The 144,179-nt window shown below is 43.9% G+C and overlaps 1 protein-coding gene across 2 annotated transcripts; it reads right to left on the bottom strand.

Moving 5' to 3' along the window:
• Positions 1–43,934: 43,934 nt before the first annotated feature.
• Positions 43,935–104,433, bottom strand: Sncaip (synuclein, alpha interacting protein). 2 transcript variants are annotated; one of them, XM_013015590.1, is made up of 11 exons: positions 104,336–104,433; positions 93,912–93,984; positions 80,098–80,960; positions 77,609–77,788; positions 71,939–72,052; positions 63,036–63,161; positions 59,549–59,718; positions 55,866–55,958; positions 54,164–55,232; positions 52,569–52,639; positions 43,935–44,590 (listed from the first exon to the last, which is right to left on the bottom strand). In XM_013015590.1, exons 1-11 carry the CDS (start codon positions 104,390–104,392, stop codon positions 44,506–44,508), a joined length of 2,901 nt encoding a protein of 966 aa, XP_012871044.1. In that variant the 5' UTR covers positions 104,393–104,433; the 3' UTR covers positions 43,935–44,505. The 2 variants fall into 2 exon arrangements, with proteins under 2 accessions (XP_012871044.1, XP_012871043.1); XM_013015589.1 differs by lacking the exon at positions 52,569–52,639.
• Positions 104,434–144,179: the final 39,746 nt, after the last annotated feature.

The raw sequence follows: 144,179 nt of genomic DNA on the forward strand, positions 1-144,179 counted from the left end.
TTTAATTACCAGAAGCTCTCATTATAAATATGCTGTGAGTTTCCAAGCAGCTCTCTCGGGCAGCTATTGGGTACTTAGCCCAGAGCTAGGTTGGTTTGTTCTCTATAGCTCTGGCCACGCAGGGGCCTCCAGCTTCCTCCCACATCCTCCCAAGGATCCCTCCACCGGCATGCTGCAGAGGAGCGGCGTTTATAAGGGATAGCATACCTTCCTACAAGCGTAGGTACTACGAAGCGACTACTTAAACCACGCTGGTACGAATCCTAGCCTGGCCACCACAGTGAGGGGCTGGCGAGGTCGATACTGGGGGATGGGAGGAAGGTGCCAGTGTTCAGGGTCATGTTCCAGGCTCCATGACAGCGTCCGCAGACACGGCCCCTTCTCCAAACGCTGGTGCTGCTAACGGAGGGCATATGGATGCATGGTGGGAAGTGTGCTTTGCGGAATTTTGTGATTGAAACATTCAGGAGCAATACAGCCTCCAATAGTGCTAGAAAAAGTCTTTCTCCTCTCTCTCCTTCCCTCCCTCCCTCCTTTCCCCTGCCTCTCTTTCTTTTCCTCTCTTCCCTTTCACCCTCTCTCATTTTAACCTTATCTCTCTGGGACAATACTAGGGCTTGAACTAAGGACCTGAGCACTGTTTCTTAGATGTATTATTATGATTATGATTATTATTTTATCTTCTCACTCAAGGCTAATACTCTATTACTTGAGCCATAGCTTTGCATTGGGCTTTTGGCTGGTTACTTGGAGAGAAGAGTTTCCTGGACTTTCCTGCCAGGGCTGGCTTTGAACTGTGATCCGCTGAGCTCAGCCTCCTGAGCGGCTAGGGTGACAGGCGTGAGCCCCCGGCTTGTCCATTTCTTTCTTTTTTTGGGGGGGGGTGTCTGGTTGTGGGGGCCTCAACTCTGGGCCTGGGCGCTGTCCCTCAGCTCTTCAGCTCAAGGCTAGCGCTCTACCACTTGAGCCACAGTGCCACTTCCGGCTTTTTTCTTTTTGCTTATGTGGTACTGAGGAATCGAACCCAGGTCCTCATGCATGCAAGGCAAGCGCTCTACCACTGAGCCACCTTCCCAGCCCCCATGGCTTGTCCATTTCTTACTCTTCTTCCACAGTGCCTCCTACTGGTCTCTTACTATTGCACCTCTGAGATGGTTTTTCAACTTGACTGGACTGGGTGACGCCAGCTGATTAGCAAAGCCCACTTCCAGGGTTGTCTGTGAGGGCGTTTCCAGACGATTAGAACACCGGGGCTCTGAGCGGATCCGTGGATCACTCCACTGATGACTTCAGAACTGGAACTGATGTTGGGAGGTGGTGGAGGCCGCAGGGGAGGCCGGGCTCAGCCCCTGGGTGTGTGTCTTTAAGGGCTTGTCCCCGCCCTCCCTGTACTCGGAGCCTTTTCTAGCTTCCAGCCTTCAATGTGGCTTCCCTGGCTTTGCTTCCTGTCCTTACTGCGCACCTGGGCTGCCACAGGTCGATCGCTCTGTTCCCCACGGCCTCCCGAGAGTGGGTTCTAGGCTCTGAAACTCTGAGCTGGGCTAGGCCACTCCTCTTAAGGGGGATTTTGCCGGTGTTTGTCGCAAGCCCACCAAAGGAACTAACACAATAACGTCACTATTTCAACAGCCTTCTCCATCTTGTCTGGGTCAGGAACTTCCAGGAACTTCGGTTTATGATGGGGATTTCCTGAAAGATGGCAGCACTGGCCTAGCTTCTTGCTGTTTCTTAAGCACAGGAATGAGAGGTAAGTCAAGGCTGGGAAGGTGGCTCAGTGGTAGAGCGCTTGCCTCACATGCATGAGGCCCAGGGTTTGATTCCTCAGCACCAGTAAACAGATAAAGCCGGAAGTGGCGCTGTGGCTCGAGTGGTAGAGCGCTCGCCGTGAGCTGAAGAGCTGAGGGACAGCGCCCAGGCCCAGAGTTCAAGCTCCACGACAGATAAAAAAAAATATCTCTCCTGTTCCCATATGACTTCTGCAAATGTGTTGGTTTCCACTCGTACCTTGCCCCGAGTGACTCCCTATTCTAGTCTTCTTCCCGATGGCTTCTCAATGTGATCAAAGCCTATCATCACCAGAGATGAGTTATTAGAGTGAGAGTAGATTGAAGATGTGTTGCACTTTGTTCTTTCCTTCCCCACAGATTTTAGTCGTGGATCATTTGCGTAAGTACGTGTCTGCTTTGTTCAGAGACAACTATTTCATCCGAAAGGCCAATTCTGTAGATTTATCTTCAGCAATTACCGAGCTCTGATCACCCTGCAATGGGGGGTGTGATGTGGCTGTAGCTGTCTTCCCCGGTACGCTTCCCTTATCAGGATACATGTCTGTTGATTTGTGGGAAGCCGGTTGTTTTTCGTTCCTGACAAACCCCAGTGATTAAAATGTAGTGGCTTGCGTCTGTTCCCTGATAAAGGTGACAGCCACAGACTTTCCAGGGGTGGTAGATGTTGTCCATGCAGATTGCTTTTTAATGAAAGCGATATATTATCTTACCTTGAGACCCCGAAGCCATCCCTGTTAATGTATTCTAGCCTGGCACCACATTTATCTATAAATTAGTTATATTAAACACACTCCTTATCATTTATCCAGCCTTTAAAGAGTTTTTCTAGTAAGAGGATTTTTACTCTTCTTATCTTTGCCTTCAATATTATCATAGTTAATGACAATTCTACCAATATTTTTAAAGGCAAGTTTTGTGTAAAACGTTACCAGTGTGGAAGTACATTCTTATAATCACTTCTGTTCCTAACTTCTGGACAGCCCTTTGCTTAAAAAAATCCCTGTTTCTAAGTAGTCTTTCATAGAGCTCTGCCCAGCAGTATCAAAGTCACCAACTCAATAATGTTACTATTTCAGGAATCTGTTGTCCAGATCTTTAACTTGGGCCATTTATTACAGGGATTTCTTGAAAAAACCACCAGCTCTTCAATGCAGGCCACAGCTGAGACTCAATTGTCCTTAAAAATAAAAAGAGAGGGCTGGGAAGGTGGCTCAGTGGTAGAGCACTTGCCTTGCATGCATGAGGCCCTGGGTTCAATTTCTCAGCACCCCATAAGCAGAAAAAGCCAAAAGTGGCGCTGTGGTACAGGTGGTAGAGCGCTAGCCTTGAGCTGAAGAGATGAGGCACAGCACCCAGGCCCAGAGTTGAGGCCCCACGACTGACAAAAAAAAAAAAAATGACAAGAAAGAAAAGAAGGAAGGAAAGGAAAGGAAGGAAGAAAGGAAAGAAGGAAGGAAGGAAAAAAGAAAGCAGAGCACTGGTGGCTCACACCTGTAATCCTAGCTACTAAAGAGGATAAGCCCTGAGGATCAGGGTTTGAAGCCAACCTGGGCAGGAAAGTCTGTGAGACTCTGATCTCCAACTAACCATCCAAAAAAAGCCAGAGAAGGAGCTGTGGCTCAAGAGGTAGAGTGCTTGACTTGAACAAAAGAAGCTCAGGGATGGCGATTCAGGTCCTGGATGCCAGCCCCAGCCCCCAAAAGTAAACAAATAAATAAGCAAACTAATAATCCATACAATAAAAGAACAAAAAGGAAGAAACTGATTAGAGCATTCGCTTTTTGGTGGAGTCTTCAAAGTGTGCAATAATGCTGAAAACAGAGCCTACTCTATCGCGTGGTTAAACGCGTCTAAAAAGAGGAAAGCAACTTAGAATGTGGTCTATGATTCCAGGTTTCCCCGCCAGCAGCTGTGTGCTGTCTTCCGGTCTCAGGCTGCAGCACTGCAGGGGTGAGCAGCGCCCTGGATCTCCCTGGGGGTGGGGGGATGGGGGGAGACTCTGCAGTATGGCCCAGTCTTCAAGCTGGGGCACTAGAAACCACCACAGCACCAAGGCCTTGAAACAACCCATGCGCCAACACTGGCAACAAACAGCTATTGTGCAGAATGTGTCCTTGCTGACTTAAACCCAACATTCACCTTTTTACAGAACGATAAATCAAATCCAGGAAAACAAAACAAAGCAAATAAACCCAGTGAACCAGTCTGAACTAAATCCAAGCCTACATAGTTTCTAAAACACAACTGAACTGTAACAAAGCTAAAACATCAAAATATCCTCCAACCTGAATCGATATGTCATTTGGTTTGAGTCTCTGAACCCGATTTTCTATTTTGAGATGGGATTATTGTTCCCTGTGAACCATTGTTTTCTAGAGGAGCTACCGAAGAGAAGTGGACATCATACTTAGTATTGAATCTGGAGATAAATAAGAAAACGATGCCATAAATGGTGCGGGAAACACCCTTTGTTGTATGTTCAAAATAAGCACATAGCCATTCAAAAAAGAAGCTGGAAAAAAAACGGTCAGAAAGAAAAGAATTAGATACAAGAGCAGTGGGGAAGGCTCAGGAGAATGGGTTCATGGCAGACAGAACACACAGGTAAACTGCGAAGCAAGCTCAAATAGCAGCGTGTAACTGCAGTTCCAGAGAGATGCGCCCTCTTAGTTGTTCTCTTATTTGCTCCTTATTTCCATTGGTTATGAATGGTAAACAATCACTACAAAATTGAAAGTAGTGTAAGGAACTGATACAGACCAACCCTGGTTTGTTTGAATGAGAAATTACAAAATTCAGATGCCTTAGGCTTTTTAAAGTTATCCTAGGCCTACAAGAATTTTTGATAGCTTAATCAAAGAAAGATTTTTAAGGAAACAGTGACTTCACATCTATTATTTTATAAGCTGTCTGTGGTATAGAAATCTGAATATGCTCCTGAAGGTAACAAATGCATTTGTGCTTTGTATTTATCTATGCTTTGGCTTATACTGACATACACACTAATTCTAGCTCCTCAGAACCCTGAGAGGAGAAGATCAAGATTTGAAGCCCACTTTGGTAGAAAAATCCTCAAGACTCTATCACCTATTAGCCAGCAAAATTTGCACCAGAGGCATGACTCACACGGAGAGCGTCAGCTGTGAGTGAAGAAGCCCAGCAAGAGCACATAAATAAATAAATAACAGAAAAGAAAGAAAGGAAGGAAAGAAACTTCCTGACTCTGAAAGGCTTTTCCTGTACAAGCAAGCTACAGTGAGGCTGCGCTTGGAACTATGAGCTTAGCCTCACGCCAGTTTCCTCTGCTCAGGGGACCAGTTAGCTAGTGCTCAGAAAAGTAGTAACGAGTTAAGTAGAAAATTTTACCCATTTACTTTTTTTTTCCTAAGCTTCATTTGATTTATTCTAATTTGAAAATTGGTGGCTTTTCTATGGAAGAGATGTTACAGGTCTGTCTGAAAAGTCTTTCTTTCTGTGTGTTGTGACATCTTGCAGAAATCAAACCCAGCAAAGGAACCGGGCATGACTGGCTTTTAACACTCCTAAGATTCATGTGGATTTGTTCCCTAATTGCCCTGCAATATACAAAAATCAACTATCATTTGGGGACTTATCCAAGGATAGAAGAACGTATCCAATTTTGTTTTATGTTTACCAATTTTTGTTATTTTAACACTCATTATGTGGTTATTACCCCCTTTCACAATGGTCATTTTATGTTATATAATTAGCCTTAACGCATTTACTTTTATTAAAACATAATGAATATTGTCTTTTTTGCATAGTATATGTTATCTTAATTGACTTGTATGTAACCAAGAATAATCATGTCCCCCAAAGTTCTACATGCTGAATGAAGCCATAGTATATTGAGTATGTTCTCTTACTCAGAGTTTTTGAGTCTGAGATTTGATGCTACTTACAAGCTACTGAGTTAGGCTGATGAGATTTAATGGAGATCAGGCAGAAGGCCCAGGTCTCCTGGGTTAGAGACAGGACCTTATCACTCACGGGAGCAGGAACATTTGTTTCCAAGGCTCTTAAAGGTATAGTAATAGCCCCATATAGAAAGAACACTCCTATCACAAGCAGTAAGCAGGCTTACGTCTGTCTTGGCAGACAAGTTATTCATATTTCCCAAAGCTGCTGCATTAAAAGCTTTGAGAAATGGCCAGGTGCTGGTAGCTTACACCTGCAATCTAAGCTCTGAGATCTGAGAATCTCAGTTTGAAGGCAGCTAGGCAGGAAGCACCCAGGACTCTTACCTCCAATTAACTACTAAAAAGCCCCAGGTGAATCTGTGCCTCAAAGTGGTAGAGTGCTAGCCTTGTACAAAGAAAAGCTCAGGAACAGCGCCCAGGCACTGAGTTCAAGCTTAAGGACCACCAAAAAAAAAAATCTAGATGACTTTTGCTCTCAGGTTACAAGTTCTTAAAGCTGTCACTATATTATTAAGAAACTGAAGTTGAAATTAGAGAATATGCCCACAGGTGTATGAAAACATGTCCATGAAGAACTGCAATTCACACCAATCACATCCATTAATGAAAATACCAGCAAATGTCTTTTTGGTGTTTGTGAAGCTTGAACTCAGAGCCTAGGGATGTCCCTTGGCTTTTTTCACTCCTGGCTGGCACTCTACCACTTGAGCCATGCCTCCAGTTCTGACTTTTTGGTGGTTGATTAGTGTGAAGAGTCTCACAGACTTTTCCTCCTGGGCTGACTTTGAGCTGTGATCCTCAGATCTCAGCCTCCTGAGCAGTTAGGATTACAGGGGTGAGCTAGTCGGGCCAAGCCACAGTTAATTTTTAGCATAGTACTCTTCTAAGGAATGAAAATAACGTGGAACTACACAGAACAGATCACACTGTCCGCAGACAAGCTACTGGAAAAGCCAGAAAAATCAGTAAGAGAGCTGGTAGACCACTGAGAAAGAAGCAGCAATAGTAGTTAAAAGATCTAGAATATTGTTCTATACTAGCTGCATTCAACTAGAAATGAAGTGGAAAGTCTGGGCAGGCTAGAGCTCGGTGGTAGAATGCCCGCCTACCATCACAAACCCCGGCTTCAGTTTCCAGTTCTACTCTCAACAGCCATTGATCAATCAAATCAATTTTTCAAAAAGAAATCCCATGGAAGGAGAGGAAAGGCAGTCACAGGAGCAAGCAGAACCCCAGGCCTCTGCGGACCACCAGCCGCACGCGAGGCTCCCCTTCAAGACTGAAACAGTGCATGCAACATAGATCCATTTGTTTTGGGATTATTTATAGGAATCAGAGTCTTCCTTCCTCAAGAAGAAGGGCAAGAATCGGAGGAACTGTAACCCTTCACAGAGAGGAAAATCTGAGAGGCAAGACAGACTTGGGTTTCTCTACTGGAATGTACGCTTGCAGAAGAGAGTCTAAGCAGAGTCTTCTCCATGGGCTGGGTGAAACCCACCAAGGCAGCGGCATCTCCCTGACTCCCGGGCAGCTGACTGGGTATCACTTGTCTGCGCCTCTGTCCCGATCCTCTTTCATAAGCAAGCAAGGGCCTCCGAGCCTGGCACACGGGACCCAGCGCTGTGTGCCTGTGTGCTTAGCTCCAGCAAGAATCCACATTCACACGTGTGTGTGTGTGTGTGTGTGTGTGTGTGTGTGTGTGTACTGGGGCTTGAACCCAGGGCCTGGGAACTGTCCTTGGGCTCTTTTGCTCAAAGTTAGTGCTCTACCACGGCTCCACTTTTGGCATTTTATGGTTAATTGGAGAGAGGAGTCTCGTGGACTTTTTCTGCCTGGAGTTTCCAACAGTGGTCCTCAGATCTCAGCCTCCTGAACAGCTAGGATTACAGGTGTGAGCCCATGGCGCCTGTCCACACGTCTCAAATTGAGACAATTGGAAAGATGGTCATAAATATAGTTAACTTTTCCCATTCATCGTAGTTGTTAGAGAAAAAAAATCATCCTTTCAGGTTGTTGCAGACAATAGCAAAGCTCGTTACCTTAATATTCAGTTCTGAAGACATCCATCCCCCACGAAGACATTTTGTTTACAACATGACAGCATCCAGGCAGAAAATCCACTACAAGTAAAGAGGAAAACGCATCAGGAGCGACAGTGTATACTAGAGATTGGTGTGTGTATCTGTCGGGACTGCGCCTTGAACTCAGGGCTAGGGAATTCTCCTTCGTCTGTCTACCACTTGAGCCACAGCTCCACTCCCAACTTTTTGATGGTTAATTGCAGGTAAGCGTCTCATGGACTTTTTGCTGTGGGCTGGCTTTGAACTGTGATCCTTAGATTTCAGCCTCCTGAGTAGGAAAGAGATGTGCTCTCTGGGTTTTTATGCCTTTGACTTAGCTCCCGCTCTTTATTGGACAATTGAGATTCCCAGTTAAATTTGTCTATAGCCAAAAGCTTGGAATGGAAGAAAACACATGTGAATGGCCTTGTGTGGAGAGCTGCCAACCACAACCCTCAGTATCATTGCATATCCCAATGGTGGCAAGGGGAAATTTGATTTCTTTATCTTTTTTTTTTTTGGTCCGGTCGTGGGGCCTGGACTCTGGGCCTGGGCGCTGTCCCTCAGCTCTTCAGCTCAAGGCTAGCGCTCTACCACTTGAACCACAGCGCCACTTCCGGCTTTTTTCCTTTTGCTTATGTGGTGCTGAGGAATCGAACCCAGGGCCTCAGGCATGCAAGGCAAGCACTCTACCACTGGGCCAACTTCCCAGCCCCTGATTTCTTTATCTTTTTGTCGGTCATGGGGCTTGAATACTGAGCCTCAGCTCTTCAGCTCAAGGCTAGCCCTCTACCACTTGAGCCACAGCACCACTTCCGGTTTTCTGTTGGTTTATTGAAGAGTCTCGTGGACTTTCCTGTCCAGGCTGGCATTGAACTGCGATCCTCAGATCTCAGCCTCCTGAGTAGTTGGATTACAGGCATGAGCCACCGATGCCCAGTGGGGGGGGGGCGGGGAGGGGGGTCTTGACAGTAGTGCTGTAAACACAAACGACACAGTCACAATAACTAAACTCAAAAGTTCCCATGGTTATTTACACAGGACTCTAGCATTTACACAAAAACATTCACATCGGAGGGGGGCACTCTTAGGGAAGGAATCAGAACGTGTCACTCCTCTGAGCATTTTAAATACTGTTTATTGAATCGAATTCCAGGAAATGTAAACATGTGGGTTTTGTTATGATTGTTGTTGTTTTTGCTTTTTTTTCTGTGTAGGGGAGCAGGTGGGGGGTGTGCAGCAGCAGAGGAGGAAGGGGGAGCGAACGCAGGCACGGTATTCAGTGTACACTATGTGGAAATGAACCCCGCAACTTGTGAGCAGGGGTGGGAGGGGCCGTGGGGGAGGGGGAGCGAGGGAAGGGTGACATTGTCCAAAAAGAAAGGTACCCATTGCCTGACTTATGTGATGGAGCCCATCTGTACACCACCTCAATCAAGCACAACAGGAGTGTACTTACAAATAAAAACAAATAAAACGTTATCTAAGGCACCGCCTGGAAATGACTTGAAAATAATTTGTTCCCAATTCCTACGCAAAATAAATTGCCCAGAAAAATGTCGCACCCCCAATCCTAGCATGGCAGATTGCTTCTTTCACCTGCATTGGTCTGTAGGAAAGATGGGGTGGGTGTGGGTGGGGGGTGTGGGTAAGGAATGAGGGTAGCAGTTCGTAAGGAAAAAAAAAACACTAAACAAAAAAAATCCAACAATTACCAGCTTGATGAATTTTCCAGCTGTTCCAGAGTCCTGCAGAGCAGACAGCCCCTGGAAAGGTCCGGATCCCCCACGCATGCAGGCACCAAACCCTGCTCACTTTGGGAACTCTTCCCTTTGCTGCTTCCCTCTCCTCTTTTTTGGAGAGGACTCAGTTTCAGGTGCATCTAAATAATTTGACTGACAAAAATGACTTCCTGAGACCAGAGAAGTGAGTATTTCCAGATTTAGGTTACGAGGGAAAAGGAGATTATCAAAGATCTAAATAATGCAGCCGATAGCAGAACATTCTAGTAAATCATACTAAGCCAGCTAAATTAGACAGCACTGTCCATATACAATTACACTGCCCGGGATCCCACGGCAGCCTTTAAATGTGACATGTTATTTGACATGTTTGCAATTAGGGCTTAGGGAGAAAAATCAATTTTTTTTCTATTCCACTTAAAATAAAAAATGTGCTGTTTTCCAATGAAATGTACCTTTAAAAAAATTCAAGGCAGACACAAAAAGTAATAGCAGAACAAACATATCACAGCTGCATTATGAAGAGAGACAGCGGAAGGCCGGTTTTATTAGCTTTTGCAAGAGGGCAACACCTGGGCATAATCACCGGTGTGCGGGACTTCCGCTCATACGGTCATCCTGGGCCAGTCTGCTCCTCAGCTGTGCTGGGCAGCGAGGTGGGCTGGTGAGCGTCACAGAAGCCCCGTGGGCAGCACATGGGCCCTCCTCCCACCCAAGCCAAGAGCCTCTCCTCCCCCTTGGATCCAGGTCCCCAGGGGACCGGAGAGTGTTTGCCCATCCTTCCTTCTCTTTTTGTTCCCCCTCCCTCCATCTCTTCTTCCATCCTTTGGCCCTCCTTCCTTCCCTCTCCCTTCCTTCCTCTCTGCCTCCTTCCCATGTCTCCATGTCTCTCAGATAGGATCCCACTGGGCAACCTGGCTCAGGCTAGAAGTTATGATCATCCTCCTGCTTCTGTTTCCCAAATGTCTTGTTAGTTACTTTACTGCAAAGTCAGGATATCTTTGTTTTTTTAAAGTTTATGACACTTAAGTAAACCCCAAAATAAATTTTAGGCAAAATAAACCAATATCACAATCAACAGAGTCATGATTTGCCCAAACTTGTCATGGTCTTGAGTCGCCAAAACTCTGACTGCTGGGACCTGCCCAGCAAAGGGACTCTGCATCTGTGAACTGAGCTAATCCTGAGCGAGAAGGTGATCCGGGATTATCCAGCGGGCTGCCGAAGGCAAAAGTCCCTATGAGAAGATGACAGGAGCGTCAGGAGGGAGAGCTTTGCTGCCTTTGAAAATGGAGGCAGCGGCCACCAGCAGGAGCCCAGCTCTGCATGCTGGGAAGGGCAAGGGCAGGCGAGCCACGCTTGCTCCACCCCGACCTTCACCCACGGGCTTCTGACCTCTACAACTGTGGCGTAAGACACGGTGCTGCCCTAGGTCATTGCCTGTTGTCATCTGTTACAGCAGCCCTGGGACTCTACCACAAGCAGAATCCTGGTGTGACACGTTCATTGTTATCCCAAGGTGTGAAGATGTAGGAGCCGAAAGGAGAGGAGGCCCAGGAGGGGGGTCAGGGGCAGAGTCTGGCTCAGCCTGATGCCAGTGGTCCATTCTGGGGGGGCCTTACGCACCCTGAACCTGATAGCATTCCAGGAAGTGCAGGGCGTGCTGTCCGCTCCTGTTTACCGCAGGGAATGGATGCAGACTCCTGCCACCGCGGGGAGAGGGCGCAGGGCAGGGTGCTGGGGAACCCCACGCGGGTCCCCGCGGGTGGAGGCCAGTCTGGCTTTCCCGCAAGGCCATGGGAAGCAGCGGAGGTCGCCAGGCCTCCATGAGGCTCCTCTCAGGGGCACCGTTAACCTGCTGATTGCCTGCAGGCTTGATCTACTTACCAAGTCAGCCACACTCCATCTTCTACTGTGCGTTCCTGGTCAGCAGCCAAAGTGAATACTACCCAGTGGAGTGAGGCTGTCCCCAGGGTCGCGAGGTTACCGGGGGCCAAGACCCAAGGCCCCAGGCAAATAAGCATCCCCCCCCTCCCTCCCTCCAGGCGCTTGGAGATCATCTTCCAGACCAGGCCAAGCCCAGGTCTTCTGTAGGATAGAGTAATTATTCTGTAAAACAGAATGATTCTGTTTTATATCACACACACACACACAGAGTTAAAGTGTAAGTGGTATTTTTCCTTCAGGGATAAAGGAAAGGAAGAGCAGGTTACCCAGGATACAGAAAACAGCATGGACAAACACAGTTTGTGGCCTGTGCCCAGAAAATTCTGAAAGCTGTTTGCAATTAGAATAGAGGGAGATGGCCACTAGGAAACAGGAGTGGCTGGACTTCATGGAAGGAGCACTGTAGCCTGAGCAAGGAGCACTTGGAAATCTGTGCTGAGGAGTGATTCGGTTCCATTGTCCTTTCGTGCTATGGGGAGTCATGGTCTGCCTTATTTTATATGAGCCCAGGCTTTGAAGTATCGGATTTATATTTCAATGGGGTAATTTGTATTGATAAGGAAGGAGAAACTGTCCTGTTCTATAATCACACTGATTAGGAGTTAGGCAATCTGCTCAGGCTAAATCAGGTCATGTCCCAGAGAGCTGGGCAGGAATTCCACAGGGATGGCCGACATAAAAATATGTTTTGTGAAAAGAGTTGAAATGCAGGCTACTAAGTAATACGGAATACGGTCTCCTTTTATTGTATTCCAGTCCATGTCTATACCCATGTAGGTACACACACACACACACACACACACACACGGAGGGAAGAGGGAGAGAGAGAGTAAGATGATTTAGGAAGATTTTGTTTGTGTGTGTGTGTGTGTGTGTGTCTGTGTGTGTGTGTGCATGTGTGCTAGTTCTTAGTCCTGGGACTTAAACTCAGGGCCTGGGCACTGTCTCTGAGCTTTTTTGCTCAAAGCTAGCATTCTGCCACTTGAGCCACAACTCCACTCCCAGCTTCATTTTTTTTTTGTAGTTAACTGGCAATAAGAGTCTCACAGGCTTTCCTGCATGGCCTGGTTTTGAACTTTGATCCCTGCTCAGCCTCCTAAATAGCTAGGATTACAGGTGTGAGCCACCAGTGCCCAGTTTCAGAAAGATTTTTGTGTTGATATTGAACAGTATTTTTTTTACAGTAAGATAGTGTCCTTTTTGACCTTACGAAGTATGCTATGATTAATATCCATCCATCTATCTATCTATCTATCTATCTATCTATCTATCTATCTATCTATCTATCTATCTATCGCCTTTACTTCTTGCATCAGATATTTTTCTATATATTGTATTTATAACATAGTTGGAGTGGACCCTGGGGAAAGATGTTCCTACTTCGTGTACTGCACAAGGTGACCTGAGCCAATTCCTAGGACATTCCCTCTTTAGGGCCCTCCACTTCAGGGGCAGCAGCAACCCCAAAAATGATGGTGTCCACAGAGACAGTCCTAGACCATCCCTACAGAAAAACGAGAAGCCAGGGGACAGTGACTCTCGTCCGCAGCCCCAGCAACTCAGGAGGCTGAGATTGGGGGATCAAGTTTGAAGCCCATGAGACTGTTGACTCTAACTACTAAAAAGCCAGAGTGGAGTTGTGGCCCAAGTGGTAGAGCAACAGCATTGAGTGAAAAAACTAAAGGATAGTGCCTAAGTCCCGTGTTCAAGTCCCAGAACTAGCATACACACACACACACACACACACACACACACACACACACACACACACACACACACAGAAAGAGAGTGAGCCAGAGAGACAATGAGAGGAAAAAGAGACAAGTAGAGAGAGAATCCTTTCCCATTCTCAATGTCTAATCTCTTTTTGGTTGGGGAGTGGGAGGAGAATACTTTATTGTTTCAAACCGTGCCTTTGTCAAGATTAAGAAGTTAAATGAGGAGTAAAACATTTGTAAAAGTATTATCAAGGATGTGGACAGCTACTTCATCAAATTCAGAAAAGTACCATTCTTTTGAAGATGTGCTCTGCTTTTCTTGGTCCATAGAAAAAGCTACTGTCTGCATTGGTGGTTCATGCCGGTCATTTTAGCTATTGAGGATTATAATTTGAGGTCAGCCTGGGCAAAAAGCCACAAGACTTCACCTCCAAAATGACTAGCCAAAAGCAGGACTGGAGACATGGCTCAAGCAGTAGAGCACCAGGTGAGTAAGCAAGCTGATGAAGCATGAAATCCTGAGTTCAAACCCAGTACTATCCATTTTAAAAAAAGAAAGAAAGAAAAGGAAGGAAGCAAACCTACTCCTGAAAAGGAAAGCGAGAACATAAGATTCTATTTGTTTGGATTTTGCATGTTGTGACGAGAGCTTGACCTCAAGGCTTTGTGCTCTCAGTTGGCTTTTTCACTCTTGACTTTTGCTTTACCACTCAAAGCCATGCTTGCAGTACTGGTTTGGATTTTATTTATTTATTTTTTTACTGTGATTCGTGTGTGTGTGTGTGTGTGTGTGTGTGTGTCTGTCTGTCTGTCTGTCTGTGTCTGGGTTTCTTCTCACTTTAGAAAGAAGATACAAAATAAAACAAAATTGGACAAAAACAATGAGGAGAAACCCCTGGAGTCCTTCGCGCGTCTGCCTCTCTTGCTCTGCTGGCAAAGGGCATGCGTCTTCCTGGGGCTCCACGAGAACATTACTTACTTTGAATTCTCTGTTCAAACCAGGTTGTTGAACACGTTAGAGCCACCATACCAACTAGATGTTGCTATGAAAGTTTGGGTGATCATTCAACAAAGCGATACGGTGAACAGCACTGGATGTTAAGGTCGGAAGGGGCACGGGTTAAGACGGACGCATGCTCCGAGTCTCCTTCCAGGTTTTGAGCTGTAGGAACTGAAACTGCACAAATTACCAGAATTAGAAGGATGCTAAAGAGTGAAGCAGGCAAATGCTCTCGGCAAATATGAAGAACAAGCGAGGAAAAAGCTCAGTGTCCCCAGTTTGGTTAGGGAATAAGCAGGTCTGGCAGAATGGTTGAGGTGAGTGTGGAGGTTGAGCGGAGCTGATACTGCCAATGACAGAACACGGGTACACGCAAAGGGTCTTCAGCAAAGGGAGCTTGATCTGCTTAAGTGCTAGCAAATGGCTGAGTGCCAGGTGTCTCATGCTTGTAATCCTAGATACTCAGGAGGCTGAGATCTGGAGAGTAAGGTTCAAAGCCAGGCTAAGCAGGAAAATGCCACCCTTATCTCTAATTAGCCAGTGAAAATTCCAGACGTGGAGGTGTGTCTCAAGGGGTAGAGCACCAGCCTTGAGAGAAAAAGTTAAAGGACAGCAGCCGGGCCGTGAGTTCAAGCTCCAGAACTGACACACACGTCCATACACAAGTCTAGAAAATGATGTTGGCAGTGGCTCATGGAAAGTGTTTGAGGTTGAGAGTTGGTAGAAATATGGAATTCAGGAGCAAAGAGGGGACCAGGAACCTAACTCTGTGGCTGAACTTGAGGTGGTTTTGTTTTTTTTTTTCAGCAGGCAAAGTAGGAAGAATTGGGTAGCAAATTTGATTTTGTGTAGTAGGATATAGAATTCTGTTTTGATTCCTCAGTTTCTGGCATAAGCAATGGAAGGATACTGGCATTATTCCTAAAAAGAATAGGAAAAGAAATGCCTAGATATCAAAGGCAATATTTACTAAGAAGCAGGAAAGGATTTAGGGGCAGGAATGTTGATGGTTTTAATCTGACAAAGTTTCAGATAGGTGGTAGGTCGTATTTCTCAGAGATGGCTCCCACTTTAACCTCCTCCAAGTCTTCTTCCAGTGTGCCTTTGGCATGGCATGGAATTATGAGCTATGTGGTCTGTGTACTTCTTGAGAGTGGCAGGGTCTTGGTGGATTCCTTGATTGGTACGGTGGAGCTGATGCCGTGTGACCTCTCAGGGTCAAAACTCCATGCACTTGTAACCTTGTTCTCTTGCTTGCTTTCAAGCAGCTGCCATATTGGGAGGAAGCCCAACTAACCCCCAAAGAGAGGTCACATGGAGAAGTCCTGTGCAAGCCCCCCAGCTAACAGCGGGACTTAGGTCCTAGCCCTTGGGAGTATCAACCACTATCTGTGAGTGACGGTGCAGCCATCCGATTCCAGGCTAAAAACCACCAAGTGTGAATCTTGGATGTTCTAAGGTAGGTTCCAGAGGCAATATATAATGGACCAGCCATCTCTGTGGTCTCTCTTGTTTTGTTTTACTTCTGACTTGTGGAATAAGAATCATGATTATTCTACAGGTAAGAATAATCATAATAAAATGGCTATTTCATACATCTAAGATTTGGAGTAATTTGTTACCCAGCAGTATTCTGGAACTGACGCATGTGCGACAGTTTCTTTCAGTGTTTGGCATGGTAAAGCAGAAAGCTCACAGCTGTACTCAAATCCAGATTAGGTTGCTTTGAAGCCAGGTGAATCCAGAAGCTTCATTTATGTACTGAAGTAAAAGGTATTAAGTTCCTCGCAGGAGTAGTAAATGATATCAGGTGTTGTTTACTGAACTTTGTACCACATGCTGTGCTACTTACGTGCATCGAATTGTCTCAGAATAATCCTAACAGGATTTATATCTCTAATCTAGAGATAAGGAAAACTGAGGTTTAAAGAGATTAAATCATCTTAGCCAAGTCATACAGATAATAAATGTGCTGAGAAGCAGGATTTGCATGCCAGTGGATGGTGGGGCCTAGACCAAGACTCAGCATATAGGAGTGCTCAGTAAATGGAAAATATTATTTTTGTTATTGTGTGTATATGCCTATACCGGGGCTTGAACTCAGGGCCTGGGTGCTGTTCCTTATCCTTTTTTTTTTTTTTTTTCAGAATTGGCACTCTACCACTTGAGCCACAGCTCAACTTCTGGCTTTTTGTGGTTAATTGGAGATAAGAATCTCACAGACTTTTCTGCCCTGGCTGGCCTTTGAACCTTGATGCCTGGCAGAAAATGTTAATTTTGAACAGTGGGGTTCTCCCTTCATATGTTGGACCATATCCTGGTTTACAGACTGACTTTCAAAGGGACAAGGCCAGAGTTAAGCCTGACCTTTGCTCAGGAGACTTTTACTTCACCATCTTTTCAACATTTAATTCTCTCCAGTAAGATTTAGGGCGGACACTGCAATCACATGTGCATGACAACAGCGCACTCTGCTGGTCACTGCAAGAAATGACCGGTGCTATGAACTGTAGATCCACTACAGGGTTTGCTTACCATTAACCTTTCGGTCTCATCAACCTTTGATCCTGCCTCTTTCTACCTTCCCAACCTCCTTAAGAGGACACTTTTGTGTCCTTCATTGATTAATTTTTTTTAATAAAAAGCTATCTCTGGTCTTTGAAAATCTGCCTAGAAGGGTAGAGCCGCTCTCTTCAGCTTCTCTGATTCTCCCGTCCCTGGTTCCCTATGCTGTTCTCTGCCTCCATCCTTTTGTTCAGGGTTCCCTCCTGGCTGGGCATCGTAAGGATGCCACAAACTGCAAGTGTGCTGGTGAGGAAGAGTGTGAGGAGAACTACCCCACTGAGATGATCCTCAGTGGAAACGTTTAAAAGTGTGTGTGTGTGTGTGTGTGTGTGTGTGTGTGTGTATTTTATGCCAGTACGGGGTTTGAACTCAGGGTTTGGGGCTCTCCTTTAGGTTTTTTTTTCCTTGCTCAAGGCTGGTGCTCCACCACTTGAAATACAGCTCGACTTCCAGCCATTTTGGTGGTTAATTGGAGATAAGGGTCTTATGGGCTTTCCTCCCTGGGTTGGCTTTGAACCTCTATTCACAGATCTCAGCCTCCTGAAGAGCTAGGATCAAAGGTGTGAACTATTGGTGCCTGCCTTTTAAAGGTTTTTTTTTTGTTTTAAAGCTATGAATCAAAAATGGCTTCTAGAAAAAGGTTTAGAAATATATTCTGCAGAACCTCTTGACCTCTTATTGTAGGAATCCAACAGGCTAGTGTTTGGTGACTCATCTGTTGAGCCAGCATTGGTGATTTGGAAATGATAAGCACATTGATTAGTCAAATCCCCACTCGGTCTGAGGGGCTCAAGAGATTATGCCTTGTGAGGTGCCTGGCAATCACCTTCACAACACCCAACTCTTCCACTCCCCAGGCTCCTAACCAACCTCCTTCTCCACAGTGGGCGTGGGCAGGACTCTGGGCTGAGGGGCTGTTTGCAGATACCAAGAGAAATCACTTCCTTTCGTGGCCTTTATTTTCAGGTTAGTAAAAATTCACGCCAACTTTCCATTGATCACTCATTTCCTGCAAAGGAGAGGAGAAAGGGCCCGGGGAGGCGGGGCGCTCAATCACCGCGCAGACAGGACCTGTCGATAGCAGCCTGGAGGGCATTTTCCGTCTTCTTTAAGTGGCATTTTCACCAGGAGGGACTGGGTGGCAAAGTCCTCGTGATAGATGGGATCCACAGGCGTTTGCTGCTGCCCAGGCTGACTGTATTTCTGTACTCATTTCGTTTGCAGAGGTCAGTTGGTTAAGAGGCGAGAATAAGACGGTGCTGAGCTCAGAAGCCATGTCGGTCACCTGCCTGCTGGGCAATCCTAGGCATCTGTGACTTCTTCGAGGTCTTCAACCCCCCATTAGGAATCACAACATTGGAGGGTGTGCTGCCATCTCTGTGAGGATGACACATCTGTGGTGGCACGTGCATGCAGCTGGGCTCCGGGTCTGGCACAGAGGAGCCTGGTGCTTGTGCACAAACCCAACACCAATGAAGCCACACAGGGTCACGTGCCGATGAGGAGTACACCATCGAGCTCCCTATGATCAGCCTTTCCAAAGATTAACCCAGAAGCTTGTTTAACTAATAGATAGGAAGGTTGAACAGACCGTTTCAAAACTAGGTATGGACTGTGTGTGTCCTTTGGGACAGAGGTAAGCTCTCAGATTTCAAATGAGAACAATCACAAGGCAGAAACCTTCCTGAACGTGTAAGGCTGGCTGGGAGAGTGTGTCACAGGCCATCCAAGGCTCGGATGAAGCTCACGCACCCGGCTGCTCTAATCACAGGCAGAGTCTTGTTCGGAGATGCTCACCAGGCTTCATTTCCCCATTCATGGAATGTGTGATATAATAATAATGACTATGATTGTGCTGGTCCTGGGGCTTGCACTCAAAGCATGGGTGCTGTTCTTGAGCTTTGTTGCTCAAGGCTAGTGCTCTATCGATTTAGCTACAGCTCCACCACTGGCATTTTGGTGGTTGATTGGAGATAGGATTCTCATGGACTTTCCTGTCCTGGCTGGTTTAAACCTTGATTCTCAGATCCCAGACTCCCGAATAGCTAGGATTACAGTGCCACAGATGCATTTTTATCTTTTATCCTTTCTTCAATGTCCTGGTACGAAAAATAATTTTTGGAACATAATGTTTCCTAAAAGCATGAGGTTTACATTTCTTAGGCTTTTATGATTTCAGAAATGTCTGTTGAGAGACTAACAATCCATGTTCCCTGACACAGAAACAGGAAAAAAAGTGATTTTGAAAGTATCTGGAGCTGAAATAATAAGACAAATGTCTCGGTGTGCTTTCCCCCATTATTCGCAGCTGTGCACTGAAAACCACCATTCCTGGTTTTTGTTTTGTTTTGTGTCTGGGTTTCAGCTTGGACTCAGGGCCTGGGGATTGTCCCCTAGCTTTGTCCACTCAACATCCCCACTCTTCACATTCTCCACTTCCGTGTTTTGCTTTTTCAGGCTCACTGGAAACAAGTCTCTTGGACTTTTCTGCCGGGGCTAGCTTCGAACCGTTCATGCTCAGAGCTGAGTCCCCTCGGTGAGCCACCAGTGCCCAGTGTCAGTGCTCCATTCTGCCGGTGTGGGCATCCACACCGCCCTGTGGTTCGGCACAAAGGATGCCAATGACCGTCCAAGAACAGGCAGCTCAGGCGTCACCGTCAGCTACTTCTTCAGTGTGCACACTGCTATGTTAGTTTACCTGAGGTGCTAGGGATTGAACCCAGGACCTTACGCTTGCTAGGCAAGCACTCTACCAATTGAGCCACACCCCTCTCTTTATTTTTCTTTTGTTTTTGAGATAGGGTTAACTGGTCCAGGCTGTCCTTGAACTCATAATCTTCCTGTCTCTGCCAGGAGAGTAGCTGGGAATACAGACCTGCACCTGGCTACGTTCAGGTCTGGCCAAATAGGAAAATTCCCTATGGGAAGATTCTATCACTTTAGATGAAAATTGGATTTGTTCTGGTATTGGCATGTGATCTTACAACAATTTATTTCAGCAGGATGAAAAATCACGAATTGGGTGTAGACTATGGATCTGAGGCAAAACAAGGTCTGAGAAACCATCCCTCCTCTTTACCTGGAAAATCCCTCCAGGTACAAAGGAATTATAAATGTTGATTTCGAGGGCAGAGTTAAAGCCGGGAGCCAGTAGCCTAGGCTTGTAATCCTAGCTACTCAGGAGGCTGAAATATGAGCATCTAGGTTCAAAGCCAGCCCTGGCAAGGGAAAAATCCACGTGACTCTTATCTCGAATTAACCAGCAAAGAGCTGGAAGTGGTGCTGTGACCATTTTGATTGGAAAAGGCTAAGGGGTTGTGCCCAGACTCTGGTCTTAACCCCCAGGACTGGTATAAACAAACAAACAACCACAGAAGAGAGTGCAGAGTAATCGAGAAGGAATACCGAGGAGTCCAGGGTAGGCACTTGCTTACTGATAAGCAGCAAGACCTTCACCAGAAATGATCTCCTGAAACACTGAAATGGCACCGAAGCAAACAGCTCTGCTTATGGTAAGAAGAAAGCCTCAGCTCAACACAGAGATAAACCAAACCATAAGAAGCACGGGAGTAATCACGAGCCCTTTTCACACACAGCGGAGTGATTTCTGCAAAGTATACTTCCCTGGCACAATGTGCATGCAGTATTGCTGAGGCTCATCTGAAGAGCCCGGAGGTAAAAGAGGCCCGGATGAAACTAGAAGTGAGCTGGCTTCAAGTGCTTCGCAACTTGCTTTCAGAGCCGTAAAATGTGTTTGGAAAACCAGTGCTTACAATGAGTATTTGCTTTTTTCACTCCAGCTCCTCATCGGTGATATAGGGGTGTTGTCACAGTAGCACTGTACAATCAAGGCAATGAGAATTCCTCCTGAGTGATTTTAATGGGTTTTCATTACTTTTGTACATGCATATGAAGTAGTTCAATCATATCCCCTCCTTACCCTCTCCTTTACCCTCCCCTCTACTTTTGTTCCGGTGGTTCTTACTTTATCCTTGTGTTATTTTACACTTCTGACCTTTCTTTTTTGTTTTGTTGTTTTTTTTTATTGTGAAAATACTGTACAGAGGGGTTACAATTACATGACCAAAATAATGAGTACATTTCTTATCAAGCATTGAAGCCTCCTCCTTTATTTCCCCTTCTCATCCCATCCTCCCTCCGTCCCCCCCAATTCTCTTCCCCCCTTCCCCCCCCCGCACCAAAGTTGTAAAGTTCGTTTTCAACATAACGACTTGTACATCTCATTGTTGCAATGGGTCCACCTGTATCCCTATTTAAACGATTTGTTTTTCCCCTTCCCCTCCACAAATTATACCGACATCAAATACAGTGAAAGCAGGGGTTATACCGTTGGGGAGGGACATACAAAGCAACAAAGAAATCATCTTATAAATGTGTTAGAAACAATCGCATGAAAGAAAAAAACCATTTGAATACATATCTTAGGGTTCATTTCCCTAACATCAACTTATCTGACCTTTTCTGCTTGACTCAGACATATACTAGAAATAAGGGAAACCATGGGACCTATGTTTCTTTGGGCCTGGCTTACTTCACTTAATATAATTTTTTCCACGCCTTTCCATTTCCTACCAAATGGGACAATGTCATTCTTTCTGATGGAGGCAAAGAATTCCATTGTGTATATATGCCACATTTTCTTGATCCATTCATCTACTGAGTGGCATCTGGGTTGGTTCCATATCTTACCTATATAGTAAATAAGGCTGCAATAAACATAGTTGTGCTGGTAGCTTTAGTGTGGTCTTGTTTGTAGACATTTGGGTAAATGCCCAAAAGTGGGATTGCTGGGTCATAGGGGAGGTCTATGTGGAGTCTTTTGAGGAACCTCCATACTGCTTTCCAAAGTGGTTGACACTTCTGACCTTTCTTTGTCATCTTTTTAATGCAGTATTTGTCTTTTTCAATCTGGCATAGTTCACATAACATGGAGGCTTCCAGTTCTTTCCTTCAAACAACTTAATTTCGTTTTTCTTTATGATTGTATAGTATTCCAGTATGGTTGATTCATTTAAGAAAATTCCCCCTCCAGTCCAATTCCTGGAACATGATAAATGATCAACAGCTTCCTCCTGCACAAATCCATGGTAAACAGAAGGAGTCCATGAAGACACCAAGGGAAGCTCAGGACCAGAATCCCACACCGAGGACGCGCGCTTGGATCTTAACCTCTTCCTGAGAAACGGCCATACACAGGGCAGGCTGGAGGGAATTTTCATCAGAAAGGCTTTTATAATAAGCCCTAAGACCTTAACCCAGATAATATAAAGGATTAAAACCTAAAAAATGAACATATGAGCCAATGATTTTGAAATGTACACTCAAAGCTTTAGTAGGAAAGATCTTCCCAACAAACATTCCAAAACCTATTTTAGAATTAAAAAAAAAAAAAGTGCTTCCACATTATCCCATAATGTCTGAGAACTCCCGATAGCAGACTGCGGAACATAACATAAACAAGCAACCACCACCATCTACAGCAGAAGTAAAGCCAGCAAGAGAGTTCAGCTATCGACTTGCCACCTTCCCGAATACTTGGAGCACTGAAAGCTGAGCAGAGCCGCAGATCCCGCTGGTTGAGTGAGTCTGCCCTGGGACCTGGCAGTCTATTATTCATCACGGCAAATGAAGTTTTATGGGGGTTTTGGTGCCAGTCCTGGGCTTGATCTTAGCACCTGTCCCCAAGCTTTTTTGCTCAAGGCTAGGGATCTATCACTTGAGCCACAACTCTACTTCCGGCATTTTGGTGGTTAATTGGATATAAAAGCCTCACGGACTTTCCTGCCTCGGCTGGCTTTGAACCTTGACGCTTAGATCTCAGCCTCCTGAGTTGCTAGCATTATAGGGCTAAGCCACCATGCTCAGCACCACTATAGTTCTTTATTGTAGCATTTGGGAGAGTACAAAGCCCTGAGTTCTAGCCCCAGTAGCACCACCAGAAATTTTCTTTGTGTGTGATAAATCCTACAGACTAATTTTTTTTTATCAAACTCTTGCTTACCTTGAAGATGATGCAGATTCTTTTCTTTAAAAATGTGTATCTAGCCTTGCTTTTGTGTTTGTATCAGGAATGATGGATCTGACATAATAAGAATTACATAGATTCTGTTCATTATTAACATCTTGTGCTTCAGAAAGCAATGTGTTTTCCTAGACCTTGCTCATTGAAGGAGATAATTAACCTCATAACTTCCTTTTGTTTTTCTTTCCTCCTCCTCCTCCTCTTCCTCCTCCTCCACCTCTTCCTCCTCCTCCTCTTCTTCCTCGCCCTCCTCCTTTTCTTCCTCCTCCTCCTCCACTGCCTCCTCCTCCTCTTCTTCTTCTTCCTCCTCTTCCTCCTCCACCTCCTTCTTCCTCCTTCTTTTCTTCCTCCTCCTCCTCCTCCTCTTCTTTCTCCTCTTCGTCTTTCTCCTCCTCCTCCTTTTCCTCTTCTTCCTCCTCCTCTTCCTCTTCCTCCTCCTCGTCTTCTTTTTTGCAGTGCTGGGGATGGAATTCAGGGCTTTTTTGCCCATGTGAGGCCTGTGCCCCATCACGGAGTTCTAGCCTCTCACTTTCTGCTCTTTTCCTCTTTAGATTGCATGTGGCGCTGTAGCAGCTGAGAAATGAGCGGAGGGAGGGGAGAGGGCAGCGGAGGGCAGGACGGGCTTGGAGCTGGCAGAGCTGAGTCAGCAGCAGCGGGGAACAGACCATGTCCCAAGCTCTGTCTCCCTCTGGTGATGACTCTTCTGTCTCTGCTCTCCCACAGCGGCTCTGGCCACCCCGCGGAGACGCTGAGGCCTCCCGGGGACAGTGCTCCCTCTTCTCCTTTCAAGACTCCGCTGTGAGCTGCAGTGAAATGCCACCACCAGCGCCTTGGGTCTAAGGCCCAGCTCTGCCACTCGCGGTGTGGCCGGGCCTCTGCTCAGCACCACTGCCCTCTTGCTGCAGACAGCTTCCTGCGATGTGAAGGACACTGGCCATCCCGGGGCTCGGGGCAGGGGCCGGCCGGAGCGTTGCTGTAGAGGCCACTGAAGAGATCGCGTGCACGGCTGGGTCTTGTCGTCCTTCCCACGCTGTGGACTGGGTTAGCGACAGCTCGTCCCTGACCACCTGGATGCAGGGCGCAACTCTGACTGCACAACTGCTGCCGTCCACTGCGTGGAGGAGCGTCCCGAGTCCTCCCCGACAGCTGCGAGGCTGTGGGGAGCTTCCGACGGTGGGGGAAGAGGCCTGCGGGGCCTCGGCCTGCCACACTTGCTGTGTCAGGTCTAGAGGGCAGGACCCTGGATCGGCTTCAACTACACTTTTACCCGGGAATGTCAAAAATGAATAAGCTAAGCCAAGCACCGGAGGCTCACACCTGTCATCCTAGCCACTCAGGAGGCTGAGAACTGAGGATCAGGGTTCAAAGCCAGCCTGGGCAGGAAAATCCATGAGACTCTTATGTCCAATAAACCACCAGAAAAACGGAAGTGGTGCTGTGGCTCAAGTGGTAGAGCACTCGCCTTGAGCTGAAGAGCTGAGGGACAGTGCCCAGACCCAGAGTTCAAGCCCTACCACTGACCAAAATAAAAAAAAATAAGCTACCCATTTAGCTCCAGTCCAAGGAAAATAAGAATCAAATAAATAAGAATCAAATGAAAAGAAAAGTAACCACATAAAAGGGAAAGGTCCCCGAGGCCTTCACGGGTGAAGGCCTCAAAGCTTCCCAGAGAAAGATTGCTCAAAGGGTTCAACGTTTTTAGTATTAATTAACATCTTCCATTCAGCGTCCCACGAATTTCACATCTGCCACTAATTTTCTTCCTAATTAGAAAAGCTGTTGGTGGAGGAATTGTTAGATGTGTGCTCAGTACAAACAGGGGCATAATTAGAGAGCAGGGTGGGTGCTAATGAGCCTCGGGGCGGTTAGACCAGTTCTTACAGCAACAGAAGGCTCCTTCTGTCCTTGGGGCTACTTTCGATGAGAATCTTGTGCGGGGAAGGGGAGGAAGGTAGGTACAAATCTCCTTTGGCAACTCCTATGGGAGTTGTTTGAAACCATGTAAGAAGATATGAAGTCTCTGAGTCTGGAAAGCCAGTCCTGTATCCTATTCAAGCCCCGCAATCCCTGCTCTCCAGTGTGTAACCAAGAGAGACCTCAAGGCTTCCACCACCACCCGTGAGTTAGTTACATGTCAGCATGCTGCTCGGGAATGAGTCTTAGAGAAGCTCGCTTTTGTGGAACCCCATCCTGGTTGGGAGAGAGCAGGAAGTCAGCCCGGAGAGCCGGAATTCCCATCGCTTGGTGCTCTCCAACTCCAAAAGGCTGTCAAACCAAGGAAGACAAGGGCTGAATTCAGACCGGGGCCAAAAGCCAGAGGACCCGGGGCCTTGTGTAAGTTAGGGAGGTCCACGGTCAAGGCAGCAGAGGTAAACTCCGTCCCAGCTCCCGGAGATCCACTTGTCTTCCGGATCTGCTCACATCAGGCCCTTGGTGAGCTGGATTGTGCCACCCACGTGGAGGGGGGTCTTTGCCGTCGGGCTCAGTGACTCACACAAACCTCCTCTGTCAACAATCTCGCCACTTCTCTTTATTATATATTAAAAATCATTGTCCCCACCACAGTGATCATTCTTTTTTGCCCGGTCATGTTCGATTTCTTTATTTTTATTGTCAAGGTGATGTACAGAGGGGTTACAGTTACATAAGTAAGGTAATGAGTCCATTTCTTGTCGACTTTGTTACCCCTTCCTTCAGTTTCCTCCTACTTTCTCTCCTCTCAACCCACTCCCACAAGTTGTACAGATCATTCCCAACTCTTGTGAGTATCGCTGTTGCATTGGTTCCCTTTGTCCTTTGTCTCACCATTCTGTTGCTCCCCTTCCCTTCCCTAATTCACATAAACATCTCTATTTATTTTTATGCTGCGACTTGGGCTTGAGCTCAAGGCCTCGCACTCTTGTTTGGCTTTCTCTGTCAAGACTGGTGCTCTACCGCGTGAGCCACAGCTCGACTTCTGGCTTTTTGGTGGTTAACTGGAGCTGGGAGTCCCATGGACTTTTCTTCTTGGGCTGGTGTCGAACCTTGAGCTGTGAGGATCTCAGCCGCCTAAGCAGCTACAATTACAGGCTTACGCAATTGGCACCCAGCTTTAGGGCTCTGTTTTGACATTGGAAGTAAAATACAATCTCAAATTTAGGCTAATTGTTTCAAGTTGTTCTTTACACTCCCATTCAGCGATTTTCAGCTCCTGTGAGCATACGAGAGCCTGGGAATAGAAGACAGAAGACAGCAGGTGTGGCTGCTGCCTTCAGAGCGTATTTTGTAGAGGAGCCAGAAAGCTCAAGGTGAGCCTTCAGTGATGGATACACACACCTCACTCCCATTTATCTGCTCGCCTGTCGGGATCAAAGCAGGCCTGCCCGTCCGGCCTTGCACTGCGCCAGTCCAGGCAAGCTTCTCAGCCATGCTGGGGAAACAGGAGAGCCAACAGAGAGAGCTCAGGGCGATGAGGACATTGCTCAAGTCCCGCCCAGCACCATTCTGGAAGGCACTGGGAACTTCTCAGAAGGGTAAAGAGGTTGCCTAGTCGATTGACGAATGGCTGGTTAATGACGGGGAAGACGCACGAGAGAGCATTTATACAACTCCAGTCCAAGAAAGCTTCTGTGTTTCATGCTCCAGTCGGCGTAGAAAAATGGTTGTCTTGCCGACGGGGAGTCTATGCTGGCAGCGCCAGGAAGACTCATTTATTAGTCAGGGGAGGACAGAGAACAGGCCTGGTGTCTGGTACCAGCTCCCCCCTCTCCCCCCCCCCCCCCCCCCCAACTCCACCAGCCCCCATCCAGACGCTGACAGCCAGAGGCTGGACGGGTGATGGAGTAGATGCTGGCAGGGCCATTCCAGGCCAGCCAGCCACAGGTGCTGAGATAGGCGGGCGCAGTGGGGTGCTTGGGCTCCCCCATTAATCTCGAGACAGGCCTGTGGTGGCCAGGCTTCCTAGACCTAATTGCCTGGTTTTGTCCAGATCCATCGGTCTGACCCTCTGTGGCCCTCGAGCCTCTTCCCTGGGCTCTTCTATGGGATGGCTCATTGAAAGGATTGGGAAGGCTTCCGTTCCCCGGTGCCTCCTTTCCCCTCTGCTGCAAATGGATGGAAATCTCCATTAAGCCAGAGGGCCGTCTGCAGCCAGCGCCAGCAGGGCCACAGACGCCACCAATGCCCAGACTTCACGGATTGTCCCCAGAGGGCAAAAGTTCCCTTTGTTGAAAAGAACCGCTGAGTCTAGAGCACAGGGTTCTCATCCTGTCTTTGCACTTATTGACTTACTAGCCTTCCTTGGCTGTGACTTCCATGTATGTCCAGAAAGGGTCTTCTATGGGGATGTAACGGTTAGAACATTTTTTAAAAAAGAAAAGAAAGGAAAAGTGGGTGAATTCCTGACGTTTGGCTTCGCTCTCAAGCACAGCTCTTACGATCATTCGGCACCTGAGTCCGCCGGGTTGCTTTTAGGTTTGATAATTACAGGCTTCTGGTGACAAGACAGTTCAGAGGGATCGTGGGACATCCGGAACCATCCGTGGCATTGCAGGCTGCCACGCAGGGCAGCGTGGCATAAGTGGCCGGGTGTGAAGGTGTGGCGGAGGCCTCTGCGGGAAAGCTGCCTTCCGGATTCCATTCCGCGTCGCCAGCCGCTGTGCCAGCCAGGCAGCCTGGCTGTGAGGGAGGCCCTGTGGCCACACCTCGAAAAGGCTTCAGGAGCCTCAATCTGAATCTCCCAGTCTCCGGGATCCAGGCTGCAGAGCAGAGGTGAACCACTGGAGCACTGGGGCTCCCCAGGGTGCTGGGGGCTCACACCTGCGACCTTAGACTCTCGGGAGGCTGAGATGTGAGGATCCAGATCGGAAACCAGCCTGGCAGACACACCCTCCAAATTTTTCTTACCCCCCACAAAGTAGCCAAAAGCCGGAAGTGGGCTTAAGTGGTAGCACCTGCCATGAACAAAAACGTAAGCAGAGTGCAAGGCCCCATGTTCAAGTTTCAGTACACACACACGCACATGCGCGCGCGCGCACACACACACACACACGCATGCACACACACACGATTTAAAATGTTCTGTAATTATATTTATTTTTATTTTATTTATTTATTTTCATTCTCCTTCCCTCCCTCTCACCATCCCTTCCTCCTTCCTTTCCCCTCCCTCCCTCCCCTTCCCATCCCATCCTTCCTCTGTCCATTGTTCTCTCCATGTCTTCCATTGTCTCTCCTGTTTTCTCTAAGACCCGTTCTTCTCCATGACTCCATGATAGTACAGAACCAGGACACAATAACTAGAATCAAAAATGGAAAATTAAAAAAAATTGCTGGAGGAACTGGCGTTGTGGCTCAGGTGGTAGAGCAATCGCCTTGAGCTGAAGAGCTCAGGGACAGCGCCTAGGCCCAGAGTTCAAGCCCCACAACTGACAAAAACAAAACAAAAAACAAACAAACAAAAACATTGCTGGAGTAAGCCGCATATAAGTGCACGGTGTTATATACAGAGAGAGAGGAAGGAAGGGAAAAGGAAAGAAAAGAGGGAGGGGAAAGAAGAAGGAAAGAGGGAGGAAGAAAGAAAGATGGAAGGAGAGAAGGAAGGAAAGGAGGGAGAGAGGAAGGGAGGGAGAGAAAGAGGAAGAGGAAAGAAGGAATGGAGGCAGAGAGGGAAGGTTAAGTTATAAATGGCATGAAAAGACATCAGTTTCGGAATGTGGAGTTCCACAGGGCTCAGGCTAGTCAGGGTAAACATGGAGAGACACATGAAATGTCTAATTGAGTAGAAACAGAGGCCCTGGTTTAAATATTTCTAAGAGACACTCATCAGACAACATTCTACTGAACATGAACTCTGGAATTGCTAGAATTTTTTTCTCCGCTTCTTGAACGATCAAAATAATATAGAAAATAATAATAAAAAACCTCATTGCTTCTTCACAGCAGCAAAAACCACTATTTTGTAGAGCTAGCACACCTCGTGGCTCCTGTGTGTCTTAAGCAGTGTTTAGAACACAGGCGTGTGAGGCTGGCCTGTGTAGGGAGCATTTTGCATCTCCAGGGCTTGCTTAGGGAAAGACCCAGCGGCCATCCTCCTTCAGGAAGCAAGGCCCCAAACACATCCCACCTGAGCCTGTGGCCATGCCCCTCCGTGCAAGGTTGTAAATCACTACCTGTACAGCTGGACTTTCTTGTGTTGATCCTCAAGTTCCTCTTATAGACTCAGAGATTCATAACTGAATCTCTCACTAGTCCCTCTCTCTTATGCGAAAAAATCCAGTCAAACCCCTTACTTTACCTGCTGGGAAGCACTGTTGGATTTTGCCCAGCGATGACCTTAGATCCGTTCTGGGGAGAGGGACTTCTTGATCCTGGCTCATTGAGAAAAGGAGGCCACAGATGGCCTGGGCTCAGAAGTCTGTGCAGAGGGAATACTTTTTCTGCAAGCTGATAACATCTTTGCATGTTTGCTTAACATCTATCTATTAGTATAGGTAAGGAGAGGAGGATATTTTTCTATTAGTGAATGCTCCAAATAAAGATGTATAGCACGTAAAATGCAAAGCTATTTTTTCTCTGTAATTGTCTAGGAATTTTCTTTGGCATTGTAAGGAAATACCAGTAGATTAAAATTATCACTGGTTCTTAGTAAATAGCAATCTGCCAGGCTCCCTGCTCCCCAGAAAATGATTAACTGACTGCTGACTAGCTTCCAATTTGCCTTGGGTAGTCCTGGGCAGGGAGTAATGTGTTTCCATGGTCCCCTTGGGTTGTCTACATGGTGGTGAGCAGAACCTCTTTATAGTGCAGTGATATAATCTGTGATCTGTGGTCTGGATGGAAACCCCAGATAACAGATGCTATGCCTCTGATTGACTCTGCTCAGCTGGCCGGTCCCTGGATCTCTATTGGATGGTAAAGCTGGCGGGTCCCCTGCTCTATAAACCTGGGGCTCTTTGCTGGCCATGCCTGGAAGACTCAAGGGAGTTGTTCATGAGTGACCAAACTTTCAGAAGCTTCTTTTAACAGATGTGTATCACCAATATTGACTTAGAAAGAGGTATGCAGGGGTCACATAGAGATATTCCACATGGGCCTTATCAACGTTTTTCGTGGTTAGAAACTTCCAGTCAAATCTCCCAGGAGATTTCCTTTTGGAATTGTATTAGGCATCCAGTTTCTTTGGGGGATTTCTCATCTCTCTTGAGCCTGCTTCTATTTTATGACCGACTTCATAGCGCATTGTAACGGAGCCCATGCGATCTCGTAAGGGGAGACTTGGAGTTCTGGAGTGGCTTTACAAAGCTCTGTGGAACGCGGCAGAGGTGGGACAACTATATATCCGTGACCTAGAAAATCTCTGCATCCTGCGTCCCCTCCAAGTCCCCAGGTCTCTCCACCCCTCCGTGTGCTCTCCTGGCTTACTTCTGACTCCATCTCCTCTCACTCTGCCTCATTCATTTTATGTATCCGCTACAATGCGGTTGTTCTTTCAGTAGGCCAAACTCATCGCCACTGCTGCAGCTTTGCATTTGTGCTCGACTCCTCCCCTTCATTCCCTCTGACTCCATGCCCCTCTCTTCTCTTTCCTCTTCCCCTCTCTAGAGCTCTCTTTTGGTCTGGAATACTGTTTCTAGATCTCCGTCTAGTTCATTTCTCCCTTCATCTACATGTCACTGGTGTTGTATCTCTGGAGTCCCAAAGAAGTAAATTTAGATATAATCTGAGGCATTACTAGGATAGTGAATCATGGCTTAGAAAACTTACAACCCCACATTAAGAAAAATTCATGGAGCTTGGGCAGTAACTCAGGTTGTAGAATACCACTTTTTTCCTCTTTTATGAAAAAAAGAGAAAAAAATTGCTTGGAGCTTATGGTACATGCTTATAATCCTTGCTACACAGAGGAGAGATCAGGAGGATTATAGTTTGAGTCCAGCTTGGGTACAAACTTGAGATTTCATCTCAATTAATAACCAGGCATGGTGAGGTACACCTGTCATTTTAGCTATATGGGAAATGCAAACAGGTGGATCACAGTCCAGGTTGGCCTGGGTACACATGCTCTTTGCTATTTTCAAAAAGCAGTAAAAGGGGCTGGGAATGTGGCTTAGTGGTAGAGTGCTTGCCTCACATGCATGAAGCCCTGGGTTCAATTCCTCAGTACCACATAAAGAGAAAAGGCTAGAAGTGGCGCTGTGGCTCAAGTGGTATAGTAGTAGTCTTGAGCTAAAGCAGCTCAGGGACAGTGCCCAGACCCTGAGTTCAGGCCCCAGGACTGGCCAAAAAAAAAAAAAAAAAAGCAGTGAAGGTAAAAAGAGCTGGCAGAGTGACTCAAGAGAGGGCACCTGTCTAGAAGACCCTAAATCCAACCCTTGCTTCCAAAAAAAAAAAATGAGGAAAGAAAAAGAAAAACGTGTGCAAATGTACTTCAAGTGTATGTGAGGTCATATCTCTAGATCTTTCTGATCCTTCAAAAAAAGAGTTGAAACTCAACAATTTCCAATGTCTTCCTAAGTTCTACATTTTTTTTTTTGGTCGGTCATGGGGCTTGAACTCTGGGCTTGGGTGCTGTTCCTGCGCTCTTCAGCTCAAGGCGAGTGCTCCACCACTTGAGCCACAGCGCCACTTCAGGTTTTCTAGTGGTTTATTGGAGATAAGAGTTTCACAGACTTTCCTGCTCTGGCTGGCTTTGAACAGCGATCCTCAGATCTTAGCCTCCTGAGTAGCTAGGATGACAGGCGTGAGCCACCGGCGCCCGGCAGTTCTGCATTTTTAAATCTTAAAGAATCCTAGAAATCTTATCCATTTCATAAAATAGAGAGTGCATCCTATCCGAATTCCTGAGACCCTGCGTGAGGAAATGCCTGGAGACCAGATGAGATGTGTGGGCGTGCGATGAGCCTGTTGTCGATTCCGCCTCACCTCTACTGGAAAGAGTCAAGATGACGTAAAAATGATTTTCAGTGTTTCACTAGTGAAAATCACATTGAGCCGGTGCTGGTGGCTCACTCCTGTCATCCTAGCTACTCAGGAAGCTCAGATCTGAGGATCACAGTTCAAAGCCAGCTCAGGCAGGAAAGTCCATGAGACTCTTATCTCTAAGTAACCCCCAGAAAACCAGAAGTGGTGCTGTGGCTCAAAGCGGTAGAGTACTAGCCTTGAGTGCAAAAGCCCCCAGGCCCAGAGTTCAAGCCCCACCACCACCACCAAAATCACATTGAGTCACAGCACATGTGTTCTTTGCTTTCCCAAGTAGCCCTGTTGGCAAAGAAGTAGAGAGGACTGAGAGTTAACAGCTGTCACCAGCCCCTCCTCCTCTCCCCTCCCACACCCCCTCCCCAGTAAAGCTGCTGAGGAGGTCAGGCTTGCATTTTGCATTCCAAACCACCCCATTCTTTCTGAGCCTACTTTCACCCCATTTAGAGCACTCCAGCTATCGAATTTCTTCCAGCTGCCATCTGCCTTCTATGCTTTGGTCTCTCTCCACTGATCTGCACAGAGATTTATCTTGCTTCTTCCTCACTGAGCTGGCTGGTGCTCAATCCCATGAGTTCTCATCAACTGCTCTACTGTAGCTCAATTGATTCCAACATTTATATTAAAAGGCCTACAAGGTCTAAAGAAAAGTTGCAGTTTAGAAAAGAAAATGGTCTAATGTCATACCTGGTCTTTGAGGATCTACAATGAACAACAGGGTTCACACACACACACACACACACACACACGTCCACATTCTTAGGAGCGGTCTTAGGGAAGAGTCATGACTATCTACACGTCAAAAGCCTCACACACATCTTGAATTCATAACTTCGGAGGCACAAGTATTGACATTTTTCCTAACCAGATGAAACCAGCAAGTAATGGTTTTCAGACAAAGGGATTTCCTACCCGCTGCAGTTTTTAAGGTTTTGTGGCACAGACTACAGACAATAGACTTGTGATTTAGCAACACAGTTAAAGCAGTAAGAATTCCTTAGTCATTTTGACCTGGAACCAGAACAGAGATCTTTCTTATGTTACCATGAAAGGATTTTCATCCTTAACCCTGGGTCTCAGGGTAAAAAAAATAAAGCTCAAGACCCTACTTCTCTGACACAACATCACAAAGAGTGGAATTGCTCCCTGCACATGCACAATCTTGTCTCTTTGGATCATGGATGGGGAAAAGATTCCAGAAACTTTCTTCTTGTTTGTCTAGAGCCCTCATAACCTAGTGGATAAATGATAAGTGACATCTTTGTCTTCTAAGCTGCTTAAATTTGGAAAAAGGTAGTAATTTAAAAAGTAGGGTCAATGGTATCTCACAGAAGGGGAAACTGAGTTTCAGCTAATGGGCCAGATCTAGTGCAGCTGTGAGGAGTGGCCACAGCACAATTTGCCCTTTGCCTTACGGTAAAGGAGAAGTAAGAACAGTATTTGGGGGACAGGGCACAGGGACTTTATGGTGATGCAAAGCCAGACCTGAGCTCTTTGGAGGATTTTAGATCTTTGGGGGATACATGGACCCCTCCCTAGAGTCAGATGAGCCTCCACCTGAGCTGCGGCACACCAGAGGCCTTGAACAGCACTGGGGCAGAAGTAGAACATTCTTTACCAAGTATTTTAAGAAATCAACTTCATTCAGTAGAAGTTTACAGGCAATCAGTAGAATGCATCCATTTTGACAGTTTGATGAGTTTAAAGTATCTATCCTCTCTCTCTCTCTCTTTCTCTCTCTTCATATGAGTAGTAACAACCCCAGTTCAGGACACGGAACATTTCCAACACCATGATAATACATCATCCTTGGTGATCCACCCCCACGGACCCAATCTACACACTAGACACCCACTGTTCTTGTTTCCTTCAGCATAGATATTTCTTGTCTGTTCTTAAAATGCAGAGACGAATCACATAGTATGTATTCCTTCAGATAGGCTCCTTTGGCTCAGCACAAGGACTTTTTTGAGATTAATCTATGGTATATTGACCAATAGTGTGTTTCCTTTTATTGCCATTATGTGAATGAATGTAGGAAGACTTGTTAGATCATTCACCTATTAATGGGTATTTGGGCTTCATCTAGTTTTGTAACCCTATATGAAAGCTGCCAGGGACCTATCTGTGGATATATGCTTTGGCTTCTGTTGAATACTCGCTTAACAGTGGAGCTGCTGGATCATATGATAAGTGTGTAGTTCTCATGGCAACAAGTTGCCAGATTTCTAACAAGGTTCTGTCATTTTGTCCTTCCCCAGAAATGTAAGGGAGTTCCGTGGGTGATGTCTACAGCACCCTATGTTGACTACAGTGTTTCCTCACAATTCCCCCTAGTGACTAAAGATAATAAGTATTTCTTTCAAGTGTCTATTAACCATGTGTGTATCTTCTTTTGGGAATATTTTGACATAATGAAATATTTTGCCATATTTTAGGAAGGATTGCTTTGTTTTTATTTTTTTATTTAATAAACATGTATCTACTTGCTGTGTTCTTATAAGTAAGAATTGCTTTATATAGATCATCAGAGGTATGGCTCAAGTGATAAATCACCAGATGCGAGCAAGAAAGCCAAGTAAGACATCAAGGCCCCAAGTTCAAGCCCCAGTACAAGCAGAATAAAAATCATTTACCAGAACTATTTATTGTGGATATTTTTTGCTGTCTGTGGCAAATGATTTTTATTTTGCTCAAACTCACTTTCTCATTTTTTTCCTTTATTCACTAACATTTATTGGCTATCCATAATGTAACAAGATTGCTTAAGCTCTATCTTTTAGAATCCATCATCTTATTTTATGATCTTTAAGTAGCTGTACAAAGCAGGTGCCCTTTAACAAAGCAGTTGATGAATACAATGCATCTTGATCAGTGTCACTCCTTTCAACCTAGAATCAATTTTAAGTATTTCTTTTTCTGGCAAAGATTGCCTTTCTTCTATAGCTTCAAGTATATTTCATAAATTTATTTAGGACTATTATCTTACTATTAGTATGTTTTTGAGAACCACATCTAGCAAGAGACTTTTTTACTACCTACAGAAACAGGGAAGAAAGGAGAGATGATCAGGGCAGTGTCCTGGAACATGGTCTGCCATTTCCCCCAGGAGGACGGCTTTCCTTGTCTCCAGGAAGTTTCCCCTCATGCTTCCAGCTCACCGTGCCCTCCTCTGCACTGGCCAATGTGGTGCTGGCTGCCCGCATGGAAGTCCATGTGGAGAGGCTCGTGGCTGTTTGCACACTTCCTTCTGGAGCTGGACAGAGGCCTCTGCTGAGCACACCGGGCACACAGCCCTATGAACATGCTAGCTGGCTCCCACCAGCTGCTGTCGGAGTGCACACCTGTCTCACCTCCCACACGGTGAGGTCCACTGGCCCTGCGTCCACCCGCTTCGTTCCTGGGTGATGGGCATGTTTTTAAAATACAGGTCACCATTTTCCAGCGGTGGCTCCCGTGACGGCTCAAGGCTTGCTCGTGAGGATGGAGTTTTCTTCCCCCTCGGATTTCACAGGCCTGGCTGCTGTCCGGCCCTCCTCCCCTTCTCCATGCCTGCTTCTCTGCGGGCAGCAGCTGCAGCCGTGCTGGGGTCCTCTCTGGAACTGGGGGCGCTTCTGCTTAGGACGCGAAGGGGAAACAGCAGGCCTGGTGCCACTGGCCACCCTTCTGTCCCGTCTGTTATCCGAAGACAACTGATGCTAAGAGGGCAAGAAAGGGGTGTGAAGGGCAGGGCACCAGCTCTCCTCTCTGCCAGGACAGGGGGCGTGGAAGGATCTGAGGGATGGGGACAGAGTGGCCCCAATGCAGCCGATGTTACTTGTACCAGGCGGCCAAGTTCCCCGTGTGTCTGCTATTGGAGCATGAGCTATGTGATTGTCGCCTCATTTGAATTCCCGTGTAGCAAAGTTTCCCAGATCTCACGTCACAGATGACAACCAGGACAATGGAGGCCTGCGGGGTTGGGATTGTCTCCTGGAAGGACCCAGTGAATATTCCTCACTGGCTGAGCCCTGTGCGCCTCGGTGGTGGGTGGTAGGTACCATGGGCTTCGGCCCGGGGCCCAGGTTGAGTAACCCGACTATGATGTTTCATTCTTCTGTAGAAAGGTGAAGTCGAATGGCCCTGAGCGTGGAGTACATCACACACCCAAGATCCAGAGGTCCATCTTGGGGCCAGGCTAACTTTGGTCCTTAAATTGTTCAGGGGCAAGGAAAATGGGTCATCTGGCTGCCCTGGCCATGTGATAAGAACGGGTGTGGATGGAGTCATTTGTCCTGCTTGGTTAAGACACGCTCTTTCTGTTTTGCCATCTCTCTCACTTAGCTGCCGTCACTGGGTTAAAACACAGCTTGATTCTTTCAGGCATTTGTTTCTATAATTCCTAAGTGTGTAGGATAGACCTATGAGAAGATCAATGCTAGTCAGGTATAGATATAGACAAGCTCCAATTCGTGATTCCAAGCCAATGGACAACGGAGTTTACGTTTAGGCATGGTTCCTCCATGCCAGACTGCGGTGTTGCTGCGGCTCCAGCCATTTCCTTCTCCGAGAAATTCTAGACCTCCATTTGGTAACCAGAGTTATACTCCTACCGGAAATGGAGTCCTTTCAGAGGCATAACAGAGATCTTCCCCGTGCTTTTGTAGATGTAAGCTTTATAGTCAAACATTATTTCTAGTCTATCTCTACAACTATAGAACTATGCAAACATGACTAGACACATATCTGTTTTTCCATTTCTCAGTTTGAAGGGTCCATTAAAGTTATAGCTATGACCCTTAGTAGTTTTTCCTTTATCTTTTTTCCTCTTTCTTTCTTTCTTTTTCTTTCTTTCTTACTTTCTTTCTCCTTCATTCCTTTGTTCCTTCCTTCCTTCGTTCCTTCCTTCCTTCTTTCCTCTCTCTTTCTTTCTTTTCTTTTACTCTTTCTTTCTTTTTTTCTTTGATGCTGACATTGGGTCTAGATGCTGTTCCTTAGCCTTTTTATTTTGCTTAAGGCTGCACTTCTGACTTTATTGGAGACTCTCATAGACATTTTTTCCCCGGGCCGGCTTTGAACTGTGAGCCTCGGCTATCAGCCTTCTTAGTAGCAAGGAATACAGGAATGAGCCATCTGTGCCTGCTCCTGGTAGTTTTTAATAGCGGTTTTCCACAGCAGAGTTAAGTATGTGTGTTGGGATCAAACGACGCTTCTGGGATGTTTGCCATCTAGTGCCCTATCCTGCCCAGCAGAGAGAATTCTGTAATTACCAGATCAATTTCCTGCTTCTTTTTCATCCTAAGTACAGATTTTTCTCTGGCAGGGAGAAGTAAAATCAGTCTACATAACACATGCTACAGAAAAGACAAATGACATAGGATAGACAATGATGAATCTGGAGACATTGTGGGCAATTGTGAGTCGAGAGGGTGACAGAGGAGAGAGTTTTAATAAAATTATTACGGCTTTTGTAAAATTCGGAGGTCCTTTGTAGTTCTTAAGAATCTTAAGTAGAGGGTTTATTTGGAAATCACTTTTGGCTATCGGGAGTTGGTTTTGACTGCAAAACGACCCTGAGACTGTATATGTGACAGAATGTGTCCCAAGTTTCTAATGTCCCAGTAGTGTAGAAATAGGATTTTCTTATTCATGCTGGCTTGGGCTGTGCTTCATTATATTCATTTGTTGTTCATGAATCAGTAAGCACTGGCCATCTGTTTAAACAGATTTAAGGTTATTCATTCTGGCCTAGAGTTTCTGTGTACTTCTTTTAAAAAAACCCTCTAAGACTTGATAGTTGAGACAGGCTCTTCTGCTCTCTTTTCTGATTATATTTCTCATTGGTTTTCTGGGGTTCTGGAGCCCACATTAAAGGTCATGCTGCTTCAGGCGCTGGGATTTGATTTCTTAAACACTTCCCAGGTCAACCAGAGTGCTAGAGTTTATTACTCTGCAAAAACCAAACCCATTGCCAAGTGGAAGGAGAGAAGGGCATGTTTAGATGAAAGTTCAAATCCTGTCGTTTGTTGACATTATATTGTTCAATGCAATTTCTTCTACCCTTCAGGGCATTTTTAATGTTTTCCCAAGACCAGTATGAAGAGGCTTCAAAGCAGCCTCTTTTACCAGTTTATGTGAGTCACACATCCCAAACCTTGTCTCAATCTGAAGTGTATCCCCTACACACACCAAGAAAATAGGGTATGTTATATTAACAAGCCATATTGGATATCACTGGTATGGGAATAAAATAGGTAACTCCCACGTGGGGACTAGTGGGTGGAGAGCTGAACCTTAAGTAGATCGCAGATTTAGTTATACAATAGTAAATTCATCCAAAGCTCTCTGTTGCTAGTGGTCTAATTTTGCTATTGGCCACAAATTTGTGATGAAGAACTGACTGTGTTGGTTGCTTTAGAGCCTCGAATTGTTTTATTAAACAACTATCAAAAAGATAATGCATGAACACCAGAAATTTGTGCTTCAAGCTTATTCCACGGGTGGAGAAATATGAGGTATTTATTAGCCTTTTTAAAGTGATTTTCACCTTATTGAACCACATACATAGCAATAAAACACGGCTTTATGAGGAGATACATTTTAGTTCTTTTTTATGGTTAAAAATGAAGTGCCAAGTCTTACATTTGAAGAGTTATTCAGTCTTTTAGCAACTGCCCTCTGCCTCTAGAACTGATGATACCCTTCTTCCTTTCCCTTTGTGCTGGTCTGGGTTCTTTTCATGGTCAAGTGAGTCTGTCCAAATGCGGGGCGGCGGGGGGGTGGGGGTGGCGGCGGCTTTCTGAGAAGGCAAACCCGAGGAAGCCCTGGGGCTGGAGGAAGAACTGCCGGGCATTATGGGAGTTTCAGACCTTAGAGCAAGTTGGATGAAAATGGAGGCATGCAAGCAGAGCTGTTAGTTTTCATTGCCAATGGTTTCTCGCAGGACACTCTTCCAGAAACTAACATCCACCAAAGCTGCAAATTTAGAGGGCTGGAGGGGTCTGAACTCCTGTTTGGTAAAGTGCTAATACGTACTTGAAACTCATCTGCAATTCACATTGCACAACAGAGGAAATTGTCAGCACTAGTTTGAAATTTTCTTCTCTTTTGTGGGCTTGGGGACAGACCTCAATGTTATTTTAACTGAGTGTCCTCCAGGCAAAGATATTTACTTAATTGGGCAGCCAATAAGAAACCTTGTTACTAAACAGTTTATAGAGAACAGGCTGTGTGCTCACGGTTGGTGGAGAGTCTGGGAAACAAAGGAAGTGTGGAAGAGGAAGCTCAGCCTTGTAAATGTGTCTGGAAAGAGGCTGAGCGAGAGTCGAATATAGCATCCCTGTGTCCACTGGGCCAACATAAATTCCAGCAAAATGGTCCTAAAATCAGAGGTGCGACTTCTCCTGCTTGTCAGAGTTGGCGCCTGGGACGCACAATAGCTTCGCCTGACCTGGGGATGCTGCTCTCTTCTTGTCTCTGTAATGTAATGAGCGTTTTCTGCTGCAGGCTTCACTCCGTCTGGCAATTGTGGTGGATGGGAAGTGGCAGGTTTGTTTTTCGATCATAGATACGTGTGGCCAGATACAGCTCAATGGGGGCAGTTGTAGCCAGGAGTCCAGGAATCTAGGGAGAAAGGCTATACCTAGAACGGTTCCCTTTGTAGATCCTTTACCGGGTTTGGTGATTGCTATAACAGCAACAGAAATCCTTCCCATGAGCCAGCAAAGGTCAAGCTTCTCAACCTCACTTTATATTTTCTTGCTGTCCCTGCTCTATTTTCTTGCTGTCCCTGCTCTGTACTCACTGTTTTGAGTGTTGTTAAAGGCATGTCTCTTTCCATGTTGAGCTGAAGATCCTTTGTGCAATGACTGAAAGAGGATTAGTAAAAAGTTTTAACAGTATGTCTCTTTAAATCCAGATAAGTGTAAAATAAACAAACCCAACAAGAGAGAACAGCCAGGAATTGCTTGTGTGCTCTTAGTACTAAATTAATGTAAATTTGGAGAATAGGGAAGGAGGAAGTGACCCCCACCACCCCCACACAATATGCCTGCATGTACATACTCTCTCAGGTTAGCAATTTATTTTGCATGTAACAAGTGTGGGTTTCAACATCTGTTAAATTAAATGAATCAGCAGGATTGTCAGGGGAAACTGAGAAAAATAATGGGGACCTTTATAGTTATTTCAACCTACTTATTTTCAGAGGGTCTAGAAGTAGCTGGTGAGAGAAGACACAGGTATACATCAGTGAGTGAAGGGTGGTGGGGAGCTGCAGGCTGCTGGCTCTCACCTGCAATCCTACTTATTTGGGAGGCTGAGAACTGAGAATCAAAGTTTGAAAACAGCAAAAATGTGGCAGCAAAGACCATGAGACACGTATCTCCAATTAAGCGAAAAGCCTCACGTGAAGCTGTGACTCAAGGGGCAGAGTGCCAGTCTTAGACGAAAAAAGTCACACAAGAACATACAGCCTGAGTTTAAGGCCAGGTACACACACACACACACACACACACGTCAGAACAAAAGAAGGATGTGGAAAAACCGATATTCTATTCTAGTCTAAGGACTGCTACTGTGATTGAATGGAAACTTGATTTTCTTCCCCCCTGTGGCAAGCAAGACAAAAAGTTATATAAGGTTCTTATTAGCTAATAACAAGAAGCACACTAGCTTGCCTCTAGAGGCTGATTTCCCCCATAGCACGAACCCTAAGAGGAATTTATTTTATGGTCCTTTATAGAATGATTGTTTTTTTTTCAAAACACATGATGGTTTCAATAAGCTTTATAAAATATATGGAAACGTTTTTCTACATGGCGATGTTTTATATTGATTTTTGATGAATGCCATACTGCAGAGATGATAGTTCTGTGGAGATTCAGGATATATCCCAAGTCAGCAATGAAATAGGTTAATGGGTTACATCTGGGCCTGGAGCCTGTGGAAGGGTCCTGGTAATGTATGTTTCAAAAATAATGACCACAGGCTACTACATTGACATCATTACTAGAATGTTACATTACTGGAACGTAACCTGGGCTACATTTTTGATGAAATTTGTCTAAATAGTTCTCCCTTAGCACATGTAGTTTGATTTGATCCTGGGCCTTCATAATAATAAAATGGTCCAAATTCCATGTATGTATCTGAAATTGATTCGAATGTGTCCCAATATTATTAAGAGAAAAACCACTGTAAACGGGGTGAAATGTGGTCTTAAGGAAAGGTCCTCTGACGTAGAAGTCAGTTTAAGTATCAAATACAACGAAGCAAATTTCCTTGGGATGTGAAGTCTTGAGCATGTGACTGACATCATAGCTTGGGCCTGATCTGGACATTGACAGTTGGCTGTCAACGGCTCTCAGGATCAGTGCCTTGGACGGGAAGGGAACTGGAAGTGGAAGGTTGGCTCTAGTGTGGAGATGGGACTTGTGGAGTTGTCCAGAGTGGAGCAAAGGGCGGGTATAAGGTCATCCACACTGAGGAGTCACCGGCTCCAGGATGCCCAGGGAGGGTGTGTGCTTTGGGGCAAGAGCCAGGCTCTTGCTCTCTTCAGCTAAGGAAAATACCCACAGAAAGCCAGTGGCAGAGGCCTCCGGAGGCCAGATTTAAGAGTATGGAAAATTGTTATCTATTTTACTAACCACCATCTAATAGAGGTGCTACTGAGATCATACTGAGATCAGGACTTTAGAGTCTCATTAGGAGACAGGAATCAGCGTTTATACTGATATATACTGTTTATGCCAAATAAAGGGATGAAAAGGGGGATGTGGTCACAATATTTAATGCATAGCCTATGAAACTAGGGAAAGGGAGGAAAGGGGGAGGGAAGAAGGATGAGAGGAGTTACACTGACCAAGATGCATTGCGCTTACGAACTGCTTTCTGGAATGGTAATCCCTCTGAACCACCACTTAAAGATAATAAAAATATAATTTAAAAAAGAATAATGAGGAAACAATACCAGTAATAATACAGAGCATAAAGACAGACCTATCCACAGGGGGGTCATGGCGGCAGACATAGTGAACTCCACTTTTTCTGAGAGGACAGTACTGACTCTTGCAATGAATTCCTCGTTCTTATTTAACTTCCTCAACATCCATCTTATGGTGCTGATGGTCTGGTATTTTGTTATCTTTTCTATGAAACATTATTAATTTGATGTGCTGAACTCTGGCAATACAAGTCCTTTTAGAGTCATAAAAGGAGCCAATCTTTACAAGATGCTGACAGATGTTGTGATCGTGTTTTTGCTTTTATGATAGAACCGGGTTTCCTCCTCTGCTCCGTGTAATTAGGCATGCAGATAGAGCTGCACTCATTTTACTAGCTCAATGGGGAGGCTTGGAGCTGGGGCCCCGAAGGGCTCTTTACGAAAAGGAAACCCACTCTTCCGTGAGTATGTAAATGTCTCCTGATTCCCATAGCAAAATAAGACTTGGTGTTTTCAGGTGGAAAATGCTACACAAAATGGAGTTGTAAGAAATACAGTCATCATCTTGACTAAAGTCAAAGAACCCTAATTTACTCACATCGGGAAGAATTTGAACAGTACAGGTATGCCTGTGCGTGACCAAAGAGCCACACACGTTTTTAGAGTCCCAGCAACATCATGGACTTTAGAAACCTAGAAACGCTGTCTTACAGTCTGCTGACCTGAATGTGCTCAACCTCTCTGTCTTCCCTATTTCATTCTCTGCTTCTTTTTGTACCTAGCGCTCTAGGCGCTAAAAATGTCACCTGCACGGAAGAGTTGAATTGGCAGTTTTCTGGAAGTTCTCTCTGCTATGTCTGACAAGTTTCTCTGTCTTGCTTCAAAGCTGATTTCCTAAGGCCCGCATCCTTTGTCTCTCTCAAGTGAAAACAGAGTTTCAGAAGGAAATGGAGCTCTGGGGGCCAGACACAGTGCTCTCCGTTCCCTGGTTCTTTACAGGCCCCACTCTTGGCTGTGTCCCAAGGGTGCCTCTCTGTGTGATTCCCAGTCCCTCCTCTGCTCCGGGCAGAAAGCACAAGAATCTACATTTCCTATGTGCTTGCCACATGCTCTCCATTAAGGATTGTGAGGAAACAGTAAAAGGGGGCAGATGAGGCCATGGAGCCCAAATCAGACACAGAGAATCTCACTCAACAAAGAGGCAACGCAAGGCATGTGCAACTACCTGTGACACCAGACCGGAAAACAGCATCTCAGCACCGGAGCCAGGACACAAGAAGCTGACTGAAAACACACACTCACTCACACCCCCACCCCCACACCCACACCCACACACGTTGCTTGATAAAAGTTGGCTGGAATCCATTTCCTAGATGTGTATGTAGGTCAAGCTCTTCCAGATTTCTTATGGAGACAGTGCCCATAACCAAAGAGCTGTCCCGAAGTGGAGCAAGGACCAAAGCTCAAGCTCCTGTGCACAGTGCACTAACACAACACGGTGTGGAGGCCCGCTCAATAGGGCCATAGAAAAAACAAGCAAACGTATACAAAACTTTCCCGAAGTTCGAGTTTCCACTCTATAAAACCTCTAGTGATGATCATATAGTAGTTTCTGGTACCTATTAAGTCCTTTCTCTCTACCTCATTGTATCTCAGCATGCCCAAGAGACCTGCGTAGGGAAGGGAGGTCGCCTCTAGATTCAGTTATTCATACCAGGACACAGAACTGTCCCTGTGGGGTTTCAATAACCTTGCTAGTCACTGTAACAGTATATAGCACCCTGTCCTGTATTCTTCTTTGAAACTAGAACTTGACAGGCCTTTTATAGGCCCTGCCAACACTCTGCAAATAAAACTCTTGAAGTTTCAGCAGAAATGTATTTTTATATGATAAGATGAAACCTTCTGGAACTTACTACTTGCATGGATGGAAAGGGCGGCAAGAAAAATAAGGCTGGAATGAGCCCGGGCTCCGTGCTGTCTCCGGACGGGATTAGGCAAGCCTCATAATGTGCTAGAGAGAGGAAAAAGAGAGGGACCCAAGGAGGGGACGAAAGACTTGGTCGTCATTAGCATTTTCCCATGTCAACGCTGAGATCTGAGAAGGCAGAAGGATTGGCTTACTTTACATACTTGTCTGGTCCGTTAGTACTTAATAAAATATAGAATGTTTTATTTGACCCCCTAGGGGAAAACAGCTAAACGGGGAAGTTTGTTCTTGAAACCAAATATCAGCCATCAAAATACTTCCAAAGCCCTTTAGAAATCAGAACATCCTGCATTTATTAGAAAGTAGGTGCCCCGAGCTTATAGGTGGCTGTTAACATCATTTTATTTCCCTTATACAAAAAAGTAGAAATGACAGAAAAAACATTCTTGACAATACCACTGACCTGGTGTCACTGAAGAGCTGAGCCAAAGCTGCCTGTGTTCTGGGGAAAGAGAAGTTCTACCACCATTAGCAAACACTCATGCAACTGACAGAATAGAAATGGCGTCAGTGGTTTGGCAAACATCCTTCACATAGCTTGAATCAATCCAATATTTAAAAGCATACATTTGCCCAACCATGCTCTTAAACAGCATCTTTCAGGAACCAAGTTATATATATATGTGTATATATATATATATATATCCATCCATATATATATACATATACACACAGATATCACCCACAAATGGATCTTATTATGGTTTCATACGATATATACATTTAAGGCATCCTGACAAGTGTTGCTGGTGAATGTGGTGCTCATGGGTCTATTTCCACAGTGGGTCGTCCAGTGAAGTCCAATGGGCAGCAGTGAGGACATCAGGAACGTGATTTACAAGAAGAGTTCTTTGGACTCTGGCTCAGCAATGTGCTTTATGCTTCTGGATTTCTTCATTTCTCTGTAGGTGTCATTATGCCTAAGAAAGAGGAGAAAACACAGGCTCAAATTATACAATGATGATCAAGGCATCAGGCCACGTCCCTAAACAGCTCACTCCAAATGGAAATTATCCATCCTCAAACCATACAGAAGCAGACCTCATTCCTAAAGGCAAGTCATTTTCTTTTCGTAAGAACTATTCTTTTTTTTTTAATTTTATTTTTTATTGTGAAAATACCGTGCAGAGGAGTTACGATTACATGGGCAAGATAATGAGTACATTTCTTATCAAGCATTGTTGCCTCCTCTTTGTTTCCCCTTTCCATCCCTTCCCATACTCCCCCCTCCCCCCACCTGATCCTCCCCCCCAAAGATGTAAGTGTAAACTTGTTCAACCACTTTAGAAAGTAGTATGGAGGTTCCTCAAAAGACTCTACATAGAGCTCCCCTATGACCCAGCAATCCCACTTTTGGGCATTTACCCAAATGATCACAAACAAGACCACACTAAAGCTACCAGCACGACTATGTTTATATTATTTACCATCGCTAAGATATGGAACCAACCCAGATGCCCCTCAGTAGATGAATGGATCAAGAAAATGTGGTATATATACATAACGGAATTCTATGCCTCCATCAGAAAGAATGACATTGCCCCATTTGTTAGGAAATGGAAAGACTTAGAAAAAATTATATTAAATGAAGTAAGCCAGGCCCAAAGAAACATAGATCCCATGGTTTCCCTTATTTGCAATAACTAGTATATGCCTGAGTCAAGCAGAAAAGGTCAGATAAGTTGATGTTAGGGGAATGAACCCCAAGATAAATATTCAAATATTTTTTTCCTTTCATGCAATTGTTTCTAACGCAATTATAAGATGATTTCTTTGTTGCTTTGTATGTCCCTCCCCCACAGTATAGCCCCTGCTTTCATTCTATTTGATGTTTGTATAATTTGTGGAGGGGAAGGGAAAAAACAAATCATTTAACTAGGGATACAGGTGGACCCATTGCAACAATGAGATGTACAAGACGTTATGTCATAAGAACTATTCTTTAAGCAATAAACTACTCATGCAGCAATATGCTGTCTGAACACATTTGAATTTGGCTCCAGAAGTAATTCTTCAACCGTACTGACTTGAGCAAGGTAATCTACAGTCAGGTGACTGTGATCAAGGCAATCTATAGTCAGGTGACTGGGATCAAAGCAATGTCAGGTGATGAGCATATGCAAGAGGGTTTCATATTTTACTCACATTGGCATCACTTCTGATACTCTTTACCCTCCACTAAGCTTGAATCTGAAAAGTCTGAGAAGAATGCCTTGTGTTTGGTCACATGGTAACTGAGTAGAACATGAAAAATTCACAAGTACTAAGCTAGTTTCCCCTTCCTGTAGTTTTACCTACTTGTATCTTTTTCATATGCTGGTTAATAATCATAGACCCAAACAGAGAAATTGGAGGATAAAAGATTTTTTTAAATTATATGAAAGCATTTTTTAAAATAACCATCACAGGAATGAAAACAGACTCATATCATGGCCAAGAATCAAGAAGTCAAAATAGTAGGAAGAAAAACAAGAATCATAAAAGCACCTAAAGTGTCAATGATCTGAAAAGATCTAGGCTTTCTCTACAGACATAAGGAAGTAAAAGAAAATGAAGCAATGTATTCAAGCTACTTTGGAGACTGAGATGTGAGGATTGTGGTTGGAGGTTGGCCCAGGTAGGAAAATCTGTGAGACTCTTATCTTCAATCAACCAACAGAAAACTGGAAATGGAGCTGTTGCTCAAAGTGGTAAAGCACTAGCCTCAACACAAAAGTCCAGTTTCCCAAGCCCTGAGTTCAAGTCCCACAACCGAAGGAAAAAAAAAAGAATCCCAGAGAATTCTTCATAGTACTCCACACACAGCTAAACACCCCTAATCCAGCAAATTTAAGATATTCTAGGTCTACAAGGTCACAAAAACCTCATTACTTACCATCTTCCTTGGTGTGAAGACATGTCTGCCTAATCACAAATAAGTAATCAAGCAAAGACAGAGAAAAGGAAAAGGCAGACAGGTTCAGCCGGTAGTGTCGACATAGGTGAGCAGCCAAAGGCACTCTGGGGATGATGCCGATGCGAAAGCCAGGTGGTCAGGAGAGTGTAGACTGGCATGTGGACAAACGGACAAAGGCAGAGGAGCAGGTCTCTCCAAAAGAGAGAAAGTAAGACAATCGAATTGTCTGAATGCAACCAAAGATGGGCTTTGTCTTAAGCAAAAAGTGTCTGATTAGCATGTTGTAATCTAAGAAAATAGAGTAATTATTCTCAGGGGAAAATTTAACCATATGAGAAGGAGACATGTCATTTACTGGGTCACACCAAACCATTGTGATTAATATTTAAGAGCAAGAACAATAATGAACACTAAGGCCTGACCCAAAGCTCAAATGATTTAGCTGAAAGCGAAAGAGGGGATTGAATGCTAAGAGAGCTAGATGTTCTGTTGGTGGTTCTCTCTTAAGAATATAGCGTCTGGAGCCAGACTGATCAAATCTAAATCCCGGCTCCACAGTTTGTAACCATCATTGCTACAGTATCTGTGGCGTTTGTCGTTGTGAATATTAAACCAGTAAATATTTAGAAAGCATCTGGAATGCTGTGGTTATCTTTATCTTCTGTAGCAGGATGCCAAGAGATAATGAGGATGTTATCTGAAACTGAAAATGTCCACGAGCATGTTATCTAGACATAAAGAATACTGGAGAAGATAGTGGAAGCCAAAGCAAGGGATGGAGTCCGAGGAGTAGGAGAAGGGACAAAACAGACTGGGGACAGCCAGCTTTTATTACAATGTGAGTGTTACTCGTATGTGTCACATCATCTTGACTAGAAAAAAAAGTCTATTATAAATAAAGAATTCAAAAAAAGCATAGGTTGCGTTCTACAGATAATATTTGATGGGACATTTCTGTTTTAATACCAGGGGTGCTGTGTGACAAATTGGTGTGACATGGGTCAAGCCTGTAATCCTAGCTACTTGGCATGCACAACTCTAGGAATCCAGCTCCAAAGCCAGCCTGAGCATGAATGTTCAGGAGCCTACATCTCAGTCAGTGGCTGGGCACAGTTGCATCTGCCTGTAATCCCAGCAAAAAACCAGAAGTATAAATAGGAGGATTGCAGTCCAGGTTGCCCTGCGCTTGAACTAGACCATAAAAAGGGTCTGGCGGAGTGACTGAAGTGGTAAGAGTGACTGTGTAACTGCACAAGGCCCTGAGTTCAAATTTTGATGCCACCATAACAAAAACAAAAACAAAAGCCCTCAAAAGCATACGCTTTCTGCAGGATACAACCTGGATGATCAGAGAGAGCCGAATCCAAACAAGTAAAACAGCACCTCACAACTGAATAATATCAGAGCAGTCCCAACTTGCCTGAACCTTTCGATCGTCAAGTCCTGAGGTACCAGTATTTGAAGCACTAAAGTCCTAGGATAATTCTGGCCTGAATCATTCTGATAACTTGCTCTCCTGGCGTTCATTTTTGGATATGAGAGCACACACTGAGTGACCAAAATTGAAAAACAGAAAAGGCTTAAAATCATATAACAGATTTTTCCCCCCAAGTAACTAAAACACTGACTGGGCCAGCCACAGCGTTTGGTTCCACCACGCAGACGCAGCACGAATGAGCGCCCACAGCCTGCCACGAATGTGCTTCCACTGTTGGCTGAAGAAAGAGCTTGCTGGCCCTCTGACCTCCGTTAGTTTCACTGAAAGCCCCGGATGCAGGTGATCTATGTTCTTAAGAAAGGATTTTGGTTGAAGGTATGAAAATGTCATCATGAGCCAGATTCACCAGAGGGAGTTAGGCGCCACCACCCCACAGGCCTGCGGCAGGCAGAGCGCTCCCGCTCTGGGATAACAGGCCCAGAATTTTCCCTGTTGTTTCTCTTTATCTCTCTCTTTCGCCTTTCTCCCTGTAGCTCTGCTTCTCTGCAAATATTTTTGAGGTTCACCTATGTGCCAGGCACCAACAGAGACACTGGGAGTTCAAATGGGGTTTAGTGAAGCTATGTGGGGTCGCGGCACAGGTGTGCTTTCATTTCTGGTATTTTAACTGTCTTTTTTAAAAATTCTCTTTGATTATGACCTCCCGAGTCCAGGGACCAGACCTGATTCGGGTTCAGCAAAACCCAAGGATGTGGTCCAGGGACAATGCGTCCCCGCACGGCTCTCCGCCTAGGAAAAGTCTGACTGACAGTATCAGAAGGCTTTCTGGCAAAGTCTCTGTATGGTGCATATTAAACTACCACTATTATTTTTCCTTAAAAAAAAACAACGCGACCTAGGCCTGTAATCCTAGCTGTTCAGGATGCTAAGATCTGAAGATGAGATTCAAAGCCAGCTCGGAGAGATGGAGCTGAGATTTTTGTCTCCAATAAGCCACCAAAAAAAGCTAGAAATGGAGTTGCGGCTCAAGGGGTAGAGTGCAAAAAAGAAGGTAAGGGAAAGCTCCCACACTCTGAGTTGTTCAAGCCCCAGGACTGGCACAAACAAATTAATACATTCATAAATAAGTAAACAAACAAACATATAAAGAAATGAAAAACTCCATCCTAGAGAGTTTATTGATAAGTTAGCCTCTGGGGTGTGTGTGTGCGTGTTATGTGTGTACGTGTGCGTGTGTGTGCGCGCGCGTGCTGAGGATTGAACCTAAGGTCCTCACACTTGCTAGCAAGTGCTTTTGAGCCATACTCTCACGCTCTTGTTTTAAAGGTGGCATCTTCCCAACTTTTCCGGGGCTGTCTTTCGCCTTGCCAACCCTCTTAGGACATGCTCTTTGAAACGCACGAAGATGTCCCCAGCGATGGCCAACCCTTGGAAGGATACAATTTGTAAGTGGGCTTTTGGAAAGAGAGGCAAGGTGGGCAGAGATGAAGAACTAAATCATTTATTCTCAGGTTTCCTGAGCTCTCCTAAGGCAGGATTAGCTTGCTGGAATGAAGAGGCAGTTCTGTTGGGATGGCCGATTCCAAGGCCGGTTTGGCTCTGTAACTTCTATGGGGCCCAGCAGGGGACCACTGCCACAGACCTGCTGTGTCTGGCCACCATGGGTTCACCACATTACTCTCTTTGAAGTAGCTTTTGAGTAACTTTGAAGTCTATGGAAAATTTGGGCTTTTGGCTTTGGGCATGTGATTCTACTGTGACTAACTCATTTGACCAAAAAACCTTAATAATAGCGATTATGGTTTCATAGACTTTTAAGGAGTCTCTTCTAGTGCTGGTGCTTGGGTCAGGGTTTACCTGCTGATAACCACTCAGACAGTAGGAGTGCTGTGTAGTCAGAGAGGGTGAGGGGTGGGGGGTGGGGAAGAGGTAGCTGGCGTTACCACGCTCTACCTGTGGGTATCTGGATCAACATTCACCTCCCACGTTATAGTTTTCAGACACATTGAAACTCTGGAGAGATGAATGCTTCGTTGGTGTATTAAGACCATTCATTGCAAATATTTCCTTTGCATTCTAATAACTCGAAACCAACTTATCCTTTGCAGGAGAAAGTTCAGATAAATCTGCTCGTTATAAACCAAGCCATCTTCTGCAGGTGAAACATAGTGGGAAAAGCTGTTCAAAATAATAAGGCTGAATCTAATTTTAAATGGTGTTAAGAAGAAATTTAGACTCTATGCTATCACCCTGTGTCATTTAGAAAAATAAATAGCTAACAGAAATCCCTCCACAGAACAGACACACTCTAAAATGTTGCATTGTCTCTGTTTTTTCAAAAATTGTAGAAACTAAAATGTGATTCCAGAGTATCCATACCCTGAGACCCAAAGTCCCACCCATTTTCCCAGGGCCTTGACTGGGTGTTCAGAAGCTCCAACCCTTCCCAAGGCCGAGCCGGCCACCTAGAAAGGAGCCACCTGCTAGCCAAGCAAATCTTGGACCAAGATTTGAAGTGATCACCCGCAGATGACTGCTTGGGTTCCTGCCTTGGCAAAGTGGGGCAGGCACGAGAGTTAGTTATTTTTCACACCAACATTCTACTCTTGTCTTAAGTTCTTTAAGAAATCTTCATTTTAATTAGAAAAATTCACCTTGGTTTATGTTTTGTTTTGCTTTGTTTTGCTGGTCCTGGGGCTTGAACTCAAGGCCTGCGCATGATCCCTGAGCTTTTTTGCTTTTTTTTTTTTCTTTCAGGCTAGCACTCTACTTCTTGAGCCACAGCTCCACTTTTGGCTTTTTTTTGACAGTCTTGGTTTTTTGACATGGATTTTCCTGCTTGGCCTGGCTTCAACCACAATCCTCAGATCTCAGCTAGGATTATAGGGTGAACCACCAGCACCTAACCATCCATAATTTATCTAAGGAATCGATCAGGTTTGTTCTACCTGCCTTTGAGCGGTTCTGAGTAACAGACCAATAATTTCTCTTCAATATGAAGAAGGAAGAAGGGAGAAGGAAGGAGGAAGAGGAAAGACAAGGAGAAGAAAGAAATAAGGAAAGAATGGAAGTGAATGAAAGAGAACAAAAGAGGAAGGGGCTGGGAAGGCGGCTCAGTGGCAGAGTGCTGGCCTAACATGCACGAAGCCCTGGGTTCGATTCCTCAGCACCACATAAACAGAAAAAGCCGGAAGTGGCACTGTGGCTCAAGTGGTAGAGCGCTAGACTTGAGCAAAAGAAGCTCAGGGACGGTGCCCAGGTCCTGAGTTCAAGCCCCAGGACTGGCAAAAACAAAACAAACAACAACAAAAAAGAGGAAGGAAGGAAGGAAGGAAGGAAGGAAGGAAGGAAGGAAGGAAGGGAGGAGGAAAGGCAGTCAGGAAGGAAGGAAGGAAGGCAGGAAGAAAGAATGGGAGGAAGGAAGGCAGGCAGGCAAGCAGGAAGGTAGGAAGAAAGGATAGAAGGAAGGTAAGAAGGAAGCAAAGAAAGATTTAAGAATCTCTTCCACTTCTTATGGAAAACACATGCCAATCTAAAACTGTCATAAAGGATAGGTTAATGTATAGCGGAGTTATGTATAGTTAATGTATAGAGGAGTGAGATGCTCTAGTTTCTTTCACCTTAGTATTCTGAACTGAAATTTACACACTCAAACACACACACACACACACACAGACGTACAGCACACACTGTCTGTCTGTCTTTCTCTGGAGGATTCTGGAAGAGTGATGGACAGCATGCCATCATTTATGTAATTCAATTGTTTATTCAACTGTTCAAATGATTTAAAAGGAATGATTTCTTTTTAAGATGAATTTGGGGTTTACCTTTTCTCAAAAAACCCCAGTCAAGCATCACTGAGGGCATCAAGTCCCCCTGGCTGGCTTGCTCTCCGGCTGGTCCTCCCGCCTCCCGCCTGCCCGCCCGCCCAGTCAGCACAGGACACACCGTGGGCTGCAGAAGGACGCTGCCACGGAGATGTCCCAGTCACTGGTGGCATTGTCCTCTCTCCTTGTGCACATATACTCCATGCATGTGAGTGGTAAATTTTTGTTTAAGAAAGATACTTGTTCTGTTGGGTCTTCCAGATTGGTTTCTGGACCCAAATGAAAGCTCACCGTGTGAAGCTGGGGAAGTTCCAGTGTAGTGAGACCTCACTTCTGAGATCAGCAGGAAGGGACAGAAGAACCGTTCAGCCAGCACTCAGAACCGAGACTGCTCCAGCTCTGACCCTCAGCTCTGATTCGAATCAGAGGCTCACAAAACACTTAATCTCAATGCCCATTGTTCCATTTAGAAAAAAGATGGAGAGTTAAACTCAAATAAGAAACACAGTAATATTGTGAACTAAGCTGATTCTTCTGACTAAGGCTGGAACAAAGTCCCTATTTTCCAAAGAGCTAATTACCATCGACTACTTCTATTTGGAGAAAGAGTCCCAACTTTCTTTTGCTTCCATAGTGTCACATCTGCCGAGAGTGCTACAGGTCCACAATTTGCAAGCTCATGCGTTTCAAGCAAAGGAAGAATAATGTGGCACAATAAATCTTGGAGCCTCACGTACCGTGCAGAGTTACGCAGATGCTCTTCAACCAGCATGTTAGAAGAAAGACTGAAGCAGCTGCCGTACATCTCCTAAAGAGGTGCAATTAAAAATCATCGGAAAACATGCAACAAGCTCAGCACGTGCACAAGTCTCAGAAAACGTGAGGCATGCTAGCAACAGACCAGGGCACAGCAGCTCAGGATCCACTTTAAGGAGCATGCAAAACCAGGGGTGGGGCACGATGCTTCTTTTACTACTGATCCAGAGACCCTATTAAGCTACTCATAAAAATCTGACATATGGCAGTTTTAAGTTTAAACATATTTAACACAGAAGGTCTGGGCACTTAACCACAAGTGTGCCTTTTCTAGATTTCAAAACAAGGACGTTGAGTTGAAAATTGGATATAGATGCTGAAGTTTTTTTTTTTTTTTTACAGAGGAAATTGATTTGTAATTTAAAAATACAGTCAAGAAGGTTCTAAAACTTGACTTGGATTATGAATTTAGGTAGTTTTTAGACTTCATTTTACTGGGATTTTTTTAACATTATAGCAAATAATAAATTATGGAGATTCAGACCCTTTGGTGAGTGTGTGTGTGTGTGTGTGTGTTTTGTCAGTTGTGGGGCTTGAACTCTGGGCTTGGGCGCTGTCTCTGTGCTCTTCAGCTCAAGGTGAGCACTCTACTGCTTGAGCCACAGCGCCACTTCCAGTTTTCTAGTGGTTTATTGGAGAAAAGAGTCTCATGGACTTTTCTGCCTGGGCTGGCTTTGAACTGAGATCCTCAGATCTCAGCCTCCAGAGTAGCTAGGATTACAGGCATGAGCCACCAGCACTGTACCAGGTGAGTGTTTTATCTAGCAAGGATGATGGAGGATTTCAGCTATTTCTTTCAACAGAGAGTTTTGCATTTTGGCTTTTACACTGCGTTTTCATGATGTGACTAGCACAGGATATGCAGACAACACTGCTTCAGAGAAATCTTTGTATCTCTTATTTGCTGGATGCAAATCCCAGATTAGAGGGCACGTGGTTCCCCATAAATGCAATCATAAACTAGAGCATATGTCACACGCGCCCATCCCCTGGGTACTAGAAAGCTCTTCACCTCTATTTAGCCCCCAATCAACACTTAGAGGTCTGGGTTAAAAACGGCCAATGTTCATTTCAAAGGTCACTCCAAAGTTGAAGCAACGAAAAGTCTCTAGAGATGAAGTTTCTATTTATGTGCTTTTAACATTGGGCCTGTACATAAGCTATCTGGTCCCAAGAAGAGAACCAACTCTCTTGCCAAGGCCGAATCAGTGCCAAGGCAGGGCTTGATTTTGTATTCACTGGTGGTTGCACTGTGTACTAAGACCACCCAGCTCTGATGTCTAAAGATCAAGCCATCTCTAATGATTCTGCCTCTCTCAGAGGATTTTCCAAGGGAAGAGGAAGGGGATCTCTACACTAACATGTTTCAGTGGAACCGTATGAATTTGGCCTTCTGCATACGCTTGTGGACTACTTCTGCGGATTCCCTCCCCGGCCACACCGGGCAGGGATGTGTGACAGTTCAGGAAGCATGTGACCAAGGGTTATGCAAGGGGATTCTCTAAATAGAACTCACTGCCTTGTTCTTTGCCTTGCTGGCATTGCTCGCAGGGTCTCCCTTGGCGTCTGGTGCCTTCCTTCCAAGTGAGGGCAAGGGCAGCGTGGAGGTCTTCAGCTGGTGGGCTGCCTGATAGTTGTTATTGTTGTTTTGGTTGCCGCTCAACGTCTCCATGATGGACCGGAAGGTTCCAAAAGGCCTTTTCAGTGGCTCCCCTGGTTCACCAGCCGCGGAGCTCCGCTGGAGGGTCCTGCCCGACTCCTTTTCTTTCTCTCCATTTAGTTCGGGGCTCGTCTGCTCCATCTGCACCAGAGGCTCCTCAAAAGTCACCCTGAGTTTCGAGTTCTGAGATGTCCTGCGTTTGGAGGATGGAGACTTGAGGGCGCTCTTGGGGCTCGTGGCGACTTTCTGGGCAGCAGTGCTGTCGGGACTGGGCTGGGGGTGCTCCCCAGAGGGCTGGCTAGGGGGAGTCCTCCCCGCAGCTGGGCACTGGGATTCCACATCCGGCTCGCTGCTCTCGGAGGTGGGAGACGGGCTGTGGCCGTCCAGGGATTTGGAGGCCTTGGTGCTGAAATGAAACCGGCGTCCTGAGGCCACCGAGTGTTTCTTTATCATCAGGTGCAGGCTTTCGGAACTGTCCACGCTCTCCACGCTCTCCACAATGGGCTGGGGCCGGGGCCTGTCTCCCTTTCTCACAGGGGTGTTCTTGGGGTCCTCGGAGTGGTTGGAGTCTGTGTCTGACTCACTCAGTGACCTCTGCATCAGCTGCCTTAGTCTGGCGAGCTTTAATTCCCTCTTCTCTACAGGGATCTTTTTTGAATTTTTAGAGGCGGCCTGTGCATCCTGGAATTCCAAAGACAGCTTCTCCTGGGTGCAGACATTCTCTGAGATTTCTTTCCCCAGCAGCTGCCGCAGGATCTTATCAGAGTCTTCGTCTTTTGCTTTGGGTCTGGGCCGGCTCGCTGAGGACAGGCCTCCGAGAACCTGAATTCCCTCTTGCACTGCTGGCTTGCTTCTGGCTGGAGACTCTTCGTCAGCGTCAGCAGCCTTCCACTGGGCTGTCCTGGAAGCTGGTGAAGGGGGCGAGCTGGAAGGAAGATGGATAAGTGAGAAGATGGCCACCGTGTTCACATCACTCAGCCATGGCACGGCATTACTCAAGTAAGCATGCAGTCATGGCTGATCACTTCATGGCTCTCCAAACCACCTGCATGCAAATACTCCATTGTGTCAAATGTAGTTTCAGTACTACATGCTTCATATCTGATGACTACTAAATTTGTGTATTTCATCTCGCTACTTTTTCCCCTCCTGCACCAGGGTCTCCCTGGGGAGCAGGCTCAGGGTGGCCTTGAACTATGTAGTACAGACTAGTCTTGAACTTGCACACCTCTTGCCTCAGACTTCCCAGTGCTAGGAGCGCAGGTATGTGCCACCAGCCCATGAATTTGACATGAGCTTTTTCGATTTCATTTACAATAACTTATCAACCTATACATCCTAATTATCCTAATTCCCACTGCACATCTGTGTGTGGAAGAAGTCAGTAGCAGAGGCAGAGATGAGCACCGTTCCTATGATATTTCATTTTTATTCTTCTTTGTACAAAAAGATGCTTCCTACATCATGGTCTTAAAAGACATTGAAAGGAATCCAGAAGAAGGTTTAAAGGTTTCTTAAAGGCTTAAAGAGTTTCTTCTACCAACCTGAGTGGTATTACCTGGGTGTGGAAGGAAGTGATTTGCTCTCTGATTTCTGGGCTTCTAGAAGCTGTTGGAGTTGTTTCTGTAGTGTAACTCGTTCCACTGTCTGCCTGCAGAAGACAATCAGAACATACATTCTCCAGCGTATGGTATGGCTATCAACTACTATTTTCATGATAATGCAGTAGGCAAAAGCCTTGAACTGTGTCAATCTCCATACTCATAGTTCAGAAAATTTCCAAAGGAAACAATATTCATGAACTCTGAGCGACTTGTTCTTCATAAGACTAGTAAACAAAGTGTAATTATTTCTATAAGGACACCTATTAAAATAATAATTTATCTGAGTATACATGGACATACAAAAATTGACATACATATATATCTTACTTTAATATATGTAAGTAAAAATAAGTAAAATGCTATATATAGTACAATCTCATTTTAAAGAAAACTCTCTTTTTCTCTACCTTTCTTTTTTAACTCTATATGAACAGAAATATGGTGGAGGATGTATTTCAAAATAATACTCTTTCTCAATTGAATTTTAAGTAATTATATCAGAAATAAGCCAAAACAAACATGATTTCCGCTTAGATTAACAATGAACTAACTTGGTATTTTCTTATAGAAGGAGAGAACAATGAATGGTAACAGTGCATTTTCCCTGGATGTAAGAGTGTGTGTATTAGAATGTGCTTTGAAGTTAAGGAAAAGACAAAGTACCACAGGCTGCAGGAAGTGCACATAATACAGAAGTTGCAATATGCAAATCAAGCTGATTCTTCCTTTATGGGAAGAAGCGGCCTGTACTGGACTTGGTAGTGATAGTGTGGTTCCCCAACATGTCCATTTACACCATCATCCGCATGACAAACGGAAGGCAGCTATCCATCAGCTCATCTTGAAATAGGAAAAGTTAAAATAGATCATGGGAGTGAAACCGATCTAGTCACGTGTGTGTCTCTGTAGTGGGAAGAGACCAGAAGTAGGGAGGGGCTGGAAGCGGCCGGGCGGGAGGGGGGTTATGGGGGGGCGGGGAGGGGAGGGGGTCAATGGGAGAAGAGGCCTGTGAGCCACAGAGGATGACTGTGAACCCCTCTCCTCAGCTGCAGGTTCTGTCTGTAACCTGAATGGCTTCCAGAGAGTGATGCAAACTTTTCTCTTGATTTTGGTCTTGTCAGACCTGCCACCTGACCTACAAAAGTAACAAAATTCTTGGTGCTATTTTAAACCACTCATTTTGTGGTAATTTGTGGCCGCAATAGGGAACTAATCTACAGTTAGCATCAAGATTTCATGGAGCTGGGAAGGTGGCTCAGTGGCAGAGAATTTGCCTTGAATGCAGGAGGCCCTGGGTTCGATTCCTCAGCACCACATAAGCAGATAAAAAGCCAGAAGTGATGCTGTGGCTCAAGTGGTAGAGTGCTAGCCTTGAGCTGATGAGCTGAGGGACAGCGCCCAGGCACAGAGTTCAAGCCCCACGACCAAGACACACACACACACACACACACACACACACACACACACACACACACACACACACGCCAAGACATAAAGCAAAATGAAGAGTTACAAGTATTCTTAAAATAACAAGGGTATCTTAGATACAGGTTAGAGATGAAGCCTAGCACTTCTTGCAGGGGATTACCATGTCTGTCTAAATCTAATCCTGTTAGATTCTGAGAATATTTCTCCTAAGCCCCAGCACTTTTTGTTTTTCTCAGCAGCATTTTTACTCCTAACATTTCATTCCTTAGACAAGTCTAAGATCTTATTTGATCTCATCCTGATGACTGATCTATTGAAAACTGAAGTTGTCTAACGTATTAGGATCCAGCAAATGTTTCCTTAAAGGTTCAGAAGATTACATATGTTAGGCTGTTGAGTCTGACAGTTTCTTTGAACCAAGATCCTCAGATCTCAGTCTCCTAAGTAGCTAGGATTACAGGTATGAGTCACCAGTGCCTGGTTACTTTAAATGTTTTAAGTCTTAAAAGTTTTATTTTCTAGGAAGTCTAGATTGCTTACAGAGATTATTTTAGCTATTGGAAGGGGAGGGGCAAGAAAGTAGAAACAGAGCAATAAGGGAGGCTTCCCAAGAGCCTAAGACCCTGCCATATTATTGTATGATATAGACTAACAACAAATTTAGGCCTCCTACCCCTCCTGGCCATTGTTTGATTGAAATGAGCTGTATTTAGGATGTGTGTGTGTATGTGTGTGTGCATGTATATGCATGTGTGCATCGACTAAGCTATACCACATGTACTATATAATAGTTTGTGCATATTTCACTATTACACATACATGCATGCTGTACATACATATATACATTTAGATTTTAAAAGATTATATTTTCCATCTAAAATTAATTTTTAAGGTTTTTTTTCTTCTAATCTATCAATCTTTCTTTGAATACTGATTCTGATTTTTGGTACGTCTCTGCATTGTGGCAATGGTTATTTGGTTGGTGCAATACTCGAAGGCTTTGCTAGCCTTAGTCCCTCAGCTGGGCACTAATTAGCTCCTTAACGCAGCTTCTACTTGCTAGAAACCCACCTGGGCTCTCAGTGCTGGCAGTCCCCCAGAAATGCTTTCTAGTATGCAATGGGTGTCAGTGTCATAATCAGATCAAAGAAAGAATTGACTTTCTGATGTCAGTTCACTTATGAGTGAACACTTGTATATTCAGAGGGAGCGTTCATTAAGCATCAGCTTGATTTAAAAAATAAATTTGCTGGAGATGAGGATTATTTAATCTGTAATTCCAATAGATATATATTTTTTTCTTTTTCTTCCTTTCTTTTCTTTTTTGTTGGTCATGGGGCTTGAACTCTGGGCTTGAGCACTGTCCCTGCGCTCTTCAGCTCAAGGCGAACGCTCTACCACTTGAGCCACAGCGCCATTTCCGGTTTTCTGGTGGTTTATTGGAGATAAGAGTTTCACGGACTTTCCTGCCTGGGCTGGCTTTGAACCGTGATCCTCAGATCTCAGCCTCCTGAATAGCGAGGATTACAGGCGTGAGCCACTGGTGCCGGGCTTCTTCCTTTCTTTCTTCTTCCTCCTCCTCTTCTTCCTGATTCTTCGTCTTCTTCTTCTGCCATCCTAAGGGGCTTAAACTCCAGGTCTCACACTAGCTCAGCTTGCTCGTTCACATCTAACACTCCACCATTTGAACCATACCTCCAGCCCAGATTTTTGCTGGCTAATTGGAGACAGGGTCTTGAAGACTCTCCTGCCTGGGCTGGCTTAGAACTGTGATCCTTTAGCTCTCAGCCGTGTGAATAAGTACTATTACAGGAATGAGCCACACGTGTCCTATATATTTCTCTTGCTGAGAGAGCTGAGAAGCAGGCCCATCTCTAGCCTTTTCCTCTCTGCCATGCTTGTTAAGTTTTCCTGGAGCAAAGGTCAGAGACGATGCCCGTGTGGTCTGTCGGGTGCTGTGTTCTGCGGTCTGGCCCTCGGAACCCAGCAGAGGCCCTCTCCTCATTCCCTTTCAGGGAGCCTGTTCTGTACTTTGTGGTTTGCCTTGGCAAAGATGGCGGTGTGGTGAGCCCAAACACTGCCTGTGGACGGCTAGGATGGGGGAGGACCAGAGGCAGTTCCTAGGGATTCAGCTCCCTTGGCTGCCAGCTAACCACTGCGGATGACAGGTCCGGCTTCGTTCCCTCCCGGGCCCGCGCACACCACTTACTCCTTGAGCTGCTTGGTTAACTTCACCACCTGCGAAGCTAGTGACATGCAGGTCTCCACCACCACCAGGTACCGGGAACACAGGGTGTGCCCGTGCCGCTCGGCACTCTGGGAGGGCTTCTCCCCGGCGTGGTTCTGCATGGTGACATTTGCTCCATACTCAACCAACGTCTGTCAGAAAAAGCAGAAGGACGTGGTTATATCACAGCCTCCTTCTAAACATGACTGTAACGGCACCTTGTGTGTTTGCGTGTTCAATAATTGTTTTTATTATCTTTAAATAGCTCTGTTGTAGAGCTATTGTTTTTTTTTTAAATTTATTGTAAAAGTGATGAATGAGGGGTTGCAGTTACCTAAGTCAGATAAAGAGTACATTACCCTCCCTTTCCTACCCCCAAGTTGTATAGTTGATTTTTAACAGTGTCTAGTGAGTCCCACTGCTGCATTGGCTCACCCTGTACCCCACCATTTCTGTGGTTCCCCCCGTATCTCCAAATCAGATAAACTTACATATGAGACAAAAGGTACAGAAATCAGAAACAGGGACAACAGGGGAAAAACAGAAAAAAAAACCCACAAATAGTAAAATAAAAAAGTCTGTTGCTTCTCATTTCTTGGAATTCATTTTGATGCGAATCATTTCATATGATCCTATGCACATAGCAATTGAGCCCTTGTGATCCTCTCCTAAGAATATCCTCCTTTGCGAATGTTTAATTTGTCATGTCCAAGTGTAATTTTTTGTCTTTTACTATCGATTGGATTTACTTGTAGACTTATAGGCACAAACCAACAGGTCAGTTTGTGAGTGCAAAGCATCTTGATCAATGTCATACCTTCTGTCGTACTTCCCCATCTCTCCCAACCCCCCCCCCCATCCCCTCAGTGTCCCTGGGTCCACCTTCACATACGTACACTGAATATTGTGACTGCATTCTCCCATCTTTCCTCTCGCCATTTGTCTTCCCCTCCTCCTAACCTCATCCCCCTTTGACACCTCCAGTTTTAGCTTCCTGGTATTCATGTTGTTAGACTATATGTTGGTCGTTCCAAGAACTTCTACTATTGGAATTCTCCCCTGTAACAGAATGTTGAATAGGACTTGTCTTCATTTCCCAGAGCCAGTTTCCAGAACTACGGCATTGGAGGAAGGGTGGAATACCAACACATACAACCGAGAACTGCCAGAGACCTTCCGAGGCTGATGACAGGTGTCTCTGTTCAGGGTCTGATGAGCCAGCCCAACCACTATCAGTTCCCACCTGCTGCTTACAGAGGAGGAGGCTGGGAAGAGAGCTAGATTGCTGAGTCTAAGAATTCCTTTCCTTTCTGAAATGCACCACACACATTACTGAATTCACATTAGTGCAATGTTTGTGGTGAGACAGTTTTTTCCCCCTTTTGATGCTTGGATTCCTAAAGAACTTTTGTAAAGTCAGAGATGCCTGTAGGATGGGGGGAATGGACTCCTGTTTACCATTTCTATTTGCTTGCGCTGTAGGAACTGGTTCTGCAATGCCACTTGCTAACCCTCCTTCCTGCTGCCCCCTCTAAAATAATGTTCTCTCTTTACACCGTTCTGCAGATTCGGATAGGAAATTATGCCTCTCTCATATCTATACTTTGCAATTTCTTATCACTCCTTGTGAAAAATGGTGCCTGAAATGAGAAGATGCTTGGTTTGCCCACAAAAATGGGAAGCTGTTCAGGCCCTGTGAGCATTTCCTCTCGCGTGAGCTCTCCTCAGAGTAGAAGTGTGTGAGCACACACTCTCAGAAGCTTCTTGCTGTCATCACTGCTTTGTTTTTAGGAGTCTCTTGTATTTCATGTTTTTGATTCTGCCTTAGATTCTCCCGTTCTGTTCTTCCTCTCTTCCTGCTCACCTGCTTTTCACTGCCCAGTTTTCTGTTGCAGTTAGTCCACGTGCACACAGTAGGACCTCAATGGGCGTCTATTGGATAAATAAGCATGCAGCACTTGCCATACAGAAAACAACACACACGTAAGTCAAAATATGAAGCTGGGAAACATGTAATATGTTATATATACATCACATATTGGACTGTATGAAATCATTGAGGTGGAAGAATTTTCTCTGAGTCACAGACTTCAACTAGATGTTGTCTGTTTTCCTTTCCCTGAGATGTAGGAACAAATTCATAATGCTGTTTTCAGTAATATGAATGATTTGATTGGTCTGGTTCTGGTAACTATGATTTACTGTCAAAAATAAAATCCCAGAGCTGAGGTTGTAGCTTGGTGGTAGAGTGCTTGCCTAGCATGTTAACAAAGGCCCTGGGTGCAGTCCATAGTCCTGCAAAAACCATTTTAAAAGTCAATGAAATTCTAGGCCCAACCTCAGTTTCAACTGTTTGCCGTTCAATGCTTCCCTGTCTGTGCGCTCTAGTTCCCCAGCTGTCTACCCTTCCTCCTCCTTCTCTTTCCTCTGTCCCAGAGAAAGGAACCAGGGGTCCACATGGTTTTTAGGTTCAGACCTCAAACTTTCAGAAGACCAGTTCCAGGCGCACTCCCCCCGCCCCCCAGCTGGCCGTGGCATCTGGTTTGGCTCAGCTGTACCATACACAGCCAGCGGTCAGCTGGCAGAGGAGACACCATCTCCTCTTCAGGAAGACTGCCTTCCTGCACTCTTGGATTTCCTCCCATGTGGCTGTGGGCGGGGCGCCAGCTTTCCTCTCCTTCTTATGGCTCTACAATCTTTCAACATCATTGCATACTTAGAAGATGAAGAAATTCAAGGGCATGCCGCCAGATGCATGGTGTTACTTGAGTTTTGGGTGGAATGGTGGGCCAGCCATGGCAGCCTCTTCTGCCAAAGGTCTAAGAGGATCCGTGTACCTAAATGCTCCGATTCTGAGCCGTAAGACAAGGCCCTTCTATAGAGAACACAGGAAACCATAGCACTGTTTCTCTCTGATCTGTTTCTCTCTGCTATGAAGAACTTCTAGATCTAGCCCTGGAAAATCTGTCCTACTTTTTCATATACCACAGGAAGAAGTGGGGTGTTGGAGCACAGGGGCTAATAAAGAATGGTGTACCACTTGAGAGACAAGGTGTCTGATAGTGCTTTCCCTGCTGTCTTTAGAATATGGAGGTTAATATCCACCTTCCCTTGACACACGATTTACAGTAATGTTGAGAGAGCAGAACAAGTCCCTTTTCTTTTCTGGTCTGCACAGGGACTCGAACTTGATACCTGAGCTTGTACTCATTGTCTATAGCGCTCTGCCAACTGAGCCATGCATCCAACCTCTAGAACAAATCTCTTTCGACACCTTCTGACATCCAGGAGACACTGTTAGGGCTGTATATGCTTACATTTTGTGGAGTTTTTGAAACATAAAGATACCATTACAATTCTTCATTGCTTGTTGTAATACAGAAGCCAATTCAATGCGCACATTCTCCCGGTGAATGCAGTTTGCACGTGTGTGTGATTGCTTTCTGCGTGCACAGCAGCGGGCCCATACCTGTATGCACCCGAGGTAGCCGTGCTGAGAGGCCACGTGAACCGCGCTGTTCCCGTCCTGGTCCACTTCGTCCAGTGAGATGCCTTGCTCTTGCATGAACTGAAGAAGCCACAGAAGAATCTTCTCCTGTAAACACAAAAACATTGGAATTAGCAGAATACTAGGCACAGAAATCAAATGTAAAACCAAGGAAAGACAGTACTGTAACTTGTGAAGAATATCTACAAGTAAGCTTACCACGTCAGAAGGAAATTCCCAGGATGCACTGAAAAAATCAATGATAATGGAGGATATTGCGTGCATGCGTGTGTGCGTGTGTGTGTGTGTGTGTGTGCATGAGTGCACGCCAGTGCATTAAGGCTGGTACTCTTGCTTAACTTTTTCCACTCAAGGCTAGTACTCTCCCACTTGAACCATAACTCCAAGTCTGGCCTTTTGCTGGCTAACTGGGAATAAGAAATCTCTTAGATTTATCTGCTCAAGTGGCTTCAAACCTCCATCCCTTAGACCTGAGACTCGTGAGCGTAGTTAGGATTAAAGGCATGAGCCACTGGTGCCTGGTTCATAGTGGAGCCTTTTAACAGCAGGAAACTACCTTGAAAATGTTCTTGTTCTATTCCTTATTTAACGGGAGACCAGACTGCAGAAAGTCTGAGTGCTTTCAAGACACAGCTAAGTAGCTCCCAGGCTGGGAACAGACACCAGGTCTTCTGATTACAGGACTCTCTCAAGACAGCGTTTTTTATTATTGTGAGAAACTGCCTGTAACCTTAAAAACCTTGGAATATTGAGATAACTTAGCTTCTATTTTTAAATCTTAAACTATGCCCCACATACCCGCGCCCCATTCAGACTTAACAAAAAGAAGCAGTTCCTTAAGTTGTTAAGTATAAAGGATCTCATGGAAACCTGAGACCTTTTGTTTTTCTCTGACCAAATGTTGGCAGTGTTTTAAAGGTAAAGTTGTTTTCTGCTTCCCAGTGACTCTGAACACAAACCTTTCTACAGCTAAGTCAGTGTCTCATCACAATCTGTTTGCCTTTTACCCACTGAGCATTCTGTGGTATTTTCATGTTATGTTTGGCCTTTGTAAAAAGCAGGGGGATGGGATTTCATTGTTTTAAAATAGAAGAATTAAATATAATTTTACAAAAATCCAGAGAGTGGTAAAAACAACAGCATGAAGTTTAGAGGGTGGAATGTGACATTTAAAAAGATGATCCTGTGTTTGAAACAGCCCTGAACTTCTTTCTTTCAAAGGATTTTTTTCCCCTAAGTTATTTGCTCAGACTGGTCATGAACTTTTATGCTTTTCTGGATTAAATTTGCCTTCATCTTCAGAACATGCCAACTAATCTGTTAAAGGAATGTTGGCCAAAGAATAACCAAGTCTTTTAACAGTTCGCCCCTTACTATGCAAGGGAGCAGGGCACGGTTTCTGAAGGTATCTGAGACATGGGGGCAGGGGAGGGAGAGAGATATTTGCACCACACTTTTTCCAAATGAGTAAGCAAGAAATCAGACCCCTAAAGAGCAAGAAGAGAAAAAACAACAACAATGTAATCAATGCCTCCGACATCCCAGGAATGCACCTGGCAAAGAAGACTGTCAGCTGCTAAGGGCACACAGCCCCTGGAGAAAGGGAAGGCCCCCCACGTATCCCCGGAGAACGAGGGGCAGTAAAGCCTGGAGCCTGGTGTGGAGACTCTGACCTGTTCTGTTATTCTCCGTCAGAGGCAAAATCTGGGAAATCTAGACCAGGTTTGTTATTGGGACCAGAGCAGGTAATGTTTTCCTGGGCTTGAGATAAAACCATATATCCTCAACTTTTCGGACTAAGCAGGGGAAACATTCTGCCTTACTCTTTTTTATTTGGGAACAGATGATTATGCTATATAGTTTTAATTCTTAAAAAAATTCAAGGAGTAGCAGTGTCTCAGGATAAAAGACATAACCAATTGGTTTGTAGCTGATGGCTAAGACATGGACAGTACCAGAGAGCCGGCTGCTGCGTTTCTGCGAGTAAGGGCAGAAGTTCTCAACATATACACCAGTCCTCAAGGAGCTATTTCCAAACTTCAGTTGACTCAGTTTGTTCCATGATATTAACTCACAAGTTCGCACTGGCAGCGTTTCGACAGCATCATTCAACTTCAACAGCTTTACCTTACAAACTGGAAAACTTAAGGACAATTGCTTTTTTTATTAAACGTCACATTCCACCCTGGAAACTGTATGCTGGTGTTTCTACTACTCTCCTGATTTTTTAAAAAAATACATTTAATTAGCAATTATTCTAATTTCTACTAGCTTCTTTATCAAGTAAAGCTGAGAGGAAATGTTGTAGCTATACTTTCTGACCATGCCAATTTTCATGTGTTTTCAGACCTCATTGTTACGGGGGAGATGTACATTGCACACCCCAAATCATAATGTGCTGAATTTTAGTAATGGGGTTGTAGGTAATGTAACACCACATTTCATCAGACTACGAGTTTGAGGAGGAAAGTCTGACACCTTCATCTGGGCTGGAAATCTGACCGTACAAGACACATGGGATCCTGGTGAGTCAAGAAAGAGTTGCTCCAGCTCGTGAGAGCCCTCCGTGCCAGGATGAGTCTGTATTACGAGAATAACTTCTTTTTTTCATTGTTGTTTAGAAATGGTGAGCAACAATTCCAGTAGACATTACCAATTCCATATGCAAGAATTACGTTAAAAAAAGACTCACAGTTTGATCATTAAACAAAAACAAGTATTCACTCAGTTCCTCAAATTCAGTTCTTTTATCAGAAGATATACAATTGTCTTGTCCACTGAGATAGATGGAAATTACAAGTATCTTCCCTATTATACTGTGCAGTGAAGTATTAACAAAAGGGATTGTCTAACTATACACCAGACCTTCTAAAAACCCACACAGGATTTCTGGGGTGGGCATGAAGATGGCTGGTATCTCTAAAAGCATACTTAGCCTCACTTTCAGAGAAATTCTATTCTGTTTCTAGAGAACATACCTGTGGACATGCAGAATATTACAATTAAAACAGTGACTTATTACTTCAAACACCTCATAAGGAGGTCAAAACACACCACCACTTTCTTCAACTAAGAAGGCCCTTACCAACACGTGCATGTATTAGACATCTATTCTATATATATTAGATCGTTATGCAATGGTGGGTACCTGCTCTGGAGCTGTTAGCTCTTTCTTGCATTCTGTCTGTCCTTCTCTATGATTTTCTGTTTGTTTCTCTGCCTCTGTCTCTCTTTCTCTCATGTTTACTGCATTTCCCCACAAGTACTGCTTTCAGAGAACAACTGACATAATCACACGATGTATCTCTGTGTCATAGAATAACCTCTCCAATTTGAATTTCATCTGCCCACCATCCAACCACTTGTGTCTACTAAGAGCTTCCTTCACGTACCAATTTCTTTTCCTGGAGATTTTCTGAACATATGGTAGCTTGTTTTATGCGTGTGCCAGTCCTGGGGACTGAAGTTGGGGCCTGAGCACTGTCGCTGAGCTTTGGTGCTCTACTCCTGGCACAGCTCCACTTCCATGCTAACTTGTCTAATGTTGTGTTTTATGTGCTCCCAAAGCAATGCAAGTTGTTTAAAGGGGACATTAATACATGCAATTTATGAGACTTGCTGTACAAAGTCTAATAAAAAATTAATTGAAAAGTATGTCACAGTTATTGCTGGTATCAATAAGCTCTCCAGAGTCTGTGGTATAATTGTAACTCCTGAAGGAGTCTGCTTTGTTTGAAGTCATAGATCCTCAAGTCTATTATGCCATCAATTTTAAGGTTCACTGCGGTTTTTGAGATGTTAATATGTGAAAAAAGTCAGCAATAAATTCATAATGTCACTTATTGTATGATGAATGTAGTATCCAGAGATGGTAAGATGTGGAGAAAAAAAAATTCATGGAAGGACTGATTAAACAGGCTGAGATCTAAATAATTCTTTGGCAAGTTTCTCATATGGTTTACTCATGGTGAAATAAGTAAATAAATAATACCAATAGCAATAAAAACAACATATCGAAAGACATTCAATAATCCTAACAGCAACATTTGTCCAGTGCCTGAATTGGGCTGGGCAATGTGTCTTTTTTTTCTGACACAGTCCTCTGAAAATCCTGGTGAGGAAGGATGGTCAGAGACCTTCTTTCCCCTCCTCTTTTTAAATGAACGCACCTATGCCACCAAGATGGTACTTGGTAGGGATACGGCTGAGTCCCAGGCAGCCTGAGTTAGGGCCCCATGTTCTTCATGCATCGTTTCCTGTCCCCCGCCTTCTCCCAAGATGAACACACTCAACCACTGGTTCCCAAATGGCTATCTCTATGAGACACACTCACTTGGTGCAGAAATCATCATTAACTGCTTGTCAGTCTTGGGGGTGAACTTTGTGTCCGTAGTGCTTCTTGGTACTTGGGAAGCTGGACACTTGTGACACACATCTGTAATCCTAGCTATTGATGAAGCTGAGATCTAAGAACACAGTTCAGAGCCACCTTGGGCAAGAAAGTTGTGAGATTCTTTCCTATGGTTAACCACCAAAAAGCCCAAAGAGGAGCTGCGACTTAAGTGGCAGAGTGCCAGCCTGGAGCAACAATGCTAAGGGATAGTGTCCAGGCCCTGAATTCAAGCTTTTAGTACCATACCGGCACCCACTCAGAAACAAGAGAGAAAAGAAAAAAGTAAGATTAGTATTTTGGAAAGTAGAGTGATAATCATGTTAACTAAAGGTTTTTCAGTTATTAGTGATGTACCGCTGAAGCAGGAGGATTGTGAGTTCGAGGCCGGTCTGGAATATATCACAAACAATATATAAAAGGGTTTTCTCTTCGTCTTCCATCTGCAATCAGAGCCCTTTCAGATCATCTAGTTCTTTCTGCTTCATGACAATGAAACACTAAAGTCAACCAAACAGGAAAGTCCAGGAGGGATTCATTGTTTTCAGAGTAAATCACAGAACTTCAGCAGTGTGTTCAAAAATCCCTCTCGGCATGCCTGCCACTTCTCAGAACCATTGCCAGGAATTGCTGAGACTTGATTTTTTTAATGCCTTTTCGAAGATGGAGAATAGCCAGGGCAGGCAAAGGTACTGTCGGTCAGCTCAGCATCGGGCCGGGGTTTGTGTCTGTAGATGAATGTCTTCACCTCAAGTCATGTGAATGGATAGGTAAAGAAAAGGAATCCCAGGTTTGATGCTGAATGTTACCAAGGTCCTTGGACCAAAGCAGATCCAGGTGGTTCAATGCCCAGGTGGGGAGAGGGAACTCTGTGGGGGAGGGGGAATAGGGGAGTGTGACTGGAGCCTCCGAACACAGCAGTGGCTTTGAATCAGCAGCTACTGGTCTCCATTGTAGTGCCAACAATATTCCTTCTAGGACACCCCAGCTCCTTCTTTGTGTATCCCTAAGATTGCCTTCTAGCTCCCTGTGGCTAGTTCTGAGAGGTGCAATCAGTCAATGACATAATTGCACGCTCTGAGACTTCAAGTGTCAAGATGAAGGAAATCAATGCCTGTCATCCCCCCCCCCCCAAATGTGTCCATCAGTCTGGGAGGCCTCTGAAAGCTAACGGCCACTGTGCTGGACTCTAAAGGTAAAATTTATAAGAAAAGAGACACAAATTGCGAATCAAATGGAGTTCAAACTTTAAGAAACGACAGGAGGGGTAAAGGACGACTAAAATGAGCTGAGATGAATTGTCCTCATAGTATCCTTTGCAGGGGTCAAAACCAGAGCACACTCCAGTGCGTGCCGCATGTGCCGAATCCATCACGAAACCTCTCGACAGCGTCTTCCTTGTGCAAATATGAGCCTTGCAAGGGCTCCAAGTCCTGTGCCTCTGCAGGGCATCTGTGATGTAAGTGGCTGGACAAGAACTCCCAGATCTAAAGGGCTTCCTCCTCCATCTCCCACCGGGCTAGGAATGCTCCCCCCACAGTGCTGCTACACTGCTCCTGAGAACTGTATTTCAGGTCATACAAGTGCTGACTGGGTTGAAATAACAACCTTGGGATGGGGAGTAGATTCATGAAACAAATGTTTGACACAGTTCTTCAAGGAGGTCGCTTTCCCTTAGCTCACCCAAGAAAGCCACCTTGTCACCCAGCCAGTCCCGCAAGCAGTGCTTTCTTCTGTTCTAGCCAAACAGCTGACAAGTAACAAGAAACCTCCTGTGTGATTTGAATAAAGAAGCTGGGGTATACAAGTGACAAAGACTGTGGAAAGCCTGTTACTTAGGGTCTCTGGACAGGTCTGCAGTCCTTTCCTACTTTCCCCTGGCCATCATGGAGACAGGTATGGGTAGCCTTTCCATTGATATCTGAAAGTCTTTGCTAGGGTTGAAATAAGCAACTATCAGTGATTCTGAAAATGATTTACACAGATTGGCAGTCATCAAATTCTTGTGATGATCTGAACTGAAATTTCTGTTCTCCCCTCTGCCAGTATGCTGATGAACTATTGTTTGGTTTTGGACATTGCAGATGGGGTTAGAAAGTACACTACTTGAAGAAAAGAGTGAAATAGTGCAGGGACAAATTTTACATGTTCTTCATTCTTCTTCATTTCATATGTTGGGTAGCTATTCACTTCCACATGTGATATGAAGAGCTCTGAGTTTCACAAGGTATTTACTGCTAGATACAACTGTAAAAAATTAAAGTCTGCAGGGTGAGCCTCCGTGGCTCAAGCTTGTAATCCTAGTTACTCAGGAGGCTGAGATCTGAGGATCACAATTGGAAGCCAGCCCAGGCAGGAAAATCCATGAAACTCTTATCTGCAATTAACCACCCAAAAGCTGGAAGCAGAGCTGTGGCTCAAGTGGTAGAGCTCCGGCTGTGAGCAAAAAGCTAAGGGATTATATGTCTGGGCCTTAAACTCGTGCCCCAGTATTGGTGAGTGTGTGAAAACACACACGCGCGCACACACACACACACACACACACCCTCAGCTTGATCACTGCTACCACTGTAACAGTGAGCACTAACCATCTGTATCACATGACTGTGATGTCAGAGGACCTGAGCTAGCCTTTACTCTTCCTGTACACAAAGCCACATGTAAGTAACTGAATATTCTCTCTTCAGTCCCTTCAGACTGGGGATTGTTTTGAAATCAGGTTATATATATATATATATATCTATATATCTCCATGGTATGGAGTTTATAGCTTGTGTGCATAAAACTAAGATATAAACTACATATAATAAAATAAATCTTGTGTGTGTATGTGTGTATATATATGTATATATACATACATACATACATACACATATATATATAGAGAGAGAGAGAGTTTTTAAGTATATAAAATGAAGTTACTTTGGTACAAAGTAATCATGTAGCATAATCATGTAGCATAGTGGTAATTCATTTATTTATTTTTGTGCTGGTCTTGAGGCTTGAATTCAGGGCCTGGGTGCTGTCTCTGAGCTTTAGTGTTCAAGGCCAGAGCTCTACTCACTTGAGCCAAAGTTCCACTTCTAGCTTTTTGGTGGTAAATTTGAGATAAGAATCGAATAGACTTTTCTGCTTTGATTGGCTTCAAACTATGATCCTCAGATCTCACCTCCTAAGTACTTGGGACTACAGGCATGAGCCACCAGCGCCCAGCTAGCAATGGTAATTGTTCAGCCTCTGTTCTTTGAATGTGAGACTGCCACTCTTGAGAAAGTACAGTATGTTCTCCTCCTCGAACATAACTTAGGGCCACTGGGAAAGTTTTTGAAGCCAGAGGGGGCACTGTCATAGGTAGGAGAAACAATTTTTGTGTCACAAACAACTATGAGTAGATCTCTTTTGATGCTGTGCTGACTTTATTGCTTTTTCAGACTGAATGCGCTTTGGTTGCTCTAGTGTTTAGAAAGCATACATTATTGTCAAAAGGAGGAGGTGGAAATATAATAGAGTGTGATGTGTGTGCATTAATGAATAATGCTGGGGTTTTCTAGTGTGGAAACGAACTATGTAAGTCATCTTGTCAGAATGCATGCCCATCTTCCCTCCAGCAAGACTTTTTTGAGTCATGTTTTATGAAGACTTTCCTTTTACTTTGGGTTTGATAAGTATGTCCTTTTTTACTTTAGATAAATGTTAAAACTATTACACAAACCTTGGAGAGTACAGGAGGAAAAGCCAGTTGTAATTCTACCATAAGTGAAAACAATTCTGAGCATGCTGCAGTGGAATTTTCTCTATCAAGCTTTCTAATTTTTTTCTTTCAGTTTTGGGGTTTGAACCCAGGGCCTTGTTATTACTAAGCAGGTGTTTCATGTCTGAACTGTGCTTCTAACCCCTATTTATTTTCCATCTCTCTAAAATTAAAAGCTGATTTCAAGTTTCAGGGATAATTTTGTATCATATCTTAATTGATTTTATGTAATGAGCACTTTTCATAAATTTCTACCATATGGATATAGCTTCCTTGTTTATTCACTATTCTATCTTACAATATTTGGATTTAAAAGTCTTCTTCATTAAGAAAATGCTACAACAAATATCATTGCTTATGTATCTTTGGAGACATAGCTCTATCTATCTATTGATCGCTCTATCGCTCTATCGATCTATCTATCTATCATCTATCTATCTGTCTATGTTTTCTCAGCTTGCTTCTCACCAACCCCACTTACCCTCTCAAGGCATACCTCTACTTTAGCTTTGTGCTAGTCACTTGGAAATAAAAATCTTGAAGACTTTTCTGCACACACTGGCTTTGAACCATAGTTCTCCAGGCCTGAGCAGCTAGGAATGCATGCACGAGCCACTGGATATGTTTTTAATAGTTTCTTACATCTCGATCTTGGTTAACAGATCATAAAAAATGAAATAGATTGTATAGCCCACAAAAGGAAGGTACTTAAAACTTCCATACCTGGCCGTAGCAACCCGCATAATGAATGAGGCTTGGGAAATCCTTAGAACAACTTAATTCTGCGATGGCTTCTGTTTCACTCACCATCCAGCGTACACACTCCAACTGACCATTCTAGATTTTAGAAGAAGAAGAAAAGAGCAAGAAATCCAATGTAAAATTTAGATTTGAAACAATATCTTAAGATTAAAATTTTTACCAAGGAAAGTTATAGGAATTCTGGCTTTTATATCTGGTTTATTTACCATATAAACAAAGTCCCTGTAATAGTCAGGACCTGTGGTTCTGGCTCAAAATCAATCGCAGAATTTTTATTGAAGTACATTTTTACAGTTTTTATGTTTGCAGCACTGGGATTTGAACTCAGAGCTTTGGGCTTACTAGGCAGACCCTCTACCATCTGACCCCTGTTGAGCCTTTTTGGCTCTGGCTATATTTGAGATAAGGTCTTACTTTGTGCCTAGCTAAGCCTGGACTGCAATCCTATTTTATTTACACTTTTGACTATAACATGCACACTCTTTTTTTTTCCCCTATTGAAATGAGGTTGTTTGGACTGGACTTGAACCACAATCCTTTCAGTTTCTACCTCCTAGGTAGAGAGTGGCTAGGATTACAGGTGTGAGTCACTGGCACCCAGCCTTTTAAAATTTTTAAATAATTTAAATCAGCTATTTTAAAAAAATCACTCTATTGTGGCAGGGGGTAGGCCGATGTTAAAGTGCCTTTCTGGCATGCAGAAGATGGTGGATGCTATCCCTAGACTGTAGAAATAAATAAATAAAGGTATTATTTGCATACTGTCTACTGAATCGTTTGTAAGTCACACTCTTGCAACTAGACCCCTAATTAAGATAGAGACTACTTTTTTTATCACTCCCAAAAGTTTCAACCTTCTCACCTCTGCCCCAGGCAGCCACTGTGAAGATTTCTGCTACTATAGATGAGATATGCTCTTTTGTGTAGAAGAAACATGACGCTACAGAGATTCAGCCAAGCTATTGCTTGGATCAGTGGCTTATACCCTTTTTATTGCTGAGAAGCACTTTCTTATATCACTTTACAATTTATTTATCCAACTGATAATAACCTGCTGATAGGCATTTGGGTTGTTTTTATTTGGGGGATATTATTATGAATACAGTTTTAATAAATTCTTTGTGAATTTATGTTTTCATTTCTCTTGGACAAAACCCCACAACTGGAATTTCTGGGCTATCTGGTATGTGTCTATCTGGGTTTATAAGAAGCTGTCAAACTTTCCAAGTGCACTCATATCCAAGACAACCCAGTGGGGTTAACTGATCAGTTATCTGTGATTCAAGTTTATGTGACAGAGCAACGGTTTATCTGACCCCCAAATGCAATGGTTTCCTATTTGTTAATAAAAAATTAACAAATTCATACTTGAAATATTTTTTTCATCAAGCAACCAGTGATGTCTTAATCTATAAAATATTTAAAAAATTGTACAGGGAAAATATTCTTCTGAAAGAACTGTCATTGATAATGATACTATTGATACAAAACGTTAAAACACCACAACTTTTTTTTTTTCAGACCCGGGGCTTGAACTCTAGGCCTGGGCACAGTCCCTGAGCTCCTCTGTACTCAAGGCTACTGCTCTACCACTTAAGCCACAGCACCATTTCTGGCTTTTTCTGTGATTAATTGGAGCTAAGAGGCTCATGGACTTTCATGCCTGGGCTAGCTCTGACCTCCTCTATGGTGTTGTCACTGAGCAGTTGAATCCCTTCACTAGACAAAGATCAACAGTTGGCCAATCCTTTCTGCTCAGCCCCCACAGCCCAGGCTCCAGTAACCATTCATTTCCCACTTACCCCCACCTCTCTCTCTCTCTCTCTCTCTCCCTCTCTCTCTCTCCCTCTCTCTCTCCCCTCCTGTCCTCTTCTTCTACCTTCTTCATTGTTTCTCTCCCCACCATTAGACCAATTCAATTAAAGAGGTCCCCTCATTATCTTTCCACCCCCCCAATTTTGCTGATATTTTGGTATTTTTCTACTCTCATTTATTTCCATTGTAAGGTTTGTTATTTCCTGTTTTCTGCTTGCTTTGGAATTAGTTCTTCCTTTTCCAGTGTCTTGAGGAGAATCTCCTTCTCTGCAGGGCTTTAGCTGCACCTGTAAGTATTAATATGCTATGTTTCCATTTTCCTTTGTCTCCAGATATATTCTCATATCCTTTGTGACTGGTTCTGACATATTAATTAGTATGTGTCAATTGTGCACACTTTTGAATATCCCACATTTTCTTTTTATAAGGAAGAGTTTTGGCTGGTGCTGGTGGTTCACGCCTGTAACCCTAGATATTCAGAAGGCTGAGATCTGAGGATTGCAGTTCAAAGCCAGTCAGAGCAGACAATCCTGAGAGACTCTTATCTCCAATAAACTCCACCAAAAAAAAAAAAAAGCCAAAAGTGGATCTGTGGCTCCAATGGTAGAATGGTAACCTTGAGCAAAAAAAGCTCAGGGACCACGCCCAGGCCCTGAGTTCAAGTCCCAGGACCGGTGCCCCCCCCAAAAAAAACAAAAAACAAAGAGTTTACTGTATTATGCAAACAACAGTCTCATCTATCATGTTCATCACACTTATTGTTTGTATTAAGAGGCCATGTTGCATGACTATTGATTAATAATGATTACTGATATCTATTAGTGTTCTATTATAATCAAAAGACACAGCTTTGTATTTCAATCCTGTTTATTTATTGAGATTATTTTATGTAATGTATCCTGAGGAATGTTTCCTGTACCCTTGACAAAATGTACTTTGCTTCTGCAGAGTGGAATGCTCTTAGAAGAATGCTAAGGTCTGGTGAGTTGGGTGCTGTTTAAAAGGTCACAGAAAATATCTCACTACTCTGAGTCTGAAACCAGTTTCCCTTGCCATAAATAGAAATACCAACAAAGAAGCAGTCTTGAACTTGCCAGTCTTGGGCCAAGGCTCACTCACGTATATGCTAACAAGAAATGTCAGTAGGCTTTGGTATCTGAAGTCATCCTATCACCCGACTAACACACTGCCTCTGGGTTTAATCAGAATGACTGAGTGAGATATGAAAAAAGAACTAAGGATAAGGAAAAAATGTTTTCATCCAATTATATAATTGGGGAATATTCAGTAATGGACCACTAATCAGGAAAATGAGGACTGTATTTTATGAACAGCAAAACATCATGGCTAATGTCAACATTCACTGGCATGGTAAGACTTTTTGTCATCGTTAGATGCTCACTGATAACCATATCTAACCCAACCCCCATGACCCTACAGGACATTGTCACAGGACGAGACCCTGAGCTTTCCATTTGGCACTCTGATAATTAACAAAACTTCCCTTTTCACCTGGCTCTCAGGTCTTTAAGAACAGGTTCTATCTTTTAGACCAGGAGCCTGTAGCTCATGCCTGTAATCCCAGCTATTCAGGAAGCTGAGATCTGAGGATCACAAAGCAAAGCCAGCTCAGGTAGGAAAGTCTAGGAAACTTTTCTCCAATAAATTATCAAAAAAAAGCCAGGAAATGGAGCTGTGGCTCAAGTGGTAGAGCACCAGTCTTGAACAAATGAAGCTCAGGGCAGCACCCAGGCCCAGGACTGGCAAAAAAAGAAAGAAAAGAAAAGATAGGTACTATCTCTTATTCACAGGGTCAGCACCTAACACAGCTGCTGGTAGAGTCAGTACACATGGCTCACATTGTGTTTTTTCTCTTCTCCACCATGGCTGCTGCAGGCTGGACTGTTAATTTGACAGGCCATGGAGAACAGCCACAAGAAGATGCCATCTACCACACACACCGATTGCTCACTTTCTTTGTAATATTTCTGTGTACTAGTGCTCCTGCTCATTTGACCCTTTTGTTCAAGGCTGACACTCTACCTGTGCTCCACACCTCTAGTCTACTTTTTTTTGTTAGTTCACTGGAGGTAAGAATCTCAAGGACTTTTCTGTCCCTGCTGGTTTTAAAACAGAGATCCTCAGATCTCCGTCGCCTGAGGAGCTAGTGCTATTGTGATGAGCTACCAATTTCAGGTTCAGGTTTTTTGCTTAATAAAAAATGATTTTCTATGCTATGTTTGAAGTCACACTTTAAAACAAAATCAAATAAAATAGAACATAGTCTAAACGTAGGAAAACTTTACTGACTGGTAAGCAAAATAAAGTTTCAAAAACTTAGGTTTGTTTAGAAGATATATTAGGAGCAAGACAGATACTGATTATTAAAGTTTTCTGTTGAGACAGAACCTTATATGTAGCCCAGCGTAGGGCTGAAACTTCCTATGTAGCCCAAATCGGCCTTGAACTCTCAAACTTCCTGCCTCCATCTACCAAGTGCTGAGATTACAGGTACACATACCTCATCTGGCTAGCATGCTCTTTAATGAGCTCACAAGTAGGTCTTTTTAGCTAGGAAGTTCCCTTCCATATTCTAGTAGCAATATAATTCCACTTATTATGCAATTTTTAGACGGCACAGTTATTACATAAAGCAAAATACATATGAAATGCAAGTTGTAGTATCTTTCCCTGACCTTCACTCTGGCCTTTCAGTGAATATAACTGAATTCCACATTTATTTGCTAAAGATCTCACAAATAATTTTAGCTTGCTATCCTCTAGGGATGTGATGTCTTTCACTGCAGTGCTGTAAAAGTCTGTTTCCTTGCACCTTGCTTTCTAACTTTTAACTCTGTCCAAGTTGGCATTGTGTGAGTGTGTGTGTGTGTGTGTGTGCTGTGTGTGTGTGTGAGTGTGTGTGTGTGAGTGTGTGTGTGTGAGTGTGTGTGTGTGTGTGTGAGTGTGTGTGAGTGAGTGTGTGTGAATGTGTGTGTGTGAGTGTGTGTGTGAGTGTGTGTGTGTGAGTGTGTGTGAGTGTGTGTGTGAGTGTGTGTGAGTGTGTGTGTGAGTGTGTGTGTGTGTGTGTGTGAGTGTGTGTGTGAGTGTGTGTGTGTGAGTGTGTGTGAGTGTGTGTGTGAGTGTGTGTGAGTGTGTGTGTGAGTGTGTGTGTGTGAGTGTGTGTGTGTGAGAGTGTGTGAGTGTGTGTGAGTGTGTGTGTGAGTGTGTGAGTGTGAGTGTGTGTGTGTGTGAGTGTGTGAGTGTGTGTGTGCTGTGTGTGGTTGACAGCTAGCATCTAGTGCTTTACAAGAGCTGAATGCAAAATCCAGATTCATAGTCTACCCAAGTCTTGATACTGAGGATATTTAACCTTCGGATCTGATCCACTAAAAGCCTACTTTATGAGCTGGAATCCTTCTGGGTGCTATCATCCCTTCAAACACACCATCCCTTCACGTGTCCCTGTCACGCTCGTTAGGAAAAAGTGACAAACTCTGTAGATCCAAGTGTGTGTAAGAATCTCACTGCAGCTGCCACGAATGACAACAGTTCTCAGCAATGAAATACATGACTTTACTTTCTCTTTGCTGGCCAAGAAACTGGAATGAATGCAGTCTCAAAGAACCACTCTGAGGTCAAAGTGGCTCGTGCCTAAAATGACGACGCTCTTCCATTCCTCTTAGAAAGTTCACTTGCAGTTTGCTTGATCCATCGCCCTCCTCTCTCCCTTCCAACATTGAGCTCACCATAGCTCTTAAGCAACAACAACCAACTCCCCCAACCGAAACACCAGAAGGCCGGGGTCCCAGCTGTCACCTTGATGGCCAGGCCTGCCGGCGTCAGCGCGTCCGCGTTGCGTTCGCTCAGGCAGTCTTCCCCCATCAGAGAGGTGAGGTGCTGCAGGCACTCCGCGTGGCCCTGCGACGCGGCGATGTGGAGCAGGTTGTTGCCACTGTCATCGTGAATTTTGTCTAGATTGTCTGCAGCGAGGTGTGGCTGGACAGAGAGGAAGATCAGAACACTTACATCAATCAAGGAAAACAAGATCCAGGCGGGTCTTGGATCTGGAATGGAGAAAACCAATGTCCCTTGCCATAATTCTCTGTTGTAATACGCTTTAGAACAAGAGTTCTCAAGAGACTGATCTTCCTACAAGACAGAGCATCAGGGCTAGGGCATGAAGCTCATTACGCTGTGGAGGCTTCAAGTGGACTTTCCAAGTAACGGTAGTGACTTTTGGGGGTGCCTGGCAGCCTCGCTGTCTGTTGGCCCCCACTGACTGTCCAGCCCGAGCGCTGGAGCTGTTTCATTCCCTGCTGCCGATCTGTTAATGAGCAACTTGTTTCAACTGTTTGCTGGGAATGGCGGACCGCTGGCTCTGACTGCTAACTTCACGAGGACGGCTGCTGCCCGCGCTCTGAGCAGACACTGATAACTTCTGAGGGGCAGTGCGGGGGGGGGGGTGTCACGTGGCCTTTGGGTTTCTCACCAATGGAACCCCTTGTGGATGAGGTGGTTGGCACAGACTGTTGGGGGGAACTGAATGGTGTTAGCATTTGGGAAATACGAAAACAAATTGGAGAGGAAAAAATCTGGGCTCTGGTAGTTCATTCTGAAATCCTAGCTACTTGGGAGGCAGAGATCTGGAGGTCTGATTGGAGGAAAGCTGGGGGCGGGGTGGGATTTATGACACACTCATCCAATGGAACAAAACAAAACTATCCATTCCAGCTACAGTTGAGGGCGTCAGTGTGATGGTGGTACAGGTCATCCTATCCCCAAAAGCAACCGTAACCAAAAAGACTGGAGGCTTGAGTAGAAGAGCGCTTATCTAGCAAGCAGGCAACTCTAAGTTCACTCCTGAGTTCCTCCAAGAAGAAAAAAGAAGGAATAGAATGAATCACAGAGAATTAGAGGAATGTGCCAGGAAAAATGGAAAAGCTACTTTCAGGAGAAATAAAAACGCAAATTCAATCCTATTGTCCTGTTCAATAATATTTGTGGTAATGGACCGAGCACACTACACTTCCTCTATGGCTTCCCACTAAGTATAATCACATTACCAAGAGGCAATGATTGTCTTGAATGAGATTTAATTAGCATCATCGTGTGAGTCCAGGCTGGCTACTGTTTGATCCGCGGCTGGAAGCCAGAAAAGAACAATGCAGCAGATGGAGAGCTATTTCAGTTGAGCTCTCTCTGAGCCTGAGCAGAACCAACTTTTCTTACATCACCATCCTCTGTGTCTGGAGTCTTTCGAAATGCTTCTCTATGCTCTCTAGATACACAGAGCTGGAACTAAGTAAAAACTTCATGGGGTCAGAGGGCAAGCAAGCTCGAGGGTAAGCTTCTATCTGCAAATGTTTTTCAAGCAGCCTGCTCCAACTCTTCTGAATAATGATCAGCCCAGGACAGAGACTCTCTGTTCAGTTATCTGGCAGGTCCACCATGAGCAAGGAACTGGTGTTCCCACAGCTGACTGAGCGAGGGCCTTGGGCACCATTTGGAGAGAGGGGGAAAAATGACATGAAAATTCAAGTTTTCAAAGAAGTGCCAGGCTCTGTTAGCTCTTTTAGATTAAATGTCTTTATCCTAGTTGAATGCATGAAGAGCTAAAATGAAATAACACTGCTTCAGTAGTTGTTTGTTTTCCCTGTCATAACTTCCGAAATTTTTATTTTAAAATTCAAAAGTAAGCCGGATACCAGTGGTTCACACCTGTAATCCTAGCTACTCAGGAAGCCAAGATCTGAGGATGGTGGTTCAAAGCCAGCCCAGATAGGAAAGTCAGTGAGACTCTTATCTCAAGTATCCTCCCAAAAAGCTGGAAGTGGAGCTCAAGTGGCAGAATGATAACCTTCAGAGAGGGAAGAAAAAAAAAAAAAAGCTCAGGGACAATGCCCAGACCTTGAATTCAAATCCCAGGACTGGCACAAAAATAAACAAAACCCAAACCTCGGAAGCTTGATGAGCTCTGACGATCAAGGTTCAAAGCTAGCCTGGGCAGGAGAGTCGGTGAGACATTCCTCCAATTAAGCAGCACAATCTAGAAGTGGAGGTATGACTCAAGTGGCAGAAGGCCAGCCTTGAGAGCAAAAAGCAAGGTGGAGCTCAAGAGCCCTGAGTGAAAAGCCCACGGCTGGCCCAGACCAAGACAACACCATCAGAGGTTCCCCATTAAAACCTCTAGAAGTTTAACAACAACAGAAATTGTTATGGTGTTATAAATATAGTCCCTAGACTCTCTGTGTGTGTGTGTGTGTGTGTGTGTGTGTGTGTGTCTAGAGTAGATAGATTATACTCACCAGGAGAGATATCTGTCCTTCTTTTACAATGTTCAGGATGCTCTTGACTTTTTTCAAGTGCTCAGTCTTTTCTTCAGAGCCTTGGGAGCTGGGCCAGGCCAGGCCGTTGACCTGCTCCTCCAGCCTGGGCTCTGTGGTGGAGGACGGCAGGTGAAATGACCTGAGCTGGCAGTCTGTCATTGTCTTTTCCATTTTTCGGCCCGGTGGGTCGCTGAAGGACTTGTTTAAGAAGTCTTTACTCTGGCTTTCCGGCTCGCAGGCAGAGCCGCATGGAGGCAGAGGAGGCGAGCTGCTAGATTCCTCCACGGAGGGCTTGTGTTTCTCCAAGAGCACTGCAGATGCTTTTCTCAGGTGAGGGCTCTTCACGGGAGAGAGGACACAGAGCGGCGCGGCGCTGGGCGGTGAGTTCTCATTGCTTCCTGTAGAGCAGGCTTTGCCAGGAAGACCATTGATGGTGGTACACAACCCCAGAATTCTTTTTTCTGAAGTCGCCTTGGTAAACGAGGCCAGCTGTTGGGTAGACTTAATGTAAGGCACATCCAGAATCTCATCCATGTCCAGGTCGTAATGCTCCAGCTCGTCCGGGGCACTGGCAGGATCGGCACCCTTGCCCGGCGGCAAGCCTCTTCCTCCATCATCGGGCCTGAGCTGCTCGGGCGGGTCTGGGCCGCCCCCTTTCTGGTGCTCTACTTTGTGATTCTTTTGGTCATCGTTTTCAGTGTTCTCCAGAGTCTCGGGCTGATGTTTCAGCGGGGACACGCGCTTCACAGGGCGGAACTTGCTGTATATGTCAGCGATTCCTGTGGGCTTTTGTGTGTTTGTGATGAGAGTGGAGACGCCACAGCTCCAGCCAGAGCTAGAAACTGGGTTTAAAAAGAAAAGTTAAAAGAGGAGATTATTACCCTGGCATGAGGGCCACGCAGGCAGACACGGTCCATTCAAGTGAAGCTCAGATTAAGACCCTGTGTGAAGGAGCAACAAGAAGAGAATGCATGTCCACAGAACATGTGATTTGTACTTACCACTGGAGACAGTGAATGATAAAAGCAAGTCAGGACACAGGGACTCACAGCCCAGTGTAGTGGTGATCATGGTAAGAGCAGAAAGTTAAAGAAAAGCAATTTAAGCCAGGTGCTGGTGGCTCATGCTTGTCATCCAGCTTCTTAGAAGACTAAGATCTGGAGAATCATGGTTCAACGCCAACCTGGGCAGGAAAGTCTGCAAAACTCCACCTCTAAAATAACCACCATACAGCCAGCCTGGAAGCGTGGCTCAAGTGGGAGAGCATCAGCCCATAAGCATGAGGACTTGAATTCAAACAAAAATACAAGACAGTGCAGACAGATAATTAAGTGTCTTTTTTCACAATAGTTCTGGAAATATTTAAACACTTGCCATCACCCTGAAGAACAATATTAGAGGATTATCCGTGTTAAGTAAGCCTCCAAAGTAATTTAGGAATATGCACACAAGCATGCCCACAGCTGTAAGGTTTAAGGTCTCCTGTAAAGATGGACCAAGTGACCCAAACGTGAACTGTACAACGTGAGTGACTCACTAGTTTTCCTTTAGGTGGTTAGGGAAGGAACAGAAAGAAATGAGGTGGTCAGGGATTTGCTGAGCCACGAGAGACAAGGCATGGTGAACTTAACCCATCCAGGACGAAGCACCCCATTCCAACTTCCGGCTGGGACATCTTAAGGTCACTGATGTATAATTCCCACTCGTCATGTCCTCTGCTTAATTGTACCACTCCCCATCAAAGAGGTGAGGTTTCAGGGCATTCCTTCCAACTAGAGACCAACCATGTGCCTTTTTAGAACAACAGCACGCAGGAAGGCTCCAGAAGTGTCCACGTATGGTCTTTGCTATTGGCACAACCGAGAGCAAGAACCAGGGACAAGAGTGAATGTGCAGATATGTAACTTCTACAACGGCCCCTAGCTGGGTTATGGGTAAGGCTCCTTGTTAAAGTTCCCTACATTGAAGTACTAAGTCTTGTCACTGGGATCTGTTCTAGGACTGAAGAGCTCTGGAACCAAGAGAAGGCGGTGAGATGTAAGTATTCTGAACCCAAACATTACCTAGTTGTGAGTTTTATCTCCCAAATGGACAAGAAGTTGGCATTCACTTTTAAGGGGTCTGCTGTGGAGGGAGGGCTGCTTGGGCTGGGAATGTGGCTTGGTGGTAGAGTGCTTGCCTAGCATGCATGAAGTCCTGGGTTCGATTCTTCTGTACCACATACTCAGAAAAAGCCGCAAGTGGCTCAAGTGGTAGAGTGCTAGCTTGAGCAGATGAAGCTCAGGGCCCTAGGACTGGCAAAAAAAGAAAAAGAAAGCAAGAAAGCAAGAAAAGAAAAGAAACAGTCCAGAAGAGAACAACAGTATCTAGCTGGCTTCAGACTGCTGCACTCCTCTTATTGGCTGATTTACAGAGTTGAACATAGTGGTTGGCCCAGAGCAGGCAATTAACATATCCAACAATTACAAACTTGAGTCCCCATTTGCGCCACTCATTAAATTTTTAAAAAATGCATAAGGTGAATCCCTCTGAGGGATTTACAGCTTAACCTCACAGGGGACAAAAGTCTGGCTAATAAATTTAGAGGAGCGATAATCACCAGAAAAGATTAGATTTAGCTATTCGTGAAATGTCATTATGCTGAGGCACAGACTCATTCCAGTTGGTCCCTTATAAATTTAAGTTTTCTATCTTTCATATGTTCTTTTCTTTCTGAAATGTGAAGCTATGAAGAATTAATGTCTGCCAGAAATGTCTGCAGAGATGTTCTTTTTTTTTTTTCCTTAAGAACAGATGGTTCCTTAAGAACAGATGGTTAGGCCGGCGCCCTCGGCTCATGCTCGTAATCCTAGTACTCAGGAGGCTGAGATTCAGGTTCGAAGGCAGCCCGGGCAAGAAAGTCTGTGAGACTCTTACCTTCAATTAACCATGAGAAAGCTGGAAATGGAGTTATGGCTCAAGAGGTAGAATGCCAGCCTTGAGCAAAAAAATGTAAGGGACAGTGCCCTGAGTCTAAGACCTAGTACCAGCCATAAATAAATAAACAACCCCTACACAAAAAAATCCTGTATGTTCACTTACATCTAACAGCAGAGAGAGGATGTGGACATAGAAGGTGTAAAGACGCTTTTAATTTTACTCATCTGCCTTCTGAGAACCTTTAAAAATGGCAGAAAAATATATATTCACAGACATTTCTGAGAGGCATACTTAGTGTAAATACAATGTTTGCTAATAGCTGGCCAATTACTCTGATTTTTTTTCTGGCAATTCTAAGAAATGTGCATCTCTGAATGTATTTAAAAGATTTTTCAAGCCACATGACTTGCTGGGTCAATACAAGGAGTGCACTGTACTGATATATTTATGTGTTGTATAAGGCCAGGGGTTCAAAGGGCGACTCTTTTATGTTGGCTTTATTTACATGCGAAATTTTTTCCAAGTGATACAGGGAAATGGATACCACATGTCGCCCAGCTGTTTTGTTCTGACAGGAGCCATTAAGAATACTCTATGGAAATGGATTCTGAGTCTTACAAAAACACTTCTTTCTACAGAAGGATCTGGAAACTGAAGGAGGGTCAGTATTTAGACTGTTGGCCTTCCCCTTATTCAAACCTAGGATTCTTTTTGAGGCTCAGAGTGAAATCTGTGCAGAGTGAAGTCTGAGTCTTGAGTGCCAAGAAAATACTGCTAATGAAAAAAAAATGTACTAATGGGTTTTAGTGAGAATGCTCCAATTATTTACTAACATTATATACTTGGATAGGAAAAAAACTTTATGCTACAGTTGAAAGAAAAATTCAATTAGTTTATTTTCTCTAAGCTAGACAAATGCACAAGAATAAAAGGAGCAGTTGCTTAATGGGTAGAATGTCACTTCCAATCCTTCCTTCTGTCCTTCCTTCCTTCTTCCTTCTCTCCCTTCCCCATCTCTCTCCTCCCCTTCCTTGTTCCTTCCCTCCCTCCCTCCCTTTCCTTCCTCCCTTTCCTTCCTTCCTTCCCTCCTCCCTTTCCTTCCTTCCCTCCTTGCTTCCTTCCTTCCTTCTCTCCTTCCCTTCCCTTCCCTTCCTTCCTTCCTTCCTTCTTGTGTCAGTACTACAGCTTGAACTAAGGGCCTTTTCTCACATTTGTTCATTTTTTTTTTCACTCAAGGCTTGTTTTACCACTCAAGTCACACTTCTACTTCCAGATTTTTGCTAGTTAATTGAGAAAGAGTGTCTCACAGACTTTTTTGCCCAGACTGACTTTGAATCTAGAGCCTCAGATCTCAGCCTCCTGTATAGTTAAGATTACAAGTGTGAGCCACAGTGCCTGGCTTCATTTCCAATTCTTATGTTTACTAAAACTTTCACTTATACTGCTCTATCTCAATGCTAGAAATTAACTGTTGTCTATAGAATTTAGTTTCAAAATAATAATGCTTCTAGGAAGTTTTTTTTTTTTTTTTTGGGTCCGGTCATGGGGCCTGAACTCTGGGCCTGGCAACGGCCCCCAACCCTTCAGCTCAAAGCTAGCGCTCTACCACTTGAGCCACAGCGCCACTTCCGGCTTTTTTCTTTTTGCTTATGTGGTGCTAAGGAATCGAACCCAGGGCCTTGAGCATGCAAAGTAAGTGCTCTACCACTGAGCCACCTTCCCAGCCCCCTCTAGGAAGTTTTTTGAGGCGAGATCTGCTTTCTTGCGATTATGAGAAAATTCTTTATACACAAAAGTTAAATCCCTGAAACTTTTGTCTTAGATCTGAAGGCAGCAGGAGACCAGGACCTCTACCTAAATTTCTCTTTGTCCCTCAAAGCATGAAGAAGACTACTTAACTCAGTTCTTGATGCCTCTTGGGTTTGAATGGCTTCATTTTAACATCTTACAAAAAGTAATCATGGCTATTATTTACCAACGCTAAGACACGGAACCAACCCAGATGCCCCTCAGTAGATGAATGCATCAAGAAAATGTGGTATATATACACAATGGAATTCTATGCCTCCATCAGAAAGAATGGTATTGGCCCCATTCATACGGAAATGGAAAGACTTGGAAAAAATCATATTACATGAAGTAAGCCATATCCAATGAAACAGAGGCTCCATGGTTTCCCTCCTTTGTAATCATTACTATGTGTCTAGGATAGTCCCAGCAGAGGCTCACAATAGCTCAATAGCTATGTACACATGACCATACAAAATGAAGATAATCAAAATGAACTCCAAGATATGGAAACAAGAGGGTTTTCTTTGTTGCTGTCGTTTAAAAATGTTCTTTCTTCTTTCTTTTGCTCTCCTCCCTCTCCCCACCTTTGGTTTATTCCCTGTTGTCACTGTTGTTGATTTTGGTACTCTGTGTCTTCTTATCTGAACTAGGGAAGGGAAGGGGAATCACAAAATGGTGAGACAAAGGACAAAGGTGAACCAATGCAACAGCGATACTCACCAGACACTGTGCTGGAAATGATCTGTACAACTTGGAGGGAAGGGAAAGTGGGAGAAAACAAGGGGGAGGGTAACCATGTTTGACAAATGTACTCATTACCTTTCTTAGGTAACTGTAACCCCTCTGTACATCACCTTGAAAATAAAATTAAAAATAAAGACAGCAGGCCTAATATGTTGAGTCTGTTCATGTGACCAAAACTTCTAGATTGGCCAGTAAAATAAGTGGACATAGTTGCTGCTGATTTCTAGGCCGCATTAATGTCTTTGAAGCGAGCTGGCATTTGGAGTGCTTCTGACAGTCAGCACCCATCTCCGAACCCAGCCGTGTGTCCACAGGCACTTGTGAGGAGCGAGGGCCTGCTAGGTTCTGCGACGGGCCCTGTGTTCCAATCCACGAGTCTAGCTCTACTCATCGTGTCTGCTTCTTGCCCTTCCCTTCTTCCTGGACACACGCACCATCTCCCCTGAGCAGCTTCCTCTTGGAACACTGACGCAGTCTCTCAGACAATTCACCTCCGAGGCACCATCGATCCTGCTGTTTCCTCCACCGGGTCCCACATCCCTCAGGCACCCTCCCTCAAACATATCCTCAATCGCTGTTAACATGGACCACTTTCTGTATCTTCTGGGAACTCACTAGGTCATACGAAAGCCTTCTCTCCCCACAGCCTGCAGAAAGCTTTCCTTGCTTCTGGGGAATCCCCTGTCCCATCCTGAGTTCTCCCTCTTCAGGTAAGTGACTTTACTACTCAGAACCAGAGCGGATCAGATCCCTTGGGTAGGCTGGTGTTCCTAAAATAATATTTTCCCACATGTGGCGTGCATACCCCTGCTGGGGCTACCGTGACTCATAGAAAAAGGGCAGAATACTCCTGATTTATGGAGGAGGAAGGGGAAAGGAAGTCCTATTCCAGATCAAATATCAAATGCTAAATGCAGTAAATTAATAAGAGTTTTAACCCAACAAATCAGCTTTGCCCCACTGAGGGCACACTGCTGGGCATTTCAAAGACAGTGCTAGTAAGCAATAAGGCATTCAGAAATTTTGAATATGAAACTGCGAAGTACTTTCATCCATTTCCTACAAGAAGTAATAAGGTTCAGTTTCTTCATCTGCAAAATAGAGGTGAGACGAGATAAGTACTCAGATTTGATCCAATTTTTACATTTCTATGATTGTATGAAAAGTCTATAAATAACAGGGTTTCAAAAATCCATCTGACTCACCACGAAACACTATAATTTTTTCTGGACTCATGTATTTGACCAGATCCTCACAAATTTATAATTTTGAGGCAAAGTTGATCGCTGACACACAACAACTCGTTGGCTCTTGGGTCTGATAAATTAGTATTTTCTTAAGAAGATAATGGACAGTTTGCTGTAGCAATGGTGGACCAAACTTTTAAGACTAAACGTCAATGCTGGCTTCTTAAACTCCTGTTTAATTTACTTCTAAATATAGAATTGCGGGTCCATATTAGAATTTTTGCTTGAGACATCAAAAAGAGAAAGGGGTTATGTGAAGCCAAATGAATTCTACTTTCCATGAGACACTAAGGGGCCAACTTTGGATGCAACTGCTTTTCAGGCACACAGCCACACGGTGTACCTCTAGGACACACCTTCTTTGTTCTCCAAATGTTTTCTTTCCATTTATTTCTACACCAAACGGATAGACAGGATGAAAGATGAGGTCTGTCAACACTTACCGTCCCGAGTTTCCTTTATTCTAGCTAAGGTGAAATCTATAGTGGACCTACTTACTGCAAACACCTAGGCTCATTGGAAAGTGGTGACAGACGGCTTCCTCCACCGTATGATAACAGCTAGAGAGCCCAAGTTGGAGTGAGGACCACTTTCTCGTTGCTCCCTGCACTCTCCTAAGAGATCTGACTGTAACCTTATCCAAGAAAAGATTCTGTAAACTCTGGATTTGCAGGGTTGTATCAGGGCATTATGTCAGCAGAGTGAATCTGTGTAAGGAATACCTGTTTCTGGACTGGTCCATGGGGTTGCTTGCCTGTCCATCTTATTGATGACACAGCTTCTTTTATTGAGGGTATCTTGAGATTGAGGGGAAAGTATAGAGGACTCTATTCTTATAAGACAGTCAGTCACTGGTCTAGCCACCTTAGGGTCTTCAGATGCTTATGGAAAAAGAGCCATTGATTTGGGCTCCAAACATCCTGTCTCTCAAGTGGATGTCGAGCAGTGGCCGCTCTGAGCAGCGCACATCCACTCAGTTAACTCTGCGGCCTGCTATGTCCATTCCTTCATTCTGTGAAAATTCCTCAGTGAAATACTGAAGTCCTGCAACTCTGGACAGAAAAGTTGTTTTGGTTTTTTTTTTTAGTAAAGAGGCATATTCGATCATGAAGTCAGACTCAATATTTTGACAACGTTAAGCCTTCAGGTTTCAAAAGCACAGTCTTCACAGAATGGCGTCTGTTGGGTCTGATATGCATATGCTTTCACAGTCTCCAGTCAGCTCTAAACGACACTGACCTTCACTTTGACATTAGCAACACTTTAGCACAGGACTAAGTTTTGAGTCACGCCAGGCCATTCACTAGGCCTCCTTCCTTCCTTCCTTCTTTCCTTTCTCCCTCCCTATCTCCCTCCCTCCTTTCTTCTCTCCCTTTCTCCCTCCCTCCCTTCCTCCCTCTTTCCTTCCTTCCCTCCTCTCTCCCTCTGCAGTGTGGAATTGTAGAAAGACGTATACACCACCCTGAAAAGACTCATCAAGCAGAGACCAGGAGCAACGCACGGCTGGTGAGCAGGCTGGGGGCTGCAGACACCGCTTCCCACTTCAGGCTGCAGGTGGTGCTGTTCTTCACGGCTAATTTACCAGCAAGGACAGCACCAGAGCACCAAGGCAGCCAAGCGACACGTTTTCCAACATTCTCTCCATCCCTCCAACCCGCCCTTTCCCTTTTCTTAGTTCTTTCAGGCTCTGTGTTGATTCTTTGCCACTAAACAAAGCAGTTTAAGCATACAACATATCTTGATCTTTGTGACCCCTACAACATTTTCACCCCCTTACTTTTCTTAACTCTGTGGTAATGCACAATGACTTCTTAGCTGCATTTTTGTCACTTCCCCCTTTCATGTATCTACCCCTCTCCCTCTGGCCCCACAACCCCCCTACCCTCGTAAGTACCCATTTCCTGGTGCTGATTTTGTGGGGCTTTGACTTAGTCTATCTGAGCTCTCCAGAGAGTCTACTATACTTCAGTGAATTCATTTGCATATACTCACTGGGTTTACTTATATATTTATAGGTACACAAATTTATGGGCACCACAAATGAGAGAAACTATGCAAGCTCTGTTTCTCTGGGTCTGGCTAACATCACTTAATATAATTCTTTCCATTTCCATGCCTTCCTACATTACCCTTCCCACCCCCCACCCCCACAAAAAGAAAGATGGCTGTATGTATCCTACAGCAGAATCTGCACAGCATAAAAAACCAGGAGATGAACTTAGCCACTCATCACCGTTACAACCACATCAAAGGTACAGGTAGGAAAAAACTAAAAAGAAAAAAAAATCGAGCAATTTTGTTTTGACAGCATAGTTAACTGTAGGTTTATCTACTTTGAAAACAATGGATTACATCACCGTTATATTTTGCTACAGAAATAAAAATAACTGTTTTGCAGGACAAATATCCTCATCTGGATGTTTTACGGTTTGCAAACCATTACTGTTATCAGGAGCTGGACTCCGCCATGTGTGTGCATCTTGGCTGTATGGGGTTGACTGGTCTCCACCTATTCAGTGGAGAATCACCAGCGGTGGCTTAACCAGCACTCTTGCCAGGTTAAATGGCCAAAGCAACATTCACTGTGATGCTCTTGGCATTAAACCTTAAGACAAATGAGAAACAGGCTTATATATTTAGTATCACCAACTATGGATGTTACAACAATGTCAATAGGATAAATGTCGTGCCAATTTATTATTTTAAGTGATGGCTGAGCTCCTTGAGAATCTTCAAGTAGTTATAAGTTTAGGGTTTGTCACAAAAATTTGCATGTGTACGTTCTAAAAGCAGACCGTATTTGGAATACTTTTAATTATATACACAGAATAACTTTCACAAGATACCAAGTTTAAAAACATATGGTATTTCCACTCATTGTCATACAAGTAACATGTTATCTCACTATTAGACTTCATTCGGAATATATCTTCAAAGGTATCACTGTCTGGGTACTGGTGGCTCATGCCTGTAATCCTAGCTACTCAGGAGGCTGAGATCTGATGATAGTGGTTCAAAGACAACCCAAGCAGGAAGGTCTGAGAAACTCGTCTCTCCAATCAATTAGCAAGAAGACAGAAGTGGTAATGTGGTTCAAGTGGTAGAGCTCCAGCCTGGAGCAAAAATGCTAAGTGACAGCACCATGGCCGGGAGTTTATACCCCAGTACCGGCTCATGTACAACACCCTCCCCTCCCCCACACATATCACACCGTTATTTACTGTCACAGAATTGAATTGTCTAACCTCGTTGCCATCTAAATTCTGATACAAAACTGCATTAATATTTATTTGCCTTTTTTAAAAGACAATTTCTCCATGAGTTTAGCAGATACATATTTTGAAAGAATCACAAGGCATTTAAAACATGGTGAGCAAAAACAAATGTGGATTTGAACATGTAATTGACTTAAGAAACTTTAGGTCAATTGACTTGGGCATGTTTTGATTTGTCTACCAGATGTTGCCACAATGCATTTTTACCCTCATTTAGAGAGGACCATAGAGCTGAATGAACATTCGTGCAAGAAGCAGAGAGTGTGTGCAAACACTTCACACACAACTCCCTCATTTTCAAATCCTTCCCTTATATTCCTGGCTACCGGCTTCTTGGAGCCCATCAATTCATATTCACAGGGTCCCTGGACACAGCTGAGCTGATGTCAGATCCACTTCTAGCCCCCACACTCTGGAAAAAACATTTACTCTCCATAAGCCTCAGTTTCTTTATCAGCAAAACGGGCCCAGTGATAATATTCCCTCAGAGAGTAATGTGAAGATAAGGAAGCTGTTCGAGTATCTGGAACGCTGCCTGGTAAGATGACTGGCTTAAGAAATGGCTCAAGGGCTGGGATGTAGCTCAGTGGCAAAGCGCTTGCCTAGCAAGTGCAACGTCCTGGGTTCGATCCCCAGTACCAAAAAAGAAAAGACAAAAAAAAAAAGAAATGGCTCAGAAACCTCCGTAGTGCCTGCTGAGCCCCAGGCCGGGGCAGGGTGTGTGCTTCGGTGTCCTTTGTCTAGAGAAACAGTTACAGGAAAAGTCTGAGACCAGGGAGTAGACAGTTAAGGGCCACCAGCATAGTTACCCTTTTTGGATAAGCTAGGACATCATGGAGGTGATGAAGTACAGCCGACGACCCCAAGGCTGGGGTCACAGTCACCTCTGCTTGGACTCCGACTGGGAAGAGACCCAGTCACCTTCAGAGCTTTATAAACCAGATCTCTTCCTTTCCTTCCCTCCCTTCCCTCCTTTCTTCCTTCTTTTCCTCCCCCTTTCCTTCTCTTTTCTTCCCTTTCCTTCCTTCCTTTTCTTTTCTTTCTGTCCTTCCTTCCTTCCTTTTCTCTTTCTCTCTCCTCTCCTGTCTTTCTCTTCCTCCCTCCCTTCCTTTCTCCTTCCCTCCTTTCCTTCCTTTCTTTTTTCCTTCCTTCCACCACTTAAGTCATGCTCCAACCTTTTCCACTTTAGTTATTTTTCAGAAAGGGTCTCCGCTGTTTTCCTAGGTAAATGAGAACCTCCTGCCTCTGCTACCCACGTAGCTAGGATCACAAGCAAACCACCTCACACCTGGCTCGCTGGTTCCCATGGGATCTTGCTATGCTATGGCTCAGGCTGAGCCCTCTTCCTAATCTACCTCCCAGTGGCTGGATTTCAGGCATGCAGCAGGTAAGGCCCAGCTCTCTAGGATGACTGGACCTGTTTGAGTTTCTCAGCCCACGAATGGTCCCTCCACTTGGAGTTCTACGTGTGACTCCTTCAAGAGGTGTGAATCTTTCCCTCGTACTCCAGATTCTTGTCCTATCTAATTATTGTTAATCACCTGGAACACTGGATTCTCGCTCTGTGTAAAGTTCAAGAGATTCTTAACTTGATCCTGACCTCCTCCACCACAGAAGAAAAGTCTAACCATGCTACTGCAGAAGTGCTTAGACCTGCAGATGTGAAAAGAATGGAATACTCCAGACAGACCCAGGAAAAATAATTGTCAAAATTGCTGTTTATTCTCAGTAACTCGGTCAGAGTAGCTATTTAACTGAGGCAGGTGTGTGTGTGTGTAGGGGGGCTGTTTGCTGATTTTAAAAGCTTTAAAAGGATAATGTCCCAAAGTTAAATAGCAACCACTACTACTACTACGCCCAGCTAGCTGAGAGGTAGTATATGTAGAGCACAGGGCTCCTCATAGTCTGAGATGCAGCTCTATCACATAATCACTGTAAGGTTCTGAGTGAGACACTTAAAGCTCTGTTTTTCCCTTTGCTTATCTATAATATAAGCAACCTGAAAGAACCTAGCTCACAGGGGTGTTAGGATTCACTGAATAATGTAAGGAAAGTGCCCGCCACAGTACCTAGCACATAATGGCACCTACTTCCTCAGAGTGTATGAGATATTTCTTATGATTGGTTTCTCTCTTGCTCTATACCCCCAATTAAAAAAGAAAGAAAATCTGAGATTTTGAAGGTGCCCTCCAGTACAGAACCTAATTGGTGTGTGTGGCAGAAATGTTTTATTTATTTTAGAGATAACTAGTTGCAGACTCAAAGTCATGTTGGTGAGCAATGGCTGAATTCTAATCTGAACCCAGGTCTTCAGGCTGGTAGCTTTGTGGCAGAGTGTAGTCTGGGTAACGGAGCAGAGTTAGTACTCCAGCTCTGGAAAAATATACCACCTTGAGGAGAGAAATCCCGAAAGGACACTGCAGAAATCCTCTCTTACACTCAATGGAAACAGAAGCATTTTGAAGTATACAATTCAGAAAAAAAAAAAAAAGGAAGTGTATACTGGGTGCTGGTGGCTTATGCCTATAATCCTAGCTACTTAGGAGGCTGCTATCTGAGGACTGAGGTTGGAAGCCAGCTCAGGTAGATAAATTGGAGACACTCTTATCCCCAAGTAATCAGCAAAAAGCTGGAATGGAGATGTGGCTCAAGTAGAAGAATGCCAGCTTTGAGCTAAAAAAGCTAATGGACAGCACCCAGGCCCTGGGTTCAAACCCCAGTACTAACATATACACACAGAGACACAGATACACACACACACACACACACAATTCTATTTGAGCCTGAAACCATCTTCTGTGACAGCTCTGACCTCAACACGGTTGCCTTACTTTCACCCTTACGCATAACCCACAAAATCAACAAACCTAGGAAGACTGATTTTTCTTGTCACATCTAGGCAAAATACCAAAAGCAAACAAGCATTCCAGAGAAAGGTGCATTCGCGCAGCAACGCCCCTCCAGCTAGAAACCTAGACCACGAGTGGCAAGCCAGGTGAGACACGCCTATTTATTTTCAATCCTGCTACTGGTAATTTGAGGATTATGTTAATCCTCCCGCCACCGCCATCTCAGGGTCATGTGCCTATCAGCAGAAGGGGTTCAGTTTGGGGCAAGGTTAATGAAGATGCCTTAGAGCGATTACTTGGAGAGAAAAAAAATAAAACATCATTTCATAGTTTCATTTGAGGGAATCATTCCTGCCAGCATCCTTCTTGATTTTTCTTTCTTTTTGCTCACCACAGAGAGAAACGCGTAGAGGTTCGGTTTGATTTATGGAGGGAAAGACAACCCTGCATGTCCTTTTTTGTTTCTTCTTCCGGCTGGGGGAGGGGCGCGGGTGGAAGGAGGAAAGGTCAGGCAGCTGGTTTCGGGTTTCCCCTGTTGAGCTGCGTGTGCAGCCTCTGCTCCTGGCTGCAGATCTGTCGGGCCGCACGTGTCACAGCCCCGTCCTCGAGCTGCTCCTGCCAGATGGGCAATCAAAGCCTCCAGGAAAGCTTTTTTTCCCCCATTGGCGCCTGTGTTATTATGTGTTGTCACCAATGGTTTCTCGGTTTTTCTGTAAATTGCTGCATACACTGTGGTTTGGCCATGCCAAGACCTACTCGCTGTACAGAGCCAGGGCCTCCCTGGTGAGCACTCCCCGGGCCAGGCCGGCTTTGGTGGGTGAGGGCGGTGGGGAGGTGGAGTCCACGGAGAGAGACATCAGAAAGGACAAAGAGCACAGAACGCGGGGCAGCCAGGGTGCGGGGACCCCTCTGTCCCGGGGGGCCTTCCCACTCAGCTCAGCGCAAGGAGAACGAGGCGCCACACCTACCTGGTCTGTCTTCATTTTGGGAATCACATCGTCGGCAGAGTTCGGGGATGGTCTTGAGCGACGTGACTGAATACTGAATGAGAAAAAACCAGAGGAGAAAGGCTGTAAAGCAACAACTCAAAATGGGGAGCACTGAATGGGGGGGGGCAGGAACGCTGATGCCGCGCACTCAGAATCCGACATCTAGACTGGAAACCCCTTTGGTACAACTACTGAAACATCTAAAAAAAATAAATAGAATGAAAGCTCACACTCCAATCGCCAGCCAAAAGGCACACCCAAAAGTAGGCTAGCTCACCCACCCTCGTGGGATTCCAGCAGTCTGGCAGCCTGCTCTCTTCTGCCTATGAGCATGGAGGCAGTCACAGAGACCTTGAACACGGTGGGGGTGTTAGGCAGCACAGTTCCGTCTCTCTGGGGAAAGTTGGAACGATCTGGCCTTGAGCATTTACTGAAGATGGCCAAGGTCTTGGCATAATAGAACCCTAAGGGCCAGTTTTATGCGTCAAAGTCAACCAAGGGAGCACGGAGCTTCTGCAGCTCCAGGTAAGTGAGGGGGTATGATTGCAGGGATGCTCACTGACTGCAAAAGCCCCCCACGGTCGCCCCAGAGGCCGGTTTTACTGCATGGGCCCCTGGAGGCTCCACAGGAAATACCAGGGTGATGACATCACCAGGGAGGGGAGCCGGGGTCTGTGTTTGAAAGCTCATCTGTTTCGTGTATAGATTGGTTTGAAAGGAGAGAAAGCACCTTTCAGTGTCCCAGTGCCAATTCGGGCACTGGCTCTCAGGATAACAAATTATGACACCAGGTGGCACAAAATCCGAAGCGCTCAAACAAATGTAAAATCAATGGCGATGATTTATGGGAACTACATCTGATACCGATCAATCTTTCTTTCGAGAAGGGTGTTTTAAGACAAAATAAATAGGATGAGCTCTTTCTTTAATCGAAGGCAAAGTCAGGGACTGTCTTCAATCATGCTCATATTTTAATTGGCAAAACGCGGTTTGGTTAAAGGGAAAAAAACCCCACTTTTCTCTCTACGACTAAATAAATAAGCATGTACCATGAATTACTTCTCCAATGCAAATTGTTTCTTTTGGGGGGTGGGCAGGGATTGAGAAAATATTTACTTGAAAAGAAAAATGAAAAGAGAATAGACATTAGGATTATTCCAGCATCGCAGAAGAGGGCTGTGTAATTAGAACGCGTTTTTCAATACGAAGGTTCTGGAGCGGTCTTCGCATCGATAGATGATAGATGGAGCTTCGCCTTGCAGCCACAGGACAGCGGCCCAGCGGGGCCAGCGTGGGGGTGGAGGGAGCTACTGTCAGCTTGCCGAACTGCACACACCCGTGTCCAGCGTTCCTGAGTGAAAAACTAAACAAGATCTCTCCTGACTAATTAGAGAAATTACCTTTACCTATCTGATGCAATACCGTTCTGTTTTTCTGGGCCATTCCTCAGAGACTACAGGTGCTCTAGGAAATCCACTGACTGGGCTGAGAGAGGGATGGCTGTCTCTCAAACCAAAAATGAACCCCAGCTGACTTTTCCTTCCACATTATGTTCGTGCAAGGTCAGGGAGGACACAGGTGAAAAAGGCATCTTTCTTGGTACCACTAAGTGACGTCACGCTTCTAGCCACATACAAGCTCTCTAAGGGATCCGGTAGCTTCCTGAGACCAGCTGGTACATGTTAAATAATTACACAGTCCGCCATTCAATTAAAATCGGGGACTCTTGTTTTGCTTGTTGTATACACCCTTTGGCAAAGTCTAATCCTCCCTCCTTTTCTCCCCCAACCCTCACTTTTCTTCCAAGACCCAATTTTAGAAAGGCAATTTCAGAGGATGTTTCAATATAGTTCATGATAGATGCCACGTTGGCTGGAGATACAGCTGATTTAAATGGGTGGGCGGTTACCTATAATTTCCAGAGCATATATCCTACTCCCAATCCAAAGGCAGACACACGAGGGTCTCTGATTTGTTCAGCATACTTTCAGGTCTTGGCATTTGACCACAGAGGTCCAGAGTTTTCCTTGGATGAGGTTTGTGTTTGAGCCGCACGGCTCCCTACGGCGTGAGGGGAACCACCGAGTGTGCCGTTGGGAGCCGCACCTCTTTTATAAAGAGATACTTGGACTTTTCGAATCATAGGCATGTAAAGGAACAAAATCACCTTTAAGAAAAAGTTACGTGTTGCTCCTGGGAATAGAAGTAGAGTGGCCAAAGGTAAAGATGATGTGTTGGTCAGGAAATGACAGTTGTGAATACATTTAAGGATGTATGGAATGGGCTGAGAAGGTGGCCCAGTGGTAGAGTGCTTGCCTCCCATGCATGAGGCCCTGGGTTCGATTCCTCAACACCATATAAGCAGAAAAAAACGGAAGTGGTGCTGTGGCTCAAGTGGTAGAGCGCTACCTTGAGCTGAAGAGCTGAGGGACAGCGCCCAGGCCCAGAGTTCAAGCCCCACGACCGACCAAAAAAAAATATGGAATGCCCCCATTCAACAGAAACCCAATCTCTGGGCAAATCCATCATTATTTGTAAAGGCACCAAAAAAGAAAGGAGCAACGTGTCGATTTGTTTCAATAAGTACGAACACTGTATCAGGACAGAAGGTAAGCCTTAAGGAACGGCCACAGAGCAGAGCAAGCTGTCAAGTGAGGAAATGCATAGGAAAGAAGCCAGAAAACATTCTGGAAACTCGTTTTCTTATTTGAAGACTGGGGAGTAAGCACGTGACCCAGGAAGTCTCCTTTGCGAGATTCTACCATCTGGAAGCTGGAATAAAAGACCTTCCACCCAATTTACAGAGCTGTCAGGGTGCCACCTTACCTCATTCCCAGGACACCAGCCAGCAGCAAGTCCTGTTGCTTCAGCCTATCAGAACCAAAGCCCAGCGCCTCTGTCCCGCCTTGGGCCTCCCAATGAAAAGGCGTAGTTAGTTCCCTGGGTTCCTATTATCCTTGGTGATGAGAAAAGAGAGGACCTGCAGCTACTTGAAAAGCTTTATATTATACTCCCTTTTCACGACAGTACTCTAATACATTCCTTTTATCTAATTCCTCAAGAGATGATGCCTGTAGAATCCAGAGGAATTCCCTCACTTTTCTCTACCACATCTCAGGAGGAAGCCTACCATGAAAGCCTGAGTAGTCCTCCAGCTTCTCCATGTCCCAGCGCAGCCAAAGTGTAACTGATTCTTTTGTTCTTTGACTCTGAGTTCACCTGGGCTGCAAGGTTTTTCTCAAGCCACACAAATAGGCCAGCTTGTGTTTTGCTTTCTCCACCCAGCCCTGGCTGACGGTTCATTCTAACAGGCCTTTCTCTTTCCAGCCTTCAGTAAATACCACCTTGTCTTCTGGTTGTTCCTTTTCTGCGAGTGTTGGCTCCCATAAGCAATGAAGAGGAAAAATATCTTTGATTTGTGTATAGATGATGCACATAGGACTGACTAACTGTTTGAACGACTGCACCCACATGTGCATACGTTTTACTACATCCTGCTCCTGGAGCTATCGATGTTCAAAGGAGCTTTTTCATGTTTAAGTAAAAACATGGGAATTTCTTCCAAGTCCTCACATTGACACTAGAATAATTCACTTTATAAAATGCAAATTTGACATAAGTTCCTCTTTTGTTGCAAATCCTTTAGTGGCTCGGAAAAGCCTACGGGACAAAGCCTGCGTGGCCTGGCTTGGAAGGAGCTCATACCTCTCTCCCTTTTATGCCCTTCTCTTTGAATGCATAATAACAAATACCTTGAGTCCCCCTGCCTGCGTATATCTTTATGTATGCCTTCCACCTGCCTACAATGATATCCTGCCCAGTTCAATAGGTAAACTCCTTTGAATTCTTCAAACTTTGCCTGGGGAACATTTCTACGGTATCATCTCTGACTCTCCCAGATGGAAATAACACTTCAGATTTCCCATCTGTGGTCCTTGGAGCAGTGGATCAGCATCATCCAGGAATGTGCTGGGAATTCAAATTCTTGGGAGCCATCCCAGAGCTACTGAGTTAGGAAATCCGAATATGGGCACACTCAGGAGATTCTAATGTGTAAGGTTGCTGAAAGATCGCTGCTGGGTAGTATTTCCTTCTACTACAGAATCTAGCCTATTACATTTCTTCTATATGTTTATATAAACATTTTGATTGGTTCCTGTGTAGGTGGACAATATTTTATTTATATAAGAAACTAGGAAGTTACTAAGCTGAATTAAATGACTTAAGTGATTAGTTTGTACCTATGGAGCACTCAGTACAGACTGTAATTTAAAATCTAGCAATGTAATCATGGTGTACTTAAAAGGAAACAACACTAATGTAATTCTAGCAGGAGGACTTGCTGATGCCTTCGCCTTTTATATAAAGGACAAAGGAGGAGCCAGAGATCTGGATCTAAGTTGTAGCTCTGTGGCTCTAGGTAAAGAAATCATTTCAGGTCTTCGGTGCCCAGTTTTCTTATCTATACAATAGAGATAATTACATGAGATAAGGAAGGTGAAGCCATTTTGCAAACTGTGAAGTTCTGTTAAGTAAGCCTTTTGCCTCTTCTCCCTAACCTGTTTTCCTCAAGTGTGTCGTGTGTCGAGTGCCCTCCCTCCTCACCTTGATTTCTGTCAGGATCATAAGCTCCCAAGATCAAGACATCAGATAGAAAGAGCTGGGAAGGGAGGGGCACAGCTGGGAAGGGAAGGGAAGGGAGGAGAAGGGAAGGAAAGGGAAGAGGGCTCAGCACCCCCAGCACGTCATCTGACTGCTCGTTCTTCTTTCCTCACCCAAGAGAGTTGGTGACGGAGGGCCGGGTCTAAACACAGCTTCCTTCACAAGCCACACAGTTGATACAACGCAAGAGCTTCTCCTCAGCCGGCCCCCCGCCAGGTCTGTCAGCCTGCCATGCAGAACACTGAACATGCACAGGATCTATAATGACAGGGCGTGATTTCCACACTGTGCTCCTAGACATGTTCCAGGCCTGGAGGCTCTGGCACTTATTCCTGAAACCTGGAGCCAGCTGGGAGAACCGGCAGACATGACTCAAATGGTCATGAGCCACAGAAAGGAAAGAAGACTATCTCATGTACCTTTCCAAGCGAGAGACTTTCAAGATGAAGGCCCTGTTAAGTTTCTCAAAAAAACACTGGAGTCATCCACTCCAAGAGCATCCATCATTTCTCACGGAGCTTTCCAACAGGCAGGCCAACATCTCGACAGGCACACAGTAAAACACCGCCAATGATGGACCCACGCGAAGTAGACAGCGAAAGAAGTCGTGCAGCTAGTGACGCCTTCAGAGATGAATCCGTTTCCAGCCTCCTGTCCTTCAACGACTCAGGAAGGGCGTCCTGACTTGATGGACCTCTGGCGCTGTGGGCCCCGCTGTCCACTTCTGCACGCTCGCTCCCCGCCCCTTCTCCATCTCCTCACAATCTTGTCCCAACAACTTCCCCTTCCCTCCTTCTCCTCTGCCCCTCTCTTCAGAATTGGTTGTCTCCAGGGATCCCGTCAAAGCAAAGAAGTGCTCCGGCCATCTCGGAGTGTTCTCCATCCCACCATGGGCTTTCCTGCTCTTGTTAAAGCCCTGCCCTGCTCCATCTCTGGCCTCTCCCCTCCAGAGCTCTGCCTTCTCCCGCAGAGCTCCAAGCTCCACCGCTTTCCTGTGGGTCTTTTATAGGCAGGAGAAAGGGCTTAGCCAGAAAAAGCCGGTGGACAGTTTCCAATCCTTCCAATCCTAGGTGCTAACACTGACTAGTTCTTTCTCAAATTCCTTAAATCCTGCTCCCCCTCCCGGCTCCCTGGGCCTTGCTCCTTTTTCTCTCAAAAGTTCTTTCCAGTTTCTTTCCCACCACACAGGAGGCACACTTGACACAGACCCTTCCTGGGACACTCTTCCCTTCCACATCTACCAGCTCGCAGATGACTCGCTTGGTTGGCACCCGTGGCCCTCCCCAGAACAGACACGGGCGGACCACACTTTAAGTTATCTCTTCTACTGTGCTTGAGTTAAATTACTTTTCACCAACTGGGAGGAACTGACGAACATGATCAGAATCAACCCTATGCCCCAAACCATCAAACCGCATTTGATTTCTGTTCTGGTTTCTTGTCTTATCTTCCAGGATGATTTAAAAAATAAAATTCTTTCTTATGACATATTGTTTATGGTTAATATCTGAGAGAACCCGGTCACGGTTTTTGATGATTTTAAGAGCTCCCTGGAAAGTGACTGCATTGTAATACCGATGCAATTAATGTCATGTCCAGGGCTATAAGTAAAGGTGATTATTACCATTGCAGAAGAGAAAGTTGAGGTGTAGTATAATTAAGAGTTTTAAGTTCATTTTAGTTGACTTTACTTGTTTTTATTTGAAAAACTGACCAGCTTATTTTTATAATATTGGGATTTAACTCTTTCTTTTCTCTATCTGGTTTTACTATATTTCCTTCTAATGAGCCAGAGCCTTACTGCCAAGAAGCAAATTACAATCACTTCCACGCCAGCTGGGGCTGGGCTGGTGGGAGGCGAGGTGGTCAGAGCGTTCTTTACTCAAGCTCTGAGCCCGGCACTTACCTATCTGTAACCTTATGAGAGTTGTGCTTCCCTCTAAGCCCCGATTTTCTCTTCTGTAAAATGGAGTGAACATAGAACCCTTCTGTCAGAGTGGAGGTGAGACATGATAACCGAGTTCAGTTCAGCATGTGACATGACCAGCACTTCGCGGATGGCAGCTGGGAGCCAAGTTGTCCCACGGACCTGCAGCTCCGCCTCCGCTTTGTTCACTCAGTCCTGTGCATGATACTATTCAAGAGCAGCAAAGTGACCTGTCAGGGGTTTTTGTGTGTTTGTTTTGTGGGGGTTTTTTTTGTTGTTGTTTTTTTGCCAGTACTGGGAATTGAACTCAGAAACTAAATGTTGTCATTTAGCTTTTTCACTCAAGACTGGTACTTTACCAGTTAAGCCACAGCGCTACCTTCAGCTTTTGGTTGGTTAACTGAAGAGCCTCACAGACTTTCCTGCCCACGCGGGCTTCAAACCATGATCCTCAGATCTCAGCCTCCTGAGCAGCTAGGATTATAGGTATGAGCCATCAGCACTCAGCAAAACTGGCCTTTCTTTTTTAAAAAAATTTTTTTTGGTTGGTTGTGGGGCTTGAACTCTGGGCCTAGGCGCTGTCCCTCAGCTGTTTAGCTCAAGACTAGTACTCTACCACCTGAGCCACAGCACCACTTCCAAAACTGGCTTTTCTTAATAAAATGAATACATAATGGTTCCCAAGAATCCCAGAGGGTTTTGGGTTTTGCATTTTAGTGACAAGGTGATCTGGATTCCACAGGGAAAAATCTGTGCTGTGAACCAACTTGCAGTGATAGAAAAACCCTCGGCTGGGCCTTCGTGTTTCTGAGATTCGCCATCTTCCCCTCCAGTCTTGTAGTAACTTCACAACACGCTGCTCTTTGGGATGGCAGCTTACAAGAATGTAGGGTTAAACGCTGCATTTTGCAAGGAATGCACATTATTTTCCAGCCTGGAAAACTTCACAATAACTTGGTTGCCTCTGGGTTTTTTTTGGGGGGGTGGGGAGACAAAAGAAGTTCTATTTTTTTAAATACCAATATACAGCTTGTGCTTTCATTAAGACAAGAGCCAGGCTGAGGACGGAAGGAAAAACTATGCAAGTAGGTAATAAGGCTACTAGGGTTTGAGAGTAAAAAGAGGGGTTTTAAACCCAGGTATGGGTTTTGTAAGCATCTTTTCAAACGCAATGTGTTCTGTTCGTCCCACTCCTGCCACTGAACCAGGAAAAAACAGAGACAAAAGTGCCAGCAGACAGGGAGGTCTACAGAAGCCTAAAAATAACAGCACATTGTTCATGGGAAACTGCATTTCCTTTTATACCAGTGAGTTCGCACCCTGAAAACCAGCTTATTTTTCAGTTTTAACATTTGAATAATCCCCAGTTTAGTCCTTAGAGCAGCTGTAACATTCATTGCTCCTAGGTTTTGTAAACACTCTTCCCCCTATTAATGAGGATATGGTCACTTATTCTGCATGAAATCATTAAGTAAAAGCAGCAGAATCCTGGCATGTTTCAGATGTTAAACCTAGATCCTACTGAATTAAGGTAAAACAATCCATATGCCTTAGAGGTTGTCAAAGTAAACAAGGGCATTACAAAGATCCGAATTTAATGCTAGAGTAAATGCTAGACAATTCTTTACTGTGGCGCACTGTCTTGTCCATTGAAGGATGTTCTAGAAACATCTCTGGTGCCTCCAGTGAGCAGCCAGTAGCACCTTCCTAGTATGACAATTAAAAAATGCCTCTGGGTAGAAACCATCCTGGAGTAGGGGTGGGGAACAGGCAAAATCACCCCTGATGGGAACTCTAGCGATGATCTAAATTCATCTTGGAGGTGCAGTCAAGGATTGCAGCAATGTGAGTGCTCCGACTGGCGCGCTGACCCTTGACTATTTATCTAAGGTGTCCTGCTTCATCCTGCCCATCTGTCAAATGGGCAGATAATATCCAGCCTACAGCACATGCTCAACAGATGTTAACCATTATTATTGTTTTTATCAATTCTATGTGATTTAAAACCTGATCATGATGCAAGTTAAAAATCCAGACAACAGAAACCTATTTAAAGTTTGAGTGCCGTTATAGTCTTACAGATGAACATCCCTACTTAGGCTTCAGAGAGGTCAAAATGTAGAAGCTCAGCTCTTGCATAATTCTGTACCTAATTTGCTAAATAGCTCCAGTTATTGCTTAACATATTTTTATCTCTCCAGTAGAGCTTCCTAATTCATCAAAATTATGGGCTGCTGCCAGCTGATCCTTTTGCAAATACAACTGCTCTCTTATACTAAAAAAAAATCTTGACATTATGCCTGGTCTTTTCCCTTGAGTTCTTTCTTCACCAATGGTCATATAAATATTATTATATTATCCATTGAAATGATAACAAAAGCTACCATTCTGAAGAGTAACTTACTGTGTGCCAAGCTAAGTGTTTCACATATGTTATTACTTCACTCAATTCTCCAAACAGTCTTAAAGACTAGGTGAGGATCTCAGAGAGGTACAGTTAACGCGCTTGCCCCAAATCATCCAGCCAGCGAAGATCAGAACAAGCAAAGAACCCAGGCAGTGCCTTCAAGGCTGTGTTTTCCAGACCCAACCTTGTCCTCAACCCTCAGAGACCCACTACTCCCCTCACAACCCAAGTTTCCCTTTCCACACCTTCCATCCCTTCCATGAACCCCACACTGCCACCCACTGACTTGGCCTGTCTCCACTCAAACCAAAACAAGCGAGGGGCAGGGGCAGTGCTCTGAATCCTTTCACAAGAAAAGCAGAATGACGGAGAGACAGACAGACAGACCTCATGCAAAGCATGTCCTCTGAAGGAGGACAAGGAAAAATTGTTGGGAAGATGAGAGGGTGAACTTACATGTGTATAGTACAAAAAAAAAAGCTCATCCAAGATTATACAAAGCAGGAGATTTGTCCACACTATCTCAGTAATCTAACTTCAGGTATAGTATACATAGTTTATGTCCAGGTGAGGAGGAGAGGTACAAAACTGCTTCTAGAGTGATTCAGCTCATTGTTTGGGGGCCATTTTACAGTCCTGACACAAAAGCTGTAGGCCCTGAGAGACCGGGAGAAGATGAGGCCAGGAACTGTGAGCTTCCAGGAAGAAAATTTACGCAGGTATTTAGTGAGAGGCCAGTGTTGCTAGAGTGCTAGATACCAGCAGAACTGTTGCTGGGGCAACAGGATCAATCACATGAAGCTCTAAGCAAGGAACACAGAGAAATGCACTCTGAGAGGGCTGTACGTGAACCCGGACATAGCAGCTCTGAGCCTTGGGGGAGCTCAGAGACCACACGGCCCGGAATTGCAGAATTAGGCAAGACTTCAGAGGTCAGCCGGTCAACAGGGATCAATGCATCATCCTTCCGCAATATGCCAGCCAAAGTGATTGGATAAGTTCCCTTTAGTTGTTATTGGTGAATAAAAATGCCGAGTTGGCTTCAGTCTGTTCTTTTAAATGGAGAGACTACTGGTTCCTGTAGAGCAGCAACCGTATTAAAAAAAATAGGGGTAATTGTGTGCATACATCAGATCTAGGCCAGAATCAGTCATTCTGGCACCCTGGAACTATTTGGAATGGGAGACTCAGCACGGCCTTGTTCTCCCCAGGTCACAGACAATCAAGCGACATTCAGTTCTTGGCTCAGAGACCCACAAACCACACTGTGAAGCACAGCATCACTCTCAGTTTGAAGTCATAAATGTAGTTTGAAGGGTTTGGATATACAGTACAATAGCAAAACCAGCACATGAGGACAAAGGCAGAATCCCTCCCAAAACATTGCTCCTAATCAGTAATACTTACAGATATGTCATCACTGAAGTCAATTTCATCCAAATCAAGGTATTCAGGGGCTTCCATTATTCTTCTTTGTACATTTTGGGTAAGCTTAAATGCTTATAATTTCCTAGACAAGACAGAAGAAGAAAAGAAAGGCAAAAAGGTTAACTGTTTAAAATTAGAAATATTCCCTGTACACAGACAAACAAAACAGAAAATGATGGTGGTGTTGCACGGGGGAACATTTCCTCACTCCAAAGCCCCTAGCCCGGGGCTTCCAGAAGCACAGCTCTGCCCCCGTAATTCTCTGCTTTACTTGATCTATGTCTCTGCTTGTCTTTGCCATAGTAGAAACTTGGGTTAGAATTTCCCCTCATGACAAATACTGCAGCCCATACACGGCTTTCATCACACCTTGGGTAAAAGTTTAGGCTTCAGAGAATGGGAGACAGCCGAGAAATCATAGGACACTGTGGACATATCCTTGGGTTTTGTGCATGCTAGATCTCCACAGCACCCTGCAGGTAGGTACAAAACATATCAACGAATCAAGGTAACAGCTTGGGAGAAAGAGAGGAGAGGTGGAGAGGTGGGTCTAAGTCCATATTTAAATATTTGAACCATAGTACTTTAATCACTCACATATACTGTGTGTGTGCGCGCGTGTGCTTGCTTGCTGGGACTGGGAGCTGTCCCTTAGCTCTTCTGCTCGTCACTGATGAGCCATAGCTCCACTTCCAGCTTTTCTGCCCAGGCTGGCAGATCCCAGCCTCCTGAGAAGCTAGGATTACAGGTGTGAGCCACCAGAGCTGAGCCCAATCACCTCTGTCATCAGTGCTATGTGACTGGTCCACAGATCCTCAGTCAGCACTTGCCTCAAGACCCCCTGTGGTAATCCCTTAAGCACATTCTGGTGATAGATGCCTCCTCCTCCTTCATCTCCATCACTTACGCCCGTGGGCAGGCCAGCCTCACCTACACAGCTAAGAACAGGGCTATCTTTCTCCAGGCAGCACCTTGGGGTGTAATTATCCTCCTCCCCTTAGGGGAAGGACAGCCCATTTCCTGCAACACGTCTTTCTTATTATAAAAACTGTCTTATGCAACGGGCCTGAGTTTCTGAAGCTCACTTTGCCCTACTTTGGTTCTGTAACCTTGCTGAACAGAGAAGAGACATCACTGGAAGATGAAATGACATGGAAACAGGCTTCCTAATGTAAGAGCGAGAGCGGTGAGGGACGTCTCATGCTAAACGCATTGCTTTTGTATCTCGAGCTACGCCTCATTTTAAGCCACAAAATGGCATAATGTTGATGAACAGAAAAACATATCATCCTGGAATCTTTCACCTAATTTCATTTGTCATCCTTCCTCTCCTTCCCCTCACAGAGGTATGTATTACTTTTACAGTCTTAGAAAGTCCATCCAAGAAACCATTACGTTGTCTCTCCAAGCTCAAATGACATTTGTCATTTGTGATACATCGATAAAGCTCTTCTGAAATCATAGTAAGTTTTCCTTGATTTCTGTTTACTGTAGAAGTGATGTACAGAAGGATTACAGTTACATAGGTCAGGTAATGAGTACATTTCTTTGTGAACAGTGCCACTTCTTCCCTGATTTTCTCCCAACTTTTTCCTACCAAACCCCCTCCCCCTGAGTTATAGTCTTTGTTTCTAACATAGTGTCTAGTGAGTATCACTGCTGAATTAATTCACAGTAAGTTTTAAAAGAGGAAAATCGCTGGGCACTGGTGGCTCACGCTTGTAATCCTAGTTACTCAGGAGGCTGAGATCTAAGGATTGTGGCTCAAAGCCAGTTCAATCCGTGAGACTCTTATCTCCAATTAACCACCAGAAAACCAGAATTGGCACTGTGACTTAAGTAGCTAAGCAGCAGCTTTGAGCTGAAGAGCTCAAGGACAGCACCCAGGCCCAGAGTTTAAGCCCCATGACTGACAAAAAAGGAGAAGAAGAAGAGGGAGAAGGAGGAGGAGGAGGAGGAGGAGGAGGAAGAGAAGGAGGAGGAGGAGGAAGAGGAGGAGGAGGAGGAAAATCATTTTATATGTGCAAAATCTTTTTTCTTAATGCCACTCTTGGAGCTATAAGTCAAAGCCTTGTCTTGTCACTCAAGGCTGGTGCTCTGTCACTTAAGCCACGTCAGCTTTTCCAGCATTTTCCTAGTTCTTTGGAGATAAGGTTCTCTTGTATTTGCTTTCACAGCCTAGTTTTGAGCTTCAATCCTCAGATGTTTGTCGCCTGAGGAGCTAGATTACAGGTACGATGTACTGTAATCCTCCTCAGGAGGCTGAGATCTGAGGATTGCAGTTTGAGGTCAGCCCTGGCAGGAAAGTCCATGAGACTCTCGTATCTTATCTGTAATTCACCACCAAAAAGTTGAAAGTGGAGCTGTGGCCCAAGTGGTAGAGTGCTAGCCTTAAGTGCAAAAGCCCAGGAACAGCACTCTGAGTTCAAGTCCCAGGACCACACACGTGTGCGTGTGCGTGTGTATGTACACACACACACACACACATACACACACACAGAGTTACTTTCTCTCTAAACCTCACATACACATTCATTCTTGTAAACTACTCAATAGAACTTTATCTCAGTCTGATGGATTCGGAGACAATACATATTGTTTGGATTCTAGTTCTTCAGTTAACAGATTGACTTCCAACCCAACTTCTTTTCACCGAACCCATCTCCTGTGGTGAGCTGATCTACAGACTATCTCCTGGGCTTGGTTAACAGTCCAAAATGATGCAGGGTGTTGGGAGGGTTGCAGACCCAGACAAAGAGCACAGAAGTAGCATGCTAATCCTTTCTTGGATAGGCTCTTTGCCTACTATAATTATAATTATGCAACAATGATATGTGCCTGTGGGAAAGAGAAAACAGACAATTAAATTAAGTAGACTGTTTTCTGTTTTTGTAAGTTTATTCTTTTGGAGCTGAAAGAAAGCAAAAGCAAAAAAGGAGTAAGTAGCCAGGTGCTGGTGGCTCACACCTATCATCCTAGCTACTCAGGATGCTGAGATCTGAGGATCACAGTTCAAAGCCAGCCCGGGCAGGAAAGTCTGTGAGACTGTTACCTCTGATAAACCACTAGAAAACCAGAAGTGGCATTGTGGGTCAAGCAGTAGAGCGCCCACCTTGAGCTGAAGAGCGCAGGGACAGTGCCCAGGCCCAGAGTTCACGTCCCACAACCCACACACACACAAAAAAAGAGTAAGTGATGTATTCAGAATCACAAGGAACATGGAATTTTAAGGCATACAACATCCACAAAACCTAGGTTGGAGTTGGGAAACAAGTGAATCTTGAAATATATACGAAGACCAAGTGTAGGTGAATGTTTCTTAACTATCAAATCAATCATCGAACCCCTATTTGAGATGCTCTGAAAACAGAGAGGGCAATATTCACTGCAGTGAAGCCATGCTTAACAGAACCTAGCCAGAGGGGTATTAAGTCAAGACAACAAAGCAGAAAGCCTTTGTATTACTCCTTGGGGTCAATGAGAACGTCGTCAGCCACTGCTCATGTCTGCATCGGTCAGATGAACCAGTCTCAAACTAAGGTCTTCTGGCATCTGGAACTTTCCATTACTCCCTTGTAGGCTTTGGTAGACAGCCATCTGCTTTAAGGTGGTTTTATTTTTCCGTCTCTAGCATGGCTCTTGTGTCTGGCTTCAATGCCTCTCCCTTTCAAGGTGTCATTTTCACGGTGTTTACATTGTCGCCGAGTAAAGAAGTCCCCACGGTTCACCAGCTCTGGCTACATTTCCAGCTGGTGCTTTACAACGAGGAGCCAATCCTCAGTGGTCTCCATGGTCATTACTACGCCTCCCCATCGCATCTGTCCTTCCGCTGGGCACCTGGCCCCGCAGTAACTCCCTTCCCAGCAGCGAGGGTGACAGGCGGAGGAGGAGGTCGGGGTAGGGCAGCTGCTGCCCAGCATCGACAGCAGGAGGAAGCCAGACCGAACTTTGGACACTTTTCTCTTGTTGCTCTTCTGCAATCGCCCATCCATCTGCAGTGGAAACCAAGGAATCCCCTCCTTCCGTGGATGACACCTGCGTGCTACCCAAGTCCAGCTACGCCAGGCACACACTGGAGATCCACGGGCTGAGTCTGGCCCACAGATGTGATTACTTTGGCCTTAGTCGTAGTTTCAAAGTCAAATCAGTTGCCAACGTGTAGACACAGAAGTCTCAATCTCTGGCTTTGCTTGAAGAAATATCCGTCGTTCTGGCAATGTCTTCATCCGACAGCAGATGGGTAGGGCTGTGTGGCAGCTGTTCCTACCTGTCCAGGAAGCATCTGCCCCTGCGCTAGGGACCCAGTCCTACTGCTGAGCTGGGGCATTGAGTAGTTGACTCTTGGAAGGCATTCAGTGTGAAACAATCAGTACTACCTCTACATGGATAACACCAGTCCTACCTGAGTTTAATCGGTGTCCCCTGCTCAAAACATGGATTTCATTTGTATCTCAAGTTCATTTTCCATTCTCATAACACAAGAACAACAAAATAAAAACTTCTTACAAATGTCACAATTTTGTGCTTCTAGGTTATCTTCATTTTTTTTTTATCTCTTAGGACTAGAAGAAAAAAAAAGCCTTTATAAACACAATGAAATGTTACGAGGTGAGGATTACGTCCCCTTTGCTTTGCAGTGGGGGGACGGAGGGTCTGCTGTGACATGGTACCGCTGCCCTGCTGTGTGGAGGGACCTCGGCCTCACCCCTAAAGGCTGTGGAGAGTCGGTCCAGGTTCTGGGAGCTGTCCTGAGGCTTTCGTCTACACTGCAACTCTTCTTTGTCAAAGTCTTCTCACGACCTGCCCATTGTAGGCGACTGACCGAAATCGTGTGATTTCAAGCTTATCTGGGCTCTTACTCTTTTTCTCCCCTGCACTGGCTCGTGTAATGTGTCATTCGGTTAAGTGATAGGTCTGTTATGTGTTACAATTTCTTTTTGAAGTGAGGAAAGAAGATTCAAGTTGAGCAAGAGGTAAAAGACAAGAGAGAAAGGTAAAGGAAGCGTGTTTTACTAGTCTAGCTCTCCTGACTTGGGTAGGAAGAATGATAGGGAGAGAAAGACGAATATTAGCGTGTGGGACACAAGCCAGGCGTCTGGCACCTGTGTGCTAGGCGTAGGTGTGATGTTCCTTTGGATAGCCCAAGGCTCTGGAAGAAAGCTTATCCCAGCTTCACACTGATGCTTGGCTTGAAAAGATTAAAATGAAGGCGAAAGCAACAGACCCGGAGTCTGCCAAGTGCAGAAGTCCTCTCTCAAGAGGGCTAATGCTGTACACCTGCTAATGCTGTACACCTCTGCACGCATGTCTTCACATATGGCTCCCGGCTTCCTTCAAGGGAAAACTCAATTGAGAGACAGCTCAAAGTAAATCAGGGTCAAACAGGTTAACAAAAAGTACCATGTTTTTGTCAGGTGCTGGTGGCTTAACACAAAAGGCTAAGACCTGAGGATCATTGATCGAAGCCAGGCCAGGCAGACAAATCAAGAGACTCTTGTTTCCAATAACCCAGCCAAAAGCTAGCGTGGAGGTTTGGCTTACATGGTAGAGCACCAGCCTTGAGCAAAGAAGCCAAGCAAAAGCACAAAGCCCTGAGTTCAAGCCCCAGGATAGGCAGACTTTTTTTTTTCAAGGATTATAGTTTGAAAAATAGCTTCACCCTTCTATGATGATTTGTAAGTGATATTTAAATTTGTCTTTGTGTTGTTACTTGAAAACAGACTGTGAAAAAAATCATTCCAAATAAAGACTTCAAAAAATCTGGCAAGATCACTGGAAAATGCCTGGAGTAGCCAACAGAATTTCTTTGGGAAGCTATCTTCCCTTTAATGTACACATGCTAGCGTGCTGGGGTCATAAAAGGCTCATTGATTTGTGTCTATAGTCACATACCACATTCGTTGCTCTGCTGAAATTCTCTTAAAACGTATTGCCTCACTGTTTTTACAAGGAGTCAGTATGGACTGATTCTAAAAGCTAACGTTACACACACTTCTCTTTTCCTGCCAAAGTCATTCTTCTTGCATTTACCAGTATCCTATGAAGCCCAATAATTAAAAATAAGCTGAACTTGTCAAAATACATGAGCACAGTAAGTCTGGTGATGAGGTAACTTCAACTGATTTGCATCCCAACTTATTACTGTCCTCTTTAATTCACCAAGACTTGGTGGGGTAACCCCAGTCACTTCCCACACCTTCTCCCTCCACACACCACCGCCACATTTACACTGCGACACATGTTCAGTCTGAAAGGGATACTGGGCTTGCTTCAACCTAAGAACTCAAAAGAAATTACGAACCAAGAATTGGAAGGCTAGGGTGGAAATGTCGTCCCTGGTAGCTTGGTTGGCAAGGAAGCAACTCATTCCAAATGTTGGATTCCATTCCTTTGGCTGTTTGACTCAACAGTGGCCAGAAGACGGCAGCTGCTAAATGCCTAGCCTTGAAGCAGAAAAACGAGAGGGGCCAGAAATTTCTACACGAGAAAGGCAACTGGAGGAAAGCCAGGGAGTGTGCATAAGGGAAGAAGATGGAGACAGCCCAGCTCTGCGGAGCTTTTCCACTTCCTGACTCACAGAACAGGCTGGAGGGGTGTGCTGAATAAAACCTTCATGTGCTTCCAAGGTGACCAGCTAGAAGCCAAGCTAAGACTTCAATACACAGGACCCCACACACCCAGTGCAGGCCCTGGAGATGAGGCCAGTGGGCCTGGTGAAGGAGAGCTGAAGGAGGTGCATGTGAGTGGCAAGCGGGTCACAGAGCAGGAAGCCAGGTTCCAGGCGCACTCGCAGCATGCTCAAAGCCCTGGAGGGGAAAATCTGGAGGATTTCATACGCACGCACACACACACACACACACACACACGCATGCACGCACGCACGCATGCATGCACGCGACTGATTCAGCATCTATTGCTGTATTTTGAAGGGTAAGGGCTAGGAATGACAGAGCAGGGTGATCAAGAGAGCATTTCCAAGCCAGGCACCAGTGGCCCCCACCTGTAATCCTAGTTACTCAACAGACTGAGATCTGAGGATCATGGCTCAAAGCCAGCAAAGTCCATGAGACTCTTATCTACAATTAGCCACCAAAAATCAGAATGTTGAGCTATGGCTCAAGTGGTAGAGGGCTAGCCTTGAGCACAAAACTCAGGGACAGTGCCCAAGCCTTAAATTCAAGCCCCAGGACTGGCACCCCAAAACCACAAAAAAGACAGACTATTTCTGAAGCCAGAGTGTAACCAGAGCACATTTGTTTATCATAACAAGTTTTCTAGGATGTTTGGGAAAAATACAAGTGAATATTTTATCTAAAACAGGAGACTTCAATGAAATATGATAAGCCTGTTTGCAGCTCAGGAGAAGGGATACGTTTCTTCCTGGCAGTAGAAAAAAAGATCAGAAAAATCTGAAGAAATCACAGTATGTGGGACTTGGGGCTTTAGTATACACTTACACACTCATTTGGACTCACAAAGACCCTAGGAAACAAATCTCTTCATACACTCCATGATGCAGCTACGGAAACCAGAGCTTTGCCTGGTAGACACATCACCAGAATTTTTCACTTTAATTTCAGTACCTTTTTTTTTTCTCAAAGCGGACACTCTACCAATTGAACTACATCTCCATTTCTAGCTTTTGCTGATAAATTGGAGACAAGAGTCTCTGCCCAGTCTGCCTTTTAACTTTGATTCACAGATCTCAGCCTGCAGAGAAGCTAGAATTACAGACGAGAACCACAGACCTGTAGCTAGTATCTTTATTTCAGTTGGTCAAAACGGCATTGGCAAAGTAATTGTGTATCTGTATTAATGTTTTCTTTTTTCAAATCGTCTTTGGTATATTTAATCTGATTTTATTAGAACTCTGTGAGGGGGACAGAAGGTATGCATCACTCATGGTAGTGCATGTATGTCCATACTACTTAATACAGTAATACTGTGGTCAAGATTGTTTACTAATAAGTGGCAAATAAGCCACTAAACACAAATCACTTCCTGCTAATGGTGTACAGCTGTTCTGTTTCACCTCAGACTGCTCCAAAGTATGAAATTGTCTTTAACCCATTTACATCAGAGATCCATGGATAGTATCATCTCTGAGTTTATTGCTTTGGGTATTCGCATAGCAAAACTCCAGACAAATTATTCTTCCCAGCAAGAAATGTAGACATGATCACCATCATTAAAGGAAAATGTATTGATGTTCATGTTCCCAACTACCTGATCCATACATTTTTTTTGATCAATCCTTGAAAAGTATACTCTATAGTCAGTTGGCATAATAGCTCACCTTCAAGAATAAATTGGACTATGATCAGTTTTTCTTATGTCTTATTTAAAAGGCAGTGAACAAAGCACTATAGTAGGACCCTTTGTGCTAGGAACAGGGTCCCTCCTAAGGACTGTTCTGTTTGTCATTTTGAGGCCCAATATTTAGTTTTAAATCTTTCTAAAGGATCTGGGGGTCATTTCATGCATTCAGACATCAGAATAAACTTAACTTACATTAGAACTTTACAGCTTGGAAAAAATCTTAGAATTCAGACCTAGGGTTGTTTTTTTTCTTAATACTTTTAATCTGTCTTTGTGTCTATGTGTGATTTAAGAGATGAGTTTAACAGTTAAATTTTTTTTGAAAGAAAGAATCCATGTTCACAGCAGCTGTTCAAGAGAAGATAAAAAATGTAAAGTCAGAAAAAACACACAGAAACAAACACACACAATATAAAACAAACTTCTACTGTGTTTAGTTCTGGGTGCCATTTCTTAGGAAGGACACCTGGACTGTACTAAGACCGAGTAAGGAAGCCAAGATATCCAACAGCTGGGAACTCTTGTCTTTTGTAGCACTGCTAAGGAAATATCTAACTTGAAGAAAGACCAACCTCTATTTTCTCTCAAGAATCTCAAGACGCAGCACATCAGGATGAAACTTCAAGGACAGTTCTTGGAGAAACTTTCAGAGATGTCAGTCTCAGAAAATACTTCTTTATAATGCTATTCTAAATGGGATAAATGGGATAGGATGCTTTCCAACTCCAAACAACCTCAGCAAGACATTATTCAGCCTGAAGCCTGGAGGTGCCCTCTGAGGAACATAAACACTGCACTGGGAAGGAGGGCTAGTTGGCCAAGAAGTCCACAGTTCTGCAAGGCCCTTACCTCAGGCCTGACTCCCTTTTCCTCCTCTCCAGAAACCTACCAGGGCCCATCTCTATTGATGCTCCCTTAGCCTCATTCATCTGCTGTGTAGATTCCCATCAGAAACTTGAATGAGACACAGAGGTTAAGGAGAAGGGGGAGAAAAAAGAGTTGAGCAACAATTCATGCAAGTCATTTTTAAAAGAGAACATTGTTCATTCAGTGAGCATATGTCCTATCAATTCCACAAGGACCAAACTATGAGCTAATGAGCTCCAAACAAAAGGAAAAAACCTGGAAAGGGAAAGGGAAACGCTTCTAGTACCGAGAGGCTGAACATGAACATCAGCCAACTCTGTGTCTTGCTCTGGCTTCTGAAAAGGAGCTACGGGACACTCTGGGAATGGATCCTTGGTTACGTACAGGAACCTATCCAAATACAAGTTCCAAATTTTTGGCTCACCTGAAGTGGTCAATGCTTTATTCCTGATTTTGAACAAGTTGGTTCGTTTCTGGAGTAGATTTATTTGTTTGGCAATTGTTGTTGAGAATGTATGGAACACAGATGGCGATCCTGATTGCCATTTTTGAGAGAAGTAGACATTGCAGCAAGAGGCACAGAGCACACTGGACACAACATCTTGAGTCAGTTATCCTGGCTTTATTTTGATCATTTGTGGGGAATAAACTTTGGACCAACCCTCCACTAGTGGTTCTCAGACTTCACTGTGCATGCGACTCACTCAGAAGGCTCATTAAAACAGATTTCTGGGCTCAACTTGGAGTTTCTGATTCAACAGGTCTCAGGTGGGATCCAAGACTCAGCATTTCTAAGAAGTTCCCGAGCGCCGATTCTTCTGGACCACTACCTAAGACCAATGGCTAGTCCCCGCTCTGGTTACAGCTACATCTAATGAAATGACGGCAACCTCTTCCCCACATCCTCTGAACCCAGATGTTAACTGCATTATGCAGGATCCATGCCTACTGCCCTTCCGATTAAACTGCCTCCACGGACAGGGCTGAGCTTTTCCCATGAAGACCACCCGGAAATCTCAGAAGGCCTTAAGTCTGTTTTTGTTTTCCTCTTCTCCTTTCATTCCCTTTACTGTATAAGGGACAGATGTTGGCTCACAAAACCCTACAGAATTTGAGATTAAGTTATTGTAAGTTTCCCTTTCTCTGCAGTACTTCATGGTAACAAGGATATTCTAAATCTTTTCTACAAATGAGATCCAGATTTATAATTTTTGATACAGCGTTTTGAAAGCAAGGATGTCAATTTCAAGAGAGCTATTCACTAGGTTTATGGTATAATCAATCCCGGGTTTATTACTATAGAAGGACATTGAAAAGATACAAGAGTGTGATAAGAATTAGGCTAAAATTCAATGCATATATAAATGTATGCATAGATACTTAAAATAATTATTCACTATATCCAAAGCACTCCGAAAGGTAATAGATTGTGAAAAATAACCTGGCTATGTGTTTTTCATTAAATTATAATGTGATTTTTTAAATTTAATCAGAAACCAAGTTATTATAAGAATTTATAATTTTTTAAATAATTTGTGAATATACAGTGTGATAGCCAAAACAAGTAATAAGTTCTCTATCAAATAAATGTACTTTTCTTGTGAAAAGATATTACTTGATATACATGTAAGTGATTAGGCAATTTCAGTGGACTACGGGTCTGTAGTAACCAAATATCTGCACATCTATGCATACACACAGAGTACAATTTAGCAAGTGGAAATATTTTAATGCTCTTATCTAGTCCACTGAGAGGAAAGCAGTTGAGCAAAATGTGCTTCCAGCTTATCTGATGTGCTAGGGTTAAAATGGCAAACACTGAACACTTCACACCTATTGAATGCACCTCCGATACCTGTGGACACGTATCAAGAAAAACAAATGATGAGAACACAAGACAGTTCAAGGCATCTTGAGGAATTTACCTAGGAAGCACTGTCCTCAGTTTCAACAATACGTTGGCTTTTTCCCCCAAGCAATACATTGAATAAATTGCTTAGTATAGTGCTCTTAAGTTGAGTTCCTATCCATACTATGCTTAGAATGTCTACATTAAAATGCTTGGTATTATCCTAAATAACAAACACTGTGATAACTAACTTTTTTTTCAAGTTACAACAACTTAATATTTTCACGTCTTCTTCTCTAATCTCCCTGAGAAGTCTAGTTTGGAAAGAAGTCAATGACCTAGAAGCCCTCTCAGAATCTATTGATGAGGGCTGGGTAGACGTTAGCCCCACCCTTGGGGAATTAGAACCAAATTCTCTGCCATCAAGCATACGGAGAGAGAATGGCATCTGCAGGCTGTGGTGGAGGTTTTTCCTGTCTGGCACCACAGAGAGACACCAGCTTCATTTTGTAATTAACCAACATGAACAGGAAAGGACTGAGAGCCGAGAAACCCGAAGAGAGGGCGGTGAGGATGGCTGGGATGCAGACCCAGGCTGCCACGTCCTTCAAGAAATACACTAAGATGAAGTGGGAAACCCACAGCGGCGTGATGAGCAGCATTAACACAACGCTGAACTTGGCCCCTCGGAGGACTTCCGTTTCTGAGTCATCCTCTCCAATCCAGATGTCACCGTATGTCATCTTCCTTTTCTCTGAGAGGAGGAAAGACATCCAGAAACATACCAAGACTAAGAGGGCTAAAGGAAGAATATCAACTAGAACAAGAAATATTTTCCCATAGTAAAACTCTACCTGCTTGTCTCCAAAGTGAATCAGGCAATCCATGTAAATCCTGGGCATAGACAAGCTGTCTGTATCGTTTCCCATGTTTGGGTATTCTGGTTTTCTTGTATAAATTAAAATGGGGATGTATACAGCCACACCAGCCACCCAGAGGGCAGAAATCCCCACCAGGGAATGTTTCTGTTGGGCCTGGGGTACAACCTCACTGGAGGGGTGCACCAATTGGTAAAGCTTCCGGAGGTAGAACAAAGCGAAGTGCAGCATGAACCAGATGGCCAAGGAGGTGGTCAGGGCCGCCGTGAAATGGAGGACTTTGCAGCCGACTTCGTCCACCAGGATCCCAGAGGAATACACGATTTTCATGACGTTCACCACCAAGTTCTTCATAAGGTGGACGAGGATAAGACTGAAAATGAGAAGAAACGATGTCTGCGGACGTCCAGTGGCACAGCGCCTCGTCGAATAAAACAGACACGTATTTCCCACGAAGCTGACGAGGATGAGAATGGCGCAGGCAGTCATCTCGAGCATGTCTGCGGAGAACCTCATGGTGGATGCCCAGTCAGTCTGCTAGGATCTTCCTTCCTCACTCCCTTTAAATCATTAGGCTCCCGAGCAGAAAACCGAAGACGTCGTCGCGATCCAGAAGACCTGTTGTTGTTGTTATGGTTGTTGTTTTAACCCACCAGGTTGACAAACACCATCCCTGGGTATCACCAGCGTGCAAAGCTGGTGTGTGACAAGACAGCGTTAGCTGCAGTGCCACCGAGAACACAGCTGCCACCCGGCGAGCGCCGCTCTGCGCTCTCCAGGGACTTAGCTACGATGGAAAGTCTTAAGTATCAATGCCTGATTAAAGGTTCCCAGCAATATATTTATAGCACTGTACCGAGAGGGGGATAAGATGGACTGCGCAACAGTCAGGGAAAGGGGGAGAGAGGTTGGAAAGAAGGTAATGGTGTCTGGATCGCGGTCAAGTTTCAAAATCAACAAAATGATGAGAGAGTGACAGCATGGTAGATGTATGCAAGGGCTTCTAGTTTCTGTAGCTTTGTACAGTCTTTTTTTTTTTTTTTTAATTTGCTGGTCCTGGGGTTTGAACTCAGGGTCTCAGGCTCTGGCTCAGCTCGCTTGCTCATGGCTGGTACTCTACTTGAGTTATGACTCCAGCCTTCTCTACCATTTCTGCAAAGCAATGTAAGGATTTTGTCTATTTGTTTAGGGTATTTTTTGAATGATCTCTTGGGTTTGTTAGAAATACAAAAGAAGATGATAGAAAATATCTGTGAAAAAAGTGGGAAAGAGGAAGAAGGAGAAGGTAAAAGGAGAGGAGGGAAACAAGGAAGGAAGGGATTCCTTTTATAAATATTAAGTAAGTATGTATAAGTAAGTAAGTATATTATATAAGTATGAAGTGATCAGACAGACTTTCTGTCCTGGAGCACGAGATGCCAAGAAAGACTTCTAAGTACGATTGGAGAATAACAGCCCCAAAGCAGAAACATTAAAATGCCATGCTTAAGTATCTGACATTCACTCACTTTTTGGATGAGTCCTATTTGCCAGCCATATCCTAACAGTCCATTCTGGAGATAAAGCACTCGTAGGCATTAGTTCATAAAGGGAATAGGTTCACTAAATGGAACAGGCCTCACTGAACCCTTTGTTACTGTGCAAACATTATAGAAATGAAGACAGTTCTCACACTACTACTTTCTTCATACGATCTTATGGGGCTGCCGTTGCACACGTCCTTACGGGACACATGACTGTGTGTGTGTGGTTGTGGCTGACAACCACACTACCCCGTGTTGTCAAAGCATGTGCTTTAGTGTGATCTAATGGTGTCGTGGAGTTAGCTTGTGCCAATGTGAGAAACTTCCAACTGGTCATCCTGAGAATATGTATGCCATAGAAATTGGAAAAATAATACAAATCAGGAATTTTTGGGGGGTGGGGGGGAAATACTGTTCCTAAGCACAACATTGTTCTGTCCCCCCAACCCCCAAAATCCATCAGACCAAGAAGAAAATAACTGGTATTTTAGCTACCTAAGAAAGTCAGTCTTTACCATGCCTTTCTGTGAGGAGTAGAAAAGTAGCAAGCCTGCGATAAGAAGTTTATGACTGTTATAAGCAGGTAGGAATCTGCACCCCCAATCCAAGGTGCAAGGTGAAAAGAATTGGGAGGTTATACCTTGCTATTAAGCATGCTTGCCTTAATTGGATTCTATGATAGCTTTCCAACTTAGAATCCTCATACAACTTTAGAAATATTTAGTCAGTGTCAGTTACAGTCAAATAGGCATGTCCTGTATTTAGGACAATAGTAGTCATGATGATAGTGATCATAAATATTATGCAACAATCATATTCATATTGGACGGAATTTATCTAACACCCACTTGAGCTAGGCACTGGATTGTTGTTTTGCTTTGCAAATTTAGAATCATTTAATCCTCAGTGTTTTTCTCATTCCTCTGATGATGAAATCAAAGACCCAGGAAGGAAAGGGTGGCCTCCAGCTTTGGAGACAGTCTTGATGCCTTCACCCAGTTCTCTTGGCACGTCACCATGTTTTCTACGTGCTAGTGGCTTGCTTCGCAAGCTCAGCTAGGACCTTATTCTGTTCTCGTAACTTTTTGTCTCTCCTTCTCTGGCCAGGTTTTCCTTTTGCTCCCCGTATGGGCAACTAAAAGTATTCAACAATGGTCATGTCACAGCACGATGCTTTGCTGCTCAGAGGCACTTCCATCAAATACCACAGGTGAGCACTCTTAAACTAGACTTTGCACACCGCTCCAAGGCAAAACACCAGGCCGCAGCCAGGATTTTTCAGCGGAACAAGGCTAACAGCAGCTTTGGTGTCTTTCACTCGAGTTTCCAGCACTGCCACCCTTTCCATCCGGGGCCAGTTCTCTAGCCTTATGGCCTGATGAGCCACATCAGCATCCCTTTGCACACAGCATCTTTCCCTTCTTCAAGCGTTGTTGTTGTCATTGTCATCATCGTCTTCCTCCTCCTCTTCCTCTTCCTCCTCCTCCTTCTTCTTCCTCCTCCTCCTTCCTCCCTCCTTCCCTCTCTTTCTCTTTCTCTCTCTGTACATCAGTCCTGGGGATTGAACTCAGAGACTGAGTACAGTCCCTGAGGCTTTTCACTCTATTACTCTACCATTTGAGCCATGGCTCCACTTACAGCACTTTTAGTGGTGATTGGAAATAAAAGTCTCACAGACTTTCTTGCCCGGGCTGGCTTTGAACCGTGATCCTCCGATCTCAGCCTCCTGAGAAGCTAGGATGACACGCGTGAGCCACTGGTGCCCTCCTCTAGAGGCTTAAGCTCTCCCCACATCTGCCTGCCAGTTCCAAAGCCATTTTACACTTTCAGTTAAAGTTACAGCAAAGACCCCACTTCTTAGCACTAATGTTTTTTTTTTTTTTGCATTAGTCCATTTTCCATTACTAAAACAAAATGTCTGGCAAGGGGCACTTTCCAGAGAAAAGACCTTTGCTTGGCTCCTAGTGTGGGGCGTTCAGAGCTGCCGGGCCAGCATCCACACAGCCCCACACCGGGCTCGTGGCAGATGGCGGCCCGGTGGCGAGAGTGCATGTGGAATGGAGGACGGCGGCACCAGAGGGAGCGCCCACGGAAGGGCAGCTCTTTCTGTTGAGACAGCCCATCCATGAGAATGACCCAGGGCTGCAGAGGACTCGGCATCCGTTCCTCCTGACTGCAGAGCTCTCAGTGACCCGATTAGCTCCTGTGGGGCTCTAGTCTTTCCACCACTTCCCAACATGGTCATTTAGAGAACAAACTCCTGGAGATGCACGCAAACCATGTGGAGTCCATGGCGTGCACCTGAACAGGAGAGTTAAGTTTAGAATTATGGATGAAGAAATGACCCGTGTTTCAAATATGCTCAAATAGTAACAATTATAGCAAAAAAAATGACCAGATAGACACATGTATGAGATCAGGTTAATGGCAAAAAAAAAGGCAAACTAATGTGCCTGAATTTTTCTCGAAGGTTATAACAAACAGGACATATGCAACTATAAAAGAAATAAAATTTTGTGAATATTTGCTTAACGGATGAAGATTTTGTTAAATGTAAGACACTAGGATGAAGAATTCTTTACTGAGAACTGCGTCTCCAGAATTGACACACAAAAAGTGTGTCAACTGCCTGCTAATCATAACACTATGCTAATAATGTATGCACATTACATTATATTCCATGCATATGTATAATATTATCTAGGATATACTATTTATAGTTTAAAATTTATTAGTAAGCAAAAAAAACAACAAGCAGTTCAACCTAATAAGCCATATGGCTGTGGGTACTAGAACAAAATACTTAAAAACAGAGAATCTGGGCAGGTAGTGCTGTTTTTGTGGCAAGAATTTTTTTTATTACTAGCACAAAGGGGTCTGCTGTGATATTTGCATGCATGTATATATTGCTCTTTGATCTATTCACTCCTTCTGTTACTTTCTTGGGGGGGGGGGTATTTGTTTTTCTGCTTATGTGGTGCTGAGGAATCGAACCCAGGGCCTCATGCATGCAAGGCAAGCCACTCTACCACTAAGCCCCCTTCCCAGCCCCTCCTTCTGTTACTTTCTTATACTCTCTTCTTCACGTTTTTTCTACAATCTTTAACCCCCCCCCAATCCTGGGGCTCAAACTCAGGGCCTGGGCACTGTCCCTGAGCTGCTTTTTCTTGCTCAAGGCTAGCACACTACCATTGAGCCACATTCCCAGCCCCTTCTACAATCTTAACTGTATTATTCTGTTTTGATACATGCACAGAACATACTTTGATCACCTCCATCAGTTCCCTTTTTGGCTTTTATGTCATATATCTCATTCTAGATTCTGCACATGAGAGAAAAATCTGATACCTGTCCTCCTCAGTCTGCCTTAAAAAAAAAAAAAAACTAACCTTAATGACAAAATTGCATTCTTCCTTATGGCTGAATACTACTCCCTTATATTTCTAAACCACATTTTCTTTACCCATTCACCAGTTGCTTCTCACCTGGCTGGATTCTGGAATCAATAGCTTGGCTATCATGAATAGTCTAATAGCACAATAAACATGAGGTGCAATTATCTCCTCTATTTTATGCTGACTTACACTGGTACAGGGCAGTGCTGTCTTCCATCTCCAGTTCAAAGACAATGGAGCATGGAGAAGTAAAAACCACTTTCCCTTACCAGCAGGAGGAGCTGGCGTTGAACTCCAAGCCACATGATTTCAGAAGGGATTTTTTTTGAAGAGGGAAAACAGAGCTGCCTCAATTGTGATGCTAGATGTGTGCTGAGGAGCCTGAATGCCAGCCCCAAGAACCTCTGACTACCAGGCTAGGAGCTTCTTTAGCAGAAAGCCTGCTGCTGAGAGACACCAACATGGCCCCAAGCCAGAGAACCCAGGAAGCAATACCACAGCCTCACTCAAAGAAGGTAAGCGATGTGGACACTTGAGGGGAATGAAAAAAATCTCCCTTTAAAAACCAAACACTGGCTCTGCCAGTCCAACACCACTGAGATCACTTGAGAACCGAGCAGTTCAAAGGTTCTACAGCTTCCATTTACTTTGGCGGAAGATTTAACAAAAAAAAAAAAAAAAGAACTAAAGGAGAATTATATGGCCCAGGCAATTTTCCAACACTCAAAACAGCTACAAGTTATTTCAAATTTACTTCAATAAACTCACAATCACACGGAAAGTGGTTCAGATATGTTTTTGGTGTGGTTTAAGGCAATTTATATTTCCTCAAAGGCAGTCGTAAGGTTCTAATATTAAGGATTTTGATTGGAAATCTCAGAACCCTGGACTCCTGATTAGAGGCTGCTGTTATCTTATGTGGTGTTGGGTTGGGAGGGAGTGAAGTAAAACATTGTGTTGTCACAGACCCACAAACCTCACAGACTGAGGAAAGGCATTTACTCCTTTAAATGGAGGATGAAATCTAAATAAATGCCTTCTCAAAAGAGAGGCCTGAAGTTTGATTCTAAATCTGCATCCATGAGAGGGCGGTGATTTATTTTAATGAGGATCAGGAGGAGAGCGTGCTTCCTGAGGCTGTCCTAACCAAGCAGGACAATGCACACACAGAGAGATTTGTCTACTGGCCAAGAGCTAATGAATATTAGCATTTTTATATAGAAGTAATGGAAGGAATTACCAAAATGCTTTCCTGGTAACCAATGGCTGCCTGAAGTTATTTTCAATTCTTTCTGAGACAGTGATTTTGTGACCAGCCCGGGATAGGAGTAAAACTTCTAACCTCAAATTAGAAGTGAATGGAGAAGAACTTCAAGCTGGCTTGGGCCAGAGCAATTAAATAGTAATTGCCTTTTAGACGTACTAATGTTGCTGATTATATTACCGTGCTAAGCACTGGGCAATGTGGATCAGAGCTGCAGGCCACTTGAGCGGGAGAAAGGAAGAAAGATGGAGTAGCCTGACACCGAGTCAGAGCTTTCATATATGTTATCTCTTGAAATCCTTACAATAACCCCACGAGGTATTATCAGAGCCAGTAAGAAAGAGTAACCTGATCAGTTCCAGTTGGTCCGGGACGCACCATCAGCTTTGTGTGGCTCCAAAACGCAGCAGGCTGGCAAGAGTTTCAGTAAAAAGAGAAACTTCTGACTTGTGGATATACTGCATTCAATGACAGGGAGAAACTGGTAGCAGAGGAAGATGAGGAAATTGGAGAAGTAGACCATCCCTTTACAAGCCTACAAGCATGAGGACCCTGTTAGTATCTTGCTTTGTTGCACATGAAATGGAATAACTCCAATAGGAGAGCCTTGGGCGGAATCAGGGGCAGCCTCCCATGAGAATCCAGGCAGCTGGGAGAGGAGGACTTGTCTACAGCTGACCAGTCTGCTCAAGAAGCCACCTCCTACCCTGGACCCTGCTATGCCCGGCTGCCCAGACTGACTGTGGTGGAAAGTCTGCTGAAATGGGAAGAAAGGAACCTGTGTCTGTACACGTGGTGCTTTCTAAGCCAGTCTGTCAGAACAACACTCGGTTAGGAATCTAAATACAGAAGATCTGGAGTGATCACGCATGGGTTGTAAATGATTTGGCCAGCCTTGTCAGCACTATCTCCGTTTTCTAACAAGCAGCCTCTTGGACACAATGTAACAGAAATAGGCATGTTTGTGTGTGTGTGTGTTCATATGTATATGTGTATTTACCTGTGCATGTGTGAAAGTCTAGTTACACGCAGGACTACAAAGATGATCATGGTGCTTAAAGGAAGCTTAAAGTGGGCGAACACTACATGACAGCTAGTTTTTGATAAGGTTTGGTTCCTAAAAAATCAAGCACATAGTACCCCAGGTGCTTTCTGCTTGTACTGGAGAAGCGGTGTGGCCTCTTGGCCATCGAATGGAATCTCAAATATGGTTTAATCATTTGAAAGTAACTATAAGATACGGTGAAGTAGGGGGACAAATAGCATAAAAGTAGTTATAATTTTAAAAGAATGAAAGGTCCCTGGCTCCCAGGAGTCCAGACAGAGGATTGCGAGAGATGGGTATTTCACAGGACTAAATAAACCCAGAGAGATGGGCAAAGGTCGGGGGCAGAGCACCAGAGCGGTCACCAAGCAAGGAGATGAAAACTAGGGGGAGGTAGAAGTGTAACGGTAAGTTTTTCTGAGATTCATTTTACATTCAGATGGTTGTCTGACTCAAATGCTTTGTGATTATTCTGTTCCCTTTCAGTAGAAACAGCCACTGAATACTGCTACTTACAAAATGACAGCTTCGTCTAACACATTCAGATCAGCTTATAAAGGATGAGAAAGCAGGTCCATGCCTTGCGTAAGGTCTTTCTAATGACACTGCCAGAGAAAAGACACAGGTCTATTGGGTGGGTTTGCTCATTTAACTTCGACGTATTATTTTCAGGGTCTAAAGAATTGAAATTTCTTTTATAGTGTTACATGTAAAACGTGTATACATTTGTACACATGTACATTGGTGAAATCATTATAGGGATTTGTAGACAGTAAATAGGAATGTGCCAAAGTCAAGTCCTGATAGTACCAATGTACAAGGTGTTAACTACTGGGGACGCTGGACAGAAGGCTCAAAGGTCTTCTCTGGCTTTTTTTCTAAAGCTTTCTTTAAGAGTAAAGATTTTTTTGTTGCTGCTTAACTTTGAAATTTTATGAAAAATATGGTAACATGAATGAAAAAGTTCTGACTTTAAAGCAACTTAACTCCAAGTTGGTAGCCACCTATTTCCTTCTCAGAACGCTCTTGGTCCAAACGGCTTCATTACTACAACATGCATACCCACTGGGCTTCTGTTTCCATTATCAGCAAACTGAAGACATGGTGCTTTATACCCAGGTTTTCTTCTTTCTGTTTCTGAGGCTGTTGTGAATGGACTTAGGGAACAGTCTCAAGGTACTGGCATATAGAAAGGTTACTGGTTTGTTGTACCTTCATTTTGTATTCTGCTACTTTGCTGAAACATCTAAGGGGTTTTATGGAGTCGTAGGTATTTTGAGTATAGAGCATAGTAAGAGCAAACAGGGTTAATTTGCCTTCTTCCTTTCTTATTTCTACATCCTTTCTTTCCCTTGTCTAATTGTTCGAGATAAGATTTCAAACATTTTATTGAATAAGAATGGAGAGGGTAGATCTCCTTGTCTCATCCTGATTTTAGAGAAAAGGCCTTTAGCTTTTCTCCAGTTGGTTTAGTTGGCTGGATACAGAATATACAATGTTGAGATAGGATCCTTCTATTTCTAGTTGCTTCAGGGATTTTTATTGTGAAAAAATACTGGATTTTTGTCAATTTTGAAACAATCAAGTGATATTTGGGTTGGTTGGTTCTATTTGTATGTTGGATGAATGCATAAAAATATGTTCTACATACTTTTATTGAGACAAAAGGAAGAACAAAATTATGACATTTCTAGGAAAGTATATGAAACTAAAGCGTATTATCTTAAGTGGAATAAGCTAGACTCTTAAACACAGTATCCATGTTTTGTTTATATGTGGAAGGTGGCAGGGGGTGAGGAAAAAAAGAATTGAAGGAAGGACCACTAAGGATGTGGAAGAGGATTCATGAGAGAAGAGGCCTGAGCATGGGCAAGTCAGGGGCGTGAACATGATCAGAGCATGTTCTGTGCAGAGGACACACGTCACAGTAGTGTATAACGTACACGAAAGACATGATGGCACAATACCATCTGTCTGTACAGCAATGCTTAAATATTGTCTAAAATCGTATCTATGTCAAATGTACTGGAACAATAAAAGGCTGAATATAGGCGCCTTTTCATATTCATCGAATGTGGGACCTTTCTTAAGGATATTCTCAGTTTCACACCATTTAACTAAGAATATTTTCTCTTCTTTATAGTTTCTAACACTCTTCTACTTCCAATAGGAAGCAAAAATTTCTTCCTTTCTTCCTTCCCTCCTTCATTCCTTCCCTGCTTCCTTCCTTCTCTCCCTCCTTCCTTCCTTCCCTTCCTATTATGTTTACTTCTAGTTTGACACTGACTCTTAAAGGTGGCAAAGCTCAACCCACAGAGAGCCTGTCAATCCCAGTCACTGCGCACAGGCCTCGGGGGAATGAGCCTGCCATTTCCAGACCCAGCTCCTCCCTGAGAGCATTGCCAACCTGCAAGGTAATATGCCACTGGAATGACTGGCATTGAGCACCGCCACATCAGCAAAAGAACAAAGCCGTGGCACCTGAAATCTCAAGCTATGTTGCCCACTTCTTTTGTGTGGGGCTTGAACGCTTATCAAACTCTTCAGTCAATAAGAGGCATATTCAGGATGTTAAGGCCATACAGACCTTACAGATCCTTTCAATGACTCCATGCCCCAAGATGAAGCAAGCTGGGACATATTTCATTGCATTAGTTCATTTGCATGTGTTTGTCGTTATTGTATCATTACAAAGGGGATACTGCCAAAGCCCCTCACCTATGGTTCATGCCCAGTCCACACACATAGGACCCTCTGCTTCACTCCAGTAAACTCTGAGTTCTTGGCTCATACCGTTTTTTGTTATCTATGGAAATGCAGGCATTCACCAGCCCTCCCACCAGTTCCTAGTTGATCTGATTCTGAACTTGGTAACGAGTGTACATTCCTTTCAGTTCTCTGGGTTGAAACATTCCATTTCTGCTGATAAGCCTTAAATTTCCCCTTCTAACCTACTATATTTCCCTTCAAGTCAATCCTGTAGTTCCTCTGAATAGCTGTGAAGTTAACAGAAGGAAAATGTGACTCTTCACTAATATTCTTTCCATGTGTTCTATTCCTGGAGTCAAAAAAGCACTCCGATAAAAAAAAATAATCACTCTGATTCCGAAATTATCTATGTTCCCCCACCGGCTGAGCCAGATGATAATCTTCATGGTTCTAGGCCTTTGTAACTTCAATGGGCAACAACCACATCCATCTTGAACTCATGCCAGGTTTCTATCCAGCACCAGCTCCCACAGGCACAGAAGAGATGGCTGCTTTGTTCACATCCATAAACTGGACATTTTAAGGTGTGATGGAAATACTTTTGAGGGTATTGTAAAGGTTAAATGAGATAACATAAGCCAAGTCCTTAGAACAGTGACTGGAATAATCACTAAGCAAATGACATTATGTTATTACTATTCTCATTTGATTAGAATAGCACCCACTGATTAAACAAGTAGAATCATTCACAATGGCCAGGTCAGTGATGGCTAGAAATCAAGATTTTGCTTTGGAACTTAAGAGTGCTCACACATATTATTCCCCTGTCCCCTTTTTTTGATCCCCTAAATAAATCCATTCGCCCAGGGGGAGAAAATTACCAGGATCCTGCTTTCATAGTTATTACTAGTCAGTTTTGTTTCTTCTTTTTCTTTTTATTAAAATTATCTGGTCAGTTTCATAGATGCCTAAAAGTTGATTGTGCTGTTACTGGCATGAACTATCTTCCCCCCTTTCTTCTATTTGTGGGCTGCTCCTAGGAACTGATGGTGCAGAGGCAGAGGATCCAATTGTGTTGATGGAGAGCTATTCTGCAAAGCCCCAGGGACAGGATGAGCAAATATGCTGAGCAAAGATCATGCTGGGGACCAGCAGGATACCGTGGAGCTCTTCATCAGAGAGTCACAGTAATTCTACCCGGGGACTCCCAGCTCTTCAGCTTCCCAGTATTGATGCTGCATAAGGATCTACAAGTCATCATAACATGAAAATACTCATGAATGGGCTGGTGTTAAAAATAAAAAATACCCCTTCCATCCCTGTTTATAATAGCAGATATCTCTCCTCTCCTCCCCCCCCCCATATCTCTTTCTCTCTCTCTGTATTCATTGAATCAGTGTGTTTGGAATCTCTTTGATCTGGACAATTTCAAACCCTTCTCTTAATGCAAAACATGTAAGATGCACTTAGGATTGAGGTGAAATTGAAAGGCTTGCACAATACACACAATCCATGAAGTCAGAAAGTGAAATTGAATAACTTAAATACACATCAGGCCAAAAGGAAAATCTCACCAGCAATGATGTTGTGACTGGCACTTTACAGAAGAGAATGATTTGACTATTTTAGGTTAAAAAAGGGAGTTTAGATAAGTCGCTAAAAATCCAAAATATTATTTTTCTTCTTTTTTTTTTGAAAAATTGACTCTGATTATGAACTCTGAGTCAAACAAAATAAGATACATCATGTGATTGCATTATGTAATGCATGGATAAGTTGATAAAACCCAAAATACTGTTTTTCTTTTTTGCAAAATTGACTCTGATTATGTACTCTGAAGTCAAACAAAATGAAAAATATTATGTAATACAAACGTACAATTTGGTTGAAACACTTGTTTGCCAATTCATTCTGTAGATCTAATAGAAATTTTATTGAACCTAGGGGTCAATAGACTTATGTTCAGCTTAGTTTTTCAGGAAGAATTACAATCAGGTTATTTGCTTATTATTATTTTACTTTTCACTCTTAAACATGGTTCCAAGTTGTACTGGCTTCATTTTTTAAGTGTTTTTTTTCTTTCCTCTCCTGATTATTTATAGGTAATAAGAACCTTTAGTATACAGAATTATGTTTATTTCTTATGGAATACACGTAGAGACATTACAAAATAAAACTACTGTGCCATGTAAAGCAGTCCAAAAAAGTTGATCTGACCTCTTTCCCAGCTAGAGTTCCAGCTAGCTGGGGAAAGCTAAAGAGATATTACCGCTTTTAGAGCAAGTATCCTATGCCAAGTTAGCATAACTAACTTCTCTTTTAAGAAAATAGTATTAAGGTACTGTAAAGAGGGCACTGAGTACCTTTATTTTGGGACAATGTCACCCCTTCTTTTGCTTTCCTTAGTTTCCCCCTCCTATCCCTGCCCACAAGTTACACAGGTCATTTGGTCATTTTCCACATAGTGTGTATACTGAATAGCATGATTGCATTTATTTACCCTTCCTCCCTTCCTTTCTGCATCCCCATCTACCTCCCTAAAAGAAAAAAAACCCAGCTTAGAGATAGGAAAACTGAGGCACGGGTGAAGTAGCCTTCATTAATTCTCAGAGCAAATGACTGGTGGAGATAGGATTATGATCCACCTCCGAGCCAGGACGATCCGTGTGGTCCTGGACATGGCAGGGACCAGCGGTTTTCATCTCCGTGGCCAATCCCACCGTACCCATCGCCAGTCTCACTCAGAAAGCAACTGAAATGTGCCGTCTGTCAGGAAGATGGAAAGTCCCAGCCCCAGCACTCTGGGGGCTATCTGTTCAACTGGTGCTGTTCCAAACCTCGGAAGCATTTGTCAGCTTCTTCCAAGCACTTGCTTGTGGTGGGGTAGTCTCTCAGCAGACATGCTGGTCATGTTGCTAAACATTTAGGTGTCAACAAGCCCCAAACAATGCTGACATCAACAGATGTGCTTCCAACGGCTCCCTGAACCAATTGCTGTGTGAAAAAGCCCCAACCTAGTGGGGCTGATTAACCCCGACAGCATGAGAGGCGCTTTTGTTTGTTTTGTTCTTGCGCTGGTCCTGGGGTTTGAACTCAAGGCCTGGGCGCCATCCCTGAACTTTTTAGCTCAAGCCTAGTAACACTATGAACTTGAGCCACAGCTCCACTTCTGGCTATTTTAAGGTGGACATAAAGAGTCTCAGGGACTTTCCTGCCCAGCCTGGCTTTGAACTTCAGTTCTTAGGTTTCAGCCTCCTGAGGAGCTAGGATTGCAGGCACGAGCCACCCGCATCCGGCTCCTAATGAGGTTCTTAACTTCCAGCAGCCCCTTGGCTGCAGCATGGCCATACTCAGAACCTCTGACGCCTGAATTATGAGTAGCGGTACATGTGAGAGAAGAACATTCTTATCTCAAAGTGCACAGATCCGTGGGCTGCTGATCCCTCAGCTTTTAGAGACAAATCACACTTTACCTTTTCCAATTAAATAAAAAGAATACCCCTTTCCACTAATGGCTATTAGATTTCTCGTAATCTCCTATTAAATAAGTGTTCACCAACAAAACAGGTCTCCAAGGTATATAATACAGAAATCTCATTTCTCAAGATGACAGAGTATCAGATATGAACCCTATTCCAAAACAAATTCAATGTGCACTATATAAAAACTTAAACATGTAACTAGAGGGAGGGTAGGGATGGGAGAGGGAGAGAAATGGGTGAATGAGGGGCATTGTACTTATAGCCTGACCTACGGAATTGTAACAACTACTTAATAATAAAATTAAAACAATGCTTGGCAAGAAATGTACTCATTGCCTTACTCATGTAACTGTGTATAGCATCTTTTCAATAAAATAAATTTACAAAATGAAAGCCAAAAAAATGCTTTAGCATTCTACTTAGTTCAAATCTAAACATTTCTAGAAACCAAACCTCAGAATATAACTAATAAATTATTTGGGGTTTAAATATTTGTCTTACTGTATCTGAAACTTATTTCCAAATAATTTTCATATCTACTTTATGGAATGGTATTTTAATCTAGGAATTTGAAGAACTCTTCTTTAAAAAACTTTCTATGAATAATGTTTAAAGGACATAGATAATTTTTTTAAACCTTTACTTACAAGAAACCAAGAATCAAGCCAAGAATCAAGCTTGCACATTTTAATCTATGTGATTTGCCTCAGAGAAGACACGAATTCTCAGAGCAAGATTACGTACTTCTTGTGACTCCTAGACAGAAGTTTCTCTTGAGTTCAAAAGTTCACAGTAACTATGTATAAGGGCATTATTGGCTCTGAAGTTAGCGAGAGTAAAAGCAATGCTTTTAATCAACACTCAGCAACAGAGCTTAGAGCGAAGTGCATCCACCAGTCCCACGCCACACAGGGCGGTCAGGTCATACACTGTTAGGGCACTTGAGAAAAGTAGAGTTTTTTCCACCAGGAAAACTAATTTTTTTTTGAGAAAAAGCACAAGTAACTCGCAGGCAAAGCATTTCATATTTCTAATCTTCAGGAACTGAAGCCTCAGTGGTTGCTGGTGCATACATATAGAAATACCTGGAGGCAAGGGCTTACCAACCCAAACAGAGCCTGGGCAAAAGGGCCTTTATTTCAAATACATAGTCCCAGAAAAGAGGTTCTAAGGAGACAAGATGAAAGACTGCATTAGGAAGATGTCCCTCAACAATTAAATATTCCCCAAGTTCCCGCTTTCCTATTTAAAAATAAAAACTTAATTTTTTAAATCATGAAATATGTCTATTTCAGGATATGGAAGGACTGAAGACAAATATTAGCATGAAGAAGGTTTCTCTTCTTTTACTCATTCATTCTATTCAATGTTGTCTGAATGTCCCATGTCACATCTAGCTGTGAACCACCAATAGGTCCTCTTCCCTCAGGGGACTCTTATTATTTTAACACAGATCTGATCAGTAGAACTCTCTGGCTTAAGGGAATATTCTGCATCTGTGTTATCCAGCAACATGGCCACAGATAACTGAGCATTTAGAATGTGGGCAAGTATTATCCATTTTATTTTAATTTCTTAAAGTGTAAGTAGCTACTGGCTACTTACTTGTGGCTAGTGAGTGCCGTATGGAACAATATAGTTCTAATAGATGAATCAGGGAATATGTAAGTAAGTACACAAAATCTTTTTGATCTTAGATAAATGAAAACAAAATCAGCTTGGTGAAGGTGAGGTAAATATGAAAGGCCAAGAAAGATCTCTTAAATCAGGCACTAGTAGCTCATGTTTGTGATCCTGTTTAATCAAGCGGCAGAGTCCTAGAGGATCAAAAGTCAAAGAGAAGTCCCCGAGAGTCCAACAGGAGATGTGACACAAGTGATAGAACACCAGCTGACAGTAAGCAAGCTGAGCCAGCACAGGGTCTGAGCTCACATCCAGGTACCGGCACGCATGCACGCACATGTGTGCACACACACACACACACACACAGAGGCATTTTAGAGCTGAATTCACAGCAGAGATCTAGAGAACAGAAGAGAACAAGCCATGAACAATATGGCGACGAGGATGAAGGCAGAGAGCACACCCCCAGCCCCACGTGGGGCTGAGCTTGGTAGAACAAGGGGCCACAGGGCCAGAGAATGGGAATGTTTTGAGAGGAAAGCCAGAAAGGTACAACGTGTCCAGGCCAGAAGCTCCATGGCCTTGTGCAAACAACACCGTGGTCAGACTCACCATGTATCACGTGAGGGCAAGCACACAGCGCAGGGTCCGTGGTTGCTCTGGTGACAGGTGGGCAGTGCCAAGCCACTAGCAAGACCACCCCACAGATCTACCCCCGAACCTGCTTCTGCCTGAGCAAGGCCAGCTTAACAGGTGCCACGTTACGATCACCACAATGCTCATCCAACAAAGCAGACCCCTCGCCCAGTGCACATGCACAAGAGACAGAGACAGGGCACTTACAGTGACCTTTTAGCACTGCAATGCCCAGGACCCCAGTTAGAGACTACACAGTCTCTAAGAGGAAACACATGCACATTCATCCCATTAAATCCAGCCAGGTTTAACCTTCCCCTCCATCTGCTACAAAAGTTCCACCTGTCAATGTACCTGGCCATCAGAGTTGATGCCAGGAAAGACTGGTCAAGCTCTACCCAATCTTCCTGCATCCATGCACAAAGGCACAGAGGAGCGTTACTCCTGAGGTTGTAACACGGGCTCAGTCTCCTCCTGTACTCTTGGGGAGTGGACTTTGGCTTTCAATAAACCGATTTCGCTGCTCTTGTTTGTATCCTGCTCAATTATTTAATTGGGGTGTAAAGATCAGGATCAAGACCCAGCTGCAACTCATAACACGATGAGGACAGAAGCATCAGGCTTGAACATTCCTATGAGAAGAATAGAACAGAGTGGCTGAGGCGAGCCTGCAAGTTATCCCAGTGTCAGCCCGCCAGGCCTGGACCTTGCAGCCAAGAGAAAGGGGCACAAGTTCCCAGAAACAGTCAAACCAGAAGCCCCTTACAAATATGTTAGAAAGGATGCCAGCATCTGTGTGTGGGCATAGGTGCAGGTGTGGGAATAAAAAAAAGTTTAAGCAAAATGTGCCAAATTATTGCAATCGGATAAAAAAGAATTCTGTTTAACTTTAGGTCTATTAGCAGTGTAAGCAGTATAATGATCCTTTAAAAAGAAAAACAGTGGTTAGAACACTATATTGTTGCCAAGCTATGCTTCAATGTCGTATTAAACACCATCTACATATAGTTAAACATAAATAAATGATACCTACCTTCAAAAGCAGTTATTCTAAACCATAACTAAATATCGCTATAGAATTGGGGTCTGAGCTATGTGGTGTTTTTTCCTAGGGTTTCCCTCTGGAGTTGAGTACATTTCCTGACTTGTCTACTGGCAAAGGTCTTCAGGGACTTCACAGTTATAGGAGTATCCCTGCATTGAACTGAAATTCAACTACATGGAGAGAGAAGAGAGGAGAGAGGCAGGTAGTAAAACCAGTGATGTAGCATAGGGAATTCAACCTGCGTTCCCCTTAGTGAAAATAGGCCTGATAAAGAACATTGGAGATGAGAGAACACATGAGCTGTTCCCTCTATTGATCTGATTTCTTCTTATTTCTTGGCATGGGGATTTTACCATCCTGGATGCTTTTCTAGTGTTTAAAGATGTACTTTCTCCTATAATGTGGTCCTACCTCATCCAATGCTCAAAGACACGACTTTTCCAGTACAGCAGGAAACCTGACAATGTTGGGGTGATGGGAAGGTGAATTTTATGGGCTATTTCATAGGCTTTCAAAGGTCAGGTTGAACTAGATGTAATTTTCCTTACATGGTGAGTTTATAACTTACTAGTCTTATAAGATCTGAGATTGAGTATCATTGTTGGTAGAATTAATTCAGCTTTACTCAGAAGGAAAACAGTATATGACATTACAGTTCTGTATTGTAGAAAGAACTTGAAAATCAAGTTATATGATTGAGTCATCTTATATATGAGAGATTAATACAAGAAATTAGCTTGAATTTCCTATTTTTGTCCTCTGAAACAAATGTAAATGTTTGTCAGGTCTTTGGTTATACAACATGTGGACAAGAATTAGGAAAGTCTTTGTGAGGAATTTAGTAGAAATGCCCTCGGGCACGACACTTGAACAAATGCATGTTCCCCCTTCCTGTAAATTTTTTTGCTGCTAAAGATTATATGATCTCAAAGCCTAAAGTCTTTTGGAATTTAAAAAATCAGAATTTATATCCTAGTACTTGCAGATTTGGGAATAAGGCCTAGGGAAACAAACATGTTTTTTTAAATTAGTCCTAAAGGAAAGGAAGTACCACTGGAAATTAATATGGCTTAAAAAGGCAACTGAAAGCATTGTTCGGATATACTGAAAAAAGTGAATTTGGACTTGGCTTTAATCGGAGCAAAAAGGTATAAAAATAAAGGCCAAATTGACCTGTTTTAAAAGACATGTTTCATTTACTGTTTTTGATTAGTCTTTTGCTCAGATTTAAACTCCTACTAGGCTGATCATTGAACATATCATATAACTCGAGACACATACTATGAACCTGATTCCTTCACTATATAAGTGCTCCAAGACAATCAGCTCAGTCAGGGCAAATGTTCCTTTAGTTCGCCCTTGCTGAAAAGCTGCATAAACATCCCAAGCCAGTGAATGTCTTTCCTGGGCTTCAAGCCTCATTGACATGCAGATGAGAGCTGATCAAATGACCACCCTGGGAGCCAAGCGCTGTGACTCAACCTACCCACCCGGAAAGCTGCCCACTCCAGCCTGCAAGCCCCCAGGAGCACTCCAAGAGTTCTCTCGGTTCCCCTGGAACTCCCTGCAAGACTCGGGTCTCTCGTACAGCATATCAGACCATACTCAATCCTCGAGACATTCCTCCTTGAATACAGTGAAACGGCCGAGCAGCAGCAGGAGGAAATGACAATCCTGTCGGCACCTTCCCCAAACGCAATGTTTGCCTTTCTGAAATAGGAAGATGAACGTACACGGAAGAAGTACGAACTCCCGTGTGAACCGACAGGTCGTGTGAACGAGTCAGCCAGTGTGCTCAGGGGCTGGCTACATGGGCCTGGTTTCTAATCTGTCAGGAACTCGGTGCCGCGTCTGAGACATAGGAAAGTGTGCTCGATGCACATGTATCACACCAGTCACAGAGTGCTCTCATCAAGTAGCTGTGCCAGTTTGGCTAATCACGAGCTCTGGCAAGCTCTGCTTTGCTCAGCTCCACAACAGAATTATTCAACCTGTGATTTCTTATACTAGCTTCCCTCCACCCCATTTCTACTCTTAGGTCCTCATGTACCTGCTCGGTTGACTCGGTACCCTCGCCCAAGTATCTCAGAACTATTACGACTTCAAGCTTTTTGTTAAAAGAATTATACGATTTTTAACTGCACCTCTCAATGAATTCCTACACACTGAAGCTATCTCCTTCATGCTTCATTTCAATCACTCTCCTCCTTCTCCGGAAGGGTAGACAGGCCAACATGAATCTCAATCTAACACAGTGATTTCCCTTAATTTTATGTCAATGGAGCCACACAGGATGTGGTCTTATACCTTTAAAAATATCCTACTCAACATAATCTTTGGAAGACATCCACATTGTTGTGCCTAATTGTTGATTCCTTCAAGATCTTACATTCTACTGCTGTAAAGAATTCACCCAATAGATAAAACATTCAGGGCAATCATATCTTCACAGGAATGAGCAAAACCATTGGCAGGTAGACCCGATAGAGTTCAATATCTACTGGTAACAAGTGGCTGGAAGCCAGTGATGAATCCAGTTTCTGAGGCATGTACTCAGTAGGAGTCATGGAATGTCATCTGAATAATCTAAAATGTGTCTGAGAAACAAGGTGATTTCGACTGCCTTTAACTCATCTGCATGGAGATAACAGCCGCAGCAAATTGTCACATGAATGGATTCCAAATTGTATTCACATGTGGTGTTATTTGTTAATACTATTAACAATATTTTTTCTTTTGTCTTTATAACTGTGAGGATTCAAAAGCCTGACTGACTCTTTGTATACAATACTGATAGTGGACTAGAAAAATCTAAAATTTTCCATAGGTTAAAAACATAAAACATTAAAAACCCTCCAAGAACCTTTTTTTGCTCTGGAGAACCACAAAAAAAAAGACTGCTAGTCACATTTAAAACCACACATACACACACACACACACACACACACACACACACACACACACACACACAGTGCTTAAGGAAAAGTTATGATACAGTAGAATCGTGTAAATACTAATGAAAATTCCATATTTACAATTTGTTCTTTGGCAAGAGTAGAAAACTCAGCAATTAGAGAAAATAACTTAGGCCAACTAGTAAATTTTAGCCCCAATAATGGGTTTAATAGCGATTCCCATAATATGCAAGAAAACTGGATATTTTAAACACAAAAAGGCTTAATTTGAAACATGGGGTTTTTTATAATTGCTGGCAGCTTGGTAAAGACCTCTGAGTTGATTCGGCAAGCTGTGGTGATCTCCTTTGATAACCAGCACTGGGAACACCGGGAATTATTTTCTGGGAGACTCTGGCTGATAAGAGGACCAGAGACAAAAAGAGAACTGATTTTCACCTAAAATGCCCACCACTCTTCCTATCTTAATCCATTTGTGCAAACAAACAACATTGACCACTGGAGATTTTATTGCTTTCAAGAAGCCATGATGCCAATGGGACAAGGCCTGTCTCCTGGAGGACAGGGATTCATGGCTGAGTTTGGAGCAGCCAAGAGATCAGCTCTCCTGGCAAACCCCTCCTCAGCAAGGCTATCATCTGGTCTTCTGGTATGCGGCTGACACATTGTGTACAAATTCACTTGGTTTTGGTTAGAGTTGGCCAAACTTGTTAGGCAGCCAGCCGTGCCAGATGAGGTTAGCACAAACATCCTAGCTAAAGCTAGAAGCAGACACAGACAGAAAATGTTGCATGTTGCTGATTACTGCTCTTTGTTGAGGCCTGGCTAGATCCTCTTGACATTAAATGCAAAACAAAGAAAAGCTGCTCACTGGCGATGCTATGTGTGCAGCACCCCAGAAGGAAGAAAACATGTCTTTAATCAGCTCATCTTTGTAATTTTCTTTGGGAATCAAAGAAGCACATCTTTTAAGAAGGGAAAGATGTAAAATGAGGAGAGAATACATTACAAAACAGAATTTAATAGGGCAGAAAGAGCCTAAAGAGGGGTAATAAGTTTATAAGCAAGAGATCAGAAACTAAATGAGCTGAATAATTAGAAAAGTGCAGAGATGATATAGATTATATACAGATACATATGCTCAGATTATACATCATATGTTACATGGTATACACAGAGTAAAATCTGATTGTGGTCATAATAAGTGATGTGTGCTACGCACATCAAATATAGACTATCAAAAAGAGCATGGCCCAGATGTCATTTTAGCAAAACGTCTTTGATATTCTAATCCATTTTAAAGACAGCCCATGTCTAGTCTCTCACTTTATCACGAAGAATATTCAAATCTCTCCGCTTCCTCTATTCCATCTCTCCATCTGAGGCCGACTTTTTCATCAGACTTTGCTGGGAAGCGATCTGCCCGTGACTCGGAAACCTGTCTCATGATTCCCCCACACCCACTGCATGGTTCTGCTACACATACAAGCACAAATGTGATTGTTGCCCCAAATGCTTGCAAGTCAAGTTGGTCAGCCATGTCCTGTGTGAGTCCCGGTCTGAATTAATACCCAAAGAAGTCATTTATAGGCTGTTCTAGTAATCTATGTGGATTTGTGCACAACTCCAATCCTTCTAAATTCTTCGTGATGTGTTATTTGTGCACACAAGAAATGCATGAACCCAAACTATAATGCCTACTTAGTACACAGTGTCTAAGATAATATTAAAAACTCATAATTATCACCCAAGTTTTTTTTGTTTTTTTGGGGGGTCCGGTTGTGGGGCCTGAACTCTGGGCCTGGGCGCTGTCCCTCAGCTCTTCAGCTCAAGGCTAGCGCTCTACCACTCGAGCCACAGCGCCACTTCCAGCTTTTTTTCTTTTTGCTTATGTGGTGCTGAGGAATCGAAACCAGGGCCTCAGGCATGTGAGGCAAGCGCTCTACCACTGAGCCACCTTCCCAGCCCATATCACCCAAGTTTCAAGTGGCCATTCATTGAAACTAATTCTGGGAGCTATATGGAGAAAGAATCTTCTATAATTGGGTGAAACTTAAGTTATTTCTGGTGTGTCCTTCCTCTGAACATAAAGACTGGCAAACTTGTTTACATGCTACACATGTTTTTGGCTCAGATGGACTAATACACTTAGACATGACCAGGCTTCACTTATTCCACATGTAAAATTGTGACATGACCGAGAAAATGCAATTCTTGAAATAAATCTGCATAAACTTTTATTACACTGAGGTGAAATTAAGAGCTTCTCTCCACTATTATCCCTCTTTTCCGTATTGACATTTATACAATGTGGGAGAGTTATAACAGGCATAAAGGGAGGAATGCTCTGAAGCTGTTCATTAAAAAGGAAGCCAAGCTACACCAGTCCAGAGATGGTCTTCTGACTGGCCAGGATGTGCGATAGGTATATAACCTGAACAGCCAACGGAGCATGGAGCTTTGTCCTGATTAATCATCATTTACTTCTTACCGACGGTATGTATGTGTGATCAGGAAGGATGTGCAATGTGATAGAGATTAGAAGAGATGGAGATTGGAGGAGATTGCACAAGCACAAGATGTTGCAAGAGTAAGGAAGGCCCTGGTTCCAGTCTTCACCCTCTCTCTGCAGCATACACAACAGCAACACGATGTTTTCTCAAATTAGCAAGTAATTACAACCAACATTTGTTGCAAGGGAGCTATACCTAGTTCAAAAGGCAGAAATGAGCTATCTTGCTTAAGGTTTTTCACTTTCTTGGCCTAGCTCACGCTAGGCTCATGCCTATACATCTAGCTACTCAGATCTACGCATTGTAGTTCGAAGCCATCTCAGGCAGGAAATCTGAGAAATGCTTATCTCCAATGAACCACAAAGGTCACAAGTGGAGTTGTGGCCCAAGGAGCAGAGTGCTAGGTCTTGAACAAAAGACCTGAGGGACAGCACCCAAGACCGTGAGTTCAAGCCCTAGTACTGGCACAAAAAAAATAAAAATAAAAATCTTTTTTTGCCAGTGACAATCTGTGTGTGTTATTTTTTAAGTTGATTTATTAAAAGGAAAACCCAAAAACCTGAGTGTTTTTCAACATATCAAAACAGTGTGGACAGGGTGCAAATGTTGTCTCTGTTGTGAACTTTGGTGGAAGGCGTTAAAAATTGTTCATTTCCAGTCATACTTAGCCAGAGATTTTGATTCAGTTGTGCTAGAGGAAGCCTGTGCTACAGTATTTTCAGACTTTTCAGGTAATTTTAATAGATGACCAGAATTGAAAATCACTGCTCTAAACTTGAAAAGAGATAAATTAATAATCTGAGGCTTAAATACAGCGGCCAAGTGAGGCACATTATATTCATAATTTATAGTGCTTGAAAACTCAGGGTTGTGGCTGCATTCCAAAGGTTTTTAGAAACTAATTGGTAACAAAGAAACAGCCAATACAATTTTTCTTGAAGTAGTGAGTAAGATTACACTGGTGTATTAACTTAAACGAAGTCATTAAATAGTATGTCATAAGAAACAAAGTTGAAATATAATTGCTGCTGTGAGTAAAGGCTGAATCAAGTGTTGATTTTTTTTTCAGAACATGCTCTTTCATACAAAACTGTATTAACAGATCAGGTGAGACCAGAACTATTATTGCAAAGATGCCAAAAAAGTCTGCATTTTTCCCAAGCGCTTCTCTTAATTCTCATATGGAACATCTACTGATGACCTCATCAATTTTTGTTCTCTCATTTTCAATTGTTCATTGGTCTAATTCTGCTGACTCCTCAATTATCAATGGATTTATATGTGATTCAGGCAGTTTCTCAACATCACCTTCTGTTAACAAAATTCTGGCAAATCAGTTTGCCTTATGTTACAGGGATGTTGTGTTTATTATATACATAACATTGTATTTTTGTATTCACAGCTGAAAATATCTTATTATAATTGCTCCAAACTGATGAACAGAAACATTAACGTGAGTGGCTTTTAGAAGCAAACTACATTAATAAGAAGCAATTTCATCAGTGAATATTTGTGTTTTTGTGCATATCTGGCACTTTACTACTTGAGTCACACCTCCAAATATATACTCTTCTAAGTCAACTCATCTTATAACTAACTATGGGGCTATGATGATGTGGACAGGGTGCCATGCTGTCTATCCAAGACCATATAGGCAATAAGCAACAGTAATTGTCTAGACCATTTCCACAAAGTGACATTGGTTTATATACCCTTCTCTCAATGAGCAAAGAGCTTTCCAAAGATGAAGAAAGGTTTCATAATTAGTTTTTTTCTGTGGCTCTTTTTAGTTAGGGCAATATATAAAGTACTTGGTGATTAATGATTTTCAAATTGTATCTTAATTGTTAAAATGTTTTGAATGAAAATTAGTGAACATAAAAATCGGGAATAATGAAGGGGCAGATGCCAGTAATTTAGCAAAATTTAAGTAGGATCTTACTTGTAGCATTTTTTAAGCATGGAAAACAACTTTTGATTCAGGAGATAAAAATAAAATATCTATAGCTGGGTTCTCTCACAACATGCTGGATAATATTTAATGTTACAAAGGGCTGTAAAAATGGGAAATAAGAGGGGAAATGCTACTTTTGAGTTATTCAAAAACGGTATCAGAAGAAAACACAGGATGTTTCCCAGATACAATATTTCTCCCCTTTGAAAAGCTTCATGGGTGTATTTCAGATGGAATGAAACCAAACCAACCCCTCCCCCCAAAAAAGGCCCCAAACAAATGTAAGATGCTTCTTTGTTTCTTAGCATTCTAGAAGACCTAGATTTATTTCAATAAAGTGCTATTTAAAATGTAATTAAAATGTAATGTAATTACTGTAATTAAAAAATGAAAGAATTTGTAGAAACGGAAACCTTAATCAAGAGAGCAAGGGAAAAATCGCATCTACATATCTGTGGAATGACTTTGAAATTATCTGGAGATTCAGAGCACATTCTTGGGCTTAGCATGCTTTTCACATGAGGACACACACACCATATACACATACACATACACAAATATGCACATACTATTGTTACTTCTGCAGTCTGGCTTTAAGCACAGAAGCATGTCAAGAGAGAAAGAAATGATTCCCCAAAGCACACCCACAGCCGGTCAAAGAAAGCAGAGCTGGTGCACAGATGTTCCCCACGCTAAAGATGCTATGACAGCCACTTTAGCACAGCAAGCTTTGTGAAGCATTCCTCCCACAGACCTTCCAGGAAGCTGCAACATATTAAGGATGAGAGAAAAAAATTCATAGTCTATTTTTTTTCACATAGTTTGTGTGTAAAATGGAGCCAGGAAAACAATAATGGCTTCTTGAAGTTCCTACCAAAGTACCATGCATTGTGCTCCATCAGCATTAAAACACTGGGATATCTCTAATGCGATGAGAAAAATCAGCTCACCATCTAGGAATCGTTGCTGCAGCACTTCCCTCAAACTCTGTTTTAATTACTTGGTGACATAGTTACTGTGACAGAGAAAGGCGCTACCCCATCCAGTGCATATCCATCATTACAGCTCTATCATTAGCGTCTCATAACCTCACAGTTCAAGTATCTCAGTAGTCAAAATCATTACTTTTATGTGGCCAGAAAAAGGATTTAAAATTGGCTTCTTGGCTTTTACTACTATGAACTGGAAATGTCAAAAGACTTACAAATAGATCATTTCAACCCTACTTTCATTTACCCGAATTTGAATAAGTCATTAGAGTTGAATGTGACAATCCTATTAGTCAGCCATTAGAGGGAATATGTCTACTGATTCCGCTGTCTAGATCCTCTATAGGTTTACAGCTCCAAAACACTATGAGTCTACTCTTTGCAGCAGGCATGTTCTAATTAATTGGTCAAACTTCCTTCCCCTTGAATTAAAGGCATTTTTTAAAAAAAATTTTGACTTTGGAAAAAATCTTCAGCTATTTAAGACAAGCTCTATTCCTTCATATCTACCCCTGGAATCCTTCTTATAAGATCACTTAATGATGTTAATGCATCAATTAATGCATCAATGACACTAGTGCACCTAAGAAAAAATACATTTGGGAATTTAAAAAGAAATCCCTGAGAGATGAATTCTAAAGAATAGTAAAAATGCTACTAGCTAATCCACTCTGGAGTAAGCTTTCTGTTTGGAATCTAAGAGTCACAGAACCATGATTTCCTGGAGTCTAGCACTCCTTGAGAGATCTGTGGCTTTGGACTGTACTCGACCAGCCCATGGAAGTAAACCATTAGATGGGAGGGCCAGTTCATGTTCATCTTTCTAACTCTCACCTTACCTACAGTAAGATGTTTGCCCTTAATGGAAACCTAACGTGTCTACTGATAGACCAAGGAGTTACCCTATCAAGGTAGAATTGGGGATATGGCAGCCCTCTACTTTTTTCCTTAATCTCTCCCATCTCCACTCATACCATCATCATCATTATAAACCTACACAGAAAACCGAGAAGGGATGAGAAACTGTCGTATACACCATGAGGAAGGCTGGGCTAACAGAGGTCAGGACCACCTGAGTTGCAGATTGTGGCAATCAGTTCCTTTCCAAGACACAGCCAATCAGAAAGAACCCAGAATTTCCACTGGTTCTTTCAGTTCTGCAACCAATGTTTAATAAGAAAACGTCAATTCCACAGTCACAGGGTTTCTTCAGCCTCCCAAGGCCTCTCTACATATGTGCCAAGAAGCAGTAAGGGGGAAAGGAAAACACGCCAAGGTCCAGCATTATTTCTTATTTCAGCCCCATGTTTCTGGCAGAACTCCGTGGCCATACTGGTTATTCTTTTTGCTTTTTATTTTAACTTAAAAATGTGAGACAGGGTCTTACTTACCTATCCCACTATGGTCCCAAACATATGATATTTATAGCCCAAGCTGGCTTTGAACTTGATAAGGATCCCAGGCTAGCTTCAAAATGTTACTCTTCCTCAGCCTCCTAAGTGCCAGGATTATAGATGTGAACTGCCACACTCTGCCTGGTCATCCTTGTTCTATAAAATGTCAGTACCACCCAGTATATAGCTGTAAAGGATGCATTCTTGACCTTCCTGGCTAATATGCCCATAATTCTTTAAGACAAACGCAGGTGGTGGGATGTATATCTGTACTATTTACCTAGCTTATAGGATCTAACAATTTTACTTCTAAGCTTTGTAACTAAGCCAAGGATTTTGTGTTCATCTTTATATGAAGCATGCATTTCTTACTGAAGACAAATCCTTCAACAAGGTATATTTTGAAGACACTTACAAAAACAAATAATTAGTCTAGGCAAGGTGGTGCAAGCCTGTAACCACACGCTACTTAGGACACAGGGCTGGGAGAACACAGGTCCAGGCAATCCTGGGGCAGGGAGTGTTCTCGGGACTCCATCGTGACCCATGGCTGGGTGCCATGGCACAAGCCTGTCATCCCAGTGACTCACGGAAACACCAAGAGGAGGGTCACCCTAGTCCAGCCTCAGGATAAAGCAAGATCCCACCTCAAAGGGAGCTACAGAGTGGCTTAAGTGGTAGAGCAACTGCCTAGCAAAGGCACTGAGTTCAAACCCCAGTACCACCACCACCAAAACGTGTGCATGCATGTGCGTGTGTGTGTTGCGTGTGTGTGCATGTGTGTGTGTGTGTGTATAGAGCTGATAAAAAGCAAAGCAGAATGAGAAATGTTTTAAAAATATAGTGTAAACTCTACAAATGCTAACTGGGTCCACTGTTTGAAGTTCAGAACCCTGGGTCGCTGGCTGTAAAACTCAAAGCAGCAAAGGAGGCAGAGCTTGTCCTTTAACGGCCCAGTAAAGCACATAGACATGTGGGCCTGGTCTGCTGAGCATCGGCCTTCATTCCTCATTTCCTCACAACACTAAGCGTCTTCCTTTCTGAAGCCATTGTGTGCTGGACATGAAAAATAGCCTGGAAAAATTAATTACCTAAAATGAGGGAAAAAGCTAAATCCCAATTATGGAATAATTAATTATAAAGCTATTAGGAAGATGAGCCATATTTAAAGCTATTCTTTGATTAAAAAAATTCTCCCCACCAATTATTTTCAGCTACATTTGTGATCTTTAATATGTGCACTCTTACATTTTTTTACAGCAAAATATCAGTAAATAATTGAGTCATTTAGTTAACAATTACTTCTGGATTGCAAATTACTTGCCAAGCCTTGGTCCATGTTCTGGGATTATTGCTGCGAATAAAAGAAAAATGGCCTGTTCTCACGAAGCTTGCATTTTCATGGAGGATAATAATGTTATTT

The sequence above is a fragment of the Dipodomys ordii genome, unplaced genomic scaffold, assembly GCF_000151885.1.
Source record: "Dipodomys ordii isolate 6190 unplaced genomic scaffold, Dord_2.0 Scaffold27, whole genome shotgun sequence".
Taxonomy (NCBI): Eukaryota; Metazoa; Chordata; class Mammalia; order Rodentia; family Heteromyidae; genus Dipodomys; species Dipodomys ordii.

Bases quoted from the DNA above. Each gene is read 5' to 3' on its own strand.
- Sncaip (XM_013015590.1), bottom strand. From the start codon at position 104,392: ATGGAAGCCCCTGAATACCTTGATTTGGATGAAATTGACTTCAGTGAT. The intron at 93,985-104,335 runs GTAAGTATTACT...TTTCTCATTCAG, and splicing joins ACTTCAGTGATGACATATCT to TATTCAGTCACGTCGCTCAA. The intron at 77,789-80,097 runs GTGAGTATAATC...CTCTCTGTCCAG, and splicing joins AAGGACAGATATCTCTCCTG to CCACACCTCGCTGCAGACAA.